Genomic DNA, 142,439 nt, shown 5'->3' with positions numbered 1-142,439 from the left:
GGAAATGGAACTTTGAAATCCACTATCAGACTCCTTACTTGGTTGCTATTTCCTCTGTTATTATCGTTCCTCTTCCACAGATTCTAAAGATTATGCAGAATACGAATCATAAACAGATTATGACCAATGGTTTTGACTGGCAGTCCTTATTACAGGCCAACTTCTCATCTTCCCCCCAAAAGGAGATATTTTTATTTTATTATATACTTGAAATTTTTAGAAAATAAAGGAAGGGAAGAGAAATTAATAACAAGAGCACTGTAATAATATGAATTTACCTCCATACTTTCATAAATATTTTTGTGGATAATACTGTACCTTTTGGGTCGAAACATTTGGACCTTCTTCTATACTCATTTTATACACACACACACACACACACACACACACACACACACACACACACACACACACACACAAACTCTATGACAGGCTAAATCCCTCACAATCATGCTTCCTCTGAATTCAGTGATACACTGTGGCTTGTGTAAATATATTCAGAGTTACTGTGTGCGTAAAAGGCGTTTCATCAAATGCATTTCCTCTTACACTACAAACATCCAGCTAACCCACTATCAGCAAGGTTAAGCTAGTTTTACGGTTATGGCATTCGATATCCACTGCACACACAAAAGATTTATTCCACGGACTGTCGAAATCTCATGTCACGAAAGATATTTGCTGAAGTACAATAGCCTGCATACTTCATCTACTCTACGCAGAGGAATACTGAAACTTTTATCGTATATAATGTAATATAAGCGGGACCAAATTGATTTTAGGAAGCAACCGATAATATTGTCACACAATGTTTCAATGGCGATTGCATTTGGTGGGACTTCCACATACTCTCAAAAGTGGCCTAATATTGTCATCCAGATACATTTTTAAAGTGGATATAAAGGCACTAATATTCACATTATCAAGTCATTTCAGTGTTACTTATTCAGGGGGAGGCGGTGGCTGAATCGGTAGAGAGGCGGCCTGCAGTCCTGATGGACCCAGGTTCGAATTCCGGCTGGGCCAGGGAACAGTTTTCATAAAAAGCAGACTTTCCTGATCTACCAGAAGACCTGCCGACATGTCGTAAAAATAACCTCGCTTATACCAGTACACCAGTCCTGTATGAGACAGCCCTAGTATGTGCAAGTGCTCGTGAGCCCTTTGGGCCCCTCGCACTTTCTCCTAAGGAGGGCTCTCGCATTTACATGCTGTTCTAGTGTAACGTTGTCACTTGGATTGTATGCAGCTAACCAATCGATAGTGTTATCTGCAGCTTCGGGAATGGAACCCAAGTTGTCCGAACGCAAGTCAGAAATACTTTAGCTGTAGCTGTGGGCAAAAAATTCTACGGAGATCCTATGCCGGGCGCCAGGAGCAGCGTTTTTTGGTCAATATGTGATCACTCATTAAATATAGCAAAAGTTTTTCAATCGTGATGGGACCAAGTTTTTTCACATCACCGAATTTTTTGCGATTTCTGTGCCAATTTTGGTGCGATTTGAATGTGTAGTTTCGGCTGGCCAAAAGACACACACACACACACACACACACACACACACACACACACACACACACACACACACACACACACGGCTAGTGCTATACTATATTAGATTCAGTTCAATATGCACGGTGCGTGTTAGCACCGAAGTGGTGACATGTGGAGGTGTAGGAGGACTACTGGATCTTGGGATAGGCCACTGCCCCCAAGAAATAGGCCCTGAAGCCTTTGCCCAGAGTCGGACACATATTTGAAAAAAATGAAATGAGATGTTCGCAAGTGAGGATAATAAACCGGATAAAAAATGTCTGATAATATATTTAGTTCAAGTAAACTATTGCCAGATATGAGCAAATCAGTACGTACTGTTGTTGCGTATGTGTATGAAACATTCGTGCAGGGATTGAGCAGGCACCATCGTCCCTGGAAATGCCTTGAATATAAGGTCCAAAACCAGGTAAACTTCATTAACTTTAACGTGGGAAAAATTCGTAACCCCTGTCAGCTCTGTTGATGGCCAAGTGTAGCCAGACTGAAAATCTGATCTGACTTGTAAACAAGGAGATTGATTCCTATCTCATATCTAAGACTCACTAAGTTTCATGGAACCACGTCTTAGTATTCGATTTGAGGGAGTGGCCTAGTTCCTTCACACGAAAACGAAGCAATTATAGTTAGTCTCCCTTAGCACTCCCGGGGAGGGAACTCAACAACAGCTTTCCATTCAAAGTCCGCGCTGAGAAAACCACACAACACAAACCTCATCAGCACAAAAAGCACCTTCAACCTCACCAGCGGCATGAGAGACACTGGTTTGTACTCAGTCGGTGCGAGCTGTGGCTGGAGTAACGACTTTGCTAACAATAGGTTTTTGCTGATTCCATGTCTTTCCCTAGATTACTAAAACTTGATCAGCAACAGTCTAATATGAATCCTGGTCCGCAATAATCATACTGTTAGGAGAAAAGGAACAAGGGAGAAATCAAGATTAGGGGGAGCAGAAAATTTAGAACCATTGCCAAGTCGTTAGAGAAGTCGTCTGCTGTCTGAAATGACGTGAATTTGTTTTCTTGAAATACACTTTACTGATTTTACACCAGACAGAAAGAGAGATGATAAAAACACCAGTCAGGAATGAATTTCTCAATACGGAAAATGTTTGTACAGTAAGTTTTAGAGCCAAACTATTTATATGTGAAGGCGTGTGGCACGTACAGTCAGGGCAAGTTCGGCATTACCCACTGTTCGGAGCATTGGTGGTCGGCGAATAGTCTCGAAGCAGCAGCCAGACCCCACATGTCTGGTAACTGTGAGTGGGAGGGAGGGTGGCCGGGGGTGGGAGGGTTTGGAGAGTTGCTCATGTCACAATATCAATATATGTTTACTGTCAAAGGTATGCTTCTTTGGCTTCGTTTTGTAATGTTCGATAGGTACGTTAGTTACAGAGACTGATCTTATAATTAGGACTCCCCATGTCATTCTGTCTATAGAAAAACGAAAAACCTGTTAATCGCTCATATAACTATTATTTTTTTGTTTAGTATTATTATTGCACACTATCCTTGACGAAGTTCGAGATGAATAATTACCAGAATAACACTGAAAATGTTTGCAGGCGGATGTTTACAAAGGGACGACAGAGGATAAATAAACAAACTTATACGAATTTACATATACATATATATATATATATATATATATATATATATATATATATATATATATATATATATATATATATATATAATGTGGTAGGTGGGGGCACTCACCATCCTCTCACTTGATGTAGTGCTGCTCTCGGATGTCTGCCCTTTCCTCTTCTCCATCCTTCTTTCCCTTCATCCTCGACTGTCTTTCCTTCAGTCTGTCCTCAACCTTCTGCCTACGGGTGACTTTACACTCTCTCATCTGTCTTTCGTTCCTTCATTCTTTCTTCCTTATGCCTGTGGGTGACTCTACATTGAGTGACAAGCCAAATGGTTTCCTGTACACCAGGAAACCGTTTACTATGTTGGGTGGTAACCAAATAACCAGATTTTGGCGCCTGGTGGTTTAGTGGGTAATTAATGCGTTCAAGTCGGAATGAGCCGGTGAAGGTTTATATCCAAGGGCTGGTTGGGGTTTATTGCTCACATAATGCCACTCAGGGATAAGTGAGACTGGTCACTCTCATCTTAAATGTCAGGACCAACTGCTTAGCCCCAGGCTCCTACGCTCCTCATGGGGCACCATAGAATTGGGTGATATATATATATATATATATATATATATATATATATATATATATATATTGTGTGTGTGTGTGTGTGTGTGTGTGTGTGTGTGTGTGTGTGTGTGTGGAGAGAGAGAGAGAGAGAGAGAGAGAGAGAGAGAGAGAGAGAGAGAGAGAGAGAGAGAGAGAGAGAGAGAGAGAGAGAGAGAGAGAGAGAGAGAGAGAGAGAGAAAAATATTGTGGTTTTGTTTTTGAGTCAACACAAAATATAAAATTATGTTACAGTATATGATTATGACTATCTCCTGGGGATACGTCTTATATTAAATGACATCAGTGAAAGCATTCAAACCTCTGTCCGAACCCAGCAAACTTCCATAACTCTCCTGACAGCACTAACTGTACAGTACAGACATTTACGTACTTTTTTCATAATTTATTTTTTTCATTATTTATGTGCTCGACTCTGGGCATAGGCTTCACAGCCTGCTCCCAAGGCCCAGTAGTCCTCCTACATTCCATACACCTCTACATGCCACCACTTTGGCGCTATCACCCACCGTCCATATTGAATACATGCTAGGGCTGTCTCATACAGGACTGGTGTGTTGGTATTAGCGGTGGTATTTTTACATGTCGGCGGGTCTTCTGGTAGATCAGTAAAGTCTGCTTTTCATGAACTTCAAATACTTAAACTGTTCCCTGCCCCAGCGGGGATTTGAATCTGGGTCCGGCAGGACTGCAGGCCACCTCTCTACCGATTGAGGCACCGCTTCCCCCACAAATGCTAGCATCATACTGTATTGTCATCCATCCTTACTAAATTAACTCAAACATACCGTCCAAATCATACATTGGACACCTACACGTGATTCCCAACCTATTACTAAACCCTCCTCTGCCCCCAGTCCCCCGCCTCCCCCTCCTTCACACTCACAGTTACCAGACATGTGAGGTCTGGCTGCTGCTTCACATTCACCCGTCTCACACCAGTGCTTCGATAGGTGGGTAATGCGGAACTTTCCCCGACTGTACCTGGACTGCAGGGACTCGGGGAACGGCACTTGGATATATGCACGGAATCTGAGACAAGAAAAGAATGTACAAACTATGCTACATGACTGGCTTCAGTTACTCCTCTGTAAAGTATGATTATTCTTATCAGCATTCTGACCTTTTACTTTTTCCACCTCAGGACGAGGTGAGGAAAGGGGAACCATTGACCATAACATTACAGGAGAGGGTAAGCACTGTAGTCTGTCTCACCTTAACCTTCAGGGAATCAAACCCCTGCCAAACATCAGGGTGAAAGACGAAAACAGGGAATAAAAGCAGGGATGAATCTAAAATGTAAGACAAAATTTAAATACTAAAACACATAAAACACATTAAAATCACCAAAAAAACACTAAGTGTAAATAAACAAAACACCCAGTACTAAGTCTTATGATGCGGTCCAGTTGCCTCCATACAGCTGAGGGTTTCCCATCTCATACAGCAAGCCACCTCCCCATGCAATGATGAAACACGATATGAGCCATCACCCACCTGGTGCTCAGAGAGGTACTGACGCTGTAAATCCCCATGAAAAGTGCAGAACAGTCAGGGGGATCAAGCAATCTTTGCACACTACTGCAGAAGAGGAGAGCCCTCCATTAAAAATCCATGAGAGAACCAGGTATGGCCAATTCGCAACTGGCACAAAGCAGTCTCCCACCAACGAGACAAGCCCAGGTAAGTGAAGGAGCCCACCTTATTACAAATTGCATGCATCTTGTTAGGCTCCACCACTTCCCAGTGGTCTTCCCAACACTGCCGAATCTGTACACCAAAAAAAGTGTAAAATTCATATGCAGGCAACCGACGCATAGGAGGAGGAGGGAATCTTACAGTAGCAGGAGGCCAAGCCGATGCTAACTTAGCCAGCAGATCAGCTCGCTCATGCCCTGATGCCTCCACACGGACAGGAACCCAACAAAACTTCACACAGCAGTCACGACGGCCAAGGAGAAAAGGCCACTTAAAACTAAAAAAAAAAAAAAAAAGTGGATGAGATGAATTAAAATACTCCAGTGCAGAGAGAGCACTATGGGAGTCAACAAGTAAAAAAAAAACACACACACTGGAGGAAAGTAAAAATGATTTGGAAAGCAAATAGAATTGCACTCAGGACTGAAGCAATACCAGAAAGATTACCAATCCAACTGAAGGAAGGGAAGACGACACCAAAGACCACTCCAGAAGGAGTCTTTAAAAAGTCATTATAGACAGGGACAGAGCCCTTATGACTAGAAGCATGTTCTAGAAAGAGAGAAAGGGACACCTGAGAAGGAAGTAAGCTGTTTTCACCAACAGTGGAACTACGGAATGTTACATGAAGGAGTAACCAAAACTCACCTTCGGAATCCGATGTGGACAACCTGCCAGTGGAGCAGAGCAGACTAACATAACAGACCGGACCTGTAACCAAAAGGCTTCAGGAAACTAGAGCTATTGTCATAAACAGAAGATCGGGAATCCTGGTCATGGCACAAGACACTAAGTCTGGAAGGAAATGAAGATGATACCAAAACCTCATCATCAATGACTGGCGACGTAAATCCATAGGAAGAGCATCAGCATCTACCCAAAAACTCGAAACTGGGCATGACCTGAATGCCTCAGATTCCAGACAGACACCAGCATAATTCACCGAATGTAACATCCGGAGAGGGGCATCTGTAACAGACGAGTTGACCTCATATGCATATTCAAGTCTGAAAAGAATGAGGGATCTATGCAACAGCAGGAGGGTCTGACAGTCAGCGCCCCAGGAGGTATGAGCCAAAACCCTCAAAAGACTGAGGACCTTAATTGCAGCTGCCTTAACATAATAAATATTAGGAAACCAAGGCAGCCTTCTATTAAAAAAAAAAAAAAAAAAAAAATCAACCGAATCTGTTTCATGCAAGAGATTCTGTGACCATAGAGATTCAGGTCAGGATCTGGGTGAACCCCACAAAGATGATAAAAATGCATAACCACTCTCTTTGTTGAAGAAAAACGAAAACCAAGAGACCCAGCTCACAGGCAACCTCTGTAATGCAACATCCACTTAAACATTCAAGATGCAGTGATGGGAACTGAGAGGTCATCCACATACACCATTTGGATTATTTTTTTTTTAATGAAGGAAAAAAAAAACAAAGGAAATAGAAAAAAAACAAGTCCATGTGCCTAAAGGCATCCTCCATTCATAAAATATTTATAACAATTGGATTTAAATAAAAGTTGATTAAATGTTTTGTGAGAAGCACCTCCCAGGAAATTAATTCCAGAGTAGTAGTTCTGGGGATAAATGATTTTTGATAAGCAGAGGTTTTGCATCACGTGGGATAGAGTGTGAGATCATGGAGCTCTCAGCTGCCTATTTCGGGAGAAAATGTGAAGGGGAAACACAACTGAAGCTAGTTCGCCAGAGCACTTACGGTAAAAATATCGGTAAAATAATGCTAAAGAAGGAACATCTCTACGTACTAATAATGGAGGAAGGTCCTGCGTAATGGCAGGATTATTGATTAATCTAATGGCTTTATTTTGAGTTTTGTCCACTGCTTCAATGCAATCACTCCACATCCACTCCACAATGGCGAACAGTATTCGATCTGAGAACACACATGACTTTTGTATACTGTGGCCAACCGATCGTCGGTGAAGAATTTACTATCTCTGTACAGAAGTCCCCATTTTTTAGAAGCATTTTTGGCAAGGGATTTCACAAAAGCTGTCCAGTTTAGGTTGGTGTCTAGTATGACACCTAGGATATCAACTGTACTGGATATGGGAATATTGACATCATTTAATATGATGGGGGTGTCTGAGGGATTCTTTCTGTTGGAGAAATAATGAATTTAGTTTTCTGAACATTAAATGAGACAAGATCTGTTTGTCATCATTGATTAATTTTATAAAGGTCCTGGTTCAGAGAAATTGTGTTTATTTGGGAAAAGATAATATCAGATTGTGTAAAAGAGGTACTAATTGTGAAAGAACTATGAAGTGTCGAGTTATCAGCATAAGAGTGTATTGAGTTGTGAGTGACAGATAGGAGGTCATTTATATGAATGAGAAACAAGGTTGGGGGCCAAAACTGATCCCTGAAGTACGCCAGCATTTATGGAATGAAAATGTAAATAAATTCCATCTACCGTGACCCGTATTACTCTACTATGAAGGTAAGAAGACATTAGAGGAACCAGTGATGCAAGGCCAGAGTGTGACATCGTAGACAGTATGGCCCGGTGCCATACTCTGTCAAATGCTTTTGAAATATCAAGTGCTATTGTGTGTGTTTCACCATGTTGGTCTATTGTTCAGTTAATCTAACGGGTAAGAAGGCAAAGAATGTCTACAGTTGAACGTTCTTGTCTAAATCCATACTGGCGATCATTGATTAGTTTAATTATTTCGAGGTGCATGACTATGTGTTTGTTTATTAGTGTCTCAAAAACCTTCCCGAGAACGGAAGTTGTAGCAATTGGTCTATAGTTTGATGGATCAGAAGTGACCCCCTGTTTAGGAACAGGATGGATATTTGCTTCTTTCCAAGAGGCTGGAAAACTTGAGGTACAGATGCATAAGCAGAAAAATATTGCCAATATAGGAGCCAACACTGAGGAGCAAGTTTTAAGTACTATTGAAAGAATTTCATCTTGACCATTACTTTGTCTGCTGAAAGATTCTGTAATACAGCTTGTACAAATCTTATGTGTATCTTGAGAGGGGGTTTTTGAGGGGAATCAAAATCAAGTACAAGAATATAGTGATTTTCTGTAATTAGGGTTGAGTTTGTTGAAAAAATATCAACAAGATGGCTGGCTCTTCCACGTGGGTCACTTACTAGATTTCTATTGGGGGACTGTAACGATGGAAAGGAAGAGGTGGTAGTGAAGTTAGATTTGAATGAATTAAGGGTAGACCAGAATATTTTGTTATCATTTGGGTTGTTTTGTAGTACATTAAATACACTGTTGAAGGCCACAGCAAGGAGATTAACACTAAGGATGCTTTCCTGTGGTAACTCATTTTGAAATGTGAGGACATTAGAATGCATCCAACTTCCCCACTAGGGCACTTAAAACTTGGCTTGATAATAAACACTGAATAAAAACAGGCAAGCACCCAAGAGGATCAAACCCATGAAGAGATAGTAAAATGCCATGATGCCAGGCAGTGTCGCATGCCTTCTCCAGATTGAAGAACACCGTGACTTGGTGTTGGTTACTGGAGAACCCCTCATAGACAGAAGATTCCAAGGACAGTAGGGCATCAGATTTGGATCGCAGTTTAGAAAACCACACTGGATAGGATAAGAAGTCACCTCTTTCCACAAACCACAGAAGCCAACCAACGACCACCTTTTCCAAGACATTACATATACAAGAAGTCAGAGAAATGGGCAGATAATTTGTCACCTGTTGGTGGTCCTTGCCTGGCTTGGGGATGGGGATAACTACAGCAACACCCCAACAAGCTGAAGAAACTCACCAGTACACCATATGTTATTAACCCATCATGTCCGCCATATAATCCCGCTAACTCTTCTCCTAGCCACGCATTTCTGAGATAATTGTCTATTTATAAACCTTCATATCTCAGCTAACACTTAAATCTCAGCTAGTACTTAACCAACAATATAAAACTAAGTGTCATAATACTCACCAATCCTTCAACTTCAAGCTGATTGCCTCAGATGGTCCGTAAAGTACATGTAGTCAGTGAGAATAAGTGGGGCAAGGAAGAAATTTTTGTTGCATTTTTGGCCTGTGCCCGTATGCTGGCAGAGGTGTGGTGACACAACTATGGCTGAGACGAGCCCACCACAATAATAACACTTCCAGACGACTGCAGTCCGCCACAAATACTATTTCTGTGTATACTTTCCAAAAGTGTGGCGTGATTGCTGCTGTAAGTGCGGTAACCATAGCAACGACCTTGAGGCAGGCTGGCTCAGGTGCCTGCTCGCATAACCACCACTCCGTCCTACCGCCTTACACACACACACACACACACACACACACACACACACACACACACACACACACACACACACACACACACACACGGAGATGTAAATTTGGCTTGCATTGTCATCTTATTCTAGCACCGCTGTGCCACTAGAAGTCTGGGTATTGCAACAGCTACAACAATTACTGCTACTGCTACAATACTACAACTACCACTACTTTATTTACTACTACTAGTACAACTACCGCTACTACATCTACTGCTACTACAACTACTGCTACTACAACTACTACCACTACTACCACTACTACTACAACTACTACCACTACCACTACAACTACTACTTCTACTACATAAAACCTAAAAAAAAAAATATTATGAACAAAATAGTTATTCACGTACTGTCCATAATCGAAAATATTTTCCACTATAACATTTTTTTTTCCCCTGTAATTTGTACTTTTTTATCATAATAAATATACACACACAAAAACTTACAGTACAAAATAAGGCTCTGTTTTCATCATGAAACAAACTTTCTGCTTCCATCATTCACACAAAGAGACACAGCGGTGGTGTGAGGCTTGCCTCACCACATTGCCTCCTCCCTCCCTCCTCCACCTCCTTCCTTTTTCCACTCCACTATATTTTCCATTATAACAGAAATTTTTTCTTGTGATTTGTACTTTTTCATCATAACAAACATACACACACAAAACCATTCAATAAAAATTAAGGCATTGATTTCATCACGAAACAAACCTTCTGCTCCCATTATTCATATAAATAGACACTTCACTCCCTACCTCCTCTTCTATCTCATCGGTGCCAATATCCCTCTCTCCAGCATCGTCAATACCCTCCGAACCATTCCCATCATCGGAAATAGCAGATGACTGTACAGGGGTAAATGATGGGTGCACAGTGGAAGACTCACGTGATCTACCCTCCTCATGCAACACATAAATATCAACACTCAGCATGGAGGCCGCTTTCCTCAGAGGAAGTCACTTTCTTCACTCATAACTGGTGATAATGTCACCTCGATTTCTCTCCCTATCGCACTGTCATTAAGGCTTTTTGTTTTCTGGCCCTTGGACTTAATTGGTGTTGAAGTCAGTGGCTGCAGCTGCTCAGCCAAGGATCCTGACACAGGGATAACCTTTGCATATGTCTGTCCATGAGGAAGGTACACAGGTAACTGAAGTGAAAACTCAGATGCATGCAGGAGGGTTTCCAGTGGCTGCCTGTGGTGAAAATAACCTGCAGAATATTCAAACAACGCTGCGAAACACTAGATCATATATACGTGCCACCTGGATGTCCCCGGGTCATCATGTATACATGTCACCCAGACGCAATGGGTTTGACAATGACAGCAAAATCGAAAGGAGCTCATCAGACAGGTGATGTAAAAAGGTATAAGGAATATCATCAAAGCCAGATGAACCATGTCACTGTGACAAAACCACCTGGAATTAAGAAATAGAAAAGAGGACATTAAAAGACTCTCCCCAAGGGGCAAAACTGAGACCACGAGACTTTAGGCAATGACAGACGTATGCTGAAAGTGAATCAGTATCATTCTGTGACACACTAGGAAAATGATCAACAAACATCTCTGCAACAGCAAAATGGATCAGCCACAGTTTGACTTGCTGCACCTAAAACAGGAGGGGAGGAATGGTAAATTTTCTGAAAATTTCCTCAATCAGTTCCATACTTGAGTGAGGAATGTCCTCGAGTTCATGGAGGAAACATAACCCTTCCAGGATGAACGTCTGTCCTTTAAAACATGCCACACATGAGCTCGAGCCCTCTGATACAACACCAAATTCCCAGGATCCCCATGTTGGTGATGAAACCAAGAGAATGCGACTCGTTCTGCTCTCACTGTGGAACTGTACTCAGGGTTCCACCAAGGCACTGGATGTTTCAGAAACTGACCTCTCGTTCTCGGAACAGATAATAGGGCCACTGAGTGCACCACCTCAGTGGAATAAAACAGGGCCTTAGCAACACAGCCAAAAGTACTGACAGAATGGTCATTGGAACTTAATTCCATGTAACATGGCTGGTCTGGTTTCTCCAGGCATTAACATGGAATACGAGGCCAAGGACTACCGTCAGCAGTAGTTAAAAGCAATGGGAAACGGTTGCTGCCAAACAGGTCAAACAATACACCCCAGTAAAAATCTAAAACAGCATCAGCTGAGCACAGGGAAAAGTCAATTGCAGTAAATGTCCGAGTTTGGCAAGTGAAGTATGTCAGATCATTGGAATTCAAAACACCCAACTCCTCATCCTCTAGTAAGAAAGGCAGCACAGCACCACGAGGTTTGGCCTCACTGTCACCCCGTAATGGATGATGACTACTCATGTTGCCTAGTAAAAGAAGGGGGAAGGAAGACCATGAAGATGGTGTTCCAGATTAGCCCTTTAGACAGCAGCAGTAGGGGGAAGATAAATACTACAAACTGTATATCAACGATGCAGAAACACCTGGAAAACAACAGCATGCCAGATGAATGGATGGAACATCGTGGTGAAGGAAGATAGCAGCATCTCCATGAAGATCTTGGCCTCAAACAGGATCAAAATAAAAGGCATGATCACTAGAAGGACCGGAAGGAACAGCATCACCAACCATGGTCTGTTGGATGTGCATTCACACTGGGGAAAATTATGGAACAAGATGATGAAATTCCTCCCAGGTGGCACGTAATCCTGGGGAGTTTCACTGAATGATAGAACCAATAGTGGAGGGAGGGTCACGAAAAGGTACATGACTGTACAGTCCCTGATAAGGGATTGATTATCAGGAATGCCCATAGAAAGAGACTGTCCAGCATCACAAACCCCCACATTGTGCCGACCACCTAGGCAAACATGGAAACAAGGAAGAAGAAAACTTTGCCACATTCCTCTTCTGTTATAGAAAAAATAAATTGCTTGGAAGGTAACTTGCAGGCCACCCTAGATGAAGTAGGTCAGCCAATGCCATCACCGGGAGCCTCGGAGCTTGCAGTAGAGTCCACAGGACCGGAACTCTGTGAGGATGATAAAATGTGTAGCAGACCTGAAGCACCAGCAATCTTTGCAACACCATCCCCAAGTGGGAGCCAGATCAACATCGAAACACCAACTTCATCCTGCATCTGACTGGAAACCAGATACTACAAGGCAGGAGGAACAGCAGACAGGTCCACACAAGGTTCCAAAATGGAGACATTAGTTGGACAGTCTTCAGGCTCAGAGGACTTTGAAGAATCACTGTGATGCTTGCCAGGTACAGATGGAACTTAGGGGAGGCTGGACAATGCAGGACAATGAGATTCGTCAACATGGACATCCGTCACTACCACGGAAGTTGGCAAAAATTCATCCACTGAAGTGGGGGCAGATACAGTCTGAGATGTGGGTGGGTAATGACTAGTTTCACCAGCAGTACGAACATTGGGAACAGTATCCTGCAATTCACCAGATGGAGAAATGGGAATCTAATAGATCGAGGCAGCTTCCGAGACACAGGACAGTGAACCGGAGCCTCAGAAAAGTACAGCAACATAAATAACCCCGAGCTGAAGGAAGCGAGTCTGGGCTTTCCTCTCTGTGTCAGGAAACAAAATCTTCTCATGTGTATGAATGGACAAAATCTCCTTCACCAGGCAGTAGTGAGGGCAGTAAAAGAAGACACAGCATGGGGACCTCCACAGTGAAATTATTTAAGGGGTCCTGAACAGTCATTGGCATGGCCTTATCCGACACAGGAGAAGCAGACACTAGGAGGGCCAGCCTGTGCACGGCTGCAGAAGTGGGCAAAAATGTCCATATCCTCGACAATGGAAACATCACGTTGGGGTCAGCACGTCCAGCTTCACAGGAAGTGATAGCCTAGCAAGTGTCACAGAAGTAGGTAATAATAACTTGTCATATGCCAGGAAAAATGGTTGGAGTTGAGGTCAGAACATCGTCTATTTTCTTCTGCAGGCACTAAACAGTCACCACACCAAAAGATCACAGTTCCTCCAACAACCTTGCCTTTGAGTATCAGAGGAGGTCACAGGAATAAATGACACCCTTACTCATATACCTGTTAAAGATAGCATGAGGAACACATGAAGCACCTCTACCAGAAACAGAGGTCATAGCCAGTAAACAGGAGATCCTTTCCAGGAAGGACACCTCAACAACGATGCTCCATCTCTCGGGGAAGATATTTTAGAATTTCTGCAACAAGCAGAAATAATGGCACGGTGCAATTAAAAACTGACAAGATTTGACACTGACCTACCCACAGAGGATTATAGCATGATATTTAACCAACGACTCAGGTGCTGTTTCAGCTATTTCGTCTGAGCCTGACCCCACAGCCTCGCCAACCTGATGTCTACTTCTTCCAAACCCAGTTGGACACTGGGGCAAAGGAGGACAGTTCCAAGAGGCCTGGAAAGGCTCGAGAGACATGGAAAGTCTCCAGAGTGGATTGTGATTCCGAAAGGCCAGGGACAGACACAGAGTCGTCAACATTATCATTTTACAACAAAGCCATATACAACATAAAAGACTTCGTTCCTCCACCCCTCCACCCACCAAGGAGCCAAACAAAGGGAGGTCATAATTATGCCAAGGATAACACCGCTGACAACCGCAGAGGTAGTGAGCGAGTATAGGTAACCACTGGAGGACAAAGACAAGATTGGCTCAAGGACAATAGGAGCCACTAGGCCTCCAAGTGTCCATCTGACCCTAGCCGACAAGTGAACAACCAATCAGGCCGCCCGTCTAGCCAGAATAGGGGACCAAAGAGGTGAGTTGCTAGCTGCAGGGCGCAGCATGTAGCATCGCTCAACCCCCAGGATTCCCGTTTCCCAGCATTACAGGCCACCACACGCGGCAAACACGTGGGGAGGCAAAAGCCCTGTCTAAGGTAGGGGATGGGCAGGGATGAACAGCATCACCAGTACGCCTCCTTTACCATTGCTGCAGGGTGGGGCGGGGGTGCTTGGGCCACGACACCGACGAATGCCGAACCCAACAAAGGTAGGCAAGACTCCAGAGTGGGTAGCACCTCCAGCCACGCTTCAAGCCCGGCCACAACGTCAAGGTGACCCTCTCAGCAGGGGCTGCAACAGTTGAGTTTACAATTCACGTCATCATATCAGATCTAGGTATGAAAAATACTGTGTATCATATCTGGGTTATAAAACGAATAAGGCTGACCACTAATAAATACATTATCGAGTGAGTGAAGGGATTCACTGGAAGAGCTATCCATAATGCAGTTATCTATTGACTGTTGTTAAAAAATACAAACATCCCTCCATTTAAGAGGGTATTGTGATGTTTGGATAGTCCAGGTGTCAATATCCATGATCATTGATACCGTGTATTGCCTATCTGGATAAACCAATACTTCAAAACAGGGGAGAAAGCTCTCCATAACCACTGCAAATATTTGGCAGCTTCTGGTCTGCAGCAATAACTCTTTACGATCATATTGTGGTCGAGAAACTAATAGGCAGCTATGATTGGTCATGTGTATGTTTGTTTGAAAAAAAAAAAAAAAATCCCTACTTACGAGTTACGGAAAAGCAGTTTATCGTGAAGATACACAGATACTGAACCATTGCAACTGTGCTTCTCGCCTCTAACACTTTCACCACACTCCTAAACACTTCATCATATTACAAAGATTTGATGCAAATTAGAGTATTTTAGATAAGTTTTCTTTCTTTCCGTCCTCCCTTTCTTTTCTATTTTTTTCCCTTAAAAATAACACTGCAGCGAAGAGAAAGAGGGTAAAGGGAGTGAGGGAAAGAGAGGTGATGAGCCCAGAAGCACCGAATCAACTGTGTTCACATGCAGATGAGCTGTATTTTGGAGCATTACAGAACTTCGTAATTTATTCTGAGTCTTGACTGACGAATTTTGTCAAAACTCCACCATTTCCAATGTGTGTGTGTGTGTGTGTGTGTGTGTGTGTGTGTGTACAAATAAGATTCGGTTCTGCGTGACGACTAGGGTAGTAACTTAGTATAGTGACACATGGAAAACTACCAATTGTGAAAAGGTATACACATTCTATACCCTTTGTTTAAATTTCCCCCAAAGTGTCATCTCTACTTCTTGAATGCTGAGACAAAATAACAGATCAACAGTAGAATATGGTGGTAGTCATGAAGAAGTGCTGTCAAGGATGCAGAGCCGTTGCAGTGTCATTTTCTGCCACTGATGTATGTGAGGTAAGCTACAAAAAGACAAAAATTTGGCACAAACCAAACTACTATGGATGGTCAATAACATGTGAGATGCAAGATAGTGGAACCATGGACAAGAAAGATTTCATCATACCTTACAGTGCACAAAAAAAAAAAAAAAAAAAAAACTCATGGAGCGCATACCTCCACCAATGTCTTTGCCATTAAAAAGGATCCGGATCCTGGTCCGTGGTGATATTGTGTGGAATACATAAGATTCGGATCCGCCCCCAAATTTAATCAATTGTTCCTTGACCCATGGCCTACTCTTCCACAAAGTTTTATTGAAATTCATTGAGAACTTTCGGGGGATATTATACATAGGATTTGGATCCGCCCCAAAATTTATTCAATTCTTTCTTGGCCCTTGTCCCACTCTCCCACCAAATTTCACTAAAGTTCACGGAGAACTATTGAAAGTATCGTCAGGACAAACAGACAGACGAACATAAGTGAATACATAACCTCCTCCAACTTCCTTGGAGGAGGTAAAAAGTGACATAACAGCAAGGAATTGCATAGCGTAGAATCCAGCCACAAACTAGCAAGTAAACCTTGAGAGAGAGAGAGAGAGAGAGAGAGAGAGAGAGATGGGGAGTCACCAGGCAGTCAGAAAGAATACTCATATGTGAATGAGATGAAATTCGAAGCTCTTATACTCAGAAGAGGGTATAAGGTGGGCTGAAACTGTTTTAACTTCACAAAAATCAGTTTTAGTTTACTGATGTAATTATCCCACTGCCTTATATACTGTATATATATATATATATATATATATATATATATATATATATATATATATATATATATATATATATATATATATATATATATATATATATATATACAACCTAGCTGTTTAATGAATACGCAGTCTGCTACTGGAGTTAATTCAATTTTTGTGTGTGTGTGCAATGGTTCTCTTCCTTTCTGTTCAGACTGTTTTGTATTCACTTTAGTAGTGATAAGGACGAGTGAAATGATTTTATTCACAAGGAATTGTGAAAGAACGTGTAGCTGTTTAGAACCAAAGCATCGTTATAACTAACTGGCTGTCCGTGAGCGTGATCAGGTCAGTGTTGGATTACCAGTTAATGATTCATGATTGGGCAGTACACAGAGATAAATAACAGCTCGCCTTACTATTATAATTTGTAAATGGTGGAGGTGGGGTTACTATTTTCAATATATTATTCACCAATATACAAAAGCAGTACAATTGTTTTCCCCCTTCCCATGGCTACGAGCTTACGCCTTTTTACTAACAAGCTTTGGGATGGGCATGGGAGGAGTGGAAGTTAAATGTGCGGTGGGTGAGTGTTTGGTGGTGGTGGTGGGGGGGGGACATAATGGTAGGGTTATGAAAAGGACGTCGGAGGGGGCTGTGGAGGGAAAGCAGGGGTGGTGGAGGGATAGACTGGCAGGGGGTTGTGGCAGAAAAGCAGGGGTGGTGGAAGGAGAGCGAGAAAGGCGGCTGTGGATGGATAGCAGGGGTGGTGGAAGAAGAGAGGGAGGGGTATGTGGAGGTAGAGTAATAGACGGGGTTCCGTTGAGATGGAAACTAGGGTCAAGGATGGTGCAAAATATTAAATGGGGAAATGCGATTATTTGCTGAAAAGTTCCTCAGTCAAAAGGCTGGGTATACGAGTAACTTAGAATTTGGTTTGAATTCTGCATCAGGTGAGATATCTGGGTAACTTTTCTCTAATTACAAGGAGAGGCTCGCTTTCTAAACCAATTGTCAGACAGACCTAGCCATTTCAATTATGTGTGGGGTAATGAATGTACCTGGAATAAAGTAAAATATATCCAGTTAATTTTGATATTAAAGTTATCATTTCAGTATCCAGTAAACGTTATTGCTTACTACCCTGCATATAGTGTGTGTGTGTGTGTGTGTGTGTGAGAGAGAGAGAGAGAGAGAGAGAGAGAGAGAGAGAGAGAGAGAGAGAGAGAACATGGTGTTAATATTTAATGGAGCTTATATATATATATATATCACCTGTAGATATTTACCCGTCCCTGCCCTGGCGGGGCTCGGTGGCGGGTATTAGTTTTACTAGGTTTGTCGGGCTGTCTGTCCATTAACAACACTACGCGAAAACTACCAGTGCGATTTTGACTAAAATTTCGGGAATGATGGTCTACGGCCTTCTGATCAACTGATTAAAGTCTGGGCCAAATTGGGCGAAGGCCCAGGCTGTAGGACCCCAAAATGTAAACACAGAGAGAGTGGTAATAATTGTTTTTTCTCCATAACGCCTTTTAAATTCGTCATATCGACATGAAATCAAAACCTAAAGATGTATCTTTCAAATTTGCATCCTATAACACGCCTCATTACATTAGGAGGGTCACCCCCCCACCCAGTTAGCGGTGGGGGGGCCAATGTCAGGTGGATCAAATCTAAAATTTCTAATGGGCATGAAGTCAATTTTCACCCAATTTGCTCCAAATTTGTTGTGTGTTATCTTTGACTAGATATCCTGCTGTGTTTATACGTCAGCACTAAAATGACTACTGGGGACGGGTTTCCTGTGCCTTGGCACCGCTTCTTGTTTTCATATACAATGATACGGACTAAAGAAAGAAGCTTTTAACAGGAACAGTAAAGTATTCTCTAATATCATTAGGGCAGTCGGGATAATATTGGAAGCAGCAGCAGCAGCAGTTGTAACGGCAGCAGCAGCAGCAGCAGCAGCAGCAGCTGTAGCGGCAGCAGCAGCAGGAGTAGATGTAGTAGTAGTTGTGGTAGTAGTAGAGGCAGTAATAGTATTAGTTGTTGTTGTTGTTGTTGCTGCTTTTGTTACTCCAGGTTCATCTGATATGTGAACCCAGAGGACTGTAAGCCGAAGTTCCCCACCTTGCGTCCATCATCCTCCCTCTGGGGAATATGGAGGGAACTGAGGGACGCGTATATAATCAGGCAGCAGAACCACCCCGTGCCACCGGATGAAGGCGTACCTCTCCAGTATGACTAAACCAGGTTCTTAATGACTCACTCTCAGCTGAATACATTTGTCAGTCGTTAGCTGGAAGTTGATTTTAGAGCCGTCGCTGACGTGAGAAGTTTAAAATACTATTGTGCGTTCACAGCTAACTGGCCCTACGTAAACATAGCCAGTGCCGCAAAACCAATTAATGATTCAGGAGGAGACCCTATTATCACCACGGTCTGAGCTTGCGTGCGCCACCTAGCCATGGTTATAAGCGTAGGGCAAGCTTCTGGTGGCAACACCGGTGGGGCGCAGTGGCTGGAGGTGGTGTAGTGCCCAGGGCTGGTGCTAACTAAAGATTGTCAGAGCTTCCGTTACCTGTGAGTAGCCACGGGGAATATCTGTCTTTTCTGGTGCCGTACCATACAGCATGGTACAGTTGCTAACCCATGAAGCAGGGACTATAGTTCTTTCACCTGACCTTGGACCAGATTTTCTTTTTCTTTTTTTCTTTCTCAGTGGCAGAAAAAGACGGTGGTACAACTCTACATCCTTTCTATTGCACTTCTTTGTGATGAGTGTATTGTACTGTTAATTTATGCTTACGCCTCAGCACTGAACATAGACAGATGATAATTTTATGACAATTTAGAGCAAAAGGACTATAAGTGGTTGCAGGTAAGGGCAGGTGGGTAAAGGCGCTAACACTGAATCCTTCGTCTTATTGTTTCTCATGAGCCAGCACAGACTCAGCACGAGAATGTGGGAGCCCAGACACGTTAGTGTTTATGTGGTCACAGTTACAATGTATCTTTTCGTATTTGAATATAGTTTATTAAGATAGTATTTGAAGCAGCTTAGGTTATGTAAAAAACTGCTGAATAATATGAAGATATAAGTGCATGTCTTAAACATGAGGGTTCGATGATTTTAGAGAGAATTTTGTCAGTGATATGTCGTCAAAATTTCTTCATACAGCATTTGTTATAGATATTTGGAGACGACAGCGCAGTACTTGATGTGCTCAGTAAGAGAGCACTGTACGAAGATGTTCTTAATTCTCACCTCATAAACATGCATTACAATTTTATGTTTGAGTCAGTTCCGCGAATACGTGATTAACTACGACATTCCCCTATTAGTTTACATACATTATTATACGAATTTCTCCCCAACCCCCAAAATGAGAGATGATTTCGAAATATTTCTTTCCATAATACTGTCACTGATCGGGAATAATAGACGTGTGTAATCAAAGTAATTATTACTCATTATGAACTAGAGAGATGTTGGTACGTTAATTAGCACATCGAGCTTGTAAACGGCAGAGGGCGAGTTCGATCTGCAACCACTCAGATTGTTGGACTCAAGTTTGTTTCCGCTGTGCCCTAATCAGTACCTCTGTCTGAGGACCTGGATGTAAATCAACTACTACAGGTCATATTCTACAGGAAGATCGAAACTTGGTGATTTTTTTTTTTTTCTTAAATAATGAACGTGCTATCGACAGGCGTAAACTTTAATCCTTCTTCCATTTTCAAAACTTGACTGGTTCAATTTTGTCCCCGCATACTGCATAATATCGATTTGAAGAAAGACATGCGTTAATATGGACTGGGTGGAATCTACAGTAAGTAGCAGTGCGAGGATTTTCTGATGTAAACAGTTACCAGGGTCGCAGTGTAGTTTCCTCTGACTTAAACTAATCAGTCTATACTCACGTTGCCTCGTGCTCTCCTTGGCCCGAAAGGAGCAATATATTTTTGTCTGTTACTGTTCTCTACATATCCCTTGACAATTGTTTTCTTCATTATTGAGTGGTGTGTTTTTAGATAAATCACAATTAAATCCTTATCTTACCTGTGCCTTATTCCATAAAGCGGCCAGAACCTTTTCTTGTTAGGTTTATGATACCCCTCCTGGCCCTGCCGTTCACCCTACTCCCCATGGAAAGTACTGTGTGACCCAAAAGCGTGGGGTTGCGTTATGTTATGGTCGTGCTGCAGTTAATGGCAACACCAAGAAATATCTAACAAGGTATACTACGTTCTCGTTCTATGTCTGTTGGCTACTGTTATAATGCTTAACTCAATTTATACAGTATAATGACGTGATTTCATATTTTATTCTTGCAACCACCAGACACTTTTGTTTAACTTTGGTGGAATCTGTGGTAGTGAAGGTTAGAAACATTCTCCATTGTGCTCCGCTCCACGATGAAGCCTATTTGTTTTAATGATGCTGCCGTCTTGTTATTTTATTCAGTTTATGAAAGATCTGCCGTTGAACTGGAACAAAACTCAAATTAAATCCCTTCACATTACATGAACAACCGCAACTTTGAGATGTCATCTTCACATGAATCTCGTTGTTGGCACATGAATTTATATTTCTTGAGAGAAACCTTCGTGAATAACGAAGTGATGTGGAGAATACTGCAGTGGCCTTGTAACTGGGTGGAGAGACGCAAATACGGAGTGTATCTCGAAATGAAATCTTCACACTCTTCCTCTTGCCTTGCTGTGCCGGGGCGGTGTCTGCCACTGCGGAACATCGGCACACTGCACGGGACTTCCCTTGAGAAGCGGTTCCTTGCCTATGATTGTCGGGTCTGCACTACCGGACAGACCTGGGTTATTAACAACAACAACAATTACAAGACACCTGACTTATATACAGTGGTAAAACTGAATGCCATACGCTATTTTCAATATTTTATTCGCGTTGTTCTAACCAGGCATATTGATTTCATTCACAATGAAAATGTGTTTTCTATTTTTATCTTAGCAGATACCGGGCGATTTTGTTCAGCTTTCAAAAGGCTTCCCGTAGTGAAGGGGTTAATGAACAGTGTATTTCTCGTCCATCTCGAAATGACCCTCCTAAGCCAAATTAAAGAGTGTGTGTACAGGAATAACGGAGTAAAAGACGTCCTGGGGATGAAGGAATTAACCTCTTCACTACAAGAAAGTGTTCCCTGTTTTACCCTGGCTTCCTCCAGATGATACACAGCTTATGAAAGGCCTCTCACAGTGACCTCCCTTTTAAGGAACTCTTGACGCGGCCAGAGGATTCTAATCAACTTAGAAAAAATCCCTCGTATTATTGGGGTTAATTGATGCAATACTTAATCCCTACAGTTCGGGCGAATAGTCCCATGTATAAAAAAAAATCGTCGAGAGATGGCAAAATCATATGGAAGAGACACGGCCGTTCTCAATCTATCTATCTATTGCCAGACGCCTCAATCCCATATGAGGTGGCCACAAACAAATCGCCTCCACACCGCCCTGTCCCCCGCCATTTCACTGCCCTGCTCCCAACTCACACCCCCCTCTCTCATATATCTCTCCACTCCATCCCTCCATCTCATCCTTGGCCTCGTTCTAGATGTGTATAATTCCACTGGTTCTTTGGTGCTGGAGAGGGACGCCTTCATGTGGTGGCACTGATATAACCACAGGGCTTCACTACCTGCACATGTACACGACTCTATGTTACTGCGCTGTTTCCCGAAGTGAAGATGGTGGACTGTAGGAGAGAAACTTGAGCCTGCAGTCCACTGGGTTCACATTCACCTGAGTCAGGGATTAGCAGTAGTAGTAGTAGTATAGAAGTAGTAGTAATAGTAGTAATAGTAACAGTAATAGCAACAGCAGCAGCAGCAGCAGCAGCAGTAGTAGTAGTAGTAATAGTAATAGTAGTAGCAGTAGTAATAGAAGTAGTAACAGTAGTAGTAGCAGTAGTAGTAGTAGCAGCTGTAGTAGTAACAGCACTAGTAGTAACAGTAGTAGTAGTGGTAGTAGTAAGAATAGTAGTAGTAGTAGTAGTTGCATCAAATGATGCAAGAATGGATGTCAGTGCTCTAGGTTTCTGGACACGTGGGCAGAGGGCGTTCTTCAACATCAGGATATTCGATCCCATGGCAGCATGTCGTGGCGAACTGTCTCTCAAAGCTGCACACAAAAGGAATGAACAAGAAATAAATAGAAATTATCAAGAAAGGATCCAACCTGTGGACCACGGTCGATTCACTCCCCTTGCATTCACAACATCAGGTGGGATGGGTCCAGAGGTGTTAAGATTCTACTCAAGACTGGCAGAGATTCTTTCTGAGAAGAAACGTCAACCGCAGAGTTCTGTTATGACCTGGATGAGATGTCGACTGTCATTCTCCCTCGTGAGGTCTGCACTCCTATGTCTCGAGGGCACAAGATCATCAGCCCTCAGGCCTGTCTCTCTGGCAGGTATGGATTACGAAGCTACAGTGGTCGAAAGTCACATAGACCAGCAACTCCAATAGTTTAATATCTTTATTTACACTGTAATATCAATAAATATAAAATAGAATAATGATAGTAATAGTAGATGGTTGGTAACCACAGCCGTTAGCGCGCTTGGGGCCAACGGATTGTAATATGAGGGTTAGTGTTAACCCGTCACGTCCCGAGCTATTTCGCACCTCCAACACCCCCCAATCCCAAGGTATTTTCATTTTTTTTTTTTTGGGCTAAAACCTCCGCTTTTGGTGAGAAACATCGAAAATTCATAGAAAAATCGCTCACCTGAGGTTTAAAATACTCAATCCAGGTAGCAGGACCTCCTTACCTTACTGGGTTTTCTAACAGGCTGGCACCAAAGAAAACGAGTTCTATGGGAGGGTAACTATTTCACACCACTCTTAAACGGTATTTAACCCCTAGGCTGCTATGTACCGCCCCGTATCCCTACTGTAGGGCTCCGAAGAACCTATATATAGGCCAACAAAAATTTCGAGAATTCCGCCTTAATATGGGGCGTGACTATTGTTCTGGCGTGTAGGCCGCATCACGCATCCTAGCATAAACATTGCGCTGAACACGCTGGTGGTCTTAGTTTCGCTCTAGCTGTCATGGGAGACACACACGGAGACGATTTTCCTCAAACCCCCCCTCACCTTCCCGCCCGGTTGGGCGTGAAACGTTCTCTTGCCCCTAGTTTGGGTTTAGGGGCACCTGTGGCGGCTTCCACTTCGTCAGGAAGTGGTGGAAGTGTGACAGATAGTGTTGTGAGGCCGAAGAAACTGCGGCCAAGTGATGAGAGGCGGCAACAGGTGTGTGAGCCACAGCCCTCCACCTCTGGCCTCCCACCTCCCAGGCCTCGCCGTTCTGCCGTCTCTCTGACCCCCTCCAAGTGGGCCAAGATTTTATTTGATGATGTGAACACCGACAAGGATGATGATGAGTGGTCAGGAAGTGGTGGTGATAGTGATGACGACGATACTGATGAGGCAGAGGAAGCAGGTTTGTCAAGTGCGTGGGAGGGTAGTGATGATGAAATCATGCTTAGCAGCCTGCCAGTCTCTACCCCTTCAATATCAGCCACACCTTCAACACCACCTGCTGGCCCCTCATCATCATCAGGGCCATCACCACCATCAGTGGCCTCACCACCTGGGTCAGGCCAGGCCCGAGCCAAGGCACGTGGGAGGAAACATTGCCGCTCACGTGGCCATGGGCAAGCATCACCCTGCCAATCCCCTTTGTTTGCCTGGGCCCCCACACAGGACTTCACCCCACACATCCACGATTTTGATGCCTCGGATAGTGGATTTACGAGTGAGTGGCCACTTGGCCCTGACGCTCCTGAAATTGATTATTTTGAGGCATTTATTTCGCGTGATGTGACGAAATTGATATGCGATGAGAGCAATCACTATTATCAATTCGTGGTAGCGGGAAAAATCCTAACTCCCTGGGCACGTATTTCCAAGTGGCACAGTATATGTCATGAAGAACTAATGGTGTTCATTGCCCTTCTGCTCTTGATGCCACACTGCCGTAAACATGTGCTCAACCATTACTGGCGTCAGAAGGACGCTCTCGTTCCTACGCCAGCCTTTGGAAAGTACATGGCACGGGATAGGTTCCTACTTATCCTCCGTTTCATGCACTTCGCTGATAACCGCTACCCATTACCTGGTGACCGCTTGTGGAAAGTTAGGCCATTCTTTGAGATGCTCAAAGAATCGTTTCGTAAATTCTTTGTGCCTTACCAGAAAATCGTGATTGACGAAAGTCTTGTTCTGTTTCGAGGACGCCTCTCCTTCAAACAGTACATCCCGTCAAAACGAAATCGGTTTGGCATAAAGATTTTCGTTATGTGCGACTGTACTACAGGATATGTGCTGGACATGATTGTGTACACAGCCAGTGACGTCGACATTCCCAGCCACGATCCTCTGGGAATGTCTGGTGCCATCGTGAAAAAAATGATGGCTCCTTACCTGGGAAAGGGCCGTGTGCTGTACACAGATAACTGGTACAGTAGCCCTTTCCTGTCACTGTACCTTCATGAGAACAGCACAGGATCTTGTGGCACAGTCAGGACATATAGGAAACATATGCCACATTTCGACAAGCAGGAACGTGGGAATGTGCAGCGGTTTGAGGCCAAGAACATACTGGCTTTGCAATGGTCCGACAAGCTTGACGTTACCATGTTGAGCACTGTGCATCGTGGCATCATGCAACAGAGTGCCAAGGTTGACCATAGTACCTAACAACACATCATGAAACCTGACGTAGTCATCGACTACAACTATCACATGAACTCTGTTGATAAGAGTGACATGCAGGTAGGTAGTGTTGAGTGCATCAGGAAGACTGTGCGTTGGTACATCAAGTTCTTCATGCACATGGTTGACGTAACGCTGCTCAATGCATACAACCTGTACAAGTGGCGCACTGGAAAAAAAGTAAAGTTCCGTGATTTCTCCCACAAAGTGGTTTTCCAGTTGTTGAGGAAATATGGAGATTACTCGCACAGTGACCGGGGTAGAAGGGTTGTCGAGCTACCTGACAGGTGCAAGAGCCTAGTGAGGGACCACCACCCAGTGCACACACCTTACGAGGCAAACGGCAAAAAGAGGAAGCAGCTGAACTGCTATGTTTGCCGTAACACCACCCGTCGTGAGCCTTGTCGTAAAAAGGTTACGACAATGTGTGCAGGGTGCAAGGTTGCACTATGCCTGGGTGATTGCTATCTCCACTACCATACGTTGGAGAAGTACTAAGTTGGAGAGTGTTGTGAGGGTGTAAGAAAATACGGAAAAATCAGTAAATTATCAGTACAGTATCATGCAAAATATTGAAAGTATATTATCTTTGTTTCAAAAAATGGCTTTATTTTGTGATAAAGGTGTCATAGTAATTGAAAGAAAGTAATATTTTATATTTCTCATTGCAGAAAGGTATAAGTGTAAATATTTGGAAAATACAGTGCTACTGTATTGTAACATTTTCGTAACAGTTTTTTGAACATTCATGGCCTCCTGTAATTGTATATATTTGCTCAACGGGTCATTTTGGTGCTTCATTAGTGCCTTTTGTACATAATAATTAGTGTTTTCATGAAAAACGTGAAAAGTACGGTATGGTAGTGGTGGGGCGGGCTAGAGGGCGAGAAACTCGTTGCAACGCTGTGTCCCGGGGATTGGCAACACTTTCCGCCCAGGTGGGCGCAACGTCCTCAGAGGCCCGAAAAAGTGTCATCGGTTCCAGCACTTGTCACACCATGAGGAGAGCACCTACGGAGCTCTAGTTTGTTGCAAAGGTAAGAGGAAAGATGTATCTAGTTGTGGTATTTTTCTTAAATATTTTTATAAAGTATAAGTATAAAAAAAAAGCAAAAGAAAACACCCCATTTTCTCTAGAATATGCACGTTCTGCGTGCGTCTGGATTTAATAGCTCCGCAGCCAAAGGGTTAATTATTTGCTTGGTACGAATTTATATGTAGTATGAGAGTATATTGGTTTTCAAACAGTAATATAGGCATTATAAGCATTGTTTCACTCACTAACTCATCACCATACCTGAACTTTTTTTGCCACATTACCCAATCATCATTTCAGACTGTTTCTTCCTCTAATGCTATGTAAACTTTGTCCTCCACATTGTCATCGATTGGGGAATCACTCTGGCCCTGAATGTCTTTATTGGTCAGGTCACTGGTAACAGGTGAATTGCTGAGACAATGGCGTGCAGGGGGGGAGGGAGGTTTATGCGGTGTAAGGCATTGTACCTGCTTGGCATCTTGTAGGGGAATGTATATGTACGAAAAATCACGCGCAAAAATTGAAAATTGTGCAAATTATGAACCTTGCAATTGCACAACATACAGTATGTCGTCGGGACTGGCAAATGCAAAATGTTGCAACGTATCCATACGTCGACGGGACATCTCAGGTTAACCTTCACATTACAACTCCAAATTGTGAAATGTATTAGGAAGGTTGGTTTTGATCTTCACAATATAATTCCCCAATGGATGGAGGTTCTTTCTTTAAAAGTAGTAGTAGTAGTAGTAGTACTAGTAGTAGCAGTCCTTCAAAACCAGACGTTTCCCAAAACTGAATAAACTATTTCCGTACGGGAGTCCTTTCTTAGGCTTAATAAAATCGTCTGGAGGCAGTAGAAAAATACTAATAAGAGAGGTCATTGTGCTGAATGTGTAAAAGGAGAGAATTTGTCTATGTCATTTATTTCTATATGTCTCCCCCAGTCCTAAGTACACTTTACTACTGTGCGTCTCCTCAGAACGATGAGCAGAATAGTTTAGTGAAATGAAATGATAAAGTGAAAAGTCGTTAGCAATGCCTGGATGCTGTCAGAACGTTGGCAAATCAATGTCTTAAATGCTCTGGGCCACAGAATCATAGCCTTGTGCCCTCTTACAACTGAAAGGGGTAATGTTGATTGACAGTTACCGTTACGATACCTTATGTGTCACATGCTGAAAGAAAAACATTGAACAGTTTTGCAAAGTCTGATGTCTAGAAGGGCTCCTATAACCAGACTGCTTGATTTGTATAAGTGATAACATTAATGCAATCAGTTTCATAAATAAAGTAATTGCAATTTATCTGACAGCATATGACCAGAAGGTGCCTCTATTTCCAAACTGTTTCACTTGCTTGGCTCTTAATCATAATCTTTAGCCATATTATTTTAAGTTGTGTAAATGCCCAGCACTGATACTCGACAGAGCACGATGAACCAGCGAAACAATCACAATCGCACCGCCTTGGTGGACCGTCTGCTGATCGTGTGGATGTGGCTGGACGGCACCTCAGCCAGGAGTATATCCCGACAAATTGGCGCCAGCGTGTCCACTGTCTACCGCTGGATCCGTCGCTGGCAGGAGGAGGGGACGCTGGAGAACAGAGCTTTGTGTGGCAGGCCAAGGAACGCATATAGCAGAGAAGGAATTGTTTATACCCCCTCACTAAACTCAAACATGGCTTCAAAGGGCTTCATTCCGTTGCGTTTTATTGAATCGTCTTCATTTATCAAATCAGCATCTGTGGGTGCCATGTTAAAGTGTTCTTCCATAATGCCTTATAGTTCCCCTTACTTTTCTACAGATAAAAATATGTACAGTAGATTTGATCCATATGAACTTAGTCGCTACATTGGTGCCATAAATGACTGGAAGTGTGTATAATACTGTGAAAAATGCAGTGTACTTTATTCCTTCATTTCAACGACGTCCATTTCTTTCAATAAAAGCTACGACCAATCAACTGTAATTAGCTTATCGCCTTGAGTACAGGTGACGTCATTGATGAAATTTTGGTCTTTCCTGAGGTTTACATTTAAATCAGGGGTTCCTAACCTGGGGTCCATGGACCCCCAAGGGGTCCATGGATGGGCTTCAGGGGGTCCGTGAAGGTCAGAACAACTGAGAACAAATTAGGGATATTGCGCGATACCATTTGGCAGCATTAGCTGAAAAAAAAAAATCGAAGAGTCTTGAAGAATTCAAGTGTTCGTTGACCCTCGTCTGGCAAGGGAACTATGGGTGCTCTGATTCCGTTTGGTACTACATACCTTTGAGAGTCAGGGTTTTCAGCGTTTGTTTCTATCAAAACGAAAAGTCAAAATCAATTGGATGTCAAAGATGACAAGCGTGTTACCTTGTCAAAGACCACTCTACAATTTCATCTTCTTTTTCATACCAAACAACAGGAACCTTCTCATTGAAATGAACTTTTTAGCAGAATTATAGTTGTTTTGTTAAATTTTCACAAGTTGGATGTATTTCACCTTTTCTTTGAGTGGCCATTAGTTTTTGCTAGGAAAAGAGTGACGAACATAAAAAGATTGTTTATACTTTGTGTATGTCATGCACTGCATGAGGTAGTTTTCAATAAAACAATGTATATTCATTGTATGCAAAATGTTTTATGTGCTAATGTGCATTTTTCTAGGCAAGGTGTCCATAGCTTTAACCAGATTCTCAAAGGGGTCCGTGACTCAATAAAGGTTAAGAACCACTGATTTAGATGAAGGGAGACTTTTCCAAATGGAGGAATTTTATATAAATTTCATTAACTCCCCCACACCTAGGATTCTCTCAGTCTAAAGAAATTCGTCTGCTGCAGCAAAAATATACAAATAAGTAAATAAATAAAGATGTCTTGAGGCTGAAGGGTTTAATGGATATCTGTCGTACTGAAAGGATTATCGAAGACCATTACCTGCATTCTTATCGGGTGAGGAAGCTCCCTAACACCTTTTCCTAAGCGATTTATTTTTATTTTTTTGTTACACCTTACTGTCCTTCCAGTGTTAAATAAATCCTTCCGATATCGTCCAACTCTATATAAATAACGTATAAAAGGATGCTAACCAGCCATATCCCAAAATAAATTGTTAAGGAAGAAATGGTAAGAAGCTTCCTTAACCGAAAGTAATAAGAGCCTATATCCCACCCCTCCAGCAAGAAAAGTCTCTCCTTAGCTTACCTGAATATATAGGCTAGTAACAGCAGGAATTAAGTACTGAAGACATCCTCATGCCGGAGTTAAAACATGAAATTAATAATTGTTTCATGCAATGAATAATACGAAACAAATTCTTATATTGTAGCAGCCGTGGCTCAGTGGGTTAGAGCGCTCCGCTCTGACCGAAGGGACATCAGGAAGGGCATCCGGTCATTTAATGCTACACGCTCCAGTCCAAAAGTCCTCTACCCAGGGGCAACGCCTTAGCCCTTCTGGGATACCTGGCGTAAAACCAAATCATTTATTATTATTATTATTATTATTATTATTATTATGAAACGAATTCTTATATTATTTAATTTAATAAAAGATGTATCCCCCAGATTACACCTGCTTTATTATTAGGCCTCTAACAACAAATTACTTCCTTATAGAAGTACAGACCACACATTTATTCACATAATTAGTCAAGCAATGGAAATTCTAAGCTTGACTTTAAAAGCCAAAAGATCTACACATAACTGTCCTTCGATTAGGGATTAAGAAGTTTAAACTAATGAGGATCTTTTGACTTGTGCTGTTGAGTCGCAAGTTTAGTTTAGAAAGAGTGGCTGGATTTATATAGTTTACCAAGAAATATAATAGTTTCCCTTTTTCATCCATTTCTCGTTCTTTTTTTCTGGACCACTTCTACCCATTTTACTGGAAAGAAGATTGGGAAGATGATGATAATGATAATGGCAACAATGGTGATGAAGTTATAGGCTTTTGCATCTTCATCTTGATTTTTAATGCACAAATACTTACATTACGAGTACGTTACCATTTTTTTTTAAATTCCATACAAGTACAATATTTGTCCTTCTTTCCCTACAAATACGGTATGTGTTCCCGATTCCATACTGGTACATTATATGTTGTACTTTCTTCCTACAAGCAGATGATGTTATTAGTAATTCAAACGTGAAGTTATAATAAAACCTTCATTAATTTCCTCAATAAGCACTGACTCTCAAAATTTGAAATAAATCGCAGAAAGACAATTAATATGACGTCATCCAGGGAAAGAATTGATTTTTAGGAAGCACAACACTTTCGCTCATGCATTAAAAACAAGTTCCTGTGCTTTCTAGACAGTAACGTATATTCATGTCCTAATTACTGTGAAATCATCAGGTTGTACTTTAATGCGTAAAATGTCGCCATATCGAACGGGTTAATCAAGGTCACTGTTTGAAATAATTGTGTTGTGGTCGCGTGATTAAGTGAATTACACGTCATATCACTCAAAGGGTGACTACATTAACTTTTTAGAAAGAGACCAGATTCACTCATGCGCTACGGTTTTTATTGTAGTTCTCCTCTCCCCTCGATGGTCAATATTGTTGTGGATATATTCTTTACACTGTGGGGATTTCCAAAGAATTCTCATTAACCTCTTTCGCTTGTCCGTCTTTTTTTCCCTCAGGGGTTCATACGCTGTACAATATCGTCCGGTAAGACCAAAAATAACTCATATTACACGTCATCCCATTGAAGTACTTATCAATAACGTCTGTCCTGCTTACACTGCCTATGTGTGCAGCTCTTGGCAAAAATTTTACAGAGTCTTCCCAGAGGCCCAGTAATCATTCCATGCCAATTTAGGGCAATTCAGGTCCATTTAGGTTCAGTTCATGTTTAATTAGTCCCTTCCAGAATCATTCAGGTCAAATTGCGCGTATCTGTTCACTTGTTCCGTATTTTAGGCTCAGTTAGGTCGAGTTGAGATCATTTATGACCACAAGGATTATTTAGATTTATTTGAGTTCATCATTTGCTTCGGTTACATAATTAGTCAGGCCCAACATACCCATTTGTAACAAATTATATCTTAATATTAGGTGTATAACTGAATGTGCGTATGTTGGCTTACTATCGCTTATGACATGCTTTTCGCTTAAGAGAACCTCAGGTCAGATATTAAGCCTTGCTGAGTATATGCTTTGAGGGTGACCACAATGGTGAGTAGTGGGCTGCAAGCGAGCTAAGAATTCAATTAGAAGGGGCGTCTCTCGTAAGTTGCACACATTTCATGAAGCTGTGTCATCTATTAGATAAATGTCAAAGACACACATTATTGTCGGTTAAGGAAACTCCCTAGCACCTCTCCCTTAGCGATTGAGTTGGCTTATACGTTACTATCGCCGTTTATTTTTATTATATCATTCCACTATCACCATACTCTACATAAAAGAAAGGTACAAAATAATATTAACCAGTCGGACCCAAAACTAAATCGCTGGGGAATACAGGTAGGTGCTGTAGAGCTTCCTTAACTGACGAGAAGAACGAAAAGCTCACCGACGGATTTTCTCTACACCACCAAGCCAAAGATTCAGTGTTACACATTTGAACCCAGTCTGGTCATTTCAGGTCAACTTAGGTCATTTCAGATTCAATTACTGTAGGTCCAGTCATGTTCAGCAAGGTCCATTCTGATCATTAGGGCCCATCTAGGTCCTGCACAATCATCCAGTCGTGTTCAGGCAGGTGCCTTCATGAAAGTTGGTCCGTTCAGTTTTCCATCCAGTTAGGACTAAACAGCCTTCACATCAAACTGGCCCAAACAGCTCAGTTAAGGTCCAGTCGCAACCATACAGATCAACTTATATCCATTTATCATTGCAGTTTTAGACTAGTTCAAGACTACTTAAAACAGTTTAAGTCCTTTCGGGTCATTTCAAGGATATCAGGTAAAATCTGATCAATAAAGATTCATTCACAATATGCCTGTGAATGTATGTGTCTTTAGCCCCACTAGTGTAACATTTCTGAATATGTAAGATTTCAGAACATTCCAGATTCATTTCGATCCTTTTCGATCTATCTGACTGAATCAGATTGTAGCAGATTGTTTCGGATAATGCTTATGAAATCGCGTGTCAAAAATTAACCCTATTTCTTCGACTGCCTTTTTAGATCATGTCGACTTAGATCACTGATGACTGAGTGAGGTGGGTGGAAACAAATACGTGCAATGGGTTGTGGTGATTTCGGGTGGCAGTACTTGACAGGGGAAGCATACTCTGTAAACGAGGTTTTAAAAGTTGGCTGATATTAAGACAGTCATTGTTATGATATTCAACACATAGAGCAAAACGTCCGGAATGGATTATGAGGAGTGAGTTGGATATATTGGAGAGTGGTAGGCAGTGAGGCATTCAGGTGTTGTAGGTAGGCAGGTATAATGTGGATCGCAGGTAGGGAGACAAGAACTGCTGGAGTGAGTAGCAAGGAGTGGGTTAGGCGTGTGGAATGGGGTAAGATTCTAGTGAGGTGTTGGGCATGGTGGGACGTGCACATCCCGTGAAGACGGAGTTTATGTGCACGGCGGCATTAGCAGTGGAAATTTATTTCATTGAAAACGTTCAATGTGGGAGAGGGTGGGCAATGAAGAGGGTGGGGAGGGTTGGGTGGGACGGGTGAGGGAGAATGGCATGTCACAACAGAAAATTGAGGAATGGGATAGTGTTGGTAGCAGGATAGTTGGGTGTGCACGTAATGTACCCTGGCAAAATAGGAACTGCATACTGAAAGGAGATGTTTTAGCATAATAAATTCCTTTTTCCAGTATCCGTGATGCTGGGAGAAGTAACAATTCTTACTGTGATGATGATAAGAGCTTCGCCGGTAACTGGCCAAGAGAGGAGTGTGGTGGGTGAGATGGTGAGTCAGGTGGTGGAACAGCACCTTAGCAATTGTCACCTGATGCTTCTTACCACCACACCACAATCAGGCGTTGTATCGACCATCATTAGGTAAATTATGGATACTCCGTGTTTGGAATATTTTCTCCAGCCTCTCTCCTTGAATGCTCCTCACAATAATAATATGCAAAATTATCACACACAAAGTAATCATATTTCTCAAACGAAAGATCTAGAAAAGAGCGAAGCAATTTAATGATGACTCTGTTTTAGACGTGTGGGTGTTGGAGTGGTGGTGGTGGCAGGGTCAATGGGGCAGCAGAACCTCCCCCAGGGGGTGTGGGGGGACACCATGACCACCTGCCGGGCACTCATCATACACACCAACAACAATAACACCGACACCGACAAGGCTCTCAGGTAAATCCGTATTCCTCCTAAAAATACAGTGGGTATGGACTCTTTATTTATCCCCCTATAATACACACTGCCACCATTATTGTAAAGATGTGATATAATTTTGTCACGGTGTTTTTTGCAGCAGTGACTTTTGATGAGTCTCCCCTCTTCATGCTGGGTACCTGGCATTTTTTGTTATGTTTTTCTTCTGTCTCTCCTCCCGTTGGTACTTCTTTTGGTTTCAGTTGTAACTATTTTTGTGGGTTGCTCAGTGCCATGTCTGGATTACAGGGAGATAAATAGTGGGGGACTGGGTGCTTTATTCAGTGCATGGTAGAGGTCTTAACTTTTTTTCTTTTTTTTAACCCAAACCTACTGTCTTCTGCTATTTCACATTTTCATCATTTAACTTTACAAACTCATTATCGGACCACTCCTTGCTAGTTAACAAGTCCTTCACACTACATCCACAGACCCCTTCTTCCATAAAAAAAATACTTCCCTTAAATATTTATTAGTTAAAATGGAATTATGCTAACGAATGCATAAGGGTATTAAACCATTAACCAATATGGATTTAAGATTCAGGATGGGGAAGCTCGGCAAACTATACCTCCCTTTCGTCTTTAAGCAAATGAATACACACCTGCCTCTCACTCAGCACTAATAAATTTAAAGGTAGCTTACAGTGATTATGTAAACTGATAAATTTCAGACACTCTAATTATTCACATAAAACTAATACTGATGAATACTTGAATACAGTTCCACATAACAGGTCAAAGGAGAGCCAACAAATGGGTATTATAACACACTGATTATGTAGTGTGTTAAGAGTAAGACATGCTGTTGAGAAGCGCGTTCCTTTCGTCAGTGCACCTTGATAACACATAACAAGACCCAGACAAATGCCCAAACTCGTACTAGTGAGGTGGCTTAGCTGAAAAATCTGTAACAATTGTTCATTATGTGATAAAAGCATGAAATCTGGCGCAGAGATAAATGATCATATTGTAAACATTTCTAGATATTGGGGCAACGTGGATCTGACCCCTGAGGGCGTCTGGCATCATTGCATGATATTGCATTTTCCAACCTCTGACAGCACAAAACACTGCAGCTACCCTACCACCACAGCTACCCTACCACCACATGCACTATACATAGGTCTACATTCTTTCATATCCCATTCTTATCTGAACCAGTTCAATAGGGATGCATGTAAATAACGAAAAAATGGGTATAAGACCGAATATTGTGCAATGGTATGAAAAAATAGTATATTTCTTGCCTTATGAACGGCTATAGCCTATGCAATCTGGTGAAGACTGTGAGTATTATGTTCGATTTTACCTTAGCTTGGCAAGATATACACTTCGTGATATGGGCAGTTCTAGTTTAATATAACATAGCTGGTTAAAGGAACATGGGAATATTTAGCATTTAGAGAATTGGACAGTGGATATATAATTTTATTCTTACCTTTCATTGCTTTCAGTGTATTAAATATTTTTGCTTCTATGATAATTATATATTCCACTCCAAGCAATAACATGCAATTCAAAACTATGAACATTTCACAAATGTATGTATCTTTTCATTGCAGATACACCTTCAGCAAAACAATATATCATGCAAAGTTTCAGACTTGTTGATCCTGAGCAGTCTGGGCCATCAGTTTCTAAAGTCACTGAGATGAAATGGAATCTTTGTATTGCATGTCAAGTTTTCAAATCGGAAATATGCACTTTACAGTCCGAAATAAGTGATGTCCGAAACAAGCGACAAAATGAAGGCAGTGGCATTGAAGCCGCAGTGATTGCTCGTGATGCACAGTATCACCAAACATATCAACTCAACGCTGAATTGAAAGAAAAAGCGTAAGTTGAACACAGTTGATCAAGATGTAGACCAGCCTTCAGCAAGAAAGCTTACAAGGTCACAGCAATCAAGTTCTACAGAAACCAAAAATGGCATTGTGTTTCTCCTGCAAACAAGAAGGTGGCCAGGAAGGACTCTACGCAGCAGCTACTTTCCAGCTCGACGATCGAGTACGAACATGTGCAGAGCATCTTAAAGACACGGATCATCTAGCGGGTGATATGGTGGCTCTGGAGGCCAGGTACCATGCTAGATGTTTGGCAGCCTTGTACAATAGAACTAGGAAGGCCAAGGACACGGAATCTAGTGATGCTAATTAAGAGAGAGAAATATCTGCTGCTGTTTTTGCTGAATAGCTAATCTACATCGAGGAGGCATGATTAGATGATCCAACATCTCCAGTCATTAAACTAATTAATATATCTTGCCTCTACACCTCTAGGATGGAATAGCTTGGAGTTAAACTCGAATGTAAACACTGCTCGTCTGAAAAAACGGCTTCTTGTATAGTTCCCCGACACGATGGCCTATAACAAAGAGAGAGATGTTCTTCTCGGATTCAAGAAAGATATTGCATCTGCCCTTGCAAAAATCTGACTTTGACAGTGATAGTAATGTGGAGCATCTTGCTTGTGTATAACTGGTGGTCCACCAACATATGTCTGGAGAACACAAATCTTTTACTGGTTTCTCTGATGGATGCCAGGAGGAGTCTGTCACCATATCTACTGTACTTGCTTTTGTGGGAATGGTTCTGGGGGGGCCCAATATAAAAAACAATATGTAAAACAACATCCCTGCTGCACTAGCAATAACTCAGCTATTGAAATTCAACATTGTTGAGCACAGCCAAATGCCCATTACAAGTGCGTCGGGCACTGTATCGTTGCTCAGCTCAAGATAACCCCGTTCCTATTTACACAGGCCTAACGCTGCATGCACACACTCGCAAGAAGGAAATGGTAGAAAGGTTTTCACACAATGGCTTAAGCATATCTTATGATCGTGCTCTTCAGCTCTTAACACAGATAGGGGATTCCGTTTGCCAGAAGTTCCATCGTAATCAAGTAGTCTGCCCATGCAAGATGAGTGGCAGTGTGTTCACAATTGCTGCAGTGGACAACACAGATACCCTAGTCCCACAACAGCAAGAAACTCCATGCACGGCACTGCTATCTCTCTAATACAGCATTCAGCCTTTCCTGCCGATGGCAATGATTAAAGTACTGCTGTCAATGGAGGATCTGAGGAAGCGCCCATCAAGAAGACCATGCTTGAACTACAGCACTTCTACACACATTAGCCCTAGTGACTGGTAGTATCAGCAATTCACCTATCCCCCTACTTCCCCATGTAGTGTTACTTCCCTGAAAATTGATGAGTTACAAAACGAAAAAGAGATGAATACCTGTTGTTAGAACATATGAGACAGGTCATTGAAAACATATTTAACACAAGAGAGAACGCTTCTCGGGCTGCCTTTCATGCCTTTAGTTACCCACCAGATGTTCACACAATTTCTTCAATTTTGTGCTCCCACTCTTTCACGAGAGTGCGCACACAGTTGCTACGATGAAACAATCTAAAGATGTTGTGAAAAATGCGGTTGATCACGTCAGGCCAGACGCCTGTTGTCACCTTTTACCAACTTTTGTGTGCTCTGGCTAAGCAGATTCAATGGAGGTGGCCTGAAAGATGTGGGGAGGACAAAATAGTGGTGACGTTAGGTGGTCTCATTATCGAGTTGTCAGACCTAAAGACCTAAGGTGGCTGGTTGAAAGCAAGTGTTTGGGTCCAAGCAATAGTGCAAGCTGATGTTGCAACTCCAGGAACTGCTGATTATTTTAAAAAAAAGTACACATTGTTCACACAAGACGAGCTCACGAGGTCACAGCAGCTGCCCTGTACATCCTATAAATAAAAGCCTTCAGTCGCCACCATCAGATATACCAAATTGATACAAAATTTGAAGATTGGTGCTGGAAAAAGGAACAGGCTTATCCTTAGTTTAAGTATTAGGCAACTGTACTTGACCTTGAACTGCTGTTACTCACCTTTGTGCGTATGCTCCTACTGGCATTATTTACTATGTATATAAAAGCTCTATGCTAGCTCCTTGGTTTCATGCCCTGGACCATACTATGTCAGGTGGAGCCCTGTTCGTCTGAGAGATATGATCAAACTTAAAACAAGGCACCTAGATGTATTAATGCAATTCGAGATTGGACAATTCACTGTGCAAAAGAAAAACAAGGCATTCTTCTCAATTCCAACTGATCAGGCGCATGAACAAAACAATAACAATGTCATGACGGAGGTGCTGTTGGCTTGATGGATAATCCAAGTGCCCTTTTGATGGTGGCTGGTCCAGAAGCTGCCAAAGCTTTAGAAGACTTTCACAATAGACTCTGTTACAAAGAAAAGCATAATGACACACGTCACCATGACCAGGCAGCCAGTACTCATTCAGGTTTCATTTCACAAAGATGTATGCTCCCTGGTCAGTGTAATGGAAGAGCTTGGCAACCTTTGAAGAAGAATGCCAGGATCTTATCGTTTTGGATACAAAGGAAGTTGCAGGTTTAGCAGCAGTCGAGGAACTCAGAAAAGTTAAGGAGAGCATGCAACAACAGTTTGAAACCTTCACACGAGAGCGTCTCACAGAACGTACTAAACTAATTCAAGACGTCCATCCTCCAATCAAATTGAAGGTCTTTCAAAACACCAGGATGGAGATTGCAAGCAAAGGCAGACAGCAACTAGCCTCTCTGAAGAATGATGTTGGACTCATCTCGCCTTTGCTCATTGGTTGCCAAGCACAAGGTGTAAATCTTGAAGAATTTTTCACCCATGAGAACCAAATATACCCACCAGCACAGTCTGATGGTGGAAGGCTATGTCTTGGTGCTAGGAGTGATATCCTTGGCTGCTTAAATAATTCTGAGGCCCAATCCTTTGCTCTTTCTGCAACCTACGTCATTCTTGATGGGACAGCCTTGATTCAGATGTTAAAACCGGCTGCGACCAAGACATTTGATGAATATGCAAAGCTAATATTCTTACTCTATCTCTCTGCAGTGCTGAAGAATGTATCATGCCATGATCTTGTGTGGGACTTATATAATGATGGTTCTCTTAAAGGCATAACTAGAATGAAACGTGGCACAGGAACACAGAGACAGCACCAGTGCCTGGAAACTGGCAAAGCTTCCTTTGAGTGAATGACAACAAGGCAGATCTGTTCACATTTTTGTCTGGTACTACCATCGAGTGGTTCAATGAAGAGGATAAGCAATTAGTCATCACTGATGGGGAAGGAGTTCTCAGTAAGCCACCACATGAAGTACTGATATCAATTGCTCCACGTAACCATGAGGAAGCAAACAGTCCCAAGTTTTTGCATGCATCTCATGCTGTAAACCATGGTCACTGTGTAATCCTGATCCAGGTAGTTGATATCGATGTAGTGGTGTTTGCCTTTTCCAAGATACAGAAGTTGCAAACAGATAATGAGCTATGGTTGGCATGTGGGACAGGAAAAATTTTCAGATACTTAGCAGCCAATCATAATGAATCTGAGCTTGGAACAGAGAAAGCCCAGGCACTGGTCATGTTTCTTGCACTGACAAGGTGTGACACGGTCTCCAGCTTTTCTGTGAATGGGAAGAAAACTGCATGGGCAATCTGGTCTGCCTTCCCAGAACTGACTTCTACACTACTGAGGGTATCAATGGCCCCAACAAGCCTAGCAGATCATGTTCTAACCTGCACTGAAAGGTCTGCCATCCTTTTATATGATCGGACAAGCACTACCGATGACAAACATAGCACGGAAAAAGTTATATGCCAAGAAAAACAATGTACAATTGATTCCACAAACAAAGGCAGCACGAGAACAGCATGTCAAGAGGGCAATCTACCAAGAAGGTTGCGTTTGGGGAAAGATGCTGAAACCAAAACTCGAACTTCCATCACCCATCGATTGGGAATGGACCAAATCTGACGACAACCTATACAATCCACTTTGGACAACTGTACCAGAGGCAGCCATTACCTGCAAGGAGCTGGTGTCCTGCAAAAGCAAAAAAGGAATGTACAGTATAAAATGAAGCATATGTAAAAAGGTTGCACTTTCATGCATGGCCTTATGTGTGTGTGCACAAGAGTGTGTTGATCATTGACACTGGATCCGCTTGAGCCAAAGTCGAATATTCAAAAATGTCTTTTTTAGTGTGATTAGCCCAAATAAGAATCAACTGAACTTTTTATTTTTTCTATATCATATGCTTACTATAACTGGAGAGGAGGGGATTTAATAATACATCCAACAAATTTATCTGTATTTATCAAAGACTGACAAAGATGAGCTCCTGACTAAGAAAGCATGTGAGTAAGGAGATTTGTCGATTGATTTTTCGGTTTTAAAGCAAGACAGTATTTTGCAAAATTAAGCATTTATACAATTATTATCATTTTTATTGTGTTACGTGACTGTGAAAAAAAATGGTGTTAGTACAACAATTATCAAAATTTGTGAAAAATAGGATTTAGATTGTGGCCATTTTGAAAAATGGTTGCCATGGTCAGCGTGATGGACTTACGGATTGCCCCAGTATCCAAATTTGTTTAGAATCATTTCAAATATACCTGTACCAAATTTCATGCTTTTATCACAAACTGAACGATTTCTCAGCTAATCTAATCCACTATACTGAACACTGCAGGATACCAGGCCAGCCACCCACTCCTTATACTGAAACATTTAGAGATCGACGAACAAAAGGGCTGCTACTGGCCAATCTTTAATGATATGTCAGTAGACTGATACTCATAGACGCATAAACAAATTCATTTACAACTGACTGACATAGAGAGGTTGGTCAGTAGAAACAAAGATACAAGAGAGGTAAACTTTTGTTTACATCTGTTATTTAGCTTACTGGAGATAGCTGGATTGCGGAAATTGCCTGAGACGCGGGTGGTGGTGGTGGGTGGTACGGCAGGAGTGGAGGCTGTCCTGCTCCACCCCAGCTTCCGCAACACCATCCACGCCATATACCTCGCAGTACAACCCTACACGCTGCACTCCTCGCAGCGTGGATCCCACTTGTCCATTCAGAGTGATCGAGGTGAGTGTCATCTGCAAGGTGGTTTATATATATGTGTGAACATCGATCTATTAGATGAACAATTATTGTGCAGTATGGTGTTGGCTCAGCATTACAAATGTTTATCCAGCTTTGTTTTCTACTTCTTATAGCCTTGGCCATGCTTTCTTCTCAGAATCTTTAGTTCCATTGATGGTGTGGTTGATTATTTAATTACGAGGGTGCCAAAATTGTCTTTGCTTCTCACACTAGTCAGTTGATCCTCTCGCTCAACACAAGATATCTCCAGGCGAGTGTCAAGGGCGATGCAGCGTATTAACTACCCTGAATGAACGTATCGGCCACAGATCTATGCGTATTCTATGTTTGTATGTTCTTCTTGTATTGACAGCCAAACCACCTTATTTCTACTTAACCTTATCAATTATACACCTTCAGTCTCAAACGTGGGCATCACTACTCTGTTGCAACCTCATCTGACCAAGCACATACACACCACCTACTTGCACACCTAACCATGTGCATGACGCTCCCCCCTCAATCTTGTCTTTTAAAGGTGGGCAAAAGGAGAATGCCTTGAGGACACATAACCTGAGCCATTCATATTCCTTGCACAGGTTGCATTGACATTCTCTCTCTCTCTCTCTCTCTCTCTCTCTCTCTCTCTCTCTCTCTCTCTTATCAATCAATTAATCAATCATTTCCTGTGGCACACCACGGGATGCATAGGGCCTCGATGACCTCCCTTCACCAATATTTGTCTCTTGCCATCTCTTTCAAGTCCCACCGACACTCCTCTCCTGCTTCTCATTTCATTGTCCTCAACCAGGTTTCCGTCAGCTTACCTCTGCCTCTTCTTCCTCTAGCAGTCCAGTCTGGCACATCCTGTATTAAACTGCCTTCTTTTCTATATCTGTGCCCCAGCCATTTCCAGCAAGACAATCTCACATATATATTCATCAACTGGTTCCACTCTCGTAATATTCCTTACTCTTTCATTTGTAACTCTGTCTTGCCACTTTACCCCAAGAATCCTTCTCAGCAGTTTATTCTCAAATCCTAATACTTTCTGATCTGTTGCAATTGTACTGTACCATGACTCATGCCCATAAATTAAAATTGGCCTAACCATGGTCTTGTGAATTATTACTTTAGTATGTACCGAAAGCATATTATTATTTCAAACAGATTTCATCATTCCAACAGCTCGCCAAGCCTGTCTAATCCTCTCCTCAATTTCAGTGTTTAATGATCCATTAGTTGATACATTCGTTCCTAGATATTTAAAATTTTGTACATCCTTCACCACAGTATTCCTAAATACACAACCGATTTGGTTCTCCACGTTCATATTAATAATTTCAGTCACCCCACAGTTTATTACCAATCCCACTTTTTCTCCTTCCTCCACCAGACAATCAAGCACCCTCTGCATCTCTTAAATACTTCCGCAAATCATTACAATATCATCAGCATAGTCCAAATCCATCAACCTCGTATTTTCTTTCCAGTTAATTCCTGCACCTGTTCTCCTTACAGCCTTTCTCATAACATAATCCATAACCAAAACAAACAGTAGAGGCGAAAGAACTCCTCCTTGAATCACTCTTGACCTAACTTCAAATGGATCACTCAAGGAACCACCCACCATTACCTTACAAAAAGTACCTTCATGCAGGCTTCTAATAATATTTACAAACTTTCTGGTATACCATAGGATCTCATAATTTTCAATATAGCTCCACGTTCAACACTATCAAACGCCTTTTCAAAATCCACAAAACACATATTAAGTGGCATTTTCATCTCATTAGCTTGTTGCATTAGATGCCTTACAATAAAAATCTGATCATTACAACCTCGACCCTTTCTAAATCCCGCTTGTTCTTCTCTTAAAATTTTATCAATTACTGGCTCTATTCTGTTCAACAAAATTTTGAAAAAGACTTTTGCAACCACAGGTGTCAAAGTTATCCCCCTCCAATTTCCACACACATTTAAATCTCCCTTTTTTTGGTATTTTTATAAACACTCCATTTTTTCACTCCAATAACATATCAGGTAACCTGGGGTCTGCCAGACCCCAATCTTTAGAAAATCACCAATAATACTTACAACACTTTATTCAAACAATCACATGTATACAATCTCTGTAGCCCTTTTCCTTCAATTTGGTGCAAAATGTATGAAAATACAAGTGACTAAATATTGTAAGGAAAACTGAAATGAAAAACATTGACAAATTTTATACCAACTGAATTTAGTGGCTGCCATACCAAAACTGATATGTACCATCAGTTTTCTTTCAGTGCCTGCTGTAGATCAATGGCCAATGTATCTTTATGAAGAAAGAGAAGCACATGTCATAATAAATAATTTTTGGTATGGATGATATATATGGGGAAAAAAAAATCACAGGATAGGTAAGCTGGGGTCCACTGGACCCCAAAGGCCCTTTAGCACAAAAATAGAGCCAGATCCCGAACTGACCCCATCACCTCCCTAAACTAGTCTACTAGTCAGGAAGGTAGAGGGAAAACCAGATCCCAAGACTTTATAATATTATACAAAAAACAGTAAGAAAAATAGCGTGGGGTCCATTAGACCCCAGGTTACCTTACAAGGGTTAAAAAAAAACTAAAAACACGTAAGACACAGCACTCTACCTGTCAAAAGACACCAGTTCATCATAAGACACATAGCTATGTGAAATTTCATGACAGTATAGAGAATACTTTCTGATATCTGGCCCAAAAATGAAATCTCTACGTCCAGCCAGCCGCCCTACTGCCCAGTTCTGTGGATGGACACCTGATGGTCCCAGTGATAACAACCTCCTCCTTTAACTGAGTCAGGTGGAAAGTAAAAAATGACAAGGATTTGTTATTCCCTTAACGATGTGACTAGAGATGAATATACGGGGGTTATAGGTCGAATGGAAGTCGAGGCAGTCACTATGACGATATTGACCACAGCAGAGCAGAAACTGATATGATGGGTAGATAGAGTGGCTGGGACGATGGTGGGGTTTGTGGCATGTTTTGTGAGGTGGATGCTGTAAAGATGGGTGTTTGAGGTAGATGCTGTGCAGATGGGTAACTGAGGGGGATGCTGTGAAGATGGGTGGTATAAAGGGATGCTCTGAAAATGGGCACAGTATATGAGATGGATGCTGTAAAGATGGGTGGTTTAAAGGGATGCTTTGAAAATGGGCACAGTATATGAGATGGATGCTGTAAAGATGGGTGGTTTAAAGGGATGCTCTGAAGATAGGCACAGTATATGAGATGGATGCTGTGAAGATGGGTATTTGTGGTGGATGCTGTGCAGTTGGGTAATTGAGGGGGATGCTGTGAAGATGGGTGTTTTAAGGGGATGCTGTGAAGCTGGGTACATGACATGGATGCTGTGAAGAAGGGTGTTCGTGGTGGATGCTGTGAAGTTGGGTGTTCGTGGTGGATGCTGAGAAGATAAGTGTTTGAGGTGAATGCTGTGAAGATGGGTGTTTGAGGTGGATGCTGTGAAGATGGTTGGTTGAATTAGATGCTGCGAAGATGGGTGTTACAAGTAGGTTGGTAGAGTGTATGTCTAAGGTGGGAAACCAGAAGAGGTTGGGCTGACAAAAAGGAGTCGCTGCAGTGGACAGAATGGGTGGAGACAGTGGTGGGTGGTCATACAGGGAAGGAGGAATAACAAGTACACCCTGGAAAATGGGAAGAAATAGCATTGGTGGAGGGAAACGAATTATTTTGAAAGTTTGACCCGCCCGATGGATGGAGACAGGTTGCCGAAATGGGAGGGGATGATAAAGGCTGACGAGTTGTATGAGATGCACATTAGCAGTAAAAACAGATATTTCTTTAAAATTTGATGTCGAAGAAGGAGGTTGCGTAAATGAGTGGCTGATTGGGGTAGTGGAGCAGGTCGTAGGTAATTGATCCTGTGTGCATGGGCGATGTATGATTGGCTGTGGAATCAAATTTATTTTAGATGTTCGGCTGGAAGAAGCGGTAGAAAGAAAGGTGGTGTGGGAAGACACTGGTAGGTAAGATGGGCGAGGATGGTAGTACGTGCTGGAACAGGAATGGGGAGCTGTAAGTTTGTTGGCATGGGAAGGGGAATTATTTAATTCAATACTTTCTCTAAGAATAACAGCAACGCTAATGGATGGTAAGCATGGGCCACTCTCCTATACCTGACTTTTCAGGATTAATAATAATGTCCTTATACTGATGGGATCAAAGCATATTCAACTAATAATTTTTCCCCCAACAGAAGGCGAGGCAAGTCACCGTGTGTGGGTGTACCGCCGGTGTCTGTACTGCAGTGAGGGGCAGGCCGGGATACAGTTTGTGCTTCATTGGAGTCTGTCCTCCAGAAACACAGCCTACAGTGCTAACCTCTTTGCTGGGAATGGTTAGACATACTGTATATGGGACCATTTAATGCATTTAAAAATCCTTTGTCATTTCAAACGTCTTGCTCCTAAATGATTGTTCGTATTCTTTTTGGATAAGGAAGTTCACTAGCACGTCAGCACTATGTGAATATTTATGCATATGGCGCGTTCGTCACCTCGTTAATATTTCTGCAAAGATGGTCGATATCCAACAGACAGTCAGTATACAATAGACATGTATAAGTTATTACTGAACGTAGTGTACTTTAACAAACAAGGGATAAGGTTATGATATACATAATATCTGACTTGGCTCATATCTCGATTGGGGTAAAAGTAATGTTGTTATTTTTAATGGATCAAAAACTTATTACTTATATCTTTCGACCCGTTTAAATCTACCACAGGAATATCCTCTGATTGTCCGATCGAGAGCAAGGAGAACTTACTTCAGCTGAAATTCACTTATGAGAGTTAAGAAATGTTCAGCATGGGCTGTAAAGAAGCATCCCTCACCATTTGGGGAGATCTCTGTATGCTACTATAGTACAGAATGGGGTGTAAAAGTAGTATCTTTCGCCATTTGGGGAGATCTCTATGGGCTACCATCGCCATTTAAGGAGACCTCTAACAGCATGAAGGTGTGAAATACTAGGAAATACACGTCCACACTGAAGATGTGGAACGTGTCCCAACTCGCCTGGTGCAAATTTTGACATATACTAGTAATATTTCACACCTTAATGATGTTAGAAATCTCCCTAAATCGCAATAGTAGCCCACACAGATCTCCCCAAATGGTGAGGGATACTTCTTTGCACCCAAGCTCAACATTTCTTAGTACTCTTAAGTGAATTTCGGCCGAAGTAAGTTGTCCAAACGAGTGCGAGGACAATTACTAGTTTTCATCATTCATCATCCAATCCAGTGTTGCCCCGTGGGAAGCATAGGAGCCCTGGGCTAGGCAAGTAGGTCCTGACATTTAAGATGCAAGTGACCAACCTTACTCATCCCTGAGTGACATTACATGAGCAACAAACCCAAAACACCTCTTGGATATTAACCTGCCCAGGCCATATCCGATTGGAGGGCCTTAATTACCCTCTAAACCACCAGGCACCATAATTTGGTTATACGGTTACCACCCAGCGAAGTGAATGGTTTCCTAGTGTAAAGGAAACCATTTGGCTTGTCATTCACAATAAAGACACCAGTAAACAGAAGGAAGAGGAAAGAATGAAGTTAAGAAAGACAGAAGAGGAAGGAAGGAAAGAAGGAAGAAAAGAAAGGGCAGTCACCCGAGAGCAATGCTACATCGAGTGAGTGGATGGTGAGAGCCCCCATATACCATAGTATTAGTATGTGTCAAAATTCGCACCAGAAGAGCTCGGACACATTCCACATCTTCAGTGTGGACGTCTATATCCTAGCTTTTTGTCAATATTCTGCTCAATCCTGCATCATCTTTGAGCACACTTGGGGTTTCGTTCTCTCAGGATTGGGAAAATCATGTTACCCTTGTTGTAAAATCCGCTTCCAAGAGATTGTGTGTGCTGAGCCGACTCAGTGCCGTTTTTACCCTTGCACAGTTGTTGACTTTATACACGGGTTTTTCTCACCCTTGTGTAACGTAGAACTCTCCTGTGTGGGGAGGCTCCCCATATACAGATCTTCTCATCAAGGTCGAGTCAGAGGCTTTTTATCTCATTTACATTTCTCCTCTTACTGGCTCCCTTCAACCTCAGTCTTTACGCGACACTGTTGCATCTTAATTTCTTTTCAGTCAATACTTCAATGGTCACTGCTCCTCTGAACTGTCTGCTTGCATCCCTCCACGACTACGGAGGGCACGTAACACCCATCTGGTAGCAAACTCACATCCCTTTTCTGTCCAGCTCTCTAAATCAAGGGTTAACCGTTACTCCAAGTCCTTCATGTATGTAACAGGTCAACTTTAGAAATGTCTTTCTTGTCCCTGTATTCCCCACTGCCTATGACCTCAAGTCTTTTAAACGCAGTGTGTCCGGGCGTCTGGAAATGAATGAATCTTGAATCTGGTTCTCTATTATCTTTCTTTTTTTTTCTTAGAAGGAACAATATGCGGGCTTTTAGCCTTTGATTCATTCCTCCTTGCATATATAAATACAAAGAAATAAATTAAATCTATCTGTCTATCTATCTATATAATTATTATGTATATAAGTATATAAATAGATAAATATGTGTGTATATATATATATATATATATATATATATATATATATATATATATATATATATATATATATATATATATATATATACGGTATATGAAACAAACTAACTCGGTAAGGAACTGTAAGTGATCTTCTGTACACCGATAATATGGCTATGTTGTGTATTCTTTAATTCATACAGATGTACACTCTTCACCCACTTTTGCCCCAGCCCATCCTATGACTGTCAAACATGCAACAGTTTCCAGGAAGTTCACTGCAGAACTGAAATATTATGTGTCAGCATTCGTGTTAAAGGGATATGATTCCACAAAATTTAGGTCGAGAGAGAACTCAGCAGCATGGGAAATATATTCAAGTTACATATACTCTACTACACTCGCGAGCCATACAAACTGCTCACCCTGTAGTCCTCCGCTTCCTGGAGAGAAGTAGTAACCTTAGCTTGACAACAAGGATATCTGTTGTCCAGTATTAACGTATTAAAAGCCTGCTACCTAAACAAAGAACGAAGCTAGCCATTTTCAGAGTCAGTTCCGGATGTCAGCCCAATTTGTTAACTATGAACCCTCTGGTTATGGTATATTAGACGATGGTTTGCTTATATATATATATATATATATATATATATATATATATATATATATATATATATATATATATATATATATATATATATATATATATATATATCCCGTGAAAAGCAAATATGAACAGCAATGGGTAAAGATAGATGTTGCAAAATTTACTAGATGGTATGATGAACAACTCACAGTGTTACCTTTCGGGTTGATAAAAATCTTCATATTACCAATAACAAGTCTTTGTTCGGTGTGAAACTCTGTTTACAGCGATATCTCAGAAGCGTACATGCCTCTTCGTCAATGGATACTGTTGTGGAAACGAAAATAAAACTAGGTGCAAATATCTGTGACAAATGAAGCATTTCCTCTGAGTTCTTTATGATACGGAGTAAGGTTTCCGTGTCTCTCTTGGTACTATGACGTTTTGCTTTAGCTCATTCTTCCTAACCACAGACGCAACTGCACCCGCGTCATTACCACCTATTTTTTCAGGGCACATAAGTAACATGCAAGGCCACGAACTACGAGCGGTGACTGTACCTTACTTCCCCTACATCGACTTCCACAAGAGGACAGGCGAGGACAGCAGCGAGCCAGTCATCCCACTGGACTCACTCGATGTCAGGATTCTATCCACCTTCGCACACACCGTTAATTTTTCGTGAGTATATTATATATATACAGTAAATATATATATTACCATAAACTCAACTATCACAAACCACAGTTTATTAATCTTCTCATGACAACATAGACTCTAGTACACCAGGATATATTATTATGACGACTGAGTTATAGAAATGTTAAAGTGTAAAACAAAACTGAATAATATAATACACTGATATTATAAACAGCATACATTCCATCATTGTAAAGTTATACTTCTTACGGTAAATTGCCATCGCTCTGACGAGTTTAAAAAAAGAATATGTTCGAATTACTCCGGTACAGAATAACTGAGTAGTAGATAAGGTTATCTGTCGAAGTGAGATCAGAATGGTGAGGGAAATCAAAAGAAGTAGCAAAAGGAACTATGCAGCGTTTTTTTTTTTTTTTATGTGTCCGACTCCGGGCATAGACATCACAGCCTGCTATCAAGGCCCAGCAGTCCTCCTACATACCATACACCTCTACATGTCACCACTTCGGCGCTAACACCCATCGTCAATATTGAATACATGCTAGGGCTGTCTCATACAGGACTGGTGTACTGGTATTAGCGGGGGTATTTTCACGATGTTCGACTGTGGCTCCATGTTAAATTTAGTTCGGGTTAGAATGTCCTATCCAACATTACTAGGGACGTGTAAGAAGATATGATTACTGTCATGGTTCTCACTTGGTTATGGAGCTGTACGATCATTTTACCGTTGAGTTTTGTCTTGAGTATATATGCGATTTGCAGTGTGTCTGCTGCATAAAATCAGAGGGAATAATACCACTTCGACTCTACTGCGAAAACAGTTTCATCTTTATGCAAAGGACAGGAAAAAGTCTAGCTGTAATAGATATGAGAAGAATGCATGCTATATTTACGGAATCAGTGCATTTTCAGTTACAGAATCTATGCTGAGCCCAATCGATCCTTCGGGGAGGAGAGAAAGACTGGATTTACGGGGATGATTGGACAGCTGCAGCGAGAGGAGTTTGATCTGAGCACCATAGTGGCCCCAACACCTGGCAGACTCAAGGCTGTGGACTACCTAAGGACATACCCTTCAGACCCACTCACACTTACATCACTCAAACCAACTGTACTCCCAGCCCATCTCTCCATGATTAGACCATTTTCAAGTGAGAATAAATGAAGAAATTATAAGTTTAGCTTCACAGCAACTCAACCTACAAGAGATCATAGTAAAACAAGTACACTAATATTATCCTTTCATGTAGTGTCGACATTAAAAGTCATGTCGCCTCTCCGTGCGCTTTGGAAATCAGGGCTGAGAATCTGCAGTAACCGACACCGATGATTTCAATTAGCTTCAGGTCAGTATTATCCGCACCATTTCCTGCAGGTCCACCACATTGATTTTTCCGAGTCCTTGGAGAGAGAGGCAGAAGAAATAACAGGTTTTATAATGCCTACTGTACAGTCAGGGACATCACAGTAGTGCGGCAAACAGTTCACCACTTCTTCTTTTCACTGCTGTCTGTTGGCAAACGTTCATAAGCTGGGAAAGATGTGGTAGTTCTTCATCACTTCCCACTGACTTTTGTACACATATTGAAGATATGATTAGAAACATGAGGAGAGAATGTAATGTACATGCCCGAAGTGAGAAAAAGAAACAGTATAATATTTAAAGTTCCTGATTAAACCCTTGTATGACATAAAAACGCGTTGATATGAAGGGTAGAATAGAGTGCATGTAGTGGGGTCCCTTAGGATGGGCAATGAGAAACACTTGCAAGAGGCATGAATATGTAGACAGAATGGAGTGAAATGAAGTACAAAGGAGTGTGTTTTAAAGTTATATAATGAGTGGAAAACCGTTAGCTACAGGGGAGAAAACTGTTGATCTAATTCTTGCTCAGACATTTGACACTGGATAATAAATGATTGTGAGAGCAGAGACGTCCAAAGGCTGAGAAATTTGAAAGCTCATGTGGTATACCAGCAAGGGTTCCGTTAGTGACATTCCAATGAAGATTTTCTCTTACAGTCCAAATTCATGGTCCTCTTCTTTTCGGGATTTCGGTTAAGCTTCACTCATGCACTGGGCATCTCAAACTCTATCGAAAAATCTGTTACAGATCTTCAGTTTCTAAGCTGTCATCCTACAGTTTATATTCGTACTTCTGTGCATTCTTTTCAAGTTACCTCCTTGGCCATCTGTAGTTGCTGTTGTAGACAGCCACCGTTCTCCTGAAACTATTATTAGTGGGGTTCATCAAGGCTCATTTCTGTCATTAACTCTTGTCCTTCAAGTTACGTGACATGAGAAAAAGTTCGCCAACAACAGTATCTACATAACTGACATCATTCTCTGGACATTGACTGACATGGGGAAACAATGACTGGCGACCCCCTTCCATTAGTGCTCCGCCTCCCATCTTTCTCATTACTCCCCCCCCCCCCCAATACGTCGGACAATGTCTTTCCTCCTTATACTTTTTTGTTGTGTGCTTTCATAGTTATTACCACCACATAAAAATTATTTTACATATCATTTTCAATCGCCAGAGCCGGCTGAAAAGTGTCGGCGAATATTAGATCCTGAGAGTACAGTACATCTATCCCTACTTACTCCCCCCCCCAAAAAAAAAAAAAAAATGCTTCAGACTTCGGCACAACCAGCTTCTGATTTGCCTCTGATTCCTAACTGAGGCATAATAAATCTTGTTGTTCTAATGCCAAAAATCGTTTCCTCCATCTTTAAACTTTTCAGTCTTGTACATGACTTCCTATAACTTCACTAACACTCAGTCCATCATCACCTGCCAGTACCTTTGGTGTATCATTCTCTCGTGATCTAGTTTGGAAAGATCGCGATGACTGTCTTGCTTAGATCGGTTTCACAGAGTTTACATGTACTGAACTGACTCCTTGCATTCATAAACTACACTCAATTAGTGACTTTGTATAGGGATCTTATTTACCCTTGTGTGACGTAAAACTGTCCTGTGAGAAGGGGTAACTACCTTGATCACTTTGAAACAAGGTGGAGTCAAAGTTTTTTCGTCTCATTAACTCTCCTTTTCTCACGGACTCATTCATCCTTCTCTCTTCTCAGCAATATTGCACCTCTTTCATTTATTATTGATACTATTAATGTCACCGTTCTTTGGAACTCTTTGCATGCATCCCATCCCTAGTACGGCAGGTAGGCAGCACCCTCTAGTTTTGCAGTTTTTAAAACCGATGCTTGTCTCATTGGGGTCAACCTTCGAACGGTTATCCACAGCCTTCTCTTTTGTCTACGAATTCCAGTATTATTTATGCAATGTGTTTAGTTATCCAGGAATTAACTTTCTTTGAAGGGAATATAATCTTTAATCATCCTCAAGTTGATTTTGTTTTTTCCGTACATAATTAATAAAATTCCCTTTAAGGTAGCGTAGGAGACTCGCATCCTCAAAGCCTTATAAAATATGCTGATAACAGCCTTTCTTCCAGCCGAGGTGTGGCTTGGTGTTATACTGGGCACTGTGGGGTGGGGAGTGACAATGTGGATGATGCAGCAGGTGTGGGTGTGGGTGTCGGGAGACCGTGGCGTTCAGTTCAGCACAGCCCTCCTGTACGGCTGCGGGGCTCTTGTTGAACACCCGCCACCAGACCCATCTGTCAGTAGCTCAGGACAGGTAGTAAAATTTTGTTTTATTTCTGTTGTGCAAATGGAGTTCCAAGAAGATAATAACTATAATTTTCGCGTCCATGAGTCGGTACGTCTGTAGTCGATCATCAGACTCCTACATGAACGGATGAACTGTAAATTACCTTGTCATTCATATTTGGTATGAAAGGCTTGACTGTAATAATTATACAATTGATAGCAGGGTCATTACGAATTTTATGTAGATGTATATTCACATCTCTTATAACTAGCCCAATTTACAGCTGCAAGCAAAAACTTTGCAGTAAACAGATAAATTTCTGTTGAGTTTTCTACTGATTTGTTACATCAAATAATATTTTCCATACTATATTAACAAAGTAGGATATACTCTTTCTCCAACTTCAGATAAACGAAACTGCACATCAGCAACCCTGCTCAGGTAGAGCCGGGTCTCTGAGACCCCCCCCCTCCAGTTTGTTAGGTAAACTACCTTCTAAACACCCGGGAACCCTGTACCCCCCAATAGCTGCCTGACTTTTTGTACCCATGTAAGGGGTGAAAGGGCAATTTCGAGCTCTTCTCCGTTTCCGGTGTAGGGGGGGGGGGTCCGTGAGACCCACCTCTACCTTTTTTGTGTACTTTATTTGGTTCCCTGATTGCAAATAAGGTCGCAGCTTCAGGCACGCCAAGATCACACCATGAAGCTCCATGATGCTACTGCCAGTTGCACCACACAAAGTTACAATCAGATTTTGTTTTCATTTTTTCCCTGAATATTTAAAAAAAGGACCTTTTTTTTATTTTTTTTTTATTGGTAAAAATATATAATGAATTAAAAAATTAAGTTTATTTACATGGCTGTATTGCATATACATTGAAGAATGTCATACCATGTTTGGATCTGTCATAAATAAAACAAAAGTGTATTTGCTGACCTTGTTTCTGACCTGGGTCTGGTAGACCCAGGTCTACCTGAGGCGAAAGGGTGGACAAAGGTCTACCTGAGGATAGTTAAGATTATTTTATTTCCAGCTATTACTATATTGTGCCTAGAATTAAGAGAAGACTGTAAAAACACTTAAAGGCTCATAACACTTGAACTGTGCTGTGCAGATGCTGGTGGGTTGGTGGCTGGTGTTCTGCCTTATCATCGGCACGGGGTTCAGGTCATCCCTCATCGCCCATCTCACCGTCCTGGGCACCACTGAGCCTCTGGACACATTTGAGGACCTCACTGAGCGGGACAACTGGCGGTGGATCATTGAACCCTGGCTCTACAAGGGAGCCACACTCGAGTACTTTTCAAAACACACACATCCGGTGGTGCGGCACATACAAAGAGAAATGCAGGCAAGGACTGAATATTTCATCCAGGGGACTCACCATCCACTCACGTGATGTTGTGCTACCTTTAAGTGATTCTACACCTGGTAACGAACCAACTGATTATCTCCAACCAATGGATACAGTTAATCTATTCAGCAAATTCCACATGGTCAGTCAATTTGTGCCTAATGATGCAGTGGGTTATCGAGTTCCTGTTGGATGTATACATTCAGTAACGAACCAAACGGTTATCTTCAGTCCAAGAATGTTCTTAATAAGTTCAGTAGTATCCACATAGCAAATAACTGGGCTCCTTGTCGTTCACTGGGTCAAGGCATTCATGTTAGATGTGGCCAGTAAGAGACTAACTCCAAGAGGTGGCTGCTGAAAATGACTCAAAAATGGTGAGAAAATATTCTAACTTAAATATCTGTATCAAGTAGCCTAACTTTGGTTTCTATATTCCTGATGAGAAAGTTGAGACTGGACCAGGACAACTCTAATCCAGAATTTATGAATTATTTTTCCCCAAATACAGGCGAATATGCATAAAAGACTTCTTTTTTCTTTTTCCAGAGAGCTCTTCAGTATCAGCATTTTTAGTACAAAGATTATATTGGACAGATCAGTGTTGTTGTTGTTGTTGTTGTTGTTTTTGTACAGTATAACCTACTGTCTGTCTGGCCGAAATGAACTGAATAATGGCTTTTAACGCCGGGTATCAAGCTTCATATCGTACTAATTCAAAGCTAAGATTTTTGACTAGCAGTGGAACAGAATAGAGAAAAGGGACGTAGAAATGGTTTTGGCGTAGAAGTGGTCTCGATGTAGAGGTGGTCTTGGCGTTGAAATGGTCTCAACGTGAAAATGGTCTTGGCTTTGAACTGATCTTGGCGTTGAAGCTGTCTTGGCGTAAAAGTGGTCATGGTGTTGAAGTGGTCTTGTTTAGAAGTGGTCTTGGCGAAGAAGTTGTCTTGGCACATAAGTGATCTTGGAGTACATGTGGTCTTGACGTAGATGTGGTCTTGACATAAAAGCCGTGTTGACATAAAAGTGGTCTAGGCTTAAAACTGTTCTTCGTGTTGAAGTGGTCTTGGCATTGAAATGGTCTTGAGGTTGAAGTGGTGTTGGCATTGAAGTGGTCTTATCGTTGAAGTGGCTTGGCTAAGATAAACGGTTTCTTGACATATATCCCTATTCACTGTTCAGTAACTCTCCCTGTCACACGGTACTCTACCTCAGCGGTTCTCAAACTTTTTACTGTGTGACCCTATTTGGAATATGTCAAAACTTCGCGACCCACAGGAGAGAGAGAGAGAGAGAGAGAGAATTGGGAAGCGGTGAGATGCAGGCAGAAAGAATTCTGATAGGCAAGTTCTGCAATATGGTTGAGTGACATTCCAGTCATGAGCGCTACCAGATGCCCATGTAGCACGAGGGAAGGCATAGAGAGGTGGCACCATGGACGCAACTTCGTCTGAGCATTTGCCAAAAAAAATATCTGTAAAATAATGCAAGGGGAGGCAACATTCCTTCTTACTTGCACGGGAGGTAGTTTATATGTAATTATTCTAGCTTTAGGGTTGTTAATAGTGTAATAAGGATAATTACGATTTCAGTTAAGTAAATAAAATACACTGAAAGCATTTTACCTATTAGAATAAAAATAACCAGACCGGCAGATGAAAAAGATGTATTTCCAAACAGTTTCGGCGACAGCTGTCGCCCTTTTCAGTGGATCTACAGACCAAGAGTGGTACTGTACATACAAATACTGAGGCCTATTCTGTGTCCCTGCGACCCATCGAAATTCCTCTCGCGACCCATCTCTGGGTCGCGACCCATAGTTTGAGAATCACTGCTCTACCTTACCACACATTTTCGATCATTAATCTCTACAATACGATGACGTCTCTGTGACAGTTCATATTGACTGCTACCAAACAACTTTATTCAGGCTGGGAAAGTTTCCTGGAAATACGGTGATAGCATTACACTGTGTAGAGACAACTTTAGACATGAGGGTATTATGTATAGATTTCATTATCCCATTCACCATGAAAAATCTTCCCAAACTGGAAAGCATAATAAAAAAGATGAATCACCCATGCTAGGACCAATGAACCATATCGGTCTTCAGGTCAAGCAGAGATCCTTAGAGAGACCACTACATCTCTTATCAGAAGGATAACAAGAATGAAATAAAATAAATGGCCTCGTGTGGAAAGAACTAGTAAAGGTTGCGTCTAATCCCAACACGTCGAAAACAATCCCAAGTGAAATGGAACAGCTTTTTGGTTGCAATGAATAGAAGAAACACGACGTCAGCTTGCTGAAAAGATGAACAGGAGAATTTAACTCGTTTATCTCAAGTGATGAATGTGATAACGAAGGCTATATCTTATCCTTCCAGTTTCAAAAGCTTCTCTTGAACGAAATACAATCTGGTTTCATCAGAAGTCAGTGGAAAGATGAGGTCCTTGAAGTGATGATTCGAAACTTAATAAAACCGCCTGGCAGCAAAAAAAATAGGTGAAATATGACATCCTCTTGCTGAAGGTGTTACATGCATTTGTCTGTCGAGAGTGACATGTACTGTGCCGTATGGAAGAATTACAGTAAAACTAAATGGCTGTTTATTCGGCAGATACAATTTTCCGCCTGAAATGAACCCTTTCGCAGGACTGTAGGATCAAAACACAGTATATACTTTCCAGGTAATGGAGGCGAATGAGGCATTGCAGAAAGTGGCCGCCGGAGGGTACACACTGATTGACCACAGGAACTACATCAGTGTGTTGGTCACCTCACGCTACACCGACGCTCAGGGACAAACACCCTTCTACATCAGCAACCACGGCATCTCTGTCTTGGCTACGTTTGGCTGGGGCCTCAGGTAGGGAACTTTAAAGATATAGTAGTCTAAGGCACCACACGGAGCTGGAACAACAATATCACAGGAACCGATTTCTAATATGTAGACAAATAAAACCATCAATACTGCACTCTCGTCGTGGATGAATTCGACCGATTTTCATAGCCCATGGAGAGATAATCGGTAAAAATTATAGCAATTTAGTTACTGATACTCAAGACCAGACAACATTTGCATCAGTAACGAAGGCATCATTATTCTGATTAATATATTCAGGGTTTTTGGAACTGTCTGGAAATCAAAGGTTCTACGTGCAATCGATAACATAAGCTCAGTCACACACAGACACAGACAGACAGAGAGACAGACACACGCACACACACACACACACACACACACACACACACACAAGAACACAGACATACTATAAATACCCACACAGACACACAAACACACACAAATGCACAAATACACAGAAGCACACGAAGACACACATACACACATGTGCACACAAACACAGTCACACACAAACAAACACAATCTCACACAGAAACACAATCATAAAACACAAACACACACGTAATCACACACAAACACACACGTAAACACAAACAAAGCACACAAATGCAAACAAATACAAACACACAAATACAAACACACAGGCACACACAGAAACAAACACACAATTACACACACACACACACACACACACACACACAAACCCGCAGAAAGACACACACACAAACACACGTGCAAACACAAGCACAAACACACACACACACACACACACACACACACACACACACACACACACACACACACACACACACAAACACAAACACACGTGCAAACACAAGCACAAACACATACACACACACACACACACACACACACACACACACACACACACACACACACACACACAAGCAGAGACAGTTAAGCACACACAAACACAAACACACAAAAATATACAAAAACACAGATGCACACAGGAACACACACACACACACAAACACACAAAAACAACACACACAACCACACACAATCATACACATAAACACACACACGCAAAACCACATACAGAAACACACACAAACAAACACACACGCAAAACCACACACACAAACACACAAACACACCCACCCATAGGAACAGGAGCACAAAAAAACACAGACATTCACACAATCACACACACACACACACACACACACACACACACACACACACACACACATGTTCTCACCGCACCCCTGTCTTGCCATGAACAATTCCTTCCTTGTACAAACTTGCAGTGCACAACCTCACCACCAAACCTCACTGAAACACCTTTCCACGTCAGCAACCTCGTGATCTCTATAATGCGAATATTTGTTTGGGGCCGCACGTAGAATACAGTTAAATCTCTTATACGTTAAATACAACCGAGATGGTATTTTTACATCCACAGGCAGGGTGCACCATTCTTTAGACGCTTCAGGCAGTTGATGCAGCGGCTGGAAGATGGTGGCATAATCGAGCACTGGACCGGGGAGGTGATAGCCAGACGGGTGAGGGAGACCAGGCAGAATACCGCTCTTGGCTTACTGCTTGGCAATGATGACAGCCCAAAGGTACACAGTAGGTTTGTGGAGCCTGATGATTAACTTCCTCCTAACCCATTAGCGCCCAGTGTCCTAAATATAGGACGGAACTGGGCATTTTCAAAATTTAATAAAGAAGGGAACCCCGGGGCAAGGGACCTATGAGCTTCACGACTATGAGCCGACAGGCGGAGGGCGGTACGCCTAGCATCCTTCCAGCAAAATCTCTCGCACGAATTCTGGGAGCCAATGGGTTAATAAACTTCAGAAATACCATGAACAAATCAGTGCAGAGTAATAATATTGAATTAGAATATAGAATACACTCATGAAGCAAAATGGAATATAAAATACAGTCGTAAGGCATAATAATTATTCAACTAACCCTCTACTCTTGCCAATGGTTGGAAGGAACTCAATGCCAGAGTAAACTAGCCGGAGGAGGTCCTGTGGTCCAGTGTTAAGGTGGTAATTAGAGAGTTTGTTAAACTGCACGAGAAACGCTTTGCAATGACACTGTTGCTCATGCTGTCTAAAAAAAAAAAAAAAAAAAAAGTTTCATATTACCAACAACAGTCCTTCGTTCAGTGTAATTCTTGGCTGCTACTACTTTCCAACCAAAGATAGCAGTAGAGGATGACCAAAGAGTACTGTTCACGACTGTATATAATTAAGAACACTGGCCGTTGTACATACGTATGATCAGCTTTTTCAACATTACAGAATGAAGACAAGGCCGTGCCGTTGGGCCTGAACCACCTGCAGGGCGCCTTCTACCTGCTCTTCCTGGGTTCCAGCCTGGCTGCCCTGATCCTGCTGGCGGAGGTCATCACTCACTCCAAGTTTTAATCCCTACTACCTGAGGACGTCACTTTTATTTTATCACTGCTATCCATTGACAATCTTATTTATATCTGAGGAGGGATTTCATGGATAACTAGTTTAATGTAGAATGCTTCAAGGTTAGGCTTGAAGGCTGGGTTTGGTTTGGTTTGAGCTGTTTCTCGTTTCGTTTTAGCTCTCAAGTCTGCAAAAGTTAGGCCTCAATGACGACAATGTTAGGCAACAAGGAAGCCCCAGGATATGTTCACCCAATGGGACATATCAGAACGTCGTTTTCCTGTAAAAGGTGCTAGTTTTTTATTCTGACTGCTAATTTTGTTATTACAGCGATTTTTCCTTGGAAATGAAGGTTTGATTAAAATATAAATCACACTATGATAAAAGAGGAAAATCTTTTTATTTATTTATTTATTTATTTATTTTTTCAAAAACGAGTCAGCAGTTAAAAACAATGTTGATCATTCAGGGGTGGGGAACCTTTCTCCTATTAAGGGACATTAGGACACTTTTAACATCATGCGTGGGCCATTCAAAATTATCAACTTAAAATTAACTGTAGGCCAGTATATTATATACATACATATATATATATATATATATATATATATATATATATATATATATATATATATATATATATATATATATATATATATATACAGTATATTCGTTCATGAGCTTATGAAATTGCATTTATAAATTGCCTCGCAGGCCTGATCAAATAGTCTTGCCGGCCTTATACGGCCCGGAGGCCTGACGTTCCCCACCCCTGAGTTAGGATAATAGAGATGGTAGGCCAAATACATTAACTAGTACACAATGTACCAAAATCAACACTGTAGCCAGAGATATAGGATCAGAAAATAATTATAGACTCAGAGAAAGAACTTACTGCATGACAAAATAATTCTCTTTCTCTTATATATATATATATATATATATATATATATATATATATATATATATATATATATATATATATCATCTCATCCCGCACAAGCCGACTGGGTGCAAGCATACCTTATAGTATGCGACACTTGTTCAACCACAGCACCTCTTGTGTCCGCCAATGCAGTACGTGGCCTGAAGAACTCTCCCAAATTTTATTAACCTGGCTGGGCGCGAACCCACGTTCTTCAGTGCATGAACACGCACACTTTGCCACTGTACCACAGAGGCTGATGTATGTATGTATATATATATATATATATATATATATATATATATATATATATATATATATATATATATATATATATATATATATATATATATATCCAGACGCCATAATCCCGTAAGGGGTGGCCATTTGACTTTGAGTTATTTGTTATACGGGGAGGGTCACTAACCCTCCACCAACCTACTTATTGACACGTAGGGAGCACGTATGGTATGGTTATGGTTACCACCCAGCGTTGTAATGGTTTCTTGGCTTACAGAAAACCATTTAGCTTGTCACTCAATGTAAAGCCACCTGTAATGGAAAGAAAAGCAATAAGAAGTGACAGGACAGACGGGAGAAATAGGAAGAGAGGAGGGCCGGCACAGAAAAAGAATGATAAAGGCTAAGGAAGAAGTAGGCAGCACTACATCAAGTGAGTGGATGATGGTCGCCACCACCTACTACAATATATATATATATATATATATATATATATATATATATATATATATATATATATATATATATATATATATATATATATATATATATATATATATAAAGCCTCACTGATCCCTGAGTGGCATTACATGATCAATAAACCCTAACTAACCCTTGGATATAAACCTGCACAGGCTCAATCCGATTGGAGAGCTGTAATTGCCAATTAAGCTACCATGCGCCATAATTTGGTGTTATGGTTACCACCCAACATAGTAAAAGGTTTCCTGGTGTACAGGAAACCATTTGGCTTGTCACTCAGTGTGGAGTCACCCATAGGCAGAAGGAAGAGGAAATAATGAAGGAAAAAGACACACACACACACACACACACACACACATACATACATACTGTATGTATATATATATATATATATATATATATATATATATATATATATATATATATATATATATATATATATGTGTATATATATAGATGTGTATATATATATATATATATATATATATACCTAGGCTGCTTCCCCCAAGGAAAGGGAGGTAGCCGAGACAGGACGACACACTCCCCATTTACTCATCCATTCAAACACATTCATTCGCATCTTAGCCCCAAAGGGGAGAACGGACAGATCCTCACCACAACACCGCACAAGGGTCAACTGCGCAATGCAATCAGTGACATCCGCAGCAGGGCCCGACAGCAGAACTGGTTTACCCCTGCCACATCATAACAGACCCATCCCCTTACCCACACCTGACCTGACTAGCTGATCAGACCAAATGCAGGAGAATATCCCCTCAGGGCTGCGTCATCACTTATTCATTCACAATTTCTCTCCATTTATTTCTGTCACGCACAGCCACTCTTCCTTGCTCAACAGTCATCCCTCTCGCATCCAACGCTCTCTTCACACTGTCCATCCATCCTATTCGTGGTCTTCCTCTCAGTCTTACACCTCTCACATCAGATCTAGTTATCTTTTTCACCAATCGCTCATTATCCATTCTCTCCATATGCCCAAACCATCGCAACACCCTCTGCTCAACTCTACCAGCCATCTCCCGAACAACTCCAGTTCTCCTTCGCACTTCATCATTTCGCACCCGATCCATACGCGTCACTCCACACATACTCTTCAGACACCTCATCTCCATTACATTCAAACTTTTCCTCTGTGCTACACCCATATTTCATGTTTCAGACCCATATAACGCAGTTGGTACCACAACACCCTCATACAACCTTCTCTTTACATCCATTCTAAGCGAACGACATTTAAACACTTTTTTCATTCCTCCCAGCACCTTTCCTACTTCATTTATTCTAAACTTCACTTCTGCATCTATTCTTCCATCCACAGCAACATGTGACCCTAGATATTTAAAACAATCTACCTCCTCAAGCAACTCACCATTCAAAACTATATTCATCCCCCTACCATCTATCAACCTCGTACACTTCATCACTTTACTCTTATTCTCATTTACTTTCAATTTCCTCCTTTCACACACCCTTCCAAACTCCTCTACCAACTGTCTCAATCTCTCCTCTGAATCAGTCACCAGTGCAGTATCATCTGCAAACAGCAGCTGCTTCAGATTCCACTTTCCACCATCAACATTCACCAGACTCAGACCTCCACCTAAAACTCTTGCATTCACCTCCCTTACAACACCATCCATGTAAATATTAAACAACCAAGGCGACATCACACATCCCTGTCGCAGCCCCACTCTCACGGGAAACCAATCACTCACAGCATTTCCCACTCTTACACACGCTCTACTATTTACATAATAACTTTTCACCCTTTTTAGTAACCTACCATCAAGTCCATACAATCTTAAAACAGTCCACAAAGCCTCCCTATCAATTCTATCATACGCTTTCTCTAAATCCATAAATGCCCAAAACACATCCTTGCCTTTTGCTAAATACTTTTCACACACTTGTCTCACAGCAAACACCTGATCAACGCATCCCCTCCCTCTCCTAAAGCCACACTGCTCATCACCAATCACTCCCTCTGTACCCTCTCTAACTCTCATAATTAACACTCTACCATACACCTTACCTACAACACTCAACAGACTTATTCCTCTAAAGCTAGTACATTCATACTTATCCCCCTTTGCCTTAAAACATATATATATATATTCGTTTTGTGGCAAGCACTGTCAGCCATCTACTGTACCTTTAACAGTAGGTGTGAACAAAGGGAGATCGCTTAACTGGCCAATGAACTACCAGTGTACTTAACCCGCCCCGTCCCGACGACGTATGGGTACGTTGCAACGATTTGCATTTGCCAGTCCCGGCGACGTACCAGTACGTCGTGCAATTGTAAGGTACCTAATTTGCACAATTTTCAATTTTCGCACATGATTTTTCGTATGTATACACGGGACACCTTCCTCTATTCCTGTACAAGATACCAAGCAGGGACAATGCCTTACACTGCATAACCTCCCCCCTCCCCCCCTCACGCCATTGTCTTGGCAAAGGACCTGTTACCAGTGACCTGGCTAGTAAAGTTATTCAGGGCCAGAGTGATTCCCCAATCGATGACAATGTGGAGGACAATATTTACATAGCATTAGAAGAAGAAACAGCCAGAAATAATGATCAGGTAGTGTGGCAAAAATAGGTCAGGTATGGTGATTAGTTAGTGTGTGAAACAATGCTTATAATGCTTTTATTACTGCTTGAAAACCAATATACTGTCATACTACATATACATTCGTACCAAGTAAATAAATAAATACTGTTTATGAGTGGATAAAATAGTTACCCTCCCATAGAACTCGTTTTCTTTGGTGCCAGCATGTTAGAAAACCCACTCAGGTAAGGAGGAACTCCTACCTGGATTGGGCACTTTAAACCTCAGGTGAGCGATTTCTCTATGAATTTTCGATGTTTCTCACCAAAAGCGAAGGTTTTAGCCAAAAAAAAAAAAAATCGAAAATACCTCGGGACTGGGGGATGTCGGAGGTGCGGAAAACCTCGGGACGTGACGGGTTAACATAAGGGTCGATAGTTGTTGGTTAGTGAACATGGTGCAGCTCCTTACTGAAATATGCTTGTGTAAATTTATTGTCATGCGTAGTACATTTAAAAATTACTTAAAAAGCATGAGTTGTTTTACTGCTCTTTATTACTGGTTCATTATTCCCTTGCTCGCGGAGTGAGACTGAGTGTTAGGTATTGATGCGTGTGTGTGTGTGTGTGTGTGTGTGTGTGTGTGTGTGTGTGTGTGTGTGTGTGTTCCCATGACGGAAACCACCTTTTCGTGGTGGAGGGCTTGCTTGCCTCTTAAATCGAGTGGGCTTTATCAGTAGGAGGAAGTCCCTCCCGAACTCAGCAGGAGGACAATGTTACCCATGCTGGTGGGTCAGCGAGGGGACATACTAGGTGTTCCTATGTCCATTGCCTTGTGGATTGCCCTTAGTTGGGTCAAGGTTGCGGGAGGAAACCTCGAAAGAAAAATCGGTGACTGGAGTTCCACAGAAGCTGGGCTTGACAGACAGAGCTTCCGGCAGTATCTTGCAACCCTGCCCAGTAGATGGTCGTCGTGAATCTTCATGCCACTCTCACAGGCTGGGAAGGGCCAAGTCATGTGACGGTAAGGACTGCTCACCCTAACCATCACACAATTCACTCATTGCTCAAGCCCACTGCTATACTCAGCTCATTCCATCACCTAAGTGAGTCTAATAGCCGTCGTTTTCCATAGTAGAAGAACAGCTTTGAGTAAGTAATGTGTGTGTGTGTGTGTGTGTGTGTGTGTGTGTGTGTGTGAACAACTAACAAAATACGTTGGAAGGGTTGAGGGTGACCTATTATTTTTCAGAGCATTACCCCAACACCGAGGCCACAGATTTAGGTCAAACATCTGCCAAGCAAGGTCAGCTTAAAGTTTATATCCGATTTGGACCACACTTCGTAAAATGGTTGTGGGTAAGGAAAGAACGCAAGTATTCTATTTTGAGAACAATCCCTCAAAGGTTAAAGTCACGGGACAAGGTCAAAGTTCATGTTGTGTATCTGTGTACGGCATTAACTAAAACAGTTTTGATCTCATTTGGACCAAATAACGAGCAAGTGTTTGGATCAGCCACGGGGTAGCCTTTTTTTATTATTATTATTATTTTTTTTTTTTTTTTTTAGGGACAATTGGTCGGAGGGCAAGGTTACATGGCAACATCATCAGCTTAACGAGCGTTTATCCCATTTAGAGCAGACATGGAAGAAGAGTTCAAGGTAAGATGAGGATTAGGTATTCAAATCTGTAAACAAACACTCAGAGATCAAGGTCACAGGACAAATTCAGCTCGAGCAATTTTGATCCAGTTTGGACTAAATTTGTTGGAACGGGTTATGGTCAGCCACGAATGAAGTAATTCAATTTTTTAAAGCAACAAGTTGAAGGTTAAGGTTACAGGACAAATTATAATATTCGACTTTAGGATCGACTGGCGAGTGTAAATGTTGCACGCTCTGAATGCATATTGCACAAGACGTTCGAACTGTAGCCAAAGATGATGATGATCATGATGATGATGGTGGTGATGATGATGATTAATGCCTTTCGGCTGCACGAAGGTCATTACAGCAGACGAGAACTTTTGGCAAGTCTCAGTCTTACCCTACGTTACCACCCGCAGGAGTAGGCTTGCATGTGGGTCTTCGACTGTAGCTTGCTAATGGGTGAAAAGGAACAAAGTGTGCAACAATTTCCGAATCTGTAATTGTATGCTGGATGTCAATAAACACGTCGCTGATCCACAACATATGGAATATTGGATGCAGGATTTGACTACTGATTCCTCTTCAGGTTGAGAACGTTCTTAATATTTTACCGTTGCTGTCTACAAGCGACTTTCTTCAGCTTAGTGGTGTATAGTGATGATGGGGTAAATAAACACTAATAATCAATGTTACATATCACCTGTGTTCGACATTTGGGGGAGGCAGTGGGTCAATCGGTAGAGAGGTGACCCGCGATCCTACTGGAATCAGCTTTAAATTCCCGCTGGGGCAGGGAACAGTTTAAGAATTTGAATTTCATGAAATCAGACTTTACTGATCTACCAGAAGACCCGCCGACATGTAAAAATACCCCCGCTAATACCAATACACCAGTCCTTTATGAGACAGCCCTAGCATGTATTCAATATGGACGGTGGGTGTTAGCGCCGAAGTGGTGACATGTAGAGGTGTATGGCATGTAGGAGGACTACTGGGCATTGGGAGCAGACTGTGAAGTGTATGCCCAGAGTCGGACACATTAAAAAGAAAAAAAAATAGATAAATATAGACATGTATACAGAGAGAGAGAGAGAAACAGAAAGCATACAACAAATTAATCAGTCTCTAATGCTGTAGAAATGGTGTGGCAACTCCAAGGTAAAGAGGGATGAAGAAATAGACAGTGAATATCAGTCTACCTATTTACTTAGGGTTTTCTCCCTAAAGGGGGGTAACCGAGACAGGTTCATCTACACACACATATTTATTCATATCTTAGTCCCTAAGGGGAGAAGAGACCGCTAGTCACTGCACCACACCGCACGTGGGTCAACTGCGCAGTGCAATCCAGCGACATCCGCAGCAGTGCCAGACAGCCAAACTGGTTTATGCCTTCTACATCATAATGGACCCAATCCCTTCCCCGCACCTGCAACATTCAGCCGATCAGGTCAGATGCGGGAGAACATCCCGCCAGGGCTGCATCACCATTTATGCATTCTTAATTTCCCTTCCTTCATCCCTATCACACGCAGCCACTCTTCCTTGCTCTACAGACATCCCTGTCACATCTAACGCTCTCTTCACACTGTCCATCCATCATATGCGTGGTCTTCCTCTCCACCTTACACCTCTCACATCAGATCCAGTTATCTTCTTCATCAATAGCTCTTCATCCATTCTCTCCATATGCACGAACCACTGCAACACCCTCTGCTCGATTCGATCAGCCGTCACTTGCATAATGCCAGCTTTCCTTCGCACTTCATCATTTCCCAGTCGATCCATACGCCACTCCACACATACTCCATAGACACCTCATCTACATTACCGTACATTCAATCTCTTCCTCACTGCTACTCTCATATTCCATGTTTCTGACCCATATAGAGGAGTAGGTACCACTGCTCCCTCATACAGCCTTCTCTTTACATCCATTCTAAACGAATGGCATCTAAACACATTTTTCATTCGTCCCAGCATCTTTCCTACTTCATTCATTCTAAACCTCACCTCTGCATTTATTCTTCCGTCCACAGCAACATGTGCCCCTCAGTACTTAAAACACTCTACTTCCTCAAGCAATTCACCATTCAAAACTACATTTATCTTCCTACCAGTGAATACGATGAAGAGAAAAAAAATGGTAGATGTGCTAGGATTGTAAAGAACAGGTTAGCCGCTTATTGGACGAATTGGTGAGAAAGCCGCAGAAACTTTCATCCTGCTGTTGACAGACGGAGGCTGCTGCTGATAATGACTGTGATGGTTACCAGTGCGTTTTATACTATCACTTATTGCATGACAAATAAACCTGTGAAGGCAAGCTTCCTAGACTATGTTCGGAACCGAATATATAAAAAGTAAACGAAAGCAAGTCCAAGAAAAAAGTAACCTCTGTAATAGAGCTAACTCTTCACCATCGTGCTTCCTCTCAATTTAGGGATACTCTCACTTGTGTAAACAAACTCTGAGTTAATGTATGTATGAATCGTTATATATTACGGAATTGCCTTTATACCACAAAGATCCGACTAACCCACTTTTACCAATGCTCTGCTAGTCATGTGGTTCTGACGTTCGATATCTAGTGTGCTGTCAAAAGACTTATTTTTGAGTCTCGAAAGTTTATGGCACAGTGGATGTTTGTTGAAGCACAATATCCTGCATCTTGGATGTACTCCATGCAAAGAAATACTAACATTTTGTAGAATATATGCGTGACCATATTCAGTTTAGGGAGTAACCTATGACTCTAATCATGGAAGGTTACATAACCAATTGCTTTTGTAGAGACTCTCTGGGTATCTATAAAAGTAATATTGTAACTCAGACACTTTTTTCAGTGAATTCAACTATAATCACCAACATTCGCATTATCAGTCCATTTCAGTATTACATATTCGTTTAATACGGGAACCCAGCAGTACCAAAAGAAATAATAGCGGAAGTTTTCATGAAATAAGGTGTTCGGAAGATGATGATGATGATGATGATAAGGGGTTCAGAAGTGATTGTAATAAGCATGATAAAAATGTCTGGTATTATGTTTAGTCGCAGTAAATCAATGCCTGTTATGAGCAAACTAATACGTACTGTTCTAGGCTACGCGAATTAACAATTCATGTAGGAAAGTGGTGGATACCATCGTATATCTATCTATCTATCTATCTATAAAGGCTGAAATATTATCTCGAATGTGGAATGGGGTCCAAAACCAAGTATAATTCGCTCACTCTAATCTGGGAAAAATGTAACTTTATTTCAGCTCAGTTAATGGCCACGTATAACCAGACTGAAAGTCTGATCTGACTAGTAAGCAAAACTATTCATTATTTCATGTGTAAGACTCACTAAATTTCATGCAACGTCTTGGTATTCGAGTTGCGGGAGTGGCCCAGTTCCTTCAGACGAAAACAAAGTAATTATAGTTAGTCTTCCCCAAAACTCCGGGGCAGAAACCTCAATAACAGGTTCCCATTCAAGGATCGGCCTGAGAAAATCAAATACACATATCTCTTCAACACAACAAGCAACTCCAGCCTCACCAGTGGCAGGAGAAATTTTGGTCTGTATTAAGTCATCGTGAGCTGTGGCTGGAGTTAGAACTTTCCGCACAACTCATTTTTCAGAAGTCCCAAGATTACCTTAGAATATTACCTGCATCAGTTAAACTTACGTCCTGGACCGCAAAAATTATATTGGTTGGTTGAAGAAGAACGAGGGAAAACAAGGTTAGGAACACGAGGAGGAGGAAGAGGGAGAGGAGGAGGAGGCGGATGAAGTGACAGTCAAGTGGTTGAAGTCGTCTGAAAAGACGAGAGTTCGATCACAGGCTTCGGCAGAAAATTATTTTTGTTTCGTTAAAACAAACCTTACTGACTTTTCACAAGACAAAAATACATCATATAAAAACTAGCCAGAAATGAGATCCTTAGTATATACCCGGCATCAGTGGTAGGTGCTCGTGTCAAATTACTAGTATGTGGGGGCGTGTGGCACGTACGAGGACTGCTGGGTCACAGAGAGCGGCACTTGGGTGTATGCACGGAATCGGACACCAGGAAAAATATGTATTAAACAATGTATCATAAATGAACTCAGTTACTCTCGTATACACGTACTGTATATTATCATCATTCTGACACTTTATTTTTTTTTTTTTCGCCTAAGAATGGAGGAGGGGAACCATTGATCATTGGAATGGTAAGCACTGGCGAAGGTAAGTATGGAATATATCTCACTTTGACCTTCAGGGAATTGAACACGAGCTGCTTCCCCAGATCAAGATACGCAGCCGTCTAATTTACAATCCTCGTCACCATTTCAAATCTAGGTAGGAAAAATATATTATATCATTTCAGGGTAATAAAATGAATATGGTTGACCGCAAATAAATACACTACCGGGTGAGTGAAGGAATTCGCATGACCATCAATCCATAACAGGGTCAGCTATTGCATTCTGCTAAGAAATACAAACATTCATCCATATAAGAACGTATTTGATGTTTGTATAGTCCAGCTGTCAATATCCACTGTCAGTGAAATAATGTATTACCTGCCTGGGCAAACCAACACTTCAAAGCTGAGGATAAAACTCTCAATTCCCTTTGCAAACACCTGACAGCTTCTAGTCTGCAGCAATAATTCTCTTCGATCGTACCGTGGTCGAGAATCTTATAGGTTACTGTGATTGGTCAGGTATATGTGGGTGTGTAAAAATTATACTTACACATGGACAAGCTGTTTTTTTGTGAAAATACATAAGTTCCCATGCATCACAACTGTTTTCTTGGCTTGAACAGGTTCACTACACTCCTGGAGAATTCATCATTTGGCAAAGATTTAATGTTCTATATATTTGGATGTTTTAATTAAGATGTCTTTAAATATTTTTTTGTTTTGTATTTATTTCTTTAAAAAGAACCAAGGGCTGGAACCCGTCAGTAGTTTTCCACTTCTATGAAAACTGAATAAAACAAAGGTAACATCGAGCTCAGCTGATTTCGACATGTCAGGAAAACTTGCGTTTAATAAAAGTGGATCATTGGCTGAAGTAAATACAGACTGAAGAAAACAGTTATCGAGTTGACCAGCTGAATATATATAAGCTGATTTCCACATTTGAAAAATAGAAAATCGGTGGGACAAGCATTGTGCGTTAGTCGTAGTTAAGAACAGTGACTATTGAAACAGCGAGCTTAAGAGGTGAATAATGCAGCACTGCCGAAAACAGAGTGAGGGGAGTGAGGAAGAGGAGAAAAGCTGACGCACCGAAAAAGCTATGAATCCACAGTGTTTAGAAGAGCTGTATTTGGAAGTCCACTCCCCGCAGCCACCCCACTCTCACTCTTACATAGGTTCTGTGTGATATCTCAGTATCCATACAAGTTAAAGAAAAGGGGGGGGGGGAAGGAGGTTTTTCTCTAACACCAACAAATTCCAGGATGCAGATTTTGCAAGATGGGCTTAGTAAAGATGCTTTATTAATAACCGTCAGCTGAAATGGAGACACTATTTTTTACAACCTATATGATAAATGAACTCGATCACTAGATCTCTTTTCTGCACAGAATATATTTATATCTACTATAGTTAAAACGAAAGCTAGCCAATCTCTTAACTGTATAGTGATGTGGATCCGGCATAACGTTTAAGGAAAAGTCGGACCGCTAGTGAAGAAAAAGAATATATAACCCCTTTAGTGTGCGTTCCAGCTTAACAAAAATATAATGATTCTCCTACATCTACAGGTGTACACAAGTGATATCAGAATCTGCCTTCCGTTTCTTCAGATCAATGCTGGTTTCGTGACTTGTATAGCTTTCCAGTATTTAACTCTCTACCTGCGAACTACCTACATCGAATCTTATATCGGTTAATGCCAGGTGAATTTCAATATGCTGAAGAGAAATTTAGTGCTTCAAAAAGGTTAAAACTGACACGGATAATGTTGTGGCCAAGAATACTGAACTTCGTAATTTATTTTGGTTGTCGACTGACGACTTAAATCACCAGACATGTATCACCACTCGCAAGGGTTAACCAAATCAATAATCTAATGATCCGATTTCTGTATGTCTGTTGGTTTGCACGTTTGTCTATTTGTGACCGAAACAACAAAAACGGCGCTTTGTAGCGCAATTTTTGTTAGAGCAATGTATAGCTAAAATGTTCCAACTACTATCTGTACATTTAGGCTGCTTCTCTCAAATACAGGGGAGTATCCGAGACATGACAACACACTCCCAATTTACATATTCACACACACACACACACACACACACACACAATTATTCGTATCTTAGCCCCAAAGGGAGAAAGGACAGATCCTCGCCACACCAAACCGCACGAGGGTCAACTACGCAGTGCAATCAGCGACATCCGTGGGAGGGCCTGACAGCAGAGCTGGTTTACCACTGCCACATCATAATGGACCCATCCCCTTACTCGCACCTGACCTGAGCCAACTTGAAGAATAATAAAATATTCCAGTCCAATCGGGCCACCGGTTCCCGAAGTATGAATCATTTCTGGCCTTTTGATTTTGAACGGCTCCAGCGGCCTTTAGGCGGATCACTTTCTTTGTGGGCAATGAAGTTACCGCATCACACCCCAAACTGCGCAACATGATGCAATTTTTGTTATAGCAAGATACCGTTAAAATGCTAACTTGAAGAATAAAACAACATCCAGTCCAATTGCGCCACCGGTTTCCGAGTTATGACTCATTTCTGGCCTTTCGACATCCAGCGGCAAGGCCGCTGAAGGCGGCCTTTGATCGAGTACAGTTACTGCTACCATTAAATGGTACTTTTGTTTTTGTACTTTTTGTAATATTCATTTCAAAGGAATTTCTTCCAGATAATTGTATTAAACTTACTGTAAGATTTCTTCTGTTCAAGCGGCAGTGAGACTCGGCCTATTACAGAAATGGAAAAACGCACTGAAACATACAGAAGTGACAAAGCTGAGGTGGATGAGATGTCTCAGTGGATGACAGAACAGAGAATAGTGTGCTGCCTGAGAATTTGGCATAAAAAATATTAGGAATCTGATGCTGACCGATTGGGTGACACGGTCTGGGCATGCTGAAAGAAAGTGGGAGGATGACTGGCTGAGTAGGGTCACAAGTTTGCACATCGATGGGAGAATGCCCTGAGACAGTGAGACGGAGACATGGGATAGGCTCTGCGTGGCAACCAGGATACAGAACTGAGGGAAATGGTTCAAGATAATGATATGGAAAGTAATACTATAGTAGTAGTAGTAGAAGTAGTAGTAGCAGCAATAGCAGCAGCAGTAGTAGTAATAGCAGTAACTAGTTTTTGTTGTTGCCAATGTCCATCTGAAATCGGAACCTTGTGGACTGCAATTGGAAATCGCCCTCTTCCTGCAACTCACCATCCTTATTACGGGATAGGGAAGTAGCTGAGGGACGTACGTATAACCGGGGAGCTCTCTCTCTAAGTTACATTGGTGCCACCACGTGAAGGCGCCCATCTCAAGCACAGACACATGGAAGGCTACAAATAAGTGAAAGGTCCTGCATATCTTAGCACTGGAACTGAAATCGGAAAACGCAGATGGCGAAACCTAGCACAAACACGGCTTTTTTTCCTGACCTACAATGAAGATACAATAATAAAATTTAACTGTAATTGTTTGGGTAATGTACAAAGCAACCACCGACTGGTGAGATGTTATGTGTGTGTGTGTGTGTGTGTGTGAGAGAGAGAGAGAGAGAGAGAGAGAGAGAAAGGTCTATCCTAAGGAGAACGTCTTTCTTTTTTATAGTGTCTTAGTTAACAGCCAGTGAACGTAACATCACTGAATAATTACATGCTGATGGATGTAATTAAAAATGAAGACACGAATTCCCACAAAAATTAAACAAAAACTCTGCCTCAAGAGATTCCTAAGTTAGACATTCATTTATCCATCATTAATCCTTACATCTTTTACTGTCCAGTAAGAAACGTAGGGGACCGGGGCTAGTCTTTTATTTCCAGACATATAAGGCAAGTGACCAGTCTCTCATCCCTGAATAGCATTATAGGAGCAATATACCCTAACTATCCTTCATAAGTAAACCTTGTGGCGTAATATTCGTTTTGGGCATTAAACTTACTAGATCTGCAGCGGTAAATATTGTTTTTAAAATACATGAACGGAATGCGGTGAAACAGTAAAGGAAGAATTTAGTATCCATAACAGCTCGGGAAGGAGAATTGGCAGTTAAGTGTTACCACAGCCTTTCCGCCTCTATCGCGATAACTCATCTATTATATTCTAGCAACGGCCAGATCATTTTGTCCAGGCAAGTGAATATAAGTATCCTTAGGCTACTAATGATGGTAGAGTACCATTACTACGCTCATGGTCGGGACCAGTCTAGTATTCTATTCTGGTTAACGCCAGGCGATGAATTGAACCGAAGAGTGTTAATACTAAAGGTAGAGATCATTAAGCAAGCACTAATTATAGTAAAACCGGAATATGGAAACACTCTTGTCATCACAAGTCGCAGGATAATGAATTTAAGAAAGAAAAATTATGAAGCACCAAAAAGGTTTACCAGTCATAATGGTACTTCAGTAACTAGGTCAGGCTAATCTCCATTTCCTTTTCTAACTGGACATAGTTAAACCAATAACTCCCACAGTTCCCGTGCGAGAGATTTTGCTGGAAGGGTGCTAGGCGTACCGTCCTCCGCCTGTCGGCTCACAGTCGCGAAGCTCATAGGTCCCTTCCTTGGGGTTCCCTTCTTTAATAGATTTTGAAAATGCCCAGCCCTGTCCTATACTGAGGACACTGGACATAAATGGGTTAAAAATGTGAAGCATTAAAGTAGCGTTAAAAAAAAATAATATCAAAACCTTAGAAATCAAACCAGTCCTACACTAGGTGAAAAACTGGGAATCCTCCAAAAATAAAATGAGTTACACAGTTCTCATAACACACACACACACACACACACACACACACACACACACACACACACACACACACACACACACACACACAATGAAAATCCAGTTGTCATTACATGCTTGAGGAAATAGCGTTAATGATCCATAGACCCTGTTAGACGGGCACAAGAAGGGGAAAAAAGAGTTATCTAGGGGAGCATTAGAGGTTAGATGGAGAAAGACTACTGAGGAAGTGAAGAAGCACTATCGCGTTGTGGATAAGCTAGAAAGCATTAGGGGGAAAAATATGAAACTGTTTGCCGATGTGGATCAAAGTTTGACTAGGCGAGTGTATGTGAGTGAGGAGGAAGGGGAGATTAAGGATGAAATGCAGGCAGGGAGTGGTAAGATGTGAGTGAAGGAGCGGGCAGGCAGGTGGGAATCGACAGGGCGACATGGAAACGATTCGTCTGTGGTCACATTTTTTAGGATTAAAGTGTCTGGAGATAGTTGGATAAACAAATGGATGATATATATTTTTTTTTTAGTAACGTGCTTGATTCAACAAAAACCTTCAACAATAATGAAACTTCCAAATAAAATGGCACATCATACACAGGGTAAAACTAATGGACGCCGAAAGACATATATCCACACACCGAATCGGTTAATTAGGAAGATTGGAAAAGTTTCTGCAAGAGCTGTATCCTCTTGACAGCAAAAAAAATAAATAAATAAATAAATAAATATCATCAATAGATAGTTCTAGTTCAGGACTGTGTAAAGTGAAATACATTGCTGACTGGTATTGGCATACAAACCATAGCTATCAGCAACCTTCAAAATAATATCACACAATTCATTAATGAAAAGACATATAAACAGGCTGACCCATAATCACGCAAAATCAGTCACCCATTGGTTAGAAAACATTTTTGACATAATGTTTTGGTAATAGATAAAGGTGAACGCGTCATCATAAAATGATTTTTTGACGACAAGTGAGGATCTTCAACATATGAGGGAGGAGGAGAACAGGCAGAGCCAGAAAGAAAATTCAGAGATTAATATGACGAAATTCAAAGTTCCTTCTGCGTAAAATACACAGAAGAGGGTACAAGTCGAGCCGAAACAGGTGTATCGTAATAGTAAGTTGCTTTAGCTTGTGGAGGTAATTCTTCTACCATCACACACACACACACACACACACACACACACACACACACACACACACACACACACACACACACACGTATGTATGTATGTAAAATGGAACTGGAATAAGTCAACTGTTGATTTTACTAATTGCAGAGAATTTCTCATCGTAGTTATTTTTTCCAGAGATTCCCCCCCCCCCCTCTTCAGCCCGTACTGTTTGTTTTATTTTTTGACAGCGAAAACAACGGTGAAATTGTTTATTTCACAAGGAACCATCAACGAGAGTGTGGGTGTATAGTACCAGAGTAACGTTGTAACTGGCTGTACATTGGCGTGGCCAGGCCAGTGCCGGGCTACCAGTAAATGATTCATGCGTGAGCCTTATTACCACCACAGGGAGGGCATGCGTGCGCCACTCACGCTTGGTTATAAACACAGTGTGGCCTGCTGGTCGGCGTACTGGTGGGAAGCTGCGGCTGGAAGGAGCAGTGGTGTGTGGAGCTGGTGGCCAACGCAGCTGAAGACAGCTTCCATTTCCTGTGAGTAATAAAGTTTCTACCTTTACTTTTACCAAACTGAAGTATACCATTGTGTCTATGACAAAGCTTCAGATCAATGTTAGGTCGTTTACACAAAGATCATAACCACAGAAGAAATTACTAAAAGAAACTGGAAAAGGGCGTCTTACAAAAAAAAAAAAAAAAAAAAAAAAAGAGGTGTCGGAAATGTTAAAAGTATTTTCGATTACCTACTAATACCATGGAGCAGCGATGCAACAGTAAGGCCAGCCAGGTCACAACTGGAATAACACGATTCTGTTCCAAGGCCGACTGTTAAACTAAGTGTGATTCCCCGTGACCCTTCGTGCTACTCTATCCTTGTCTTTAACTCATAGAATACACTTGGTAGGTGCAGCTTTCCTTTTAACAAACAGCATCAAAAGGACCAACAGTTCTGCTGCTCTCTGCTTTCTTTCTATTTTCCTTTACACTCTGTTATACACTTAATTCACCCACCAGTAAAACTGTGACTAAGATGTAAAATTGACACTTCCACTTGGTGCTGCAGGAAAATATTACACACCTGAAAATTTTGATTGTCCGGATTAATGACCTTCGTGCAATTAATGGTCATAATCCTTTACTTCCATCTTCTTGAAAGAGTCAACACGTCCCGCTCGAAGCTGGATGAACACAAGGTCGATAACTGGGCTGGACAAAGTAGTGTTTTCATGTTGTCCCTGTTACCTCAGCAGTGCAGTTTGTGACCTGGGTATAATTTAGAATAGTTCGGGTCGCTTTCAATGGGTACAATAGGAGCAGCTAGAACTGATTGCCATAATGACCCTTCTACAGTCGGCAGCCATTAGTTTTAAACCCACTTCATCCAAACAGTTATCGTAATCATAATATATTTCGACTACGGTATGCTTCATATTTAAAAAAAAAAAAAAAAAAAAAAACTGTTTTCAGTCTCTTGGCTGCTACAAAAACAGATAAGTCTCAGAACAAGACTGGAATGAAGAGAGAAAACAATAGTCTCTCTCTCTCTCTCTCTCTCTTAAGGGGGATTTTTTTTTTTTCTTCTTTTAAGAGTTCATTATGAGGGCTCTCTTGTAGGCTTCCCTGTCATTGCTTGAAACCTATATATATATATATATATATATATATATATATATATATATATGTGTGTGTGTGTGTGTGTGTGTGTGTGTGTGTGTGTGTGTGTCTGATTACTTAAAACCACAATCAAAGGAAAAGGGTTATTAAATATGCTAATTAAGTAGGGTTTCCTTCTGTTAAAGTTATATTAACTTAGAAAAATTTAATACCTTACCTCAAACGTCGCAGTGAAAAATATATTCCAGAATTCGCAGTTATATATATATATATATATATATATATATATATATATATATATATATATATATATATATATATATATATATATGTGTGTGTATGTGTGTGAGTGTGTCTGATTACTTAAAACCACAATCAAAGGAAAAGGGTTATTAAATATGCTAATTAAGTAGGGTTTCCTTCTGTTAAAGTTATATTAACTTAGAAAAATTTAATACCTTACCTCAAACATTGCAGTGAAAAATATATTCCAGAATTCGCAGTTATTATTAAGACTTTATATGTTTATACATCTGACTCGGCATAAGAACAGACAATCCGTTCCTTGGAATGCAGCATTTCTTCTACGCGTAGGTGATGCCACACACCTTCCAATATCTCCGCTTAGACGCTAATACTGACCATCCATATAAAACACATGCTTTCAGCATGGTCCGATCCAGCACTTCTGAAAGCGGCAGAGGAGGGGAGGGTGTGATTCTTAGCAGCATTACCATAAGTCGGAATCCATGCTGACTTATTATTGCATTCCCCATGTGCCCACTAGGCCGCCTCTAAATCTGTGCCTGAGTAGGATTGTCACCTAGGATTGGTGTGATGGTCTTCCTGTGGGTCTCCTAAGACATGATGGTGGTTTGTGGAATATTATTCTAATGAAATTCATATTCGAATCCAAATACCAAATTTGCAGTGTCCTAACCTGGAATCGATCTTCCTTCCATATGGTCACCATTGCGCTGCTCAACCACTTGACCATCACTTCCCGCACCTGTGCATTTTGTCTGGCTGAGGTTCTGTCTTCAGCCTCTTAGGTGGACGCGGGACGTTTGTGATAGGAACCTAACCTTTCGAAACAAGCACTCCTTAATTGTTTAAGGTGCTGGAGCATCACTTGAAACGGCTCATTCAATCAGTTGGGGGAGGCGGTGGCTGAATCGGTAGAGAGGCGGCCTGCAGTCCTAACGGACCCAGGATCGAATCCCGACTGGGGCAGGGAACAGTTTAAGGATTTGAATTTCCTAAAAGCAGTCTTTCCTGATCTACCAGATGACCTGCCGACATGTCGTAAAAATACCCCCGCTAATACCAGTACACCAGTCCTGTATGAGACAGCCCTAGCATGTATTCAGCATGGATGGTGGGTGTTAGCGCCGAAGTGGTGACATGTGGAGATGTAGGAGGACTACTGGGCCTTGGGATAGGTCACTGCCCCCAAGAAATAGGCCCTGGAGCCTTTGCCCAGAGTTGGACACGTAAAAAAAAAAAAAAAAAAAAGTTACAGCCCAAGGGTTTTCGCACGCAGATGCTTCACTACCAAAGACTTTTCCATCCTCCCATTTTACGGGCCCTTATGGTCCCGTATCTTTCCGGGATTTTGTACTTGCTTCTGTTTTACTCTGGTTAGTATAGTACAAGACAGCGTCCCTCAGGATAAGAGAGTTTAGCGTGCGTGCGTGTATGTCTGTGTGTGTGTGTGTGTGTGTGTGTGTGAAGTTGCAAGTTACCTAGAAGACATGTACGGTTGAAGCACAGCAACATGTAACGACAGTCATCCTTCTGACAATGCTTTAGTAAGAATGTTACAGGCTATAAGAATTTATTATTTACCTCCCCAAATAATCCTGGGCTATGCAAATGCCGGTGGTTTATTTTTTTTAGAATATCTTTGATGAGATGGAAGGATGAAGTGATGAGATTTACGGGATAAGGAGCTGTGAGTGGGAGAGATGGCAGCCGAATAACAGGAGAGGTCGATGTGGAGGTGTTTTTGTTTGTGGCTACACCTTTCGAGATGAAGGCATCTGGCAATAGATATATAGACAGAGAGATGTATATCCTGTTCGCAACTGAGATAACCCTAGTTCAAATATCAGTCTGACAGGTCAGAATAATCGGTGCAGCTTGTTTCCCTATTGTTTCTGTTCAAATACCTTTACACGTGTGTGTGTGGATATAATACTGACTCTTGTGGGATGTACCCAAGGGAAGCTTGGGATTATACTGTTTGTCTTATGTTCCTGCTGCAGTCGAAAAGAGTAAATATATATTTTTTTCCTACATTATGTGAATGGAGAGAGAGACTGACAAATGAGGAAGTCAAGTAACTGTGTGGTGATGAGGTGGATGTGATTTGGATGGTTTAGCCATGTGGAGAGGATGGTAAGTGACAAACTGACTAGAAGAGTGTATGTGAGTAAGGCTTATGAGCAGAGCAGGAAATGGAGGCCAGTGAGACGGAGGGATGAAGCAGAGAGATTATGAGAGAGCGTGTTGTGAGTTGGAGTAAGGGTAACCAAATGGCGGAGGACAGGTCGACATGGAAGCGATATGTTTTTGGTTGCCCGTACGGGATGAAGACAGACTGATATAGATAGATTAATATTTTGATATCAGCTCTATATTACTTATGAACACATTGAATACAGTGCCTGAATGGATTTCTGAACAAGGGCTTTACCCAGTCTGCCCACACACACAGTTTTATTGTAAAGGCTCCTTAAGTTCCGTAACATCTGTTCCTCTGGGATCTATTTTGCTGTTTATATCCCGGTATTCGCTTTTATGTCATAATCATCATCCTAATTATGCAGACCTCTTTTCATATCTTGCAATGCGCTGATGTAGTGTTCAGAAAGCCAGAAAAATTATATATATATGTAGATATATATATATATATATATATATATATATATATATATATATATAACTATCTATCTATCTATCTATCTATCTATATATATATATCAATATCTATATATATCTATATATATATATATATATATATATATATATATATATATATATATATATTTATTTATTTATATATTTATATACCGGTATATATATATATATATATATATATATATATATATATATATATTTATATATTTATATACCTTATTGTGAATATATATATATATATATATATATATATATATATATATATATATATATATATATATATATATATATACCGGTATATAAATATATAAATATATATATATATATATATATATATATATATATATATATATATGTATGTATGTATGTATGTATATAAAATGCTAGACTAACCAAAGTTTACCAGCTGAATGAGTCACACCCTAATTCATTTATGTCATTAACGCAACCACTATGTATATGAGTCTATGGCAAACCTAATGTCTGACTTGGCTCGTATCTCTGACTGGGGTAAAAATAATCTTGTTGTTTTTAATGCATCAAAAACTCAGTTTTTACACCTATCAACCCGACACAATCTTCCACAGGAGTACCCACTAATGTTTAATAATATCAAGCTCAATCCTGCATCATCCTTGAATATGCATAGGGTTTCACTCACTCGGGACTTATCTTGGAAAGATCATATTACATCTCTTTTAAAATCAGCTTCCAAGAGATTAGGTGTGCTAAGCCGACTCCGTACCTTCTTTACCCCTGCACAGTTGTTGACTTTATACACGGGTTTTATTCGCCCCTGTGTAGAGTACAACTCTCATGTGTGAGGAGGCTCCCCACATACAGCTCTTCTCAATAGGGTGGAGTCAAAGGCTTTTCGTCTCATCAACTCTCCTTCTCTTACTGGCTTCCTTCAACCTCTGTCTCTTCGCCGCACTGTTGCATCTTTATCTCTTTTCTATCGCTGCTTATATGGTCGCTGCTCCTCTGAACTGTCTGCTTGCATCCCTCCATCTCTACGACGGGCGCGTAGCAACCGCAACAAACTCTCATTCCTTTTCTCCCCAACTCTCTAATGCAAGAGTTAACCGTTACTCCCAGTCCTTCATTTATGCAACAGGTCAACTCTGGAACTGTCTTCCTCTGTCTGTATTTCTTTCTTCCTATGATTTCCAGTCTTTCAAACGCAGTGTGTCCAGGCATCTCGAAATGATCGGATCTTGAATTTGGTCCTCTTTTGTGTTGTTTTTGTTTTTTTCTTGAGATGAAAGGTTTGCGGGCCCCTGGCCTTTGGTTCCTTCTTTCTTGCATAAACAAAATGAAAACAACAAAAACTATACGCACGTGAATTTTAAGGTGGAATATGGAAAATAAGTCGCTAAGGAGATGTATGCAGCTTAGCCTACTGTGCACTAGGACTACTGGCCGTAGAACTGAGACAGCGATGGTGACTAAACAATAACGGTTGTCTGTGGTGGTCTGTGGGAATGCTTGAGTGCTTTGCTTTTCATTCCAGCCTTTAGGTATACTGTGATTGTCCTCTACCCACGAAATACTGTAAGCTTGATGATGATGGAAGAGACGGAGAGAAGAGACATGTGAAAACGGGGTTTGTGAGTTGGAGGAAGGGCAGCTAAATGGCAGAAGAGAAGACGACGTTGAGGTAATTTGTTTGTGTCTACCCCTTACCGGGTTATGCTGACTGTCAATAGTAGACAAATAGACAGATGGAGGTGTAACTCCCAACACTTGCTCATTCCCCTGAAATCGCTTCCTAACCATCTAATTTTTCCTCTGTTCTTGATTTTTTCCCTCTAACTTAGTCAGAGGCCACACAGAATTTTGATGTGTTCCTTATCATTGACGCAGCACCCAAAATTCTCTCTCTCTCTCTCTCTCTCTCTCTCTCTCTCTCTCTCTCTCATAATTAAGTGATGAAAATACTCTTTCACCAAACAAGGATAATTTGGGGATATTTTGCAGGGTGGACACATATTCTCTCAGCTGTTTTATTCTCCTGTAGTACTGGAAATCACTGTATTTTCTGTGTGACTTCCGTTAGGGAAATTATCATGTTTGTTTGTGATCCACGGAAACAGTATTAAAACATTCCATTGCTCTCTACTAGAAATTAATCAAACAAATCGATATCATCAGCAGTCACACTCACTGCAGACATTTTTGTTAAAGTGATGTCAGTCTGTTTATTGGCAATGCGCCTTAATCCTGTTAAGAGGTGGCCACAAACAAGTCACTTCTACGTTGCAATGTCCTGTACCTTTTGGCCTTCCTACCTCCATTTCACACCGTCCTCTCTCATACATTTCTCCACTCTATTCCTTCATCTCATCCTTGGCTTCTCCCTCTTTTTCTCCTCCTCCACCTTACTCACATACATTCCTCTAGCCCAGCGTTTCTTAACCTGGGGTGCTGATGTCAGTTTTAGAGGGTGCTGGAAAATGCAAAGTATACTGTATTGGTTTTGCTTAGCATTGGCATCATTGATATTTTATTTTTGAAGAATGAATAAACTGTCAAGCAGTACTTCACTTTACTTTATCCTTGTAGTAGTAGTGTAGTAAGAGTAGCAGTATAGCAACTGTAGTCCCAGTAACCAGATGTAAGGGAGTGCTGGACTGTGCGGCCTTACTGCAGGTGGTGCTGAGGTCGGAAAAGGTTAAGAAACGCTGCTCTAGCCAATTTCTTACACTCCATCCTCCCAACATAGTAAAACTATCTTTAAGTATTTCTCTAACACTTTCAGTCACAACGACATGAAAGCCCCAAAGCGCCTTAACTTCCACAGTAGATATAAAGTACACAGTACGGCCCATGTGAAAAGTTCCTTTTCCACCCCACTAGGTTTTTTCTCGAGTGTTGTGGAGACGGCTTAGTCAGCGTTATCAGTGTGTGATATAATTTATTCATTTTTTGCTCCCACTGCCACATCCACTCCTACATCAGCAGACTGAGCTATCCATGCAACACACAAGGTAACATCAGACGAGATTCCAGTGGAGTGCTGTTTACTTATAATGATGCCACGTAAGACCCCCAACACACTATCTCCTGTAGTATGTAGGAGTGAAAGTGATTCTACAGTGCGTCGAGCAGTGTCCAACCATTATGTCTTACCGCGGGCTTCACACTTCACTGAGCGAAAGTAAAAACTAATAATATGTCACTTCTGACAGTGTTATGTAGTTGTAGTTGGTGGTAGTTGCAACCCCAGGATCATCTAAATGTAAACCCAGTGGATTGCCTATTGAAGCAGCACTCCTCCAGTAATTCATCATCCTCCATTCTGGGAGATAGGGAGGGAGGAAAGAGATATTTGTACAACGGGGAAACGGAGCCACTGAGTTATATCGGTGCCGCCAAGCGAAGAGATCCCTTTCCACACTTGTAATGTGTTTAAATTAGATATATGGATGTAAAAAAGAAAAAGATGTATAAATGAGTTTAGCAGGATGATACACATGACTATGCTTTAATCAATATTTGAATGTATTTAACAGGATAGCAGTCATGTCTATGTTTGCTTAGATATACTGTAAGAATTCGTTTTAACATGCTCGTGTATGGTTTGCTTAGCTTGTGTTGAACACGAGCACTGAAAGCCAACACTCACTCACCATGGACGGCCGAATACCCAGCCACATGAGGACGCTGAAGACAGACCGCCTGAGGATGGTGTGGATGTGGCTGGAAGGGATGTCAGCTCGGGCCATATCTCAAGAGACGGGCACTAGTATATGCACAGTGTACCGGTGGATACGACGCTGGCAGGAGGAAGGCACAGTGGACACCAGGCCATATAGAGGCAGACCTAGGACGTCACCACTTAATAACACCCTCCTGCACTACCCTATACCAGCTAAACCTACCGATATCCACCGCAGCCATTATTCTCTGCCCTTCTACTATTACCTACAGGCTCTTCACCACTACAGTAATAATTACCTACTTCATAAATGAAAATATATTCTTAAATAATGTTTTCTGAAATAAAAAATGAGTAAATATTTACGGACGATGAATATTAAAATCTAAACAGTAAATCTATGTGTTACCTGAAAGACAAATGAGGCCAGAATTTATAACTGAATTAATTTAAATTAGTGTATGAAACAAGCTATTTTCATTCTTTCAGCTTCATAATCAAGCTATGAAAATGTAGACAGTATATCCGCTATCTGCTTTACAATTTTCCTTATAGAAGGTACTGCTCAAGACACGAAAAAAATCTGATTCACTAATGTTGCTTAATCTAACCTTTCTACCTAAGATTATGTCAAAAGTAAACAATTCACACAATATTTTATTTATGACGAGGCGCAATGAACACCTAAACGCTCCTTCGGACCAGGCAATAATTGCACTATTCCATTCCAACTCACACTAGACAGTTTTGTGCAGCTGAATGTGATTAAGTGATTATAGGAGCCGGGAGTGTTAGTCCTCGTACAATTAACCATTTCTAAATCACGACAATTTAGAATTCTTGCTTACTACCAGGAGATTTTTTTTTTTTTAGGAGTTGGCAGAGTTTGAGAGTATATTCGAACGGTTTTTATCAACTGAGATTGGCATAAGAGCCGGAAAATAAATACAGACGATTTTAGTCGCCTGAGGTGGTATAAAAGTTTTGAAGTGTAATTACGGACGATTTAATCATCTGAGAGTTGTGTAAGTGCATTGAAAAGTAAATATAGACGTTTTTTATCAGCTGACTGTGTAAAGAGAGTAAGTTTGTATGTACAGACGATTTTTTCAGCTGAGAGTTGGTATAAGAGATTGAACGTAAATACAGACGATTTTTATCATCTCAGATTTGGTATAAGAGCGTGAAAGTACCATTAGTCGATTTTTCTCAGCTGAAAGTTGGTATAATTGCATCAGTGTAAATATGGATGATTTTTATCAGCTAAGAGTTGGTATAAGTGCTTCAAAGTGTAAAATTATATAAACGATTTTTATCAGCCGAGAGTTGGTATTATAACCTCGAAGTGTAAAATACTATAATATAGACTTTTTTTTTACAAGCTAAGGATTGGTGTAAGAACTTGAGTGTAAATGTGCACATTTTTATAACCTGAAAGTCGGTATAAGAGATTCGGAAAGTAAATATACAGTATGTACCGTTGGCATAAATATATCTTGTCGTCTTTCCTAATTTTTCACCTTTGTGGTAAAAACGCAGCAGTCGACATCAAAAACACTGACCTGAGGCTGAAGTCACAAGTGTCCGTTGCTGGGAATTAACCTCAATGATTTTCAGAGTCCACGGAGAGAAAAACAGGACATTCAACAGGACTTCCCATGCCGTCTGTCTCTTTTACCTCTCTCAGTATAGGGTTTCAGGTCATGCTATACGATATTATTCAACAAAGTGAGTCCTAGGCCCTTATTTTCGTCGGTGAAGAAAGCTCCCTAACACGTCTTCCTTAGCGATATATTCTTGGATGTGGGTGGTTATTATATTTTTGTACGTTATTTGTTCCAAGTAGGGTGATGGTAGAAGGATTTATGTAACACAGAAGAGTACTGCAAGGTGTTGTAAACAAAATAAAACTCTTATGAAAAAATGTTAGGGTTTTTCCTCAATCGAAGAGAATACGGGCTAAGAGTATTAACTACGGATGCATGGGTTGTAAGTAATGTAGACATTATCTTTGTAGAGTATGAGATCTGAAAGACTGTGGGAGGCATACATGTCCTCAACTACGGTATAGGGTAATAAGAAGGGATATCACATTTACTTAGATAAAATTAAGAGATGATTCCCCCCTCCCCCCTCTCGACAGCACGGAGGTAAAGCGGTCAAGTAATTTATGTTCAGCCTGGGCCTGTATTGTCGCTGGTTAATGAATCTCCCTAATACATTATCCTCAGAGATTTTTTTTTTTTTTATGCATTACACTTTACTGTCATCATCTGTGTTACACAAATTCTTGCGATAATGCCATTCACTACAAAAATAACGTATAAATGGATATTAACTAGCCATATCCAAAAATTAGTCCCTAGGAAGAGGTGTTAGGCAGCGTCCTTATATGACGAGAATACGGACCTTTTGTTTCACGAGTGCCAGTCTTCCCTTATAACAGGATCTGCAACACCCGAATTCAGATCCAGGTCCCCCATTGCACTGCAGGGTAAACCAGACAAGGGGGATACAAACTGAGCAATAGTCTAAGCGGCCATGGAATAGAAATCAGGTCATCTTCATGGGATCCCTATGTCGTTTTTACCTTAACTTGGTCCAGATAATCGCCCTCTTGCAGCTTATTTCCTGTAGCTGAGTGGAAGAAATAGACACTACTACTACGGCTGTACATCAATTCCATAGCACTTTTGCGTGAGTAGCCTCATATTTCACCGGTAATCTACCGTTATAAAGCAGCAATGAAGATGGAGAGAAGGCAATTTTGGCCCTGATTGGAGTAAAAAGTGTATTGTGCGGTATCGATTTCCCGATACTTAAAGGAAGATGAAGGAATAAAGGATCTTCGGGAGAGAGAGAGAGAGAGAGAGAGAGAGAGAGAGAGAGAGAGAGAGAGAGAGAGAGAGAGAGAGAGAGAGAGAGACAGACAGACAGACAGACAGACAGACAAACAGATAGACAGACAGAATATGATAAGCAAGGATAAAATTAGACCCATGAAATTCACAGGTAATAAGAGGAACTAGGGAAAGTGTATAACGTTACGGTGTCAACCATAAGGAAACTCAGTGTGAAAATAGACATAATAAATAAGGTGCTGTGCAGATGAGTAGATTTTTTTTATTTTTTAACAGAGAAGAACACCCAACATTTGTAGACTAACAGGAAATGTCAAGTAATGATAATGCTCTGACCATTATTATGAAGTTGTCTCAGGCCATTCTGCTACATGTACTGAAATTTAAGGCCTTATTTTTAAATTTCAAATAGCAAATTGTGATGCAGACTCCAAGCGTGTGGTGATGATTTCTGATGCACGTGATGATGATGGAACGTACTTGGCCTTCCTTTATGGCTGCTGAGTGCTTTCTGGAATATGGGATGCAGGCTTACTATACTTAATAACCTCAGGCGTTACATAAATGACCATTAGTAGCTAGGGATTTGCATATCACTTTGCATGTTATGAATTAAACATACGAACGTTTACATACACGCAGTCTTTTACGTGTCCTACATTTTGTCACAGTCAGACTGTATTTATTTCAACTGTATTTATGTGGTTAATAAGTCCTTCACGATCTCGAAGCTCTGTCAGAATATTTTGATTTCTTTATTTAATTTAATTGGTAATATATAGAGGAGCTGTAATGTACTATTCGATTTAATCTAATCATTCTTGGGGTTTATTTTCACCCCTTTCTCTACTATGGTCGCATAAGGTGTCTCAGTCGCGCTATCTTTGGGTGGAAAGAACGTGCACAAGCACTCACGAACGTAGGTAGTGGGCGTGAACGGTCGACATGGCGAGCATAATCGATCCTGAACGAGCATACATGAATGTCTGAATGGACGTCGGAACATCATCCTTTCCTTCAGTAGCTCGTGGATTATAATAACTTCAACACATATAACTGGCGTCTCTGAACTTGACATTCTGGTATGTAAATGACTGCAGTGTGGATACTGAAGCCTTCATCAACTACACAGGACCCAGAACCTGATCGAATGCTCACCGGGGCGTATGCTATCATATACAGGAACGCTCAGGAATGCTTTCTCGACAGTGTTTGTTCACGTTCGTTCGCCAAGTGTAAATCCAACCTTAGACGAGTTCATTCAGCAGAGGAAATTTTAGTAGTGTTAGGTACGTATTCTTGTCGCATAAGGTAGCTCCATGGCACCTCTTCCTTAGTAATTTATTTTGGGATACAGGTGGCTAATATCAATTTGTATGTTGTTTATGCTGAATGTGATTATATCTGAGTGACTTAAATGACACAGAAGATGATGTTAAGTATTAATAAGCAAAATTAATAGCTAAGGAAAGGATATTAGGGAGCTTCCTTAAACAAAAAGAATACGGGCCTTAAGGGTTCTAAATTGTTTCGATTAAGATTCGGAATGTTCGATTTTTCCTCGCCTAAATAAAACAGTTTGGATTTACCCTGAATAAACTTTCTTTCCCTTGTGTGTCATTGGAGTGAAAGAATTAAATTGAGTAAAAATTTTGTTTGTACTGAAATGCAAATAAAGAGACTTTATTGTACTAAAGTTGTTTCTCAAGGACGCTTACTTAAAGTCGCAAAGTGGAGTGCAAACCCCTAATATTTTTTACTGTCATTTTTGGAACGCCTCTGGTTATCACGTATGATCAATCTGCATCCCATACTACAGAGCGCAGTCAGCAAACATGAGGGCCAGATATATTCCATCATTGTCAAGCACTTCAAAATTCATTGCCCAGATTTTGGAGTCTGAATCCCACTAATCGATTTCAGGTTTAAACATTATACTCCACAGAACGAGGCGCCACTCTTACAGTATGCTGAATGTACTCATCTTTGAAATAATTAATAAAATGCAACATGTCATTGTACTGAAGTGGTTAAGGGGTAAAAGACTGCCATGTGTTGAGAGAGAGAGAGAGAGAGAGAGAGTACTGCATTAAGGTACTAAGTGGGCGGAATTGAAGGCAAAATGAAGCTATATAACAAGCATTATAAAGTACAATATTGTTTGGATCGATTGGAAGCCTGTGAGGAAGGGCTGTTGAGTTTTAAAAGATGGAACAGAGTGCCAGCTTCATGTACCGTACCTATAAAAGTTATACATAAGAAATGGGTGTAGATAGGTTTGGAAGGGCGAAACATAATTTCTTTAGCGTGACTGATGTATGGATGTCATTATAATTTCACGAAACATGTTGCTGATAGTTAATTTTTCGTAATTTCTCTTTTTCTGTTCTAGACCCCACCACACCCAATTCATAGACGGGGAGAAAAGTCATAATGATGTGTGCATAATTGCACAGCCCATTAATATGACATATGACATGGTGGAACCCGGTAGTAAGAATATAATGAATAGATAAATAGAGGAAACAAGTAAAGTTATGTAGTTATCCATGGTAGGTGGAGGTGTTCACATTATGCCACTCAAGGACGTATTACTGAATACTCGCCATAAAACGTCTGGATTGAGTAACCAATCTAGGGGTCCCCTGTGCTCCTGATGCGGCACAAAAAGATGCATCAATAGCAATAAAATGCAATTCCTGGCCCACTGATTTCTGGTACGCTGAAGAGAGGTACTATAAAATAAGAATAATTGAGAAGCAAGTGAATATCTGCAGAATTACTTTCACACAACTGTAATTGTAACTAAGGGTACTTCAGTTTATTACGAGCGAGGGCGAAGCCCTCGTGAGTCTCTCGTCAAGTAGCTGCATTTTCTTACATATGAGTAGCCCAAGTCAGCCCAGCCCGACCCTGCCCAACCGTAACGTTTTTGAGAAGTTTATATCTCAGCAACCACAGGGCCGATCACTGAGTGGTTCGCACCATATGATAGCCCCATTTTTAAAAATTTGTTTTTGACAAGTTTCATCACACCCCGGTGGTGCACGTGGCACGTGACGCGCGCCAAGTGCCCAAGTGCAGCACGTCGAAAATCTTCAAAAGAGGGCCACAGGTCAGACAGTTTGTCGTAAAGGCATAAAGCTTGGTAGGAAAATAGTCATCAATATACTCTAGGCATCCTCGGGGTGTAAGGTGACATTTCAATGCTTTCGGATTTAAATGGCATCGTTTGTACCTCGCCGACGAAGGTGTTTTACTGGTTAAATATGTTTTAACGAATAATGGCGAGATAAGCGGAAGTCAGGGAACGGCAAAGTTGTAATCAGTGGCACGGTAATTGCCAGGTTGTTAACCAACTGCATTTTAGCTAAGCAAGAAGAAATATCGAAGGCTGAAAGTCTACACAAAGCTGTTCTTTACAAAGAATTTTGAACACAAAAGAGTCAATATCAAGAATCGCCGTAAACCGATACATGTGGACACATTCCGTTTATAAGAATGCGAACTATACGCAGCACATACCGATTGAGGAAACAGTTCCTGAGTTGATGACCTGAATAGGCTATACGAAAAAATGAGGCTGAATAGAAAAGGGGTGAATATGTGTTGCCAGGTGGGTATTGAATGCCTACTGTCATGAGGGCAGGGAACATGTGGATAGTCAAATCGTGAAGTGACAATTGAAATAGAGATAGCAGAAGAAATGAATATAACGTTGAGGCGAAACGAGGGAGGTTGAAGAGGTTCAATAAAGGGGAAGGAGTTGATGAGAAGAAGAGTCTTTGCTTCCACCACATTAAGAAGAGCTGTATGTGCTACCTGATCCCTGTATCCTGAGCCAAACACAGCTAAGCATGTAAGGCACCCCACCTTAAATGAAGGGGAAAGAATAAAATTTTATATAAAAGAAAATGTAAAGGTTGACTCATTGCTCCAACAAGGGGTTTCACTGATCCCCTTTAGAGTCACTGATAGTTTTTGTCCTTCAACTTACCTTTATACCTCTGAGTTGGGGGAACCGGTTTTGTAAGGATTCATTAAACCAGCTCACAACTGGGAAAGTCCAAGTTCGATTTCCAACCTGGTCAGACTATTGGGCAAAGTATGTTTCCCCATTAACCCTGTTCACCTGGATAAAAATATGATTGTTCTGTGACCTGTTCCAAAAGGTAGGATCTTAACAAAAATGCATAGCTTTAATGACCCTCATGCACTGGATAAACATAAGTCAAAAGCCTTCTACTTCCTCGCTGTTGGTGCAGATATATTCGTTCAAAGGGTTATTATCTTCATGGGAATATTCACCTTTAACCCCTTCAGTAATGTAACATGTAATCAGTATGTACTGAAAAGAAAAGGTTTGTTTGTTCGGTTGTCTGTCTGTCCTCTATGACAGGTGTAACTTTATATGATGAATATATATATATATATATATATATATATATATATATATATATGACAGTTACAAAAGTGGCACCACTGATGGCCATGATTAAAACTAATTAGAAATATTTATGTTAACGTGGTGGAAACATGGTATCATTTACTGTCGAGTTCTTTACTTCTACAGGCATATAATTATTAGTTACAAAGTGTCGGATGGGTGGAGGGTTGGTAAGGTGGACAGGGTGGACGAGGTGGGTGGGCAGGGTTGGTGGGTGGATGGGTAGTGGGAAAATGGGTCAATGGGAGTGGGTCTATGGAGACCAATATCCCTGGAGAAATGGGCCCAAGGAAGAACATATTATGTTCAGTGCGTTAAATGGAACCGCGGGGTTCTTGTTCCACGGGGAAGTGGCCATTCAGGATGCCAGGCAATGCCTGTATTTACGATCATATGGTTTTATCCGGGCCACGCAGGTTACCCCTGTTAGTACTGGCTATTGTTCATACCGTCACAAGGAAATATAAAGCATATAATGAGTAAACAGGACGAGTTAAATATAGCCATCACTAACTGCTTCAATAACATGGTCTCTCGTAAGCTGAAAAATATCGTCTAGAATCAGTAACTGATAAAAGAAGAAATGTAACCGTATTGAGGGTATTAGATAAGTCGAATCCACTGCCAAGACTGGTGGAAGGGTCTGCTTCCTTCACTTCGCTGTATCAACTTCCCCAGTTCACTTTTGACAGTGATGTTATCAAGCAGAGAACACTAACCACTGATATGAGCATTATCACCATGGTTACCATAAAATTCTTAGTAAGTTCGTAACTCCCCCGTGAAGCCTACCATCCTGGGGATTGTTTTCACGGAGATGCAAAGAGAAAAACTCCAGAAGTGACTCTTAATATCACTGCCTGGTTTATGCCAAACACATTCAATAGGAGTGCCACCTTCCTCGACCGGCAATCTCGTCGGTTGAGGAAGTTCCGTAATGCATTTTCCTAAGCAATTTATTTTGCTCATTACACCTTAGTGTCGTATTCTGTTAAATAAACCCCTCAAACCTCACCATACTCAATGAAAATAACGTTCAAAGGGATATTAATCAGCCATATCCAAATAAGCATAACTTGGGAAAAGGTGTTAGGGAGTCCCCTTAAGAGAATAGGGATGCTAAACAAAACTCACATGCCATGCACGGTTTTCCCAGTACATTCAGTTATCCAATGTCAGGAGAACTCTAGTATTCTGTTCCAGCTGATACCCGGCGATTCATTTACCGTAGAATGTCACTGGAGCCTGAGAGTGTTAATACTGCTGTCGCAACAACTACAGTATATTATTGTTTTCCTGCCATTGCCAACCGATTATACTGAGCCTGAGTGAGTTACAGGAACCGAAATGGGCTAAAGGGGCTTTCACAGATTTAGGAGTCGGAGGAAGAGCCACCAAGAATTCAAACTCCTCGCGGATACTTGTCAATTTGGCCAAGAATTAACAGTCTAGGAGTGCGCCAGGTAGGCGCTACAAGTAGCTACGCATAGCTTACGCACTGCTACGAATTCCTTAGGGCGGCGCTATGAGTAGCTAAGAGTCATTACGCATTGCCAAAGCAAATGGACCGTAAAGGGGCTATCACAGGGGAGACTCGTGGACGTCCAAACTGGCCATGGACGTCCAAACTTGCCCCCGCGGGAGGGTCATGGACGTCCACGGGAGGAAGGCCGCCTGACCCATTCGTGGGCGTCCACGACTTGGTGGTCTCCTTCTTCTCTATGGAGTTTACACGTAGTGTGTGTCCTCTACTATCTTGAACTCTGTAGTCAGTTGAGGTAATATATTATGATTAATTCAAAACCGTCAGTAAACTTTGTACTTTTAATATTTCTGTTTGTCATAGAAACTTTTAATATATACCAAAATGTGGTAAATATGATGGAATGTGGATTGATTGTTTCCAAGAGAGGCCCGGGCACGTTCGAAGGGCATACTCGGGAAGAAAGCACTACGGTGCAGATTTCTATACTGGCTGCTTTCTTCACTCGATGGGAGCCATTCTCTCATCCACAATGCCCTCCTTCTCCCCCTCCTTTGTCTTCTTGCAGAGGCTTCTTCCTCATCCTGCAGGGTTAGGACTGCAGCACCCATTGCAAAAGTCACAATCTGGTTCACGTCCATTGTTGTTGCTGATAAACACGTCGTCTGCTAGGGAGTTGGAAGTGACCTCCCAGTCGCGTGGGATGAACTCGATAAAGAAGAAGGTGGCCGTCGACGTCCACCGTGTGATAGGGTATGGACGTCCAACCTCAGTTTGGACGTCCGTTTTGTCCTGCACAAATTGTTCACGGGTCCCCGTGTGATACCCACTTAAAGGTCTACGACTAGCCATGAGTAGCTAAGAGTAGCTAGGAGTAGCTAAGACCTCCGCTAGAGTAGCTATGAGTGCGCTACGACCATCAAGAAATTGATGCGAGTCTGTCACGTGTGTCGGGAGAAAATATATATATATATATATATATATATATATATATATATATATATATATATATATATGGGGAGGCGGTGGCTGAATCGGTAGAGAGGCGGCCTGCAGTCCTGATGGACCCAGGTTCGAATCCCGGCTGGGGCAGGGAACAGTTTGAGGATTTGAATTTCATGAAAACAGACTTTACTGATCTACCAGATGACCCGCCGACATGTCGTAAAAGTACCCCCGCTAATACCAATACACCAGTCCTGTATGAGACAGCCCTAGCATGTATTCAATATGGACGGTGGGTGTTAGCGCCGAAGTGGTGACATGTGGAGGTGTAGGAGGACTACTGGGCCTTGGGATAGGCTACTGCCCCCGAGATATAGGCCCTAAGCCTTTGCCCAGAGTCGGACACATAAATATATATATATATATAAAGGATGAGGATGTGATGCAGGTGTACTACTCTTTCAACAGAGAGCTTGCATTCAGCAGAGACCTATGTATCCTCAACTACCATGGCCGGAGGTGCCTGCGAATCGAAACTACTGAAGCAGCAGGTGGATCTGGCATGTGAAGCGGCCGACATCAATGTGGCAATATGTAGGCTGTTACTTGGAAAGATGAAAAGGAGCAGGTTATGGCTGCTACGACGTCCTATGTACGACCAGTACGAGAAACTTATCAAAGACTTGAAATTAGGTGAGTCCCATAGCTTCAGGAATTTTCTTCGAGTGGATGACAACATGTTCATGGAACCGCTGGAAAGGATTGGTTCCCGTTTCGAGAAGCAGGACACCTTCTGGAGGAAGTCATTGTCACCTGGGTTGAGGGTGGCCATCACTCTACGCTACCTGGCGACAGTGCTGGGAACGCTACTATTAAAAGTAGCGACTCTCCCATTCCCGTTACTAGCTCGAAAAAGTAATGGCGTTACTAGTTTCGCTACTTGATACGAAATGTAGCGGCGCTCCTGCTCCCGCTCCCGCTACTTTAGGTAAGAAAAAGGTACACAAAGGAAAGGTTAACAAAAATCTGTGATATAGCAATACACTATATACTGTTTTGATATTAGTCACTCTGAGTGGTTATGTTGTGTACCAGTAATGTCAGTATATACTTATATTGAAAAAAAAAAAAAAAATCCTATACATGTCGGTGTCACTTTAATGAAGCTTAGAGCCGAAGGTACAGGAAAAAGCTATTTACTGTATAATGTAACAAATGTTCTTTTACATTGTTACCTAGTATACCTACGGAAAGTAACATACGTAAATAAAAGGCAAAAGAATGTGGCATACCATTGATACATATTATATAGATTTATTATATTTTCAATGATACCTATTTAAGATATGTACGAAAACGAAAGTAAAAATGAACTGGGGCTTTCTTTTAAAGGCTATTTATACAATAGCAATGTTTTATCCATTACTTTAAACTGAAAGTACCATACTGTTACGAAGTAATAACGTAGTGAGTAAGAATTAGTCTGAAAGAGAGAGTGAGGGAAAGAGCGGGAGTTGGTGACGGGGATAGAGGTGTGTGTGGGTGTGTGTGTGTGAAGGCGCAAGTTGCAAGTTCAATATTCTGGTCAGTACAGGGGTCAGGTTTCATTATATTAATTGATGTGCAACGAAATTTCGAAAAATCACAGTCTGCTGACCACGGCAGAATAAACTGAGACTGGCTAGTGTGGCTCGCACTCCGTCCCCGTGCTGCTCGCCAAGCTGCCAGTTACTTAATATAAATGATCGATAATTAACTAGCAAATTCCTGTCTAATTACTGAACATTACAAATAAATAATAATTAATAAATTACTAATGTAATGTAGAATAAACATCAGTAATTGACAGAAATGACGAAAGTATTATTTTTCATTAATAAATACAACCAAACTGTCGGCATATCTGTATGTACTCACCGACTCGGGACCTGTATTCGTCGCGTGAGCAGCAAGGAGCGCGGTAACGCGTGAGTATGGGGAAAAAGTAGCAGCGCTGTCAGTGCCGCTACAGGTTAAGAAAAGTAATGGCGTTACCACCATGGCTATTAAAATAGTAGCGGCGCTATTTCCAGCTTTGCCTGGCGACTGGAGATAGTTACAAAACCCTTTCATATGGCTTCAGAATGGCCCACAATACCATCTCACTTATCATTCCCGAGACCTTGGAGGCCATCACTGTAGAGTACCTGAAGGATGTCCTGGCCTGCCCCACAACTCCAGAACAGTGGAAAGAGATGGCTTCCCTTTTCTTCAACAAATGGAATTTTCACCATGCAGGCGGTGCCTTGGACGGCAAGCATACTGCAGTCGGGGAGGCGGTGGCTCAGTCGGTAGAGAGGTGGCCTGCAGTCCAACGGACCCAGGTTCAAATCTTTGCTGGGCAGAGAACAGTTTAAAGATTTGAATTTCATTAAATCAGGCTTTATTGATCTACCAGAAGACCCGCTGACGTGTCGTAAAAATACCCCCGCTAACACCAATACACCAGTTCTGTATGAGACAGCCCTAGGATGTATTCAATATGGACGGTGGGTGTTAGTGCCGAAGTGGTGACATGTAGGGGTGTATGGTATGTAGTAGGACTGCTGGGCCTTGATAGCAGGCTGTGAAGCCTATGCCCAGAGTAGGACACACACAAAAAAAAATCAGGGGCGCCACTTTTTTTTTTTTTTTTCATACCCGCACCTCAAAACCAACGGTCACCGACGCCCAGCAGACTCGCAGTGACTCCTACTACACTTTTACCATGCACTTGGCATATTCGTAGCGACTCATAGATAATTCTTAGCTACTCTTCGTAACTCGTGGATGAAACGAAAGAAACTTTTGAGCACTCCTGTGAAACTTCTGCCTACTCTTGGAAGACTCGTTGCTACTCTTACCAACTCCTTGCAACTCCTAGCTACTCTTAGTTACAACGATTCTTAGCAAATCGCGAAGGTTTTTTGATACAAGAATCCGTTGAGAGTAGCTATGAGTCGCTAAGAATAGTCACGAACGCCTTCGGTAAGCGATAGGAGTTAAAAAAAAAAAATCGTAGCGGTTCTCGAAAAATAATGAACATGTCAAAACATCAGGAGTGCACGAGGAGTCCCGAGACAGTGCCGGGAGTCCGTAGCACTATGGAGTAATTGTCAGGAGTAGGGTGCAGTGTGTCTCAAGAGTAGCAGCTCACAATGATTCTTCGTCCGACATCTAAATCTGTGAAAGCCTCTTAAGCTTTGTTTTATATGTGGGTACTGGGATTATCGGATAAGAATAAAACCAACAGCTGAATAATATTTTAACATTTGGTAGGAAAAAAAATTACACTTACAACTCTCCTCCCCCTCCGCATACCTATGATGAAGACAACAGCATCAAGAAGCCTGCTGGTGATGTTGATGGCCACGAAGGCAACACACACAACACTTCTGGTGACCTGGTATTTGGATATTAAATTAATTTCTACCTCTAATACATTCGGATGTGTCTCTGAAGCATGGGCTTGGAAAAGAAAGTTGTAAAGGAAATAAATCCAGTTTGTCATCCCATTACATGAACGCAACTAACGATTTTTTCCCATTACAGTTAATAATGGGAGCACCAGCAAGCCTCCTGCTACTGCTGTTGGTGGTGGTAAAGGTGACACATACAGCTGGTCAGATGGTGGCAGAACAGGTGGGCGAGATGGTGGGTCAAGTGGTGGAGCATCATCTCACTGGCTGTCACTTAGTACTCATCTCCACCGCAACAGAGTCATCTCTTGTCTCTCTCCTTGTCAGGTACCTAGTGTTGGATCAGTAATGACATCTGAATGAAATGATTATTCACTTAGTAGAAGAATGCGCTGAACAGTCATGATACTTTTCAGTATTTCATAACATCCTTTGGGAAGTGATGATCATTGGGTATAGAGAGTTGTTCCTACTGATACGGTTCAAAGCCAACCAATTTCATGATGAACATACGTCGTTGCTGAACATCCCTGGGCTCAGACATGCCAGTGTGGTCTTCATTTTCATCTCTGTAAACTTATCTCATGTTCTGAAATGCCAGAGTGGAGTGGCATATTCCATGTTTTCTTCAAAATTTCTGGTTAAGTTCAGTTGGTCACCATTTTTGTCCCACTGTGCTCTCAGGTGGTAAACGTCAGTCAGGGCTGGCTGGCGACTCATTGAGATTCAGCTTATTATATGGCATACCATGATTTTTGGCCACGCTGTCTACTGCAAAATGTACGTGGCGACAGCTTTATTAAATATTTAGGAAGAGAAATTAAAGGATGTTTGACGCCATATGCTTGTGGGATTTAGAGTACTGCCCTATAAGCATATATCAAGTACAGGAGTTGGATGCATAAGGAATAATATACTTATGAGGCAAATTATTCAGTGTATCTCATAACAGTACAATATAATAAGTGAAATGCTGTTTATTTATTTATTTATTTATTTTTGCGCCAGGCGGATGAGTGTTGTAGTGGTGTTGGCGGCAGGGTCAGTGTGGCAACAGGGTCTCCCACAGGGGTTGTGGGGAGACACCAGGACCACCTGCCGAGCACTTATCATACATACCAGCAACAACCACACCAACACCAGTAAGACGTTCAGGTAATACTGAGTAGCAACAGTAAAGCAGTGTCACAAATCACTACTTGTGGCAACTTATACCTTGCACTTAAAATCTATAATGTCGCATGATTATAACTTTCCATTCAGATAACCTATCGTGCAGCGTCTCGCACTATCGGCAACAAAAAATCCATACTCCTACCTCCCGGTTGATATTAACAATTTTATTATCTTTCCTTATAAATTTTACAGAGCGTAAGGCAGAATCAGAAAAGAAATAAATATTAGATTTGTCGAACCAGAGAAACTGAGCTTATAAATCGAGGCTCGGTCAATAGCAACTTCAGCATCATCATTCACTAACAGAATGGAGAGGTCAGAGTTGAACAGAGGAGTATAGTATAGGTCTGTGTAGGGAGGTTGCAAAGAGAAATATAAGGTGCATTGGTGCTCACAGTAACAGTCGGTATGGGACTTTGATTGTGCACAAGTATCTGTTTGTGTTGTATTACTGAAAATGGAACAGTTAATAAAAATTTGGTTATATTTGTACGATAGCATGCAAGATGAGAGGAATCATGTAAGATATCGACTAAGGAAATCAAATGATCACCGAGAAAAAGACTGAAATTAGAGTGCATTGTCACGTAGCGTTTTCGATATGGACTCAGGTGATGAAAAACAAATATGTGGATGAGTTCTGAGAGTGAAGGTATTAATTTTGAGACTTGTGAGATGGAGTCGGATTATCTGGAGCTTGAATGATGTCTGGATAATTGACTGGCCCACGTATAATGAATAAGTTATTGATAATTCTACTTTCGTCCTTTTTCTTTTAGGGTTTCTTCAGTCTGCCTCAGGGTGGTTATAATAATGGAGATGAAACTTTCCACCTGGTAATATCCGTAATTAGTTTAGTTGTGCTACCTCCAGGCGATCTTCTACAACCTGTATAAGATTTCTAGTAAGGATAAAAAAAAATATATATATATAAATATCCCATCCACTTTCACAGGTCTTCCTCAAACTCAGAAACAGCTTCTGGAGGCAGCAGCAAACAAGACTATCATTAACGACTGTGAAGACTTGAATTTCCTAGAAATTGTTAAATAGCCTTGATTAATACGAATCCTGTTGTCTAGCTTTTTGGAGCGTGGTGGGTTGTGGAAGCTGCCCGAGACGCGGGTGGTGGTGGTGGGTGGGAGTGAAGGAGTGGAGGCCGTCCTGCTCCACCCCTGCCTCCGCAACACCGTCCATGCCATATACCTCGCACTCCAGCAGACTACAACAGACATTATACCTCTTTCGCATCGCCTCAGTACCAAGGGTCAGTCTAAGATATGCTCTTTCGGCTAACAGCATGGTTTGGTGACACAGGAGAGACGGTAAGATCAATTTGATTAACCCTGGACAGGTAACCATTTCTTTGTTACTATATTAGGTAACGTGGGGTATGACGTACCCCGTAGAAAAAAAAAGCTTCCGTTTGAGATATTTCAAAATGCATCAATACACAAGTAATTCAACCCATTATCTTTAAACAGAGCTAGAAAAAATAAAGTTTCATTGAAAAAAAAAAAAATTATACTTTTTAAAGTTTATACAAAAAATAATTAAATTTTTGGTATACAAATTTTTAAATTAAATCCTGCAAAACTGAAAAGTAATATCATGATTCCTTGGGTGGCCTACAGTAGACCGATGTTGAGACCTTCTGTAAACAAAAGGAGAAAGACAGCAAATTAGAATTAAAAAATCACAAGAGGGCTCAACTGAGGTTACATTATAGGTAACCTGGGGTATGGCATACCCCAATGGCTCTATACAACAAAATCAGAGCCAGTTACAGCTATGACCCCATCATCCCCATGAAGAGCATCACTAGGCAGGAAGGTAATGAGACGGACAGGTCTGTAGACCTTATGGTCATATTTTTAAAAATTAAATTTCGAGGACTGGGGTTTCTGATACCCCACGTTACCTATCTAGGGTTAATATACGGCATGCAAGTGACACAGGAGCTGGAGGACAAATAGTATATATACAAAGGAATGGAGGCTGGTTTTGAGTAATCTTTTATTCCTCGAGTGATTAGATTTCACCTGACGATTACTTTCCTCACCAGGCACCGGTATTATCATTGAAAGTTACTGTGGGTTTATACTAGTGCCCAGCTTAATACGTTCACTGCAATGGCGTATTTTCTGTTTTGTTTTTGCCTCATCCTATTTTATGTAGCTATGGAGTAATATTCCGTATTGGAAGAGTTCAGTTTATATCTCAATAACCACTTTCATATGAGAAGGCTTACCCAGGCTGGGTAAGTGTATCAGAAAACAACAAGAATAAAGAAAGAAAAGTTAATTGTACTGAGGGGTTAAGGCCTGGAAGTTTTAGTAAGAGAAAGTCAGAATGTTAACTTAGGCAGTCTTCAGCAACATTTCTTTTTGTGGTAATAAAAAAGCTCAAGGCAGCGTGTTTGGATCCAAGTTCGGTGTTGGATCAGGGAGCATCAAATGGTCTCATATACTTTTTTTTCAGGTAATGGTGCAACACTGGAGGTCTGGTAATGGTAATGGTTATTGTAATGAAGTGCTCAAATGCCTAGAGGATGAATGACTCAAGATAACTCAGGATTAACGAGAGAGAGAGAGAGAGAGAGAGAGAGAGAGAGAGAGAGTTCAGTAGATTATCTCTTCAGTCCCACGACACCCTTTCCTTATATTCTTGGGGTGGGATGTAGTGACTTGTGGTAGAAATGATTTAAAAAAAAAGAAAAAGGTCGTTGGTGGAAGCTGGTGTTAAGGTAGACTGGGTTGGTTGGACTGTGTGTGTGTGTGTGTGTGTGTGTGTGTGTGTGTGTGTGTGTGTGTGTGTGTGTGTGTGTGTGTGTGTGTGTGTGTGTGTGGTGCCCTGATCAAGACTTTATTTCTTCCTATGAGCGTGTTAGCAGGAGGTACTTTTTAAAATAGCATATGCACATTAATTTCTGTTACTACGACTTCCAGTAACGCGGTTAGTACAGAATTATTTCCTTTGATAAGGAGTCGTGCGTTTCCCTCGTCCGTGAGGGGTAAAAAACACATGCATTATTAGTGTTGTTTGAACGCCATGCCTTTTTTAGTTCTTGCAGTCTTGTAGTGACGCATCGTAGTGTTTGTAATGCTTACGCATTTACAATGGGCTCAGTTGGGACAGAGTTCTGGGAATATGGTAGCGCTGTGGAAGATCAGTGACATAAGAAAACCATACTAAAATAATCCAGCAACAGCAGCAAGGATATAGATTTAGTAAAGCAGATCCTCCTTACTCTATCATTATCTGGGAATATCGGTCAGAATGATGAAATTGGCAATATTGATGATAGTGATGATGATAATGCTGCTGTTGCTGACGATGATGATGATAAAGCAGATCGAAAAATCTTTGTCTGTAATGGTTTCTCGTATGGTAATGTTATAAATTATGACTACATCAAATTATGTTACTGTCTTTTCTGCTGACCAGAGATAGAGTGATAATAATGGAATAAAAATAGGAACGCTTAGATTAATGCTTGTTACTCTAAGCATTACTTGCCACGAAATTTCAGGCTCGATAGCATAGACATTCGATTCTTGATGAGGACTGTTGGTGCCGCTCGGGTCAGGTGTACATCCACCCTCGCAGTCGGATAGGAAAACTGAGTACCTAGAGTAATACAGAGGTGCTAACTGTGGTGACATGGATTGTGTAGTGACATTGTATTCCAGGCTAGTGGATGAATATTCTGCCAGACGCTCCATGGCCAAAGTTTTGGAGATGAGCATAGCAGTGCTTCGAGACATCTGCCCCAACCTTAACCTTTAATGAAGAAGGGTCATTAATACACATTAAGTGTTTATGCTAATTCAGTCTTCCACTAAAAGACGAGATCTGCTTCGATTTAGGTTTAATCCAGCTCCTTAATTACAGTATAGAGCTGGGTAGAGATAAACTAGGCATGAACAAACCGTGACCAACAATTTGGCAGGTACGATATAAGAGATAATGACACAGATTGGTAAGGGTGGAGAGGGACTTGGAAACGGGAAGGGGGGTGTAAGTGGCAGGTACTGTACAGTTTTATAGTGTCATATATACAGACTTACACATTCGTTCTAAATAGCTAAGTGCTCATCACACCATCACAGCAGCATCGACATCACTGGGTGGTGTTGTGTCCTTGTACCGGCGGTGTTTGTACTGCAGTAACGGGGTGGCGGCGGTTCAGCACATTGCTTCGTGGACAGCAGGCAGTACTAACAAATACAAAAACCTCTTCGAAGGTGAGTCGTGCCATGGGTATAAAAGCCCAGTCGCCTGTACTGATTCTTTCTTCACAGACTTTGAATATCAGTTTGATGAATCTGCAAAAACCCACACTTATAACATTATTTGACCACAAATCAGTGTTATCAGTATTGGTTGCTTTGGATTCGACAGATTAATTAAAAAAAAACACACGGATGAAATTGCTGGGGAGGCTACGGATCTTATGCTGTCGATAGCAACTGACATACATTCTCTCCAGATTGTATGTTACCGATTGTGATTGAAAGATATTTTCTTATGAGTCTATGCACTAGTAAATGATGACCTGTTAGCTGAATATCCAACAATTGTGGTTCATAGAATATTATGAGGAGGCTGAAAGAGGAAAATCATCACAAATTCTTGTCCTTCAGCAATGTGTGCCTTTTACTGCCAAGTATATTTAGAACATGAAAAGATTTTAGTGGTTACAATGATCTTAGTACTCTTTTTACCCTTCCTTGTTTTTTTGGTGACTAATAGTCTATTTAATCTTTTCTGGTCTAGACCAGTTCCACAATCTGTACGGCCACGTGTTTAAAGTGGTCACTGTGTCATACTTCCCTTACATCGACTACGTGAAGCACCGAAACGAACCAGGCTCCACTGTCACCTTGAGGGACTCCCTTGACGCACGCCTCATCACCACATTTGCAAGGAAGCTAAATTTCACGTAAGATACTTATAAATTTCATGTAAGATACAAACATGCTTGCAATAAGCTGATGATTCACGAAATTTTGTACGTGGAAGAGTTGAAGAAAGTTGCTGATTCACATGAGATACCTATACGTTTCAGTAAAATTTTAAATGCAAGATTGTTTTGATTATGACTCGCACGATAACCCTGTTACGGTAAATGGATTATTCACATGAGATACTAAGATGTTTTCGCAGCAGAGTGTTGTTCTCTTTTATACTTTAACTTGAGCCTAGATTTTCGTCCTTTTGCAGCTCATTTTATGTAGCTCAGTGGCAGAACAAGACTATGCTGCTGTCATCTTCTTATAATAACACTTCTTTTTTTACCAGTCATATTCTTGTGTTAACCTGCTGTCACAACTCTGTGCTGACGAAAAGACGGCAATTAAGTCCAAAGAAGAGTAAAAGTGCATAATATATTTAATATGGTTTATTGGCATTTGTGTGCCTTCTACACTCATGACCCAATGGTTTTCCTTTCCGTTTATTCAAGCTGATGACTGTAGGGAGGTGTCTGCCAGTTGCACATCAGATAAATACCTACTGTCCAGGGTTAAGAATAAACAGGTCGAAACTTTGCTAGACTGTGCGACAAACAATTCGAAATCACAACATTTATCCAGCAGTCTGCCCCAGCTCCGAGCTTACGAAAACAGATCATCTGGTGAATGGGCTGAGGGAAAACAGAGACTGTGTCATATGAATGTATACTGTAGGTCTCACTAAAATGTACCCAATGCTATAAGCACCATCTTATTGAAATACCCTGCACATGCATGATCGAAGAATCTGAAAACAGATTTCCCTGTGGGCATCCCTATCAGAAATGGAAACATGTGCCAGTGGATCATACAGTGTATTGGCTTCAGAGTGCAGCACTACAAAATATGGCATACCAAACAGTCGAGCTGACAAGCGACATTCTGCCCATTTTAACATCCATCGTTCTCAGGTGTTCGGATATTTTTGGTGTGGGCGAACATTTAGAAGTTGCTATTCCTAATGAGGCTTAAGGACGAAATTGTACTGCACAAGAAAAATTTGGGTAATTTATACATTTCCATAATTATCTGCTCAAGCAAGAGTGCATTTGTGGCACAGCTGCATTTTCAAATATTCCTGTTCTTAAGTTTATTCATATGGAATTCTGACCTGTTGTTGTGTGTGTGTGTGTGTGTGTGTGTGTGTGTGTGTGTGTGTGTGTGTGTGTGTATTTGGATTTGCAAATTTTATGTAAAATTTACATAGTAAGAAAAATTTACACAAATGGTACACCTCCTAGTAACACATACGTTGGGTGGATTGCCTTGATGGAGCGTAGCAATGCATTATACATTTGAGAGAGAGAGAGATACATTTGAGAGAGAGAGATGTATTAGGTATGTACTTTCATATTAATACAATGCATAGTAATCTGCATAGCTACATAGGTAGCCTATAGTGATATCAAATTGGCAGACACATTGGAATCGAAATTGATGTGTAATAATAAAATTAGTTGAAAATATACTATTAACAAGGATGTGATCTTTCTTGAGGCAGTGCATAATATGGCATCATATGGGTATAAATTTGGTGTGCATGTGTGTGTGTGTGTGTGTGTGTGTGTGTGTGTGTGTGTGTGCTATGGTCAAGTAGATTTTACATAAATCCACACCATATTTACAGTTTCGAGATTCGTGAGGAGCCCAAGCGTTCATGGGGACTCCCAAACAACGGTAATTTCAGCGGTATGATGGGCCAGCTACAGCGCGAGGAGGTAGACTTTTGCACTGAGTCAGCGCCCACACCAGAGCGGCTTGAAGTCGTCGAATACGCCCGTGGTTATCCATCAGATATCATGTCCTTAACCTCACTGAAGCCCACACTACTTCCACAACACCTGGCCTTCGTCAGACCTTTCTCAGGTAGGTTAGTGAGTCTCTCTACCTCTTCCATAGCATTGCATTTAGCTAAGAATGACTTACTTGTAAGAATCAGGAAAAGAGTCCAGACACCTGTCCTACCACTTCACCTGGAAGCTTATAGCAGTCCTTGTTTCAGTGATACAGGTTCAAAAGACAGAAATTATTCTTATAGCTCATACAAGTAACTACACAAGATCAGGAGTGAGCAAGGGGACACAGACTTCTGGAGAAGAAATGGTATAATGGTCAGGACTACAGTGTCAAGACTAAAATATCATAACACACTACATAATAGCTAGTAATGCATATATGTAACATAGAGGTTAGATGAAAGTCATGCTTGGGCGAGAGGGCTAGAGGAAATAACGTTCGCACATTCACAGTTAGGAATTTCAAAACATAGCAAAGTGTGACGCCTGATCGGAAAGTCCCCAGCCTCGAGAAGGTTCCACATACCCGTACCCTTACACGTGATACAACCAGTCATATACAGAAGAAATGAGCGAGACAGGGCAGAGGGAGTTTAGGAGAGAATAGAGATGGTGAGGAGAGGAGGGAGTGCGCAGGGTTAGCCAGTAACCGCTCTCACCTCAGTACGCTCTTGTGAGACTCACTAAAATGAACTGTAATCAAACCCCAGACTCATTTTTCTCTCTCCTGCCATCTACGACAAATACAATGAACATTCTCTCCTTTGGTAAAATCCCTACAAATAAAACACACTGTTACAGTAGCTCGGTGACGACTACGATATATTTACAGTTACGATATAACAGTTGTGTCCATCACCAGAGGATATATCATGAGTAACAACGCCTGTGATTACTCGGATAAATTGCACTCGACGTTACCACAGGTACTTTCAAGTCGCTTGGATAGGGAGAATATCACCTCCTCCTTGTTCATCTTAGGATTCTGGCACAACTGAAGTATCCACTAGATGCCTCTGGACAGGAACTCAGTCGTTGTCCTGTTGCATCTCAAGTGTGTTGATGCATCTCAGAGGCATCCATACCACAGTAGTGTTTCTGGCAGCTCTTCAGGGAAAATCGGTCGTCCCTTAGAGACACACCTTATAATTAGTTGTGTGGATAGACTCCTATTCTCTGACTGGGTGCCTGAATTTCGACAGAAGGACGCATTCCTGGGCCCTCCTGTTCCAAAATCAGTGGACCCACAGGTCCTTACAGAATCCCTGTGCGCGCGCGCGCACACACGCACACACACACACACACACACACACACACACACACACACACACACACCACTTAGTTATCCTGTCTATCTGTATTTCAAGAAATTTGGATACACTACCACCAGTGTAATAACGGGAATTTTAGATACACCACTAATGATAATGCTGAGGATTTTAGAAATACACCACCAATATGAATGCTGGGAATTATAGAAATTATGAGGAATAGGATAACGTGCTTTATGAGAAATGAGGTAGCGTGATCTTCTTAGAGAGGGCGTGAGTTGTTAGATATTAGCACACTTTGCTGGCCACCCAACCTCTTCTGTAGCCTACCACTCCTTGGAGGATAGCCAAATATAACCTAAGATTTACTAAGTATTAAGAACTGAGATACAGATTACTCTTCAAACTGGCAATAATACCAAACAAAATATAATGAGGATCTATAACAACAGAAATATGAATCTTCTCAAACTGAATACTCAAAGAATACTGTTACACTCCGGAAATATGAATCTCCACGAATTAATATTCAATAATGAGGATTTACAGTATAACTCCAGAAATATGTATCTTTACACACTAGATTAATATCCCAAGAATACTAATACGCATGGATATAGTCCCGTGGTCTCTGACGGACTCGTCGGGAAAGAACCTAAAAATTATCACTAAAGAATATTCTCCAAGACTAAATACAAGATATTTGAAGAATTCTATATAAATTAGACACAGTAATAATAAAGACCAATAATCAAATGGACAAATGAACCAGCCGATATTCACTTTGATTCCATGAACCAAAGAGAGGGGGGAGGGGATTCAGCGTGCCAGCGCCCCAGCCGCGGCCATAACGCCCGAATCCTTGGGATGCCAGCCACGGCCCTCCACAACTCTTGTCTGCAACGATGAGGAAAGGAACAACGATCTCATCATTCAGCACAAGAAGGATCAGGGGAAAATATCACTGATTTAACTCACGAACGTATATGATGCAGCGTTGCCACTGCTTGAAATTTTTTTTCAAGATCTTGAAAAATAGACCCCTGCCTTGAAAACTTGAAAAATAAATGTAAAAAATATCAGAATCTTGAAAAAAAAAAAAGGGCAAAAATTTTCAAATCTTATTAACTTCTTTTATTATTTTCGCACATGCGATATTATTACCTAAATTAAGCAGAAAAAATCAGTCATATGATTGTACAGAATTAATTACTTTGATGATTTTGTGTTAAATGCGTATTGCTACTGTTATTTAAACTGGCCGCCAAACCGCCAACCCTGACATCTACAGGCTGCCAACGTAAGCACTGGCGTGTGGTGGCCCGTGGATTCCGTCACGCAACTCGATCACCGAGATTAGGCAAGCCTATTGAGTATTTAAGGTTTTTTGTAATTGGGGACCATTTTGCCATTTCAAGGGAGTCATAATGTTGGACAGTATACTACTGAGTCGAGATGAAGTAATGGTTTTGTACCAGAAAGTTGAAGGGAAGTACACAGCCACATGAGTGAGCTCACGTGTTCATTACAATGTGTTGCCTCTGCTGCAAAGTATTTTATTTATTTCCCCAACATATTACAGTTATCTTGCTTTTTTCGTCCATAGTTTGACTTTATGCTACTGTATATTAATAAAGTACTGTAAATGGAAATGCTGTGGAAGAACACGTATGGCCTAACATTGTTATCGAGGCTAGGGAATATGCACTTCGTGCTGATGTCAGTCCGAAATCTGACCATGAGAACGTGGCAAGTTGGCAACATTGTTTCAGAGCCACTATACGAACTCCATTGAGTGTTACCCTTCATAATTATAACTAGAAGAATGCAGTCAGGAAATGCATGAAATACTTAGGGCAAAACCAAGTAGCTGGTTGGTGATATCGCAATGATTAGAAAGAGGATGCAGAGAAAAAGATTTGTAACTTGTTGAAAGAGAGTCTGTAATAAACTCACAGGTTTTTCAGTAAGTGAATTTCTACTCCCAGGAAGTTGCATTACTTGTTTAATTCCATGAATGTACCATACACTTATTAATGAAAAAAAAAAAGGCAAACCTCCAATTTAAACCAAAAATGGATTTTCGATAATTTTTTCTTCTAATCTAGTATTTTAGACAATTCTAAGACTTTTTTCTATAGCATTTCTCTCGGAAATGTGACGTTTGCGTGATAGGACCCCTCCTCCCACCTCTCCCCAACAGTGTTAATGGAATAGCTACATTTTTTTCCCCCCTACAAAATCCAGTAGTTAGGACTATTCTAAGACATACTTATGTTTTTTAGCATTTTTCTCGGAAATGTATCGTTTTCGAATTACGACACCCTCCCTCCCCAACAATCAGAAGATTTGCCTGGTCCCAAAGGTAGGTTAATTAGGTCCGGAAAGTTGCCTAGGTTAGGTTAGGTAGGGTTGGTTGGTTTGAACAGCAAAACTTGGTTTCCTTTTCTGCTGGACTGTCGAAACCAACCCTACCAAACCTAACCTAGACCAGGGCAACCTTCCAGACCTAACCTATAACTTAGTGTTGAGACCGGGGCAACTTTCCGATTGTTTTTTGGGGGGAGGGTCATAACTCGATAACACATTTTCGAGAGAAATACTACAGAATAGATGTGTCTTAGAGTGGTCTAAACTACTGCATATGAAAAACAAAATATCGAAATTCCATTAAAACTGTTGTGGGGAGGGAACCTGGGAGGGTCATAACTCGAAAACGGCACATTTGGGAGAAATGCTGTAGGAGAAAACTCTCAGAATGGTCTAAACTCTAAACTAATAGATGTGAAAAAAAAAAAGAAAATATCGAAAATCTATCTCCAGTTTAAACTGGAGGTTAACCGAAAAAAAAAAAAAATCTAAAACATGAGATTGAATTTCATATAATACACAAACCGGTACTTATTTTTTTTTTCTAGATCATGATCATGCATGAGAAAGATCCACGGCATTTGTGTATATAGTTGCCTACTATCGAGTCCCATACATCATTTCATCATGTCGACATCTGATGAAGAGCAGCACGCTTCAGGTTCAGCTAAAGTTGATACACCACCAAAAAAAAAGAAACAAGTGGTCCTTCCAGTCATTTAAAACTGAGTGGTTACAAGACCCAGCTCTTAAAGATTGGTTGTGTACAGATCCAAATGATAAACTTAGTGCTTTTTGTAGTGTTTGTGACACGAAATTTAAACATGCTAACAAACAGGCCTTACTACTTCACAAAGATACACAGAAACATAGAAAAACTCAGCTGCCAAAAAATCCAGTACACAGATCAGTAACTTTTTCAAACCTGAAAAAGAAATTTCTACTTTACAAGAAAAAATTTCAAGGGCTGAGGTGTATCTGGTAGGGTATCTGGCTGAACATCAAGTTCCTCTTTCTCAAGTCGATCATCTTGTTGAAACGTTAAAGGTTATGTTTCCAGAATGTAACACTGCTCAAGGAATGGCACTGAAACGCACCAAAGCTTATGTGATGCAAGAAGGTATTGCGTATGAAAAGCGAAAAAGTGTTGTTAAGATTTGCAAGAAACAGAAATTTTCTCTTATTATTGATAAATGTACTGATGTTTCTGTGACACAGGTGTTAGCGGTGATGGTAAGATACTTTGATGAGAAAAAGAAACTGGTTGGTGATGCAGTACTGGATACAATTGAGGTAGACGGGGGAAGTGGAGAAGCATTGTATAAAGCTGTAAAAGGTCTTCTTCTTGCACATGGCATAACACTGGAAAATATAATAGGATTTGGCAGTGACAATTATTCTGTTATGATGGGTGCAAAAAGCAGATTTCAGGCTCACTTGAAAAGGGATGTTCCGTCAGTGTTTGTCATGGGATGTGTGTGTCATTCTTTTGCACTGTGTGCTAATCATGCCAGTAAACTCCTTCCATCTTGGCTAGAGGCATTTCTGAAAGATATAACTTCTTACTTTGCTCGAAGTTCTAAACGGCAGCATGATTTCCACACTATACAGGAGGTTGTCAAAGTATCCCAACACAATATGTTGAAACTTGCTCAGACCCGTTGGTTATCTAGAGGACGAGTCATTGAGCGTATTCTTGAGCAGTGGGATGCCCTGGAACTCTTTTTCCAGAGTGAATCAGTAACTGACAAAGTTGACGGGGCTCCACGCATCTACAATAATATGAAAACACCTGGTACCAAGCACATGCTTTTGTTCTTAAATTATGTTCTGAGCAAAGTGGACAGAATGAATACTGAATTCCAGTCAGAGTACTTCAGACTTCATAAACTCTACCCATGTGTATGTACAGAGTATTGCAAAATATTAAGCATGTTTGTTAAAGATGAAGTTTTGAGAGATGAAAAATTGTCCAACATTGACCCTGCAAACACTAAGATTCACAAAGATCTTAATGATATTCATTTAGGAGGTAGGTGTGCAGCAATGCTGCTTAAAAAAAATCTAGGAGATAAAACTAAACTCTTTCGCTCTGACTGTCTTGCATTCCTTATTGAGCTATGTCTTCAAGTAAAGAAACGGTTTCAGTTTGAAGAGAATTCTGTCATTGCCATGTTAGTGTTTGAAACCTAGTATTGCACTGAGTGACACTCGTCATCTGAAGTCAATCACTGAGCTTGCTATCCATTTCCCATTACTTGTTAATGAAGAACAATATGATGATCTACAGGATGAGTGGAGGGGACTGCTTTATTCAGCAGAAACGCTAAAGTATATGGCAACTCTCAAGGTACCTGAATTTTGGTATTCCTTAAGATCTGTAAAAGATGGCAACAAAGTTTGCATTGCTATCTTCTTTCATGTGTGGACTACTTGCTTTGCCTCATTCATCTTCTTGTGTGGAGCGAGTGTCCTCTCAGCTAAATTTAATAAAAACTAAAAACACAAACAAACTCCACACAAGAACAGTTGCTAATAGGTTGTTGGCGAAGCAGGCAATTTCTCGCCAAGGTATGACGTGTTACTCATGGGTGCCACCAAAATCAGTAATTGATGATGTCAAAAATTGACGTTGTCATTAAGAGGTACACAGAATATCTTGAAAAAGTAAAACAGGAAGACAGTGTTACTCTTGAAGTATCAAATGATCTTGCAGTGCCTATGCAAAGCTACAGTAGCCTGAGCTGTACTCTTTGTAATCATATTAGGCTAATGATAGAGACAACCTCTTCAGTACAATGACGCCCTTCACCCTTTGAGGCTGGTATTTAGTGCAGATTCGCCAACTTATAGGTCTGATATACCCTGATCCATTCTCTTGTAGATATATGTCCCACCGTGCCCCATAGTTATTTATTTTTTTGGAGGGGAGAACACAAGCTTATTTTATTCAACTAAGGAAAAGCTCGTGTACTGAAGGGGTTAAACTCAACATAGTTTTTTGTTTCATTTACATCTTTAACATGTATTCTTATTTTTGTACCTCTGAACAGAATATTAATTATATTGAGTTTGTTGCCTGTTTGGTATCATGAATAAATAATGAAGATTTTGCTTATTCAGTCATTAGCCACATTCACCTTGCTCTTCTGTTGATAAAGTACGTACCTTTCAGAACAGATCTATATAATGTAGTAACTCGAGCAGTATTGGTCAGATAACACTTTTAGAAATTCAAAATTTCCCGGGAAAAATAATTAAAATCGTCAGGAAGACCATATGCCAATACTGTATGGCAACGGAGATTCAGTTAATGTATACTTTTATTATTTTTATTAATATATAGTACCTTGAAATTTTTTACCCAATCTTGAAAGTTTTTACCTGAACATCTTGAAAAATACACTGATCATGAGTGGCAACGCTGATATGACGTAATACACGAGGGAAAGCCCGGGCACCAACCTCCAACGATGAAAACGAGCGATGATCTAAATAGTTTGGAGCGGCTTCTAGCCTTTTATAAGCATCAAGACAGTATTCGGGAATCGGCTAAAATTTTAACTGATTATTTTATACTATTATCGATTCTCTAGGATCATCAAAGAATACAAAAGATACGTTTGTACTCAACATAAATAGAAAAGTGACATACGATGTTGAAATTTTTGTAATAAGTTTTGCAGGAACTTTAATCATAATGAAGCCAAATTAATTAAGAATTCGGACAGTTTTATTACCCTTTGTCGGTTACATGCCTACGTGAGTGTAACCAGGACTCAATAACATGCATTTCGCTCTTCACAAATGACAATCTTCAATATTCTTATTTCAGACATTCTCAATTCACCACTGCATAGTACAAAAGCGGAAATCTATTAACTTCGGCAGGTAAATCTCTAGATCAGAATACGAGAAAGACATTCGCGACTATTAATCTCTACTAAAATTTCGCGTTATACGTCTTTGTTGGGAAGAGCTGGTCCATATGTATAACAGTTAATCATATTCACATCAATACTTGACTTAGTACTATCAATGTCACAATCATGTTCACATTATGAATATCAACTAAGACTAGACTTAAATATAGAACTTTAAATCATGAGCTATACTTAAAATACTTAAACTTATGATCACACTTTCAATACTAGCTTATACTTACACTAATACTTAAAATTATGACACTACATATCTGTCTATCTATCGCCAGACGCCTTAATCCCGTTAAGGGATGGCCACAAACAAATCGCCTCCATTTCGCCCTGTCCCCCGCCATTTCACTGCCCTGCTACCAGCTTACACCTCCCTCTCTTATATACCACTCCACTCCATCCCTCCATCTCATCCTTGGCCTCCCCATTACTCTCCCCCCTCCACTTCACTCGCCCACTCTCCTCGTCAGTCTCTCGCTCTCCAACCTCTCCACATGGCAAAACCACCTCAATGTGTTTCTCCTAACGTTTCCTATCACATCCACACCCACACCACAACGCTTTTCACTTCCTCCTTTGTCAGTCTGTCTCTCCATGTGACTCCACATGCATCTCTCAAATATCTCATTTCCACCGGTCTCTCTTTCACAAATAATTATTGGTTTATCAGAACGCTTACATATTTTAGAAGTGCATCCAAGTATGGAGATGTTTTAACTTTTAAGTGAGCCCACCAATGGCTCCAAAATCATTAAAAATCAGCCACTTTATTCCAGTATATACAGGGTGGTCCATATTATCCATATACTATACAACACTCCTTTTCCTTGCTAGTAGATTTCTTGTTTGTTAATGGAACGGCTCAGTCAGCGTTATCAAAGTCTGTTCTGCATCATTTTAAAAGTTTCTGCTCTCACTGTCACACCCACAACCATACCTGCAGACTAAGCTGTCTCAGCAACACAACAAACCACCTTGTGAGCATCCACTTAAGTGTTATCTATGGTTAACCTTGCATATGCTGTTTGTCCACCTGCCGTTACCAACACAATCTAAACTAGCTGTATATAGACACATGATATATATGTCACGTCTTTATCGTCACATGAAACATAATATAGTCTGCCCAGTACTTGCAGCCAAAACAACTTTATTCGCCTTGAGTGAAGCCATTTTGTTGCAAAAGGATTAATGATTATATTTTTTGTGGGCTTAAATATGAACATGTGTAATAATTTTTCATGGCTTCCAGATGAGGTGTGGATGAGTCTGTTGATCGGGGTGGTGGTGTGGGCAACCACTCTGTGGGTCATGCAGAAGGTTTACATATGGGGGACAAGAGTAGGTCGTGACCTGCGATTCAACACTGGCCTCCTGTATGGCTGGGGTGCCCTCCTTGAACAGTCAACTCCTGATCCTTTTGTCAGCATCTCAGGACAAGTAAACTAGAAAAGCTTTCATCTTTAACATTCAACTTTTTCAACAGTGATCATTAAGTTTATCTTTCTGACAGTTGTAATTCAGTGGCAACCTAGGACATTGTTGTAAACAAGGGAACGATCTTCTATGGTGAGTGGTAACTGTATAACCAAAAGACGTCTGGATTTTTTTTTTTTGTTAATAACAGAACGGAGGAAGGAAAAACAAATGGGTAAAAAAAATAATCCATACACCAGATTACTGGTGTCCTCTGTTCATAAAATATCTGTAACAGTTAGACTTGAACAGTTGTGGGTTGAAATTTGGAGGAAAAAAACTCTGGGGAAGCGAGTTCCAGAGAGATGCAGTTCGGGGAATGAAAGAATTCTGATAGGCAGAAGTTCTGCAATATCGTTGAGTGACATTCCAGTCATGAGCGCTACCAGATGCCCGTGTAGCACGAGGGAAGGCATGGAAAGGTGGCACCAAGGACGCAACTTCGTAAGATAATGCAAGGGAGGCAACATTCCTTCTTACTTGCAGGGGAGGTAGTTTATATGTAATGGCAGGGTTGTTAATGATTCTAACGCCTTTTTTCTGAATTTTATCTAGTTGTCTTAATGCAACCTCTCCACAACCATTCCACAAGGGTGAGCAATATTCAAGCTGAGAGCGCACATGACTCTTATAAATTATAGCTAACTGCTCATCGGCGAAGAAGTTACGGACTCTGTACAATAATCCAAGTTTCTTTGAGGCGGTTTTAGCAAGTGATCTGACATGAGAGGTCCAGCTGAGGGCACTGTTAAGTGAGACACCAAGAATTTCAATACTTTTGGAGATGGGAATATTAGCAGCACTGAAGGTATTGTACGAATCTGGCAATATCTGTCTATTAGTAAACTGCACATATTTAGTTATACTAGCATTAAAAGAGACAAGGTTGTTTTGTCCCCATTCACTGATTGTAGATAGATCTTGATTTATGGAGATGGCTGTACTGAGTTGAGAGGTAGAGATATTAGACTTTGTAAATGGATGTCTGAGTGTGAATGAACTATGTAGTGTTGAGTCATCTGCGTATGAGTGAATGGGATTGTGAGTGACAGATAAGAGATCATTAATATGAACCAGAAATAGGGTTGGCGCCAGAACTGATCCCTGCGGCACGCCGGCGTTAATTAAGTGGATATTCGAATATACATCATCTACTTTTACTCTTATTTTCCTGTCACTAAGATAAGAAGAAATCAAAGGAACAAAAGACGTTAGTCCATACCTAGGGAGTTTGGACAGCAGGGAACGGTGCCATACTCTGTCGAAAGCTTTAGAGATATCAAGAGCTACTGCATGAGTTTCTCCAAAAAGATCAATTGATTGATGGATGGTATGAGTTAAGAGATTGAGTATGTCAATGGTGGATCTTTCGTGGCGAAAACCGTATTGTCTATCACTAATTAAGTTGTTGGATTCAAGATGTTTAACAATATGCTTATTAATTAAAGTTTCAAATACCTTACCAAGAGAAGATGTGACAGCTATTGGTCTGTAATTGGAGGGGTCAGACGAACTTCCTTTCTTCGGAACAGGGTGGATATTGGCTTCTTTCCATGAATTTGGGAATAAAAAAAGTACGTATGCATAGTCCGAATAATTTAGCTAGGACAGAGGCAAGTTCAGGGGAACACTTTTTCAAAACAATTGGCGGAATTCCATCTGGGCCTGGAGCTTTGTTGGCAGGTAAATTGTCTAGGATGGATTTTACGTATTTTGTCTGTATTTTAAGTGGGGCAATTTCAGGAGAATCAAGTTCCAGTACTGAGACATTCTGGCTGGTATCATCTATGGTAGAGTTTTTTGCAAAGGTACTAGCAAGGATATCTGCTTTCCCACGTGGGTCATTTGTAATATTGCCATCTGAAGATTTTAGTGGGGGAATGGAAGATGACTTGTTAAAGTTATTATTGAAAGAATTAAGAGTTGACCAGAATATTCTATTGTCATTAGGGTTGTTAAGTAGTTTTGATGCTTGCTTTTGAAGAAAGTTTGATTTAGATAGATTTAATACAGCTTTTGCATGATTTCTAGCAATTTTAAATTGGGAGAGTGATTCAGAAGTTTTTGATTTTAAGTAAGAGTTATATGCTAATGACTTTTGGGCTGTTGCTCTGGCACAATTGCCATCAAACCATTTTGGAGAGTTTGATCTTTTAGTGAATTGTTGACTTGGTATGAATAAATCCATATCAGCTAGTATTAAGTCGCAAATGTGGGACTGGGTAGAATTGGGATCACTAGAGAAGAAAGACTGCCATGGAACATCAGCAAGATAATTTCTAAATCCATCCCAGTCTGCCCTGTCAAAGTGCCATCGGGTCACCCTGACAGGTTCAGAATGGGGAGGTGTAGGAGGGTTAACTAATGAGGCTTTGATGAGATTGTGGTCAGAGGATCCAAGTGGTGACAGTACCTCTATCCTGTATTGAGCTGGATTATTTGTCAAAAATAAATCCAAGAGATGGGCATTATGGTCAGGATTATCAGGTATTCTGGTTGGTTGCTTTACCAACTGGGTGAGATTAAATGATTCCGCAAACAGCTCGCATTCTAGACCAGTGTCTTCAGTCCGGGCAGAATGCAATAACCATTCAACAATGGGTATGTTAAAATCACCCAAAATGGTAATTTCATTGCCAAGGGCAAGGGCAAGGTTACTCAACTGAGTGGATATGGAATCAAATACACTGGGTTCCGAAGAAGCACTGGGGGAACGATAAACTACACAGATATATTTGGTAATGTTTTGGCAATTTAATTTATATAATGAGTAATCAAAACTGGATGAAGTGAAGTTTAAAATTAGTGTCAACTGCATATTGGGATTTGATATAGCAACAGGTGCCGCCCTTGTTTCGAAAGTTTGTAAGGAGTTGGTAACCGGGAAAACAAAATGGAGATATATCGGTAGAGGGTAAGATTTGTGGTTCTGTGAGGAAAAGGGCCAAAGGGGATATGGACTGAAGGAAAAAATGAACTGAGTTTAAATTTGTGGTAAGGCCGCGGATGTTGGTAAAGAATAAGGCCGCACCGTCACCTCTTCGCCGACGAGCATTCCCGGAAATAGCAACAGTCGCTTGATGGCGACAGGGAGGACCCTGTGCCTCCAGCCCTACCCTGCCGGTGGTGGCAATCCGAGGTACCACCTCATTTGATAATAAGATTGCAGCGGCCATTTCTAAAGATGTGAATAGAAGGTGTGATATGTTATGCGCATGTAGTGTGGTGTTGACAGTTGAAGGTAGAGGTATTATGAGAGCATGCTGGCCTACTCTCTGTGTAAATGAATGCACTGAAAATGTTCAGAAAAGGGAGATGGTCAGGATCAAGTCCTGAGGGCTGGTGAAACGGGAGCTCCAGCTCTCCCTTACACCAGCTTGCCATCCACCTCAGGAGTACTGTCCTGTTCAAATGGTGCTACAGTCTACTCATATATATATATATATATATATATATATATATATATATATATATATATATATAGATAGATAGATAGATAGATAGATATATAGATATAGATATATAGATGTAGATAGATAGATATATTGAGCCTCTGTGGTACAGTGGTAGAGTGCGATTTTCGCACACTGATAGACGCGGGTTCACCTCCCACCAGAGTTGTCAAAACTTTGGAAAGTGTTCATCAAGCCACTGACAGCTCTGGCGGACAGAAGGGGTGCTATGGTTGAACCAGTGTTGCATACTAGTATGCTTGACCCAGCCGGCATAAGGCGGGGAGATTACACTTGGTTCGCAAACTACACACACATCCAAAGCCACTACAACACTACAGTCACATTCACAAGCACTTCTCACGCTACATACAGTCTCTACCAGACAGCCTAAGCCACTTGGTAGAGATACATTGGCTGTATCGTCCCTGCTTCGGAAGAGATAGGCCGGTCCTGCAGTGGACCTCAACGGCTGATGATATATATATATATATATATATATATATATATATATATATATATATATATGTGTGTGTGTGTGTGTGGAGCCTCTGTGGTACAGTGGTAAAGTGTGCGTTTTCGTACACTGGAGAGCGAGGGTTTGCTCCCTGCCAGGGTAATGGGAGCTTTCTCCTGGCCATGTACTGCTTGGCGGACAGAAGAGGTGCTGTGGTTGAACTAGTGTCGCTTACTATAAAAGTATGCTTGCACCTAGTCTGCTTGCGAGGGCCAATTACACTTGGTTCACAGACTACACACACATCCAAAGCCATTCCAACACAACAATTCCACTTACAACACTTCACACCCTACATACAGTCTCTACCAGACAGCCTAAGCCACTTGGTAGAGATACATTGGCTGTATCGTCCCCACTTCGGTTGTGATAGGCCGGTCCTGAAGTGGATACTGAAAGGTATGAAAAAACACAGAAATCATAGTTCATCACAATGTTTGTCATGAAATGCCATTCATTAACATGAAATCATGTTCCCTTGTTTTTCAGGACCATTTGAACGCATTTTGGCATGGAATCACCTAGTTCTCTAAAGTAATCTAAGGACATTTCTTTGCACCAAACATTTGCCAGTTCAGTCTTGAGGTTGTCCAGATTGGACGTCTTCCTCTCTGCCATGAGTTTCTTCATCTTTGTCCAGCAGTTTTCTAAAGGAATTAGATCCGGACTGTTGCCAGGGCAGTCGAGGACCTCAATCCAATTATCCTGAAGCCATGTAGTCACCTTCCTTGAACTGTGACATGGAGCTGAATCGTACATGAAAATGTCTCTCCCATGAATAGTAAAAAAGTTTAACAAATGATCTTTCAGAACTTGAATGTACCGACCACCAATCATCATCAAGTTCTTAGGAAGAAAATAGATGCCTCCCCTTCCCATTTCACCTCAGAAACACTCCCATACCACTACTGATTGTAGATGCTTAACAGTCGGCACCGTGTAAGCAGGGTCATATCGACTACTGGAGGCAGGGCATTGAACCTTGGAAGAACACACCTGGAACACTTGAATTGTGCTATCGTCGGAAAACATAACTTTTCTCCACTCATCCGATGTCCAGTGCGCATACTTCTTGGCAAATTGAATATACTGCTTCTTCATGCGATCAGTGAGATGCGGTTTCTTGGCTGCGGTGCAGCTTGGCAAATCCAGCTCCTTCTGCAAGCGATGTTGGATAGTTCTAATTGAGACGTCTTGTAACAGCTGGGGATGCATTCTCTTCAATTCTGCTGCTGTCAGTCGAGGATTCTTGATTACTTCCCTCTTCAGAAACGTATCTGTACCTCTGGAAGTCTTCCTCTTCTTTCCACCGTCATGCTTGTGCTCTGGTACGACATCAGGTGGCAAGAATCTTCATGACGGTCGATTATGCGCATCCAGTAAGTTCACAAATCGTATCGATAGTAACATTATTCTGCCTCCATGCAATGTTACGGACCCTCTCATCCCTTAAGCAGTACTTTCCAGGGATGACAGCTTGACTCTAGGAAAATAAAAGGCAAACAGTAATCCATACGAAAGAAAAGGGAGTTGCAAGCTCGAAGCGACAGGAACATATACTCCCACTCTCGCTTCTGGGCAAGCACTGACGTGCTGAATGTTTCACCACCTCCTGCCAACACCAGAGGAGTTGCCAGTTACTTCTCGCCCCCCAAAATCACTTGATACAGGTGGAAACACAAAGCAGTTGCCAGTTACTTCTCGCCCCCCAAAATCACTTGATACAGGTGGAAACACAAAGCAAAAACAGACAACTCTCCCATTGCATTTCTGTAAGTGTAGGTCCAAAGTCATATATATATAGATAGATAGATAGATAGATAGATAGGTAGATAGATATAGATATAGATATAGATAGATAGATAGATAGATAAATAGATATAGATATAGATAGATAGATAGATAGAGGGAGAGAGAGAGAGAGATACATATATATATATATATATATATATATATATATATATATATATATATATATATATATATATATATATATATATAAAACAGAACAGAGGAAGGAAAAACAAATGAATAAAAAAAAAATAATCCATACACCAGCTTACTGGTGTCCTCTATTCATAAAATATCTGTAACAATTAGACTTGAACAACTGTGGGTTGAAGTTTGGAGGGAAACAACTCTGGTGAAGCGAGTTCCAGAGAGCTGCAGTTCGGGGAATGAAAGAATTCTGATACACAGAAGTTCTGCAATATGGCTGAGCGACATTCCAGTCATGAGCGCTATCAGATGCCCGTGTAGCACGAGGGAAGGCATAGAGAGGTGGCACCATGGATACAACTTTGTCTGAGCATTTGCCATAAAAATATCTGTAAAATAATGCGAGGGAGGCAACATTCCTTCTTCCTTGTAGGGGAGATAGTTTATTTGTAATGGCAGGGTTGTTAATAATTCTGACAGTTTTGTTCTGAATTTTGTCTAGGTGTTTTAATGCAACCTCTCCACATCCATTCCACAAGGGTGAACAATATTCAGGCTGAGAGCGTACATGACTTAAAAATTATAGCTAACTGCTCATCAGTGAAGAAGTTACGGACTCTGTACAATAATCCAAGTTTCTTTGATGCGGTTAAAGCAGGTGATCTAACATGGGATGTCCAGCTGAGAGCATTGTTAAGTGAGACGCCAAGAATTTCAATACTTTTGGAGATGGGAATATTAGTAGCACTGAAGGTAATGTACGAATCTGGCAATATCTGTCTATTAGAAAATTGTATATATTTAATACACAGAAGTTCTGCAATATGGCTGAGCGACATTCCAGTCATGAGCGCTATCAGATGCCCGTGTAGCACGAGGGAAGGCATAGAGAGGTGGGACCATGGACGCAACTTTGTCTGAGCGTTTGCCATTAAAATATCTGTAAAATTATGCGAGGGAGGCAACATTCCTTCTTTCTTGAAGGGGAGATAGTTTATTTGTAATTGCAGGGTTGTTAAAAATTCTGACAGTTTTGTTCTGAATTTTGTCTAGGTGTTTGAATGTAACCTCTCCACATCCATTCCACAAGGGTGAGCAACATTCAGGCTGAGAGCGTACATGACTCTTAAAAATTATAACTAACTGCTAATCAGTAAAGAAGTTACGGACTCTGTACAATAATCCAAGTTTCTTTGATGCGGTTAAAGTAGGTGATCCAACATGAGAGGTCCAGCTGAGGGCATTGTTAAGTGAGACGCCAAGAATTTCAATACTTTTGGAGATGGGAATATTAGTAGCACTGAAGGTAATGTACGAATCTGGCAATATCTGTCTATTAGAAAATTGTATGTATTTAATTTTACTAGCATTAAATGAGACAAGGTTGTTTTGCTCCCATTCGGTGACCGTAAATAGGTCTTGATTTATGGAGATGGCTGTACTGAGTTGAGAGTTAGGGACTTTGTAAATGGGTGTCTGAGTGTGAATGAACCATGTAGTGTTCAGTCATCTGCATATGAGTGGATGGGATTGTATGTAACTGATAAGAGATCATTAATATGAACCAGGAATAGGGTTGGTGCCAGAACTGATCCCCGCGGCATGCCGGTGTTAATTGAGTGGAAATTGGAATATACATCATCTGCTTTAACTCTTATTTTCCTGTCACTAAGGTATGAAGAGATCAAATGAACAAAAGACGTTAGTCCATAGCAAGGGAGTTCGGACAGCAGGGAACGGTGCCATACTCTGTCGAAAGCTTTAGAAATATCAAGGGCTACTGCATGAGTTTCTCCAAAAAGATCAATTGATTGATGGATGGTATGAGTTAAGAGACTGAGTATGTCAATGGTGGATCTTTCGTGGTGAACACCATATTGTCTATCACTGATTAAGTTGTTCAGTTCAAGATGCTTAACAATGTGCTTATTAATTAAAGTTTCAAATACCTTACAAAGAGAAGATGTGACAGCTATTGGTCTGTAATCAGAGGGGTCAGAGGAACTTCCTTTCTTCAGAATTGGGTGGATATTGGCTTCTTTCCATGAATTTGGGAATGAAGAAGTACGTATGCATAGTCTGAATACTTAAGCTAAAACAGAGGCAAGTTCAGGGGAACACTTTTTCAAAACAATTGGCGGAATTCCATCTGGACCTGGAGCTTTGTTGGTAGGTAAATTGTCTAGGATGGATTTTACGTGTCTTGTCTGTATTTTAAGTGGGTCATTTTCGGGAGCGTCAAGTTATTGTACTGGGACATTCTTGCTGGGATCCTCTGTGGTAGAATTTGTGGCAAATGTACTGGCAAAAATATCTGCTTTCCCACGTGGGTCATTTGTAATGTTGCCGTCTGAAGATTTTAGTGGGGAATGGAAGGTGACTTATTAAAGTTATTATTGAAAGAATTAAGAGTTGACCAGAATATTCTCTTGTCATTAGAGTTGTTAAGTAGTTTTGATGGTTGGTTTTGAAGAGAGTTTGATTTAGATAGATTTAATACAGCTTTTGCATGATTTCTAGCAATTTTAAATTGGGAGAGTGATTCAGAAGTTTTTGATTTTAAGTAAGAGTTATATGCTAATGACTTTTGGGCTGTTGCTCTGGCACAGTTGCCATCAAATCATTTTGGAGAGTTCGATCTTTTAGTGAACTGTTGGCATGGTATGAATAAATCCATACCAGCTAATATTAAGTCGCAAATGTGGGACTTGGTAGAACTGGGATCACTAGAGAAAAAAGACTGCCATGGAATATCAGCAAGATAATTTCTAAATCCATCCCAGTTTACCCTATCAAAGTGCCATCAGGTCACCCTGACAGGTTCAGAACGGGGAGTTGTGAGGGGTTTAACTAATGGGGCTTAGATGAGATTGTGGTTGGAGGATCCAAGTACCTCTATCCTGTATTGATCTAGATTATTTGTCAAGAATAAATCCAAGAGATGGGCATTATATTCAGTATTATCATGTATTCTGGTTGGTTGCTTTATCAGCTGGGTGAGATTGATTCTGCAGACAGCTCGCTTTGTAGACCAGCATTGTCATTCTTGGCAGAATGCAATAACCATCCAACATGATGTATGAAAAAATCACCCAAAATGGTAATTTCGGTGCTAAGGGCGAGGTTAGGGTTACTCAACTGTGTGGATATGGAATCAAATACACTGGGTTGCGAAGAAGCATTGGGGGAGCGATAGGCTACACAAATGTATTTGGTAATATTATGATAATTTTGTTTATACAATGAGTCATCACAACTGGATGAAGTGAAGTTTAAAATAGTGTCAACTGCATAGTGGGATTTGATATAACAACAGGTGCCACCCTTGTTACGAAAGTTTGTAAGGAAATTGTAACCGGGAGAACAAAATGGCGATATATCAGTAGAGGGTGAGATTTGTGGTTCTGTGAGGATAAGGGCTAAAGGGGATATGGACTGAAGGAAAAAATGAACTGAGTTTAAATTTGTGCTAAGACCGCGGATGTTGGTGAAGAATAAGGCCGCACTTTCACTTCTCTGCTGATGAGCGTTACCAGAAATTGCAACAGTAACTGCCGGCACAGTCGCTTGATGGCAACCGGGAGGACCCTGTGCCGCCAGCCCTACCCTGCCGGAGGTGGCAATCCGAGGTACCACCTCATTTGATAGTTATATTGCAGCAGCCATTGCTAAAGAGAGTGAATAAAAAGTGTGATATGTTATGCGCATGTAGTGTGGTGTAGACAGTTGAAGGTAGAGGTATTAAGAGAGCATGCTGGCCGACTCTCTGTGTAAGAGAATGCATTGAAATTTTCAGCAAAGGGGGATGGTCAGGATCAAGTCCTGAGGGCTGGTGAAACGGGAGCTCCAGCTCTCCCTATCACCAGCTTGCCATCCACCTCGGGAGTACTGCCCTGTTCGACTGGTGCTACAGTCTACTCCTGCATTTTATATATATATATATATATATATATATATATATATATATATATATATATATATATTTATATATATATATATATATATATATATATATATATATATATATACACACACACAGTATATATGCTGTTTTGCTTCCATAGTAATATACTGTTTCACTTTCCAGGCAAGCTACATTTTTTTTTAATGGCATCATCACCACACGGTACACATATTATCCACATTAATGTAAAACAAGGATATAAAACCATTAAATAATACTTCATTCCAGTACATCCATGCATTCATTGATATTCAACAATATTATCACATTCTCTACCTTTATACTTCACACTTCTTTTATAGAACTATGTAATTCAGATAACATCAGAACATTAGGATGCTCTCTTTTAATACCATTTTCACGCTCTAATAAATAAAAATATTTTTACATCATTTATTTGGTGTATATATTTTTTCATGTCCGATACAAACCACATTTGCTAATGTCATGCAATACGTTTGATATACTACGTGACGTATATTTAGCTAGTCTAGACACAAGACCATATACATTTGTTGTAGCATATTCACATAATAAAGACCGTATGTAGTCTGTTATCACTGCAACAGGATGGCGGCAAATTTGGAAGATTGCACTACCCACATCATCATCGTCATCATCGTTATCATCATTATCATTATCGTCGTCGCATGTGATGTACTATACATTTAGCTATTATATATACACAGTAATACATATTCATTATATCTTTTTCACAAAGTAAAACGTGTTCCTGATCAGCTAGTCAGGTCAGGTGCGGGTAAGGGGATGGGTCTGTTATGATGTGGCAGGGGTAAACCAGTTCTGCTGTAGGGCCCTGCTGCGGATGTCACTGATTACATTGCGCAGTTGACCCTTGTGCGGTGTGGTGCGGTGAGGATCTGTCCGTTCTCCCCTTTGGGGCTAAGATGCGAATGAATGTGTTTGAATGGATGAGTAAATGGGGAGTGTGTCGTCCTGTCTCGACTACCTCCCTTTCCTTGGGGGAAGCAGCCTAGGTATATAGATAGATAGATAGAAAACGTGTTCCTTGGTTGCTATCATTTCAACAGCAACAGAGTGCGGTTGGGCAGCTAAAACATGTGTATCGAGCTACTGCTTATGCCATCATCGTTAACACTCGAGATAGCGACAATGTCACTAGCCTCAGACATAACGTCCTCTTTTTCAATTTTTTCTACATTACTTGGCTGATTTCAACCCTCCCAAACTGTTATGTAAAGAGTTCTCAGCTCTTGGGTAATTTCCTGGTCACTTAGCAGCTGCAAGCGCTTGTGAGCAGAGAGAATCGAATTTCTTACTGCTTATCAGGAACGCAAAGTTGACGGACATGAACCCATGACAATGGCTAGTGGAATGTGGTGGGAAGGGAGATACCTGACCAGACTACACCACCGACATGTCAGGTTAAGCTGAGTGCAAGGGCTTCAAAAAGAGGTAAACAATCTTAAAATATACATTTCCCTCAACATTTTCCTTATCTGCTGCTGCTGTACATGTACATACGTTTCCTAAAGAGAAGGGATTGCCTTGATTTCAGTTACACTAGTCTTGTTTAGAGATCAAAATATTTTTCCACAGTTTCATGAGATATTTGAGACATTCAACAAATTAAAATAATCTGGCTTTATGAGAGTAGGAGTAAAATAAAATAATCTCTGATCACCACTGACTCAACAACACCTTGACTATATTTTTATGCAAATACTGGCGAGGTGTTAGCCGGTATTCTGTCTGAACTCTGGTCAACTGCCGGGGTTAAAGTTAAATGAAATCATCTGACTGGAGCAAGACTGTTTTAAACACTGTAGTGAAGATACATGTACTAATATTCTGACCTTGGCAACGCAGATGCTGGTGGGTTGGTGGCTGGTGTTCTGTCTAGTCATCACCACAGGGTTCAGGTCCTCCCTTATCGCCCACCTCACCGTCCAGGGCACATCACCACCACTAGATACCCTGGAGGACATGGTGAAGCAGGATGGATGGAAATGGGGCACTGAGGAGAAGCTGTACAAGGGGGCGGTCATTGAGTACTTCGTGAAGCACACTGATCCGGTGGTGCGACAAGTGGAAGCTGGGATAGAAGTAAGTTATATCCAAGCACTGTACTAGCATCGGCTAAGGCTATGTAAGACCCGTACTATAGTCAAGATGGGAATAGGAATAACTATGGTGTTGTATCAAAGTATGTGTTACAGTCTTCCCTCAACGTTCATGTTAAAAGAAGTAATTTCATTAATTTTCTAATAGTGAAATGCAGTGGTTAATCAAATGAACATGATTTAGGAAGTGTTTGTTTTTCTTTATACCCTACATACAGATTAGTGGTTTTAAAGCGATAAACATATTAAAGTGACAAAGACGTTTGAAGCTACAGAGCCATTTGTCAAGTGATAGACATCCAGTCTGAAGTGACAGCTAGCCATTACGAAAGACAGGCTATTATGATAAAGTGGCAGATCACTATTTTTTTCCCTGAAGTACCAAGATGTCCTGTAATATTACGGTACTCTGGTTACCACCATGTGAGTTTCATCATAGGACAGGTTTCACCAACTGGAAGGGTTAGGTACAGTCAATATTAATCCCTTTACCGAAGGGGGTCACCCTAGGCTAAAATAAATTCGTCTGCCAACATAAAAAATAACCTTCAGAAATATCTCATCAGACTGACGCAAATTCATTGCTGGTCTGAGTTACTACCGTATGTGCGGAATTTTCCCTGGAAGAGCTCTTAACTTACCAGCTGTTGGATGTAAGCTTAAAGGTCTAGATCTAAACATTTTGTGTTCCCCATTTGATTAATATATAAAAATGCACATTTCCATTAGTTCCCTCGTCGGTTGAGGAAAATGATCGCTAACGGATAAAATGGAACTTTTGCCATTACGAAGTTATAGTCTTCTTTTTTTTAACGTTAGACTCAGCCACTTCTAAATTATGTCACTCCTTGACTTCCTTAGCTGATAGACTCCGAAACGGCCCTGGCGAAAATCAAGGCGGGTGGATATAGCCTGATCGCATTCAGGAACTACATCTCTGTCATCGTTGCATCACGCCACACGGACTCCCGAGGACGATCACCATTCTACATTAGCAACAAAGGAATATCAGTCCTGGCCAACCTGGGATGGGGATTCCGGTGAGCTGCTGGAACTGTAATTTTAACGAATTCAATGGTGCATTTATTGCAGTCCAATATCTCTTGTCTCTTTAAACTGAGCTGAAAGCCATGTTTACCCAAATTAGGAGGGTAGATTTTGCTAGTAACCAATGAGAATCTTTCCTTCCTTATAACAACAACTCATCAACGTCCAATCACAATTAACTTTAACCTTATAAAATGAGCTAAGAGCCAAATGTACTCAAATGGGGCACGTAGATTTGGCTGGTAACCTAGGAGACTCGATCTTTCCATTTAACATCAGCACATAGACTTCCATGCAACTACAACTTATAATACAAAGAGTAGGTTAGTTCTGTCAGGTAAAAACAAACCATTCAAACAACTATTTACAAAAAGCCTTTGCATCTTCAGGAAAGGTGCGCCATTCTTCTCACGGTTTAAGCAGCTGCTAAATCGTATGGAGGGCGCCGGAGTCACCAGCTATTGGACTGATGAGGTGGTGGCAAGGCGCATTAAAGAGAACAGAGAGAAGACCCCGGTGGCCTCAATGGAATCTTTAACTTCTGAGCTGCTGGTACTTGTGTGGCTCTAGTGTTAGATTCTGTCCCTGTGATATGCCCATGATGTCTGCCCGTGAAGCAAGAGGTGGTATTTTGTTTTACTCGACGCGCGCGCGCGCGCAGGTGTGTGTGTGTGTGTGTGTGTGTGTGTGTGTGTGTGTGTGTGTGTGTGTGTGTGTGTGTGTGTGTGTGTGTGTGTGTGTGTGTGTGTGAACAAAGTAACTCACAATGTTTTTATTTGATTTTAACCATACTTTGCGGACGGACGTAATGCTGTATAGAGCAACAGGGCAAAGGTTAAGGTTACAAGGCTACGCCAGTGTTTCACTTGGTAAAGTCAGTTTACACATCGTCCATCGTATTTAGATCAATATTGATGGAAGGATTGAAAGTATGGCAACAGTAAAGAGACAAGTTTTGAGGACAATCATTCAAAGGTCAGGACCACATGGCAACATCAAAGTTTGACACGTGTGTCTGTTAACAAAATAATTAAAGTGCCTTTAATCCAGCTTGGTCTAAACTTGGTGGAAGAGTTGAGGTATCAACCAAGGGAATGACCTACAGTTTTTGAGAAACAGGTCAAATGTCAAGGTAAACAGCAAGACAAGCATAAACGGTGTATATCAGTTTTAAGAAAAGCTTTGTGGAAAGGTTCAGGGGAGGACAAGAACGGATTTCGATCTGAAGGCAGTAAAAGAAATACAAGATCACAGGAAAAGTAAGCAATCAAGTCCACATGGCTAGGTCACCTTAAACAGTGTCCGTCTGATTCAGAACAAACTTTCTTCGAGGGTTCAGAGCATTGCAGGGATGACGGAAGTAGATTCTGAGCAGTCAGTCGAAGGTCAGTGTCACAGGGCAGAGTCAAATGTTTGAGTATCAGACCAACTGATGGGTGCGCGAGAATTCCATTCTCTGCGTGCACACCTTTTTGTTCGTATTCCCCCTCCCTTTTTTTTTAATGAGACTTAACGTAGAAGATTAATCCCAGTCTTATCATACTCTTGGCTTTCGTGAATAACTAGGCTGGATGGTCTTGTATCCATAGTTGGCCAGAAGTTAAAATTGTTTCGCTGTACGATATTTCTTCATGGTTTCAAGTGTTTTCTTTAATCCTTTATTGTCGCTTCTACCTGAGACTATTTAGGTTGTGGGAAACGCTCCGGGTTCTGCATGGGATATAACAGGACATGTGGATAGAATGGAGAATAAGAGATTGACTAGGAGAGTGTATGTGAGTTAGGAGGAGGAGGGGAGAGGAAGTGGGAGACCGTAGACAAGACAGAGGAATGGTATGGGGAGGTTTATGGTAACATGGAAATCCGATAGTGGAGTACTGAACTAATGCCCCCATGTATTTCCAAATATTAAATGGGTGGATCTGATTTAAACTGTTTCTCCCCAGTGCCTGTTAATTCAGTAGATGTCTGGGGGACCTCAGAGCATTATCCCCTCGGTTAATCCTAGATTAGCAAGGTGGCGCCAGTCAGTACCATAGGCCTATTCAACTTTACCACACCGCCGCCTATGGGCGTCTGTGGCCGCCCTCCACAGTATTCTCAGTTCAAGGTCTGCTGTGGTCGTGCATGGTGGGTAGGTTTTGCTTCCGTGTAAAACGTCGGTTTTATGCTTCTTGGTCCATTTTTCGGTACCATCTTGCCACTAACGTGAAGTCGAGGCTGCATACGCTTACTAGTTAATATAATTATGTATTTCTGTGTGTTAGTTTGCAGCTAAAAGAGTGTTATACAAAAGAAGGTAAACAACAGAAACATTCAATACAGGGGGGGGGGGAAGTGGAGGAGGCGGAGGAGGACATGTAACGGTGCCCTGGGATGAGTCCGACGCTCCCACTGCTGCTACATACTTGACTATTATTTAGTTCATATAAATTATATTTTTCTTTGTTTTTCAGTAGTTTTAGGTTAGAACTCTTGCAAATACATTGCATTACCTTGAACAAATTTTGTAATTAAAATCTATTTAATTTTCATATTTATTTTCATTTTCCAAAGTTAGTACTGAATCAGGTACCACCTTGCCACTCATACTCAAATCCTGACCTTGCTAATCTAGGGTTAAAGAAGCTCCCTAACACCTCTTCCTAAGTGATTTATTTTTGGATACGGCTGACTGATATCATTTTGCAAGTTATTTATGCAGAGTACATTAATACTGGAAGGTTTTATGTAACACAGAAGAGGAGAGTAGGGTGAAATAGAAAATAAATCGCTTAGGAAAAGGTGTTAGACAGCTTCCTTAACCAACAAGAATAGTGGCCGTGGAGGTAAACAACTACCACATGTCTTATTCTGGGGGTAAAATGATAGGTGGCTAAAATTGTCAGTTTTAGCCCTTTCAGTCCAATGACGTATTAGTTCAGTTTATTCTTACCACAGCAGACGACTGTATTAAATTTCAGACACACCTCTATTATTGAAGGAGTTAATGAAATTTACATGTATACTTTCTAGCTTTTTAAAACCCTTCAGAAGTTATTTATTTCGCCTGGAGGTTGCAAGAATACACTAAAAATTAGTCTTCAGACCCTCGCACAGTCGTGAGGCACTGATCTAAGTCGTCCTGCCCCCAACAAGACCCAAACTACTTCATGAAGAACACAGCATCTAATGCCATTGATTAAGAAAATATTACCGAAGGAAACATTGACAATGCTGGATGATAACCACGTAACCGAATAACGGAGTGATGTGGAGCCTTCTAGTGTGCCTCTGTTAACTAAGCGGAGAGAGGCAAATGCAGCGTCCATCGGGGAACTAAACCTTTACAGACATCCCCCCACGCGTCACCATCGCGAGGCACTGTCTACCACAAGGAAACATCGGTCCATTGAGAGGCAGTTGCTTGCTATCGGCTGATGGGCTTGTTCAGCCACACAGACCGAGGTAACGCAACAAAATTCATGGAATGATAAATGCTATAGTCCTCTTAAGTCAACAACAACAACAACTGAACTAACGGTGGCATAAAAGGCAATGTGTTGTCTTCTGATGGCCCGTGGGTAAAGCCTGTGACAAAGAATTCATTTATGATAGATTTGGAAAAATCAGAGTTTCTGTGATTATTCCCTTATTTCCAGAACGAACCTCCCTATTTGAATAGCAGCGATTAGCAGCAGACAAGTTGCACTGGTAAAGTTGTTTTTGAAAGTATTAAAATTCGAAAATATGCCATAAAATGCATGTTTTGCACTTTTCATTGCTCTCTCTCTCTCTCTCTCTCTCTCTCTCTATGTACCGTATATATATATTATTATATATATATATATATATATATATATATATATATATATATATATATATATAAGCCTCTGTGGTACAGTGGTAGAGCGTGCGATTCGCACACGGGGGAACCAGGGTTCGCGCCCCACCAGGGTAATAAACTCTGGGAGTGTTCACCTGGCCACGTACTGGATTGGTTGACACAAGGGGTGCTGTGGTTGAACCAGTGTCGCTTACTATAAAGTATGCTTGCACCCAGTCGGCTTGCGCGGGCCGGTTACACTTGGTTCACAGACTACGCACACATCCAAAGCCACTCCAACATTACAATTACACTTACAAGCACTTCTCACCATACATACAATCTCTACCAGACAACTTAAGCCAATTGGTAGAGATACATTGGCTGTATCGTCCCTGCTTCGGGAGGGATAGGCCGGTCCTGCAGTGGACCTCAACGGCTGATGATGAAGATATACAGTATATATATATATATATATATATATATATATATATATATATATATATATATATATATATATGCGAGTTTATATTCCAGGATGATACGAAAGAGATAGCATTGGGCCTGAACCATCTCCAGGGCGCCTTCTACCTGCTGTTCTTGGGTTTGGGCCTGGCCTCCCTTATCCTGCTGGGGGAGGCGTTCGCCAGTTCCTTTTCATAATATCGGATAAACTTTCAAGCCACCTCAAGCTTGTCCACATCTTCACTCCGTCATCGTCTTGGGCCCATATTCTCGGCAGTTAGGGAAGAACATCTTTTCCGTAGCAATGTATTTTTGGATATGGCAGGTTATTATACGTCTGTTCGTTATTTATTCAGAGTATGGCGATGTTAGAAAGCTTTATATAACACAATATAGGACAGTAAGTTGTAATAAGCAAAAATAAGGAATCGCTTAGAAAAAGGTGTTAGGGGACTTCATTAACCAAAGAGAGCATACCTCTCCAGCCTTGACATATAATATATATATTTGTTAATTTTATTTATATATTTATATGTTTTGCTATCGCTAAAAGACTTAATTTTTTTCGGTCCGTTGACGTAGTTTTCATTTTACTTGTGTAAAGTTTAGATGACTTTCCTGTTCAAGGGAGGCTTTTCAAACTGGAAGGCTTGGATACGATCTTCATTTCCTTCTTCACCGCCAGGGATATCTTCCAATTTATACAATCGGCTGGAGGTAGCAAGAATAGAGTACAAAAGTACATCAGGTTTGAAGGTGTTTAAGCTTAGCCAGTTAATGGAGAATAGGGATATAACCATCTTTTTCCTTAAGAATGAAGTGACTTTCCATTGTTGATTATAATCAGGAAGTTGGAACAATAATGGACTAAAAATACCTAACCATTTCCAGCGATTAATGAAATGCTTAGTTAAGGACAATTAAATAAACTGTAAAAATACAAATAGTGTACATCTGTGGCTCTCCGTCTGCTGAAAATATAATTGCAGAGTGAAAATTTGGAACTTACTGAAGAAAAAAAGGACAGATGCATTTTTTATGTCTTTTCTTTCTTTTTTTCTCTCTTATTTTTTTTAGATCATCCTATCAAATCTTAAGTATCAAGAATTCCATCATTATTCGCAGTCTTTAGGACTAGGTTACCAGAAGTTATATTCCAACGTTAATGTTATGATCTGCATGCTGATTGTACTAGGAGAGGGAGAGGACCGTGTCACTGAGGTCTTAGCGGAACTGGTGAATATTATGGAAAAGGTAGGAAGTTTGGTGGTAATAAATATTAATGGGATATGTTCCTTACTTACTGAACCCACGCACGAAAGCTTGAATGTATTTGGGGTTGTTTGTCTTTCGGTCTGTCTCTCTGTAAGCATGGTTGGAAAAACAGAAACTATTAAATAAAAGTAAACTGAATTTTGCGTACTGATTTAGGACCATCAGATGAGAGAAAATTAATTTGAGGGCTGAAAAGGTCATAGGTCATAGGTCAAGGGCGAGGTCAGGTCAAACAGTATCAATCCAATTTGGTCAAACTTGGTGGACCTGCTAACGTGCAGGGAAAGGTGAAGTAATTCAATTTTGACAACACTGGGACAAAGGTAAAGGACACAGACCGGGGTCAAAAGATTAGCCAGCCAGCTCAAATAGGTTTCATTCGATTAGGATCATACTTGGTACAATAGGTTAAAGCTACCCAAGAATGCAATTATTGTTCATGCAGAATACAGGTCAAAGGTCAAGGACACATGGTAAGGTTAAATAATTTTGATCCGATTTTAGGCAAATATGGTGGATATGTTGAGGGCCAGGAAAGAGTGACAACATTCGATTCTGAGAGCAATCAGTCACAGGTCAAGGGCACCAGACATGGCCTTAAGGTCAACTTAAATGCCCGTCTCTACGATCAGTGGGTACTTGTTGCGTATAAGCACGCTACCTATCAGTTTCGAGGCCTGGTAATTAATCATGCTATGAACAGTAGATCAACATGATTACATCATGTTTTTTTTTTCATTAGTATACACAAGAATGACAGGTGTCTACTGATTGTGTTGACAGTCATTTGGACCGATTGTTCGGGTCACTTTATGAATGCCTCTTCTTGTTTAATTTGTTTCCCTCCTACAGCATTGCTGTAATCTTAAATCAATGACGTTTCTGCCATTCCCTCTGCCTCTGATAAGCGATTTTATTCTTATTAGGATAAAGTTTTCGAGTTGAATGAAGATGTTGCCTTCATTAAGGGACATTTGTATAACTGGTTAGCGAAGTCACACGTTATTCTTGGTGCCACCATAGGTAGGCGTTCCTCTCCAGCAGCCAGGTTATACATTTGTATAACTGGTTAGCGAAGTCACACGTTCTTATTGGTGCCACCATAGGTAGGCGTTCCTCTCCAGCAGCCAGGTTATTTAAGGTTACCTAATCCTTTCCAGCATCTGAAGATACGGGAAGTAGATGTTCTCCATAATTCAGTCCTGTTCAGAGATACATAAATGTTTTCACAATGAATGTTTGGCAAGACGGGGCAACACAATAATGATATGACTAATGCTCTTCAGGCCAGCTTAGACTGAAGAAAAATTATGTTCCAAACTCAGGTAAATTTCTAAACTTATATATGAACTACTTTTCGTCCATGTTAGAGGATGTAATGTTAATGTGATGTCCACAGAACATATGGTAAATGAATAATCAAATGGCATCGATTGATTATGAGGAAGAGGTAGCAAGACAAAGAGAGAACACATTGGGGTATAATTGGGAAAAGACAACTCTATGAAAGTCAGGGGATGATCGATATAAAACAAAGGATACACAAAGGTTTATAGGCTTGGTTTTGGCTAGGTTCAGAGAAATCAGATTTTTTGTTGAGAAATAGCTGGCAAATTCAGCTGTACTTAATGAGGCAAACACTGGCTGACAATAGTGATGGTCGTTCCTTCTCCTCCTCGTCCTCATCCTCAACATCACACGGACCTTTCCCAACCCAAGGTGGGGTGACGTTGGGTCTAGAGAGCTAGCAAAAAATATATATATATATATATATATATATATATATATATATATATATATATATATATATATATAGCATGAGATACTAACTGATGTTTGCCCAACTGAATGAGCCATACTCCCATTCACACACTATTTCATCCCCCGCAATCCTGGATCTGCCTGAAGGGTGAAAAACTTTCTGCACATAGCTTCACACATACCTACTTGACAGAGTCAGTCCAAAGACGGTCAAGTCAACAAGGGTTGCCAGACCCTGATCATACACTCTTCTGCAAAAATTCATCCAGTCAGTTCGGTCGTTTGTCAGTTCCCTAGTCTCGTTATCTCCTATACCCTCCTTTCTCTCACAAACTCATTTACCATATTTTTCTACTTTCTTCTAGGCCTAGCACATCTCCCACCTTCAAATTAACTTACATATAACCTTTTCACCCCTGAACTCACACCTAGTTCCTCTACATGCCCGGCCTACCTAAGCACACTCTCCTCAACTGTGGCATCCACAGACTTCCTAACTCCGCATGATGCCTGAATCACATGATTCCATATCCTATCCACTCTTTGCATTCCACAAACAATCGTTAACATTCCCATCTCCTCTGCTCTTACTGCTTCTTTTCATTTTCATGGCACACCATAGTTTTGCGCCCGTATGTTATAGTAGGCACTAAAACTCCCGTCTACAAGCCTCGTGCAGCGTCATACTCAAACATCTGCTTCGTATCAAGGACTTCATAGCAATAACCAGTTTTTTTCTCTGTGCAACTACTTTCCACTTTATTCACACATTTACCTCTCTTTTCTGTCACTGCACACAGGCATTTAAACTCTCTGACCAGTTTGAGTCTCTATCCATTCATCATACCATCACACTGGGAGTTGCCTTCTCTTATCAAGAGATCTTACTTTACTCGCACCTACATTTCCTTTCAAGGCACAACACTCACAGATATCTACAAAACTCGGCACCAGTCTGCAAGTCTCTTTTGTGCTATCTGCTGTACCTCTTTCACTATTCTGTATTTGGAGTTGGAAGTTAAACAAAATAATAATACTGTATATGTTTAGTGTTATGTCACATTGCTGTTGTTGCTGTGAGTGAAGGCTCATATGAATGTGGAACCGGTGGACTGTGGACTGAAGTTCCCTTTTCTTGATCCAAGTGATATAAAAATATCTTGTTAATAACCTGTTCTGATGACTAAGTAGTTCTTTTACTCAGTTATGCAGCATTCTTATATTACTCGCGAATATATTTCTAGCAAAGAGAACAGTCGTGGAGTATCGTACTTCTACTTGTCTAAAGAGCGTCATTAAACAGGCGAAAGTGGTCGGGAATAAAATTCATCTCTATTTCACCCGTGTTTTCTTCCACCTCCTCCCCATCAGTATTTTTGTTTTACCCATTTATAAATGAATCAAAAACAGTAAATTCCAAACTAAACAGTCTCACTACCCTATCATCAACTCACCAGAATGGCCTTCAGATTGCTTTCCAGTCAAGGAATTGCCATGAACCTAATCGTGGATGATGTGCAGATGAATAAAAGTAATGCAAGGACAGTGGCAACCAAAATATAAAACTCAAGAACCAAAATCGGTGAGCATTCAGCTAATAGTTAACCCGAGGCGTCCCGTCGACGTATGGATACTTTGCAACATTTTGCATTTGCCAGTCCCGACGATGTACTGGTACGTTGCATTGCAAGGTTCATAATTTGCACAATTTTCAATTTCCGCGCGTGATTTTTCGTACATATACACGGGACACCTTCCTTTATTCCTCTACAAGATGCCAAGCAGGGACAATGCCTTACACCGCATAACCTCCCCCCCCCCTGCATGCCATTGTCTCGGCAATTCACCTGTTACCAGTGACCTGGCCAATGAAGACATTCAGGGCCAGATTGATTCCCCAATCGATGTCAATGTGGAGGACAAAGTTTACATAGCATTAGAGGAAGAAACAGTCAGAAAAGATGATCAGGTAATGTGGCAAAAAAAGGTCAGGTATGGTGATGAGTTAGTGAGTGAAACAATGCTTATAATGCATATATTACTGTTTGAAAACCAATATACTCTCATACTACATATAAATTCGTACCTAGTAAATAAATATATACCGTTTATGAGTGGTGTGAAATAGTTACCCTCCCATAGAACTCGTTTTCTTTGGTGCCAGCCTGTTAGAAAACCCAATAAGGTAGGAAAGTACTACTATCTGGATTGAGTATTTTAAACCTCAGGTGAGCGTTTTCTCTATGAATTTTGGATGTTTTTCACCAAAAGCGGAGGTTTTAGCCAAAAAAAAAAAAAAAAATGAAAATACCTCGGGATTGGGGGGTGTCGGAGGTGCGAAATAGCTCGGGACGTGACGGGTTAAATGTGAAGAAATATTTTATCATAAAGATAATAATGGTAGAAAAGGCCATTCTTTCTTCATATTTTTTTTTCTGGAGCTTCCAAAATGCTTGATAGTTTTTATTATATTCCAAGACTGACCATAAACCCGACATGTATCTAGCTGTCATAACTACAAGAGGAAACCAACATATTCGGTAAGAGATGCTGCACTTCTTCAGCAATCTTAGGAAACATTAACCCAATAGCTGCGACATACATCATCTGATGGAAAAGTGTAGCTGCGATGTAAATCACATGAGCAAGCTTTTTTTGAAACGGATGTGATGCATACTTCTCCCATATGTCCTCAGTACTTCACCATGGCTAATTATGAATTCATATTTGTTTTTCCTATCCTTTTCCATGCACTCTTTCAGTTCAAATGAACAAAAATTGTTTTTGAGTTTTTTTTTTTTTTATGACATAAGGGGTAGACCAGGAATGTCCTCATTACTTCGCCATGGCTGAACAAAGGTAAACAATGAACTCATATTTGTTTTTCCTATACTTTCCACTCACTCTTTCATGTCATTCGAGAAAAAATTATTTTTTCCCCCTTTTTTTTTTTGCACATGGAGGGGTAGACCAGGAAACCCAATACCACAATAATTGTCAGATTTAATAATTATAACTGTACTTGTCCATAAGGCCACTGATAAATTTTTATTCTTTATATCCAGATAGCCTACTGTACTGTATGCCTTTGTGCCAAGGCTTGGATGACTTTACAGTATACAAAACACTAAATGAATATCCTACAAAACTGAAATAGCCTCTTAACAACAGTCACTTATGCTACACACCCTCGTGCCAAAGTGAAGCCACATTCCTATTAGCTACTACAACCCAAGCAACTAGTAAATGAGAGTTATCAGTAAGTTTTTCATTATATCATACACTGATCGCCAATGAATCAAGCCCTGCCACCATCTTCTGTGTTTGTGTAGTGCCTAACAGCTGTTTTGCAAACTACTTGAGCCCTGGGTAGGCCGCGAGTTAAGTAGTTTGCAGTTTCTGTGAAAAATAAATAATAATAAACACAAGAAAGGTAGGAATGTCTGAAAACAGGTTAAGTACATGGTTAACTGAGTGGGAAGGAGGTGAAATGTAACCGGATCTCTTTCCACCAAAAACTGATACCCTCATACATATACAGTGTTAACAAGAAGGGGCACTCAGTCTGAAACACCCACACCCACCAGCAGGTTTGTGGGCCAAGTAACTGCCTTTGTCCTGTGGGCTTGATCTCCGACAAATTACTGGCAGTCAACTAATTTCATTCTTGCCTAGCCTTTAGTCCTTCCACCAACTTTGGTTAAAATCAAATAAAAAAATCAAATAAAAACTGCTTGAGTTGACTATACCCAGTGAACCTGACCTATGACATATCCCTGTGACCTTGATCCTTGAATGATTATTCTAAAAATCGAACGTATATACCCTAGTTTTAATCTGAGCTTTCCCCATAGGTTTGCCTCCACCCGATAAAAAATTAAGTTGGTCGTGCCATGTGACCAGGATCCTCGGCCTGTTCTAAAAAACAAAATAAAATAGTTCATCGTCTTGGACGATCCTCAACTCGTCCAGCCAGTATGAGTTAAGTCAGATCAAGACAGTCTGCTATTTTGCTCATGTATAGATACACGGGTCGAATTTTGATCTTGCCCTGCGACACTGACTTCTGACTAATTGTGCTCGGAACAGAATCCTTTTGTACTTGCTTACCCCTTTAACCTTCCAGTAAGTCTGGCTCAATCAAATCAAAGCTGAGTCGAACAGTCCGCATGACCATTGATTTCGACCTTTCCACCTAAATTTGACTTTTGACTGAATATTCACGAAATCGAATCCTTTTTTTCTTGCATTATTTATGCCGTTCCACAAAGGTTGGTTTAAATTTTATAAATAATGTTTAAGTTGATCCTTTCATATCACCTTGTCCCTTGTTCTTTTATTAGCAAAAACAAGTTTGTTTCTTGGCTGACCATCAACAATTCCACTTAGTTAAAATCGGATAAAAGTTGTTAGTTCTCATAAAACACACACACACACACACACACACACACACACACACACACACGACACTCAATCTTGCTCGGCAAGAGAGGATGTAGTAACAGTATGCAAAGATTATTTACAGAACAAAAGCCAATGAGTGATTTTGTATGTTACGGAATAAGAGGTAAGTCAGATAATCTTTGCGTCCTTATCCTTTATTATTCAGGATAGTATTGGTGTGGTACACACACACACACACACACACACACACACACACACACACACACAAACGTTATGGGGGACGATGAGATTCATATTCTTTGCATTCCTAGTCACCTCCTGTCAGACTTAGCAAGTAGGCATAGGCCTATCAACAAATGGTTTGTAACAATAAGGGAGGAGGATCTCATAATTTTAGACCTTATGCTGTAGTTATTTAGCTATCCTCCACATTTACCTTATATGGTTTCTTTGTTGTACAAGATTGCTCTTTGATTAATTATGATGTGGTTAAAAGTCTGACCCGCTAACAGAATTTCTGTACATTAATTATTGCCGGCTTAGTGAGGTGCTAATGTAACTCCCAGTGTCTGGTGTGTGTTTGTGTGTCTGGGTGTTACCAAAATAGTTGAAAATCAAGTGGGCAAATTGTATCCAAGCATTATGGGCAGTATTCCGGGATATATGGTTTGTTTGTTAATTATGGCAAAACTGCAATGATATGCCTCTGATTGCCAGAGGATTTCGCATGAAAAAAATACCCTCTAACTTTTACTTTTCTTGCCATTACTCATCATATATTATCGTACCCTTAACAAAGAGAATAGCTATTTAAAGAGTAATTTAAAGACTTATTCTCAATGATCTTCACCAACATAATTCCCGTTAATTAACTGAGTCAGTTACTTCTGAATGTAAGCAAGATTTTTAACATAGTAGGAGCAAAGAGAAAACTCTTCTCTCTCTCTCTCTCTCTCTCTCTCTCTCTCTCTCTCTCTCTCTCTCTCTCTCTCTTGATTTTTGCAAGGCTGCTAGAATATTCCTCTGAATGCCGGAGGATTCATGATTTTTTTTTTTTTTTTTGATGATGGCGAGTGATAAATATTCGTGGGCGAATGCACTGGCTTTTATTCGAAATGTATTTGTATGATATACGATCAGTACGTGATAAGTTAAAAATATTTATGATTCATTCGCAATCTTTTCTTGGTCATCAGTGATGTTCAGAGTAAATCATTTATGTTGCTCGCTTACTGATGCAAGACAGTTGTGTGATTTGACAGAATTCTTGCAATTTCTCTGTGCTTTTTTGGCACGAGGGTATTCAAATATTGTATCGCTCGAGATGTGTGTGTGGGGGGGGGTTAGTACAGCTGAAACAGATCCAATTTAGACCAAATTTATGGAAAGATTGACAATCAGTCAAGGGGTATGTGATACTGAGAACATTGGTCAATGTTCAGGGTCACAGGCCAAGTCATCTCAAGCACTTTTGAAGCGATTTACATTACACATGGTAAAAGAGTCGAAAGGCAGGCAGGGATGAAGTCATTTGATTCTAAGAACAATAGGTGCAAGGTCCAGGGCACAGAGTAAGGTCAGATGTTCTGGTATTTTTCTCCTTTTCGTTTCTATATGCTGCAGACTAATGGCTGGGGGGAGTAAGCAAAGATGAAGTGAGGCGTTTTTAGAACAATAAGTCAAATGTCAAGGTCACACCGCAATACACACTCAGTTTTGATCCCATGGGTTGAAGATCAGGCAAGGTTAAAGAAATTTAATACTGAAAATAATCGGCCGAAGATTACGGTCGCAGAGTAAGGACAATGATTTGGCCATCAGACGGACTGTAGGGTATGGGAATTGCGCTCTAAATTATCATGTTTATTAAATTATTATTATTATTATTATTATTATTATTATTACTGACCTGCCACTTGCCTATTCTCTCCACACATGTTTATCTTCCTAACTGTAAGGGATTCGTTCATTCATAGTGTGCACTTATGCCATAGCGACATCAGTGAGGGGCATAGCTGCTACAAGACGTGCCACTTGTCCGCACAGAAAATGTGTTTACTGAGGCCTGCTGTACTGTACTTGCTGCTGTTTTTACCTTCCGTATAGCAAAGTGGATGATTGGAATATTTCATAACCATAACCATTTCCAAAGGGCAAAGGCTTTGCACACTCTTCAGTGGATTTGAGTTAATCTGGGCTGACCTAATTTACCTGAAACGATCTAATAATATGAATGAAAGTGAATGACCCTGAGACGACGAGAACTATCCCGACTGGGTCTAAATAATATGGACAATCTGCATGTGCTAATGGGAGCTAGAGAGACCTAACTGGTGCAGCCTGAACGGATCTGAAGGACGGAAATGGACCTAATAACCTTAATGGCATAAGTTAGGAATAAATGGACCTAACTGAGCCGGAATTGACCTAACAGGACCTAATTAGTACGGTGACCTGAGTGAGTCCGGCCGAAGTTTAATAACCTAAACAGACCTAACTTGATGGGAATGGACCTCACCGAATCATACTTGGCCTTACCGGATCTGACTCGTCCTGAAAGGATGCAAATCAGATTAATCAGAAGTAAATCTACCTAAATGAAACTATTTTTTTTTTGTTTTTTTGTTGGGAGGAGGGGGACAAGAAAGAAGGAACCAAAGACCAGGAGCTCGCAAGATTCTTCCCTCCAAGGGAAAAAAAAAAAAAAAACATGATAAAGAGAGCCAAATTCAAGATCCGTTCATTTCAAGATGACTGGACACATTGCGTTTGAAAGATTGGAGATCATAGGCAGAGGGAAACAGTTCAAGAGTTGACTTGTTGCGTACATAAAGGATCAGCAGTAACGATGCATTAGAGAGTTCGAGAGGAAAGAGATGAAAGTTTGTTGGAAGACTGATTCAACGCGCCCGTCGTAGTGGTGGAGGGATGAAAGCAGACATTTCAGATGAGCGGTGACCATTGCAGCAGCGACAGAAAAGAGATAAAAATGCAACAGTGCGGCGAATACGGGTTGAAGGGAGCCAGTAAGAGGAGGTGAATTCTATCCATCTCTCTATTGCCTGATGCCTTAATCCCGTAAGGGGTGGCCACAAACAAATCGCCTCCATGTCGCCCTGCCAAACGCCATTTCACTGCCTTGTCCCCGGCTCACACCCCCTTCTCTCATATACTTCTCCACTCCATCCCTTCATCCCATCCTCAGCCTGCCCCCCCATCTTCCCCTCTCCACCCGAGTCGCATACACTCTCTTTGTTCGTCTCTCGCCCTCCATCGTCTTCACATGGCCAAACTACTTCAATGTATTTCTCCTAATGCTTTCCGTCACATCCACATCCACACCACAATGCTCCTTCACTTCCTCATTTGTCAGTCTGTCTCTCCATGCGACTCCGCATGTTTCTCTCAAATACATAATTTCCAGTGCTCTTACTCTTGACTTGTGTCCTTCCAACAAGGTCCAAGCTTCACTTCCATACGTTAGGGATGGTATCACAATACTATCATGCAGTGACTTTTTTTACTTCCATGCTCACTTCCCTGTTTCTTCTTACTGCTTTCAAAGAACCAGCAACCTTTCTTCCCTATTGTACCCCTTCAAGCATTTCGCCCTCTAAACTTCCATCCTTATTCATCACACTAAGCACGTACTTAAACGCACTCACATTTTCCATTTCCTACTCATCCAACCTCACTGTACATTCAGTGGCTTCATGTCTCTCCAAGACCATAACTTTACTCTTCCCAACATTCATCTTTAGATTCCGTTTCTTACACACTTTCCCAAACCCATTCGCCAAGCCTTGAAGCTGCCCTTCGTCTTCACTTAACAACACAGTATCATCTGCAAACAACAGTACAGGGAGTTTCCAAACACTGCCTTCTCTCATTAGGGTCACTCCAAGATCCACTGCTCTACCTTGTATCTCTTTTATAACCTTATCCATATACAGATTGAACAACCATGGAAACATGACATATCCCTAGTCCAATCCAACCTTCAAAACGATAAATTCACTCAGTTCACTATCCACACGCACATCAGCCTTAGCACCCTCATACATACTCTTCATGGCATTCAAGAACTTCCCATCTACTCCATATATTCTTAATACTTTCCAGAATCCTTGTCTATCCACCTTGTCATATGCCTTCTCCTAATCCATGGAGGCTGCATGCAACTTCTTTCCTTTCTCTAGAAACTTGTCCACTAAAGACCTAAGAATGAACATCTGGTCTACACAACCTCTTCCCTTCCTATCACCTCCCTATTCTTCTCCAACTACCTTGTTGAGAAGAGCTGTATGCAGGGAGCCTCCGCGGACATGAGAGTTGTTCGCTACACAGGGGCGAATAAATAGCCTCGAACTTTACCTGACACAGCATGAATACATATGAACGATCTTAATGAACCTCACTGACCTGAATGAGCCTAACTGGATCAAAATGGACTGAACTGTATATGAGTTATCCTCAGTGGACCT

The 142,439-nt window shown here is 41.0% G+C and overlaps 2 protein-coding genes across 2 annotated transcripts in view; both read left to right on the top strand.

The window, feature by feature from the left end:
- Positions 1 to 26,331: 26,331 nt before the first annotated feature.
- Positions 26,332 to 75,329, top strand: LOC145397145 (glutamate receptor ionotropic, kainate 1-like). The gene is made up of 15 exons (XM_080270342.1): positions 26,332 to 26,498; positions 27,928 to 28,133; positions 33,298 to 33,484; positions 33,647 to 33,793; positions 40,589 to 40,782; positions 45,037 to 45,177; positions 48,453 to 48,621; positions 49,516 to 49,754; positions 52,081 to 52,265; positions 53,354 to 53,590; positions 56,284 to 56,462; positions 57,889 to 58,051; positions 58,745 to 58,846; positions 66,793 to 66,817; positions 75,205 to 75,329. The coding sequence occupies exons 1-15, from the start codon at positions 26,332 to 26,334 to the stop codon at positions 75,327 to 75,329; spliced, it is 2,466 nt and encodes an 821-aa protein (XP_080126468.1).
- A 7,653-nt stretch (positions 75,330 to 82,982) lies between these two features.
- The window catches only part of LOC145397144 (uncharacterized), a 65,599-nt gene continuing 6,142 nt past the window's right edge, over positions 82,983 to 142,439 (top strand). The window contains 17 exon segments of the mRNA XM_080270341.1: positions 82,983 to 83,298; positions 93,215 to 93,563; positions 94,869 to 95,076; positions 96,317 to 96,519; positions 96,567 to 96,598; positions 97,224 to 97,338; positions 98,442 to 98,626; positions 101,472 to 101,606; positions 102,139 to 102,304; positions 104,002 to 104,240; positions 112,999 to 113,186; positions 124,945 to 125,181; positions 126,060 to 126,238; positions 126,635 to 126,797; positions 130,588 to 130,695; positions 131,641 to 131,776; positions 132,295 to 132,470. Of these exon segments, the coding sequence (XP_080126467.1) occupies positions 82,983 to 83,298; positions 93,215 to 93,563; positions 94,869 to 95,076; positions 96,317 to 96,519; positions 96,567 to 96,598; positions 97,224 to 97,338; positions 98,442 to 98,626; positions 101,472 to 101,606; positions 102,139 to 102,304; positions 104,002 to 104,240; positions 112,999 to 113,186; positions 124,945 to 125,181; positions 126,060 to 126,238; positions 126,635 to 126,797; positions 130,588 to 130,695; positions 131,641 to 131,776; positions 132,295 to 132,470 (3,135 nt within the window).

Source organism: Coenobita brevimanus, chromosome 40, assembly GCF_032717465.1.
Source record: "Coenobita brevimanus isolate Jiangsu-jjx chromosome 40, ASM3271746v2, whole genome shotgun sequence".
Lineage (NCBI taxonomy): Eukaryota > Metazoa > Arthropoda > Malacostraca > Decapoda > Coenobitidae > Coenobita > Coenobita brevimanus.
Note: the sequence above shows the minus strand (reverse complement) of the source record. Positions and strands in the feature narration are given on the sequence as shown.

Excerpts from the sequence above, each read along its gene's own strand:
- LOC145397145 (XM_080270342.1), top strand. The coding sequence starts at position 26,332 with ATGGTAGTGGTGGGGCGGGCTAGAGGGCGAGAAACTCGTTGCAACGCT. Across the intron at positions 53,591-56,283 it reads ACATACAAAGAGAAATGCAG|GTAATGGAGGCGAATGAGGC; the intron begins GCAAGGACTGAA and ends TATACTTTCCAG. Across the intron at positions 58,847-66,792 it reads CCCTGATCCTGCTGGCGGAG|TACTTAAAACACTCTACTTC; the intron begins GTCATCACTCAC and ends TGTGCCCCTCAG.